At 38.6% G+C, this 136,322-nt stretch overlaps 2 protein-coding genes and 1 pseudogene across 7 annotated transcripts; all 3 read left to right on the top strand.

Annotated features, from left to right (window-relative positions):
- Positions 1-19,612: 19,612 nt before the first annotated feature.
- Positions 19,613-102,584, top strand: HBS1L (HBS1 like translational GTPase). Of its 6 annotated transcripts, XM_036315950.1 has the most exons (19): positions 19,628-19,836; positions 23,787-23,852; positions 37,459-37,581; positions 39,809-40,003; positions 50,441-50,515; positions 75,629-75,737; positions 77,358-77,620; positions 78,072-78,237; positions 80,844-80,961; positions 81,815-81,961; positions 83,835-83,909; positions 84,481-84,598; positions 85,017-85,085; positions 88,297-88,401; positions 91,755-91,845; positions 92,239-92,347; positions 97,583-97,683; positions 100,640-100,784; positions 101,951-102,584. In XM_036315950.1, exons 1-19 carry the CDS (start codon positions 19,794-19,796, stop codon positions 101,960-101,962), a joined length of 2,130 nt encoding a protein of 709 aa, XP_036171843.1. In that variant the 5' UTR covers positions 19,628-19,793; the 3' UTR covers positions 101,963-102,584. The 6 variants fall into 6 exon arrangements, with proteins under 6 accessions (XP_036171846.1, XP_036171845.1, XP_036171847.1 ...); XM_036315952.1 differs by lacking the exon at positions 84,481-84,598 and having other exon boundaries at positions 19,627-19,836; positions 88,278-88,401; XM_036315951.1 differs by lacking the exon at positions 50,441-50,515 and having other exon boundaries at positions 19,629-19,836.
- Positions 27,695-29,519, top strand: LOC118659692 (annotated as a pseudogene).
- Positions 102,585-109,765: 7,181 nt separating the features above from the next.
- ALDH8A1 (aldehyde dehydrogenase 8 family member A1) lies at positions 109,766-128,804 on the top strand. Its single transcript, XM_036318057.1, has 7 exons — positions 109,766-109,987; positions 115,243-115,390; positions 116,756-116,911; positions 118,414-118,563; positions 121,283-121,539; positions 122,633-122,794; positions 127,610-128,804. Exons 1-7 carry the CDS (start codon positions 109,850-109,852, stop codon positions 128,060-128,062), a joined length of 1,464 nt encoding a protein of 487 aa, XP_036173950.1. The 5' UTR covers positions 109,766-109,849; the 3' UTR covers positions 128,063-128,804.
- The last annotated feature ends 7,518 nt before the right edge of the window (positions 128,805-136,322 follow it).

The raw sequence follows: 136,322 nt of genomic DNA, 5'->3' as shown, positions 1-136,322 counted from the left end.
AATGGACAAAGCTCATGCAAAGAGGCGCAGGTTCTGAGATTTATGGGTTAAGAAGGGGAAGGAGATGGTTGTCCTCAACCATCTGGCCTCACTGTGTAATTCATCCATCACTGCTCTGATGTTTAGCCCTCAGCACTCCCAGCTCTTTCTTTTTCACTGAGTCTCACAAAAGTATAAGACAGTTTTATGTCTTAATTCCTATGTCATGACATTGCCAAAGAACCCAAAGTTTTTCTGCATAGTCATCTTTAATACCATGGCTTGGTTCTTAATCACTGTTTACATCAGGAGCAGAAAGAGGTCCTCCTAACGCTAATGGCACCCATATATTGAGTGTCTGATGTGTGCCAAGTATTAGGGTTCATCCATCATACTGTAATGCTCACATACCTTGAAGGAGGTATCATCTCCATTTTATAGATAAGGAAACTGAAGTGTAATGATATTAAATGGCTTAACACAATGCACTTACCCAGGGGTTTGTGTGAATATGTAGCTCTAAAGCCTGCATTCTTCCTATTGTGTTAAAACAGTGTGTGTGTGTGTGTGTGTGTGTGTGTGTTGGAGTTGGAGGGTTTTTTTGTTTGTTGTGTTTGTGGTTTTGTGTGTGTGTGTGTGTGTGTGTGTGTGTGTGTGTGTGTGTGTGTGTGTGTGTGTGTGTGTGTGTCTTTTTCTTGGGGGGAGGGCATAGTCTAGTCATTGTGGATAAGAATTTGGAATAAATTACTTAGCTGCTCTTTCCAAATCTCAGACTAATTTCCACCAGTTTTAGCAATGACGTAGCCACAATAATATTCAAATGATGGGTTGAGAATAAATTTCCTTCTCCTTCTCCAAATGTGGCTGGAGTTAAGTAAAAATAAGTGTCATTGTTTTTCTGAACACATCATTTGAATATAAAGATATTTAAGGGTTTATGAGTGCCTGGCATGTTCAAGTGAAAGTCACCTGTGCTGAGTTCCTGCTGATGGACTATTTTAAACAGAGCCACCTATTCCCACTTACCATGATTACCTTTGAGGCTTTAAAATCCAGAGTGTAGAACCACAACAGTAAAAACAGACACAAGGTGTGTAATATAGAAACACAAAATTAAGAGATTTTATAAAACTCATAATAAACTCAGATCCCAGTCAACCTGGAGGAAATCTATAATAATAAAAGCATAATATGCTAATTAGACCGGATGTCCTTCAGGACGACCTTCCAGACGAAGCTAGGGCTTCGAGGGAAGCCCGGGTCCTGGGTGTCTGCTGGCAGCCGGAGGGAAGGAAGGCCTACTCTTATAAGAATTGTGTGCATTGGGCCTCTAGTTATTACATAAACAAAAAGAGAAAATGCATTAAGACAGTGGTTCTCAACCTTCCTAATGCCGAGACCCTTTAATTCAGTTCCTCATGTTGTGGTGACCCCAATTTCATTGTTACAAATTGAACACAATTAAAGCATAGTGATTAATCACAAAAACAATATGTAATTATATATGTGTTTTCCGATGGTCTTAGGAGACCCCTGTGAAAGGGTCGTTCGGCCCCCCAAAGGGGTCGTGACCCACAGGTTGAGAACCGCTGCATTAAGAGAACTACCTTGTGGGAAAGCAAAGTGAAATCAGTTGAATTTGTCTGTCTGTGGTATGCTTGCATACGCAGAAATACATTAAAGCATAATTCTGAATTAGGTGATCTTGATCAGATCATCCTTAGAGTCAATCCATGGCAGCACATCCCTCTGTGCCTGTAGCCATGGGTAATACCGGCAAGAAGTGTGTCAGGGATGTCTAGTCAGCATGTGCTATCCCAGAATTTCCTGCTGAGGGGCTCCTTGCAACCCCAGGAAGGATAAAGCAGATCTAAAATTTGCGAGGGACCCCAGGCCTAAACCAACACTTAATTAGAAGTAATCTTAAAGCCTGGCTTATTTATTTGTGGGGAGGAGGGAGTTCCAAGTTTGACTCGAAGACATACACCAGTGTTGCTTTTTTAAAAAACATATTGTAATCCTCCTCCTCCACCCCTTGTTTATCCTGGATAACCTTTGCTTTGACAGCCCAAAACGAATAACATAGGTTGTTGTTCTTTCTTAGGGTTTTCTTGGTGAAATATTTCCTATATATAATTTTTAATAAAAAATACCTCTGAGGTTAGAGTGATTTTTTTGCCTAATTATTTTGATGATTACAGCATCTCCACCAAATTTACAAGGTTTTTCATTAATTTTGATATTTTCTGGGAGGCCATGCTTTAAATTTGCAGTGTACATTCCATTCTTAACAGGTTGGGTAGTGTAAAGATTGAATTTTAGAAACTGCTACTTATTAATTCATTCTTTCATTTTTGCCACTCTAACAAATTATGCTTTTCTATATTTTACTATTAGAAACACTACTTCTAATTAGGTTGTTTTCATGACTATTACATTATCGATAAAATATACTGATTTAAAGTAAATATTTATTTTTTTCTTCTGAATAGATTAAGGGTTGAGCAGCTGTAAATGAAACCTACAAAATACTGAAGAGAGTATTCTTCAGTTTTTTAAGCCAACATATTTACTGATCAAATGTATAAAAACACTAAAAAATTATGATTGTGTATATCTTTCACAGCAGGAATCAAGCTAGTATCTTCAGTGATTAGACTGAAAGGTTACCTCAATGATTAGTCCTAGGAATTTTGAGTAGTTATAAGAACACCTTGCAGTCTGGGATTGCTGACGTGGAAATTATCTCTAAGAATATACTTAGCATTAATTTTAAGTACACCCTTATATAAACTCTTTGGGTCATAGCAGAAGATGAGGAAATAGAATATTTCTTAGAACTATACACTAGAGCAGAATAAGGACATTTCAGACAAAAGGGTATTAGATAAAGATAGAAAGGAGTTTCATTATAACTATTAGATTTTAAAACATAAAAAAGAAATAATTACCCTGTTTCCACAGTCCATGCTATGTCCCTCTCTAAGCCCTCCTTTGAGACAGTTGTCACTGCTTCTGACCTCCCCTTGTCATTGGATGTTTCAAATCACTTATTTATAAGAGCATAAACCATATTCTTTGCAGTTAATGACTATGCAAAAGTGTCTTATTTTTTGAATTTCTTGTGTCTCTGTATTTTTTTTCTCTCTGCTAGGTCTTCCAGATAGTAGTTGTTCCAAGAACCTGCTATAAATCAATCTTCTCATGTGTCAAGCCTTAGGAAGATAACCTTAGTATGCTGTTGATGGCCCTGCAGACAATCTGACCATAACACCTCTTTACTTTTATTAGAAAAGTATTTCAATATTTCTTCAAAGGGCAATAAAGTCTATAGAGCAACAAAAGTAGACTTTTAAAATTATACCTACTGATATAATGAATAATTTCAGATTGCATCCAACACTAAAAGCATGTATGAAAGAATGTGATACAAGGAGATATGTGGAAACCATGGTCATCTCATCACCTGTCGTAATAAAGCTTTCTTTGTTTTTGTTTGTTGTTTTTCTTTTTAAGAAAGTAATAATGGAAGAGAGATAGACACGAGTTTTTAAAAATGTTAGTAATAGGTTAAATAAGTACATTGTTGTATATGAGTAAATCTTATTGAATAAGCCATGAAAAATTTTCTGGTAATTGAATAACAAATTGAGTAACCATAGTTGTATGTTCATTATGAAAATTCAAAAGAGACAAATACTTGTCTTGCACACTGTGGATACCATTTCTCACAGCTTTAGGGCAAATAAAAGACAAAGCTTCAGAAAGAGTAAAGGTGTTTTTACTGGATAGTAATAGGTCTTTAAACTTTTTTATTTTTCAGAAAATATATTATGAGATCTAGAAGTGAAATATTATTTATGTACTATATATTCCTCTCCTGAAATAGGTTTTTCCTATTGGTCTGAGAAACCCTTTCAAGGTAGCTTAAACAAAGGGTAGATGTACCGCAAGTTCACCACTCACCTATTGTTATATCCATGTCATTTTATGCCATTACAAATGAGAGCTGCAATCAACATCTTTGTACATATATCCTTATACTTGTTATGAAATAAATTCCCAGTACTGAGATTGCTGAGCTAAAAATATATGTATATTTTAATTTTAATAGAAGCTATCAAAATGTTTTCCAAAAACATGTTTTATTATGTCCTATTAAAGAATGTATAGAAATCACCTTTCCAAATACAATTTCTCTGCTTCATCACCAGTAGTAAGCATTAGTACTTTTAAATTTTTACCTTTTCTGACAGAGTAAAATGAAATCTACTCTGGTAAAAACTACTACAACTAATAAGGGAATTTGTCAAGGTTGCAGAATATAAGGTCCATATAAAAAAATCAGTTCTATATCTTTACATTAGCAATAAACAAGTTGAAAACATATAGATAACAATAGCTTGAAAAACATGAAACACTTAGGGGTAAGTTTACCAATATATGTGGAAGACCTATATAATGAAAATTACAAAATAGTTCTCCTCAAATTGATCTATAGAGCCAATACAATCTCAAACACACTATTTACTTGATAGTGGTGGCCATCTATACTAATAAAAGGATAATATGCTAATTAGACAGGACATCCTTCCGTCCGTCCTTCTGGACAAAGCTATGGTGGCAGGGGCTGAGGCAGAGGCAGTTAGGGTAGGGGCGATCAGGAAAACAGAGGAGCAGTTAGGGGGATTAGGCCGGCAGGGGAGAGCAGTTATGAGATTCAGGCTGGCAGGCAGAGGTGGTTAGGGGTGATCAGGCAGGCAGGGGTCCCGGATTGGAGAGGTACCTACCCCCCTCCACCCCGGCTGTGCACAAAGTTCCTGCACTGGGCCTCTAGTATTTGAATAACTAAAAGTAATTTCTCGTGATCAGATGTATCAGAATATTAAAACATAATGCCTAGTTTGCCCTAGGAGTTAGTAGTCAAATATGAATACCAAACACTGTTTTATACAATGCAAACTAAATTATTCAAAATACCTAAACATTTCTCTTAAAAAAAATAGGGTAATTTTACATTCTTTGTTAGTCAGAAAGAGCTCCAATATATACCACTTGTCTTGTCATAATTATTAATAATGTTCTCTGTCACTCTCAAAACTACTTTGATTTTGATGATAAAGCATATGGTCATCTTACCTAACAGGAGTAGTATTTTAATTTCACTACATTAAGCAAAAAAGTTGAATGAAATTTAATAATAATTACCTGTTTTTATGTTAAATTGCTATGTTCTCATGTAACATTTTAATTCCCTTGTAGTGTGTTTATACAGATTAGGGCAAAAGTAAGTTTATAGCTGTGGGTACATGAAACACAAAGTTAATTCTTATATGATTATTTATTAATTATTGCATTATTTTTCATACAAACTATAAACCTACTTTTGCCCTACCCTGTGTTTGTGTGTGTGTGTGTGTGTGTGTGTGTGTGTGTGTGTGTGGTGTATTTGTTATTTTCTTAGTGCTTTCCTTAGGGCTTATCATTAGCATGTAAAACCTTTTTTTTAAGTAACAATGATTTAAATTCAACAGTATACAAAAATTTTGTTTTAATATAGCCCTGATCCTTCCACCTCCATTGTGCTGTTATTGTCTTAGAAATTATATCTTTATAGATTATAAGTCCCTCAATGTAGTCACATGATTGTTGTTTATACAGCTGCATTTTAAATCAAATAGGAGAAAAAAAGAATTACAAAAATTGCACATATGCTGTCTTTTTATATTCACCTGTGTATTTTTCTTTGCTTTTTTTTCTTCATATGGATTAGAATTATTGTCTAGTGTTCTTTCATTTCAGCTGAAAAGCCGATCTTTAATATTTTTTATATTTTGTTCATTTTATAATGTCTTAATGTCTTAATTTTTTTGAAGAATAGTTTTGCTGGGTAAAGATTCTTGGTTGACAGTTTTTTTCTTTCCACACCTTGAATATGTTATTACAATGTCTCTGGCTTTCATGAATTCAAATGTTGTTACTGAGGATACCTTGTACATGTTGTCACTTTTATCTTGTGCTTTCAAAATTCTTTGTTTATCTTCAGATTTTGACAGTTTGATAATGATTTATCTAGGTCTTGATCTCTTTGCATTTATCCTACTTGTATTGAGCTTCTTGAATGTGCAGATGGTTTTTCATCAGATTTGGAAAGTTTTAAACAATTATTTCTTCAAATATTCCTTCTGCTATTTTCTCTGTCTCCTTTCCTTCTGGAACTTCCATTATTCTATCTATCTTGGTATAATTAATGTTTTCCCACAGATCTCTAATGCTCTGTTTATTTTTCTTCATTCTTTTTTCCTCTCTGTTCTTTAGGCTGGATAATCTCAATTGATTTCTTTTCAAGTCCACTATTTTTTTTTATTCTGTTAGTTCAAATTTGATATCAAATCCTTCTAGTGAAATTTTCATTTCAGTTATTGCATTTTTCAACTCCAGAAGTTCTACTTGGTTCATTTTTCATAATTTCTACTTATTTATTGATATTCATTACTTAATGGCACATCATTCTCATACTTCCCTTTAATTCTTCAACATGGTTTCCTTTAGTTCTATAAACAAATTCATAATATTTAAAGTCTGTCTAGGCAATTCAATGTTTGTGTTTCCTCAGGTATAGTTTTTATTGACTACTTTTATCCTGTAAGTAAGTCATACATTCCTGTTTTTTGTGTCTTGCAATTATTTATGTTGAAAATTGGACATTTCAAATAATATAATGGGGCAACTATGGAAATCTTTAAACCCAAGGTTTTGTTGTTGTTGCTACTTCTGTTTGTGTATTTAGACTGCCCGAACTCATTCTATGAAGTCTATTTATTTTGTTTTGTGTGGCTACTAAAGTCCCTGCTTAGTTAACTTAGTGGTCAGCAAGCAATTGGTCACAGATTTTCTTAAAATGCCTCAACTAGTAAATGTATTCCCTTTGCTAAAGGGTTCTGTGTGCATGTACACATATGTGTATATGGGTGTGGAGAGACATACTTTCAACTCTAAGGCAGAGAGCTTTTATTATGTAAAAAGGGATTGCTTTTATACCATATCATGTACCTTCTGTGTCTTAAATTAAAAAGCAATGTAAAAATCCCCCAAACATTTTTATATAACAAAACTCAATGCTACTTTTCTCTAGTCTATGCATTGCCTTTGTTTTCTAATTTAAAAAATGACTGTCTTACTGCGCTCACACATAAAGGACCATGTGGCAATGCTTACAAACGCCTTCTTTCTACAGAAAAATACTTGCTATTCACAGGAATAAATATGTTATGCTTACATTAGACTAGAATGTAATAATTGAGCAGGCAGAAGTCCTGAACAGATTGTCTATTTAAATATCATTATTAGTACAGTATAAAAAAAATCTCACAGGGAAACCATGCTTCCAACAATTCACTATTATACTGCAATATGCCCTCTGGCATATGGAGTGGCAATGTTTCAGAATGTTTTTAAATGTTCTGTTGCATTTGATGTCTTTTTGTGTATACCCCAAAGCATGATTAGACTTTAATGTTGTTTAGATTAATAAAAATTCTGAAGACACTAACTATGAAGAGCATCCGTAAAGGCTTATTTCATCTAATTTAAGTTTAAAAGGTTTTATGGGAAACTCATGTTTAGAATTTGGTGGAACAGCTTCCATGTTTCTTTTGGAAATTTTTATACACCACTTTTTATAGTAAAACACATGCTGCTGGCTTTTGCAGTTCCTTATGTATGAGACTAAGAGGGAGAATGGCTTCCCCCAAAATAAAGCTTATTGTAAATATAAGCATGATATTAAATTAGCTTCAATATTTGTGTCTTTAGTTTCCCATAATTAGTAATGTCTAATTTAATTATTACATATTTTGACTGAATCAAAATTTCATACCAGGGATGTGTATTAGCCATGGGAACCTACAAAGATTTCTGAATCTCATCCAAGAGTTTATGCTTTAAAACTTATTTTGCTAATCAACCTACTTATTAAATAAATAAACTTTATTCTTCACAAATGTTGAACTTCATCTATTCATTTGTTAATTCAAAAGGTATTTACTGAGCTCTAGCTGGTTTGGCTCAGTGGATAGAGTGTCAGCTGGTTCCAGGTTCTGGGTAAGGGCATGTACCTTGATTGCAGGCTCCTCCCCAGTCCAGGCCCTGGTCAGGGCTCCTGCAGGAGGCAACTAATTGATATGTCTCTCACATCGATGTTGCTCTCTGTCTTTCCCTCTCTCTTCCACTCTCCCTAAAAATCAATGGCAAAATATCCTCGGGTGAGAATTAACCACACACACACACAAAGTATTTATTGAGCACTTTTCGTGGGCCTGTAAATGTGTAAGGTATTAGGGATATCATTGGGGGGGAAAAGGCAAGATGTTTTCTGCTTTTAACTTCTAAAAATAGGCATAATATGCTGGGGTCCAACCCCAGCAGGTCCAGGGATCCCCAAAGGTGTGGACGGAGTCGGCGAAGAAGGAAGGACACGGAGACAGCGTTCAGTTGATCAGCAGCCTAGCCAGGATCTCCAGCCAGGATCTCCAGCCATGTTCTGGTCTGGATCTCCAGAGAGGTTCTGCTTTGGATCTCCAGCCAGGTTCTGTGTCCATGTTGTCTTGCTGGGTTCTCCAGCCAGGTTCTGTCCAGGTTCTCCAGCCAGGTTCAGTCACCAGGTTCTAGTCAGGTTCTCTTGCCAATTTCTGTAGTCAGGTTCAGTCCAGGATCTTTTGCCATGTTCTCTCCAGCGAAGTTCTTCTGTCTGTAGGTTCTGTGTAGGTTCTGTCTTCTCAGTCCTGTCTTCTAAGTTCTGGGTTCTACTGTCTTATTACATCTGTATTTATACCAGTTGATTCAATCCTATCAATCTCTATTACAAAGGTTAGGGCGTTTCTTATCTCCATTCCAGGGAGTAAAGATTATGTAGCTTAAGCATGATTGTTCGTAGTTAAAGTGATTAATTACCCACCTGGCACTAGTTAAGAGGTTTTATTCCCTCCCTAACTTCAGGGGAAAATCCCTACCTGGGGAAACAACCTTTCTCAGAGACCTTGGTTAAAACACATAGTGCCAAGAAGGTGAGCAAACATATTAAGAACAGTATGCCATATATGCCAGGTCCGTTGAAACAGCAAGCATGGACCGGCTCCCAGCAATAATAAAATTGTTGGGTTTAATTATAAGGAAAAATTGTGAGTTTATAGCTGATGTATTTAATCATGTTTATGGAGTTGGAGGTCTTTTGAAGGTGAGGTTTGAGTTGAAACCTGAAGGAGGAATAGGAGTTGAACAGGTGATGGGAAGTGGAATGGGGGGATGAAGGAGGAAGTGGGGCAGAGTGCGTGAAATGGGGAGGGGGTCAAGAGAAAGAGGAGTGGAAAAGAATATTCCGGATAGGGAACAGTTTCTATTCAATGACAGTATTGTTTTCTCTAGACTGCAATCTCCTCACAGTTTTATATTATTTTTCATTTTTCAGTTTGTATCTCCAGCTTCTAAAGAAAGGCTTGTCATAAGTAGGTTTTCAACAAATGAATGAAAAATATGAGTGAATGTTTTCCGTTTTTCCAAAATATTGAACCTCACTGATTTTCCTGGTGACCAAGATTCCAATTATTAGGCACTCATATCTTTAGGTTTCGGCATTTAGGTTTTAGGAAGCCCAATTTAAATCCAAAGATCCCCTCCCCCCCCCAAAATAATACATTGAGTCATATTCAGTCAATAATAAAAAAAATTGAAACATTATTAGCATTTGAGGATTCTCTGAGGCACTAGAGGTTTAGGACTTCAAAGAAAAATCAGATGTCATATTTAACTTTACCTAAAACTTTCAAATATAAAATATCAATATTATTTGCTCACTCTTCTAATATGGAATTAGAAGACTTTGCAGCTATTTCATTTAACATTTTTTTTTTGTTTCCATTTTAAATGGGTATAGGAATGGAAAGCTACTTATTAGTCTATATGTGAATTTTTTCTAACAAAATTCTTAAAAATCTAATTGATGAAATGTTATTCTATGAACATAATAATAAATATGACCTCTTTCTCAGATCTATATAATCTAATTTTTATCTAGACTAAACAAATAAGCACAAGCACAATAACCAACCAAACAAAACAACTCCTTTAGTTAAATTCCTAACTACTTAACTAGAGTAAGTAACAAAAAAGAAGGAAGGGAGGAAGGGAGGAAGGAAGGAAAGGAGGGAGGAAGGGGGGAAGGAAGGAAAGGAGGGAGGAAGGGAGGATAACTTCTTTTTCTGTCACATAGTATCATAGTAAAATCAAGTCAAGGTCAAACAAATGTAAGAAAAGTCAGGTGAAGAACAATTAATTATACATTTACAAAGTAAGGATAGAGAGCCTAATGTACTATAATTTTTTAAAAAATTAAGTCCCTAGGAATAATAACTACCCTGACCAATATATTCTTTCTATATAATAAAAGCATAAAATGCAAATCAACCAAATGTCCAAACAGCAGGATGACCATCTGAACAACCATCCCAGACCACACTATGACACCCACTGGTGTCAGGCCAGCCAAGGTGGGTGCGATGCGATTAGTTGGGGGCCCAGCCATTGCCCCATGATCACCCCGCAGAGGGAGGCCCAGACCACTGGCTGGCGGGGTGATCAATTGGGGGCTCCATGATGGTCCCAAAGAGGGAAGCCCAGGCCATCAACCCGCGGGCTGCGGTGGGTGGGTGGGGCCTCCCTCTGTGAGAGAAGCCTGGGTCCCGCCCCGGGTGCCGGAGGGAAGCTGGTGCCAGCAGCAGGGGGTAGGGCGGGGCGGGGGGGGGGGGAGGAAGGCCTACTTTTGCATGATTATTGTGCATCAGGCCTCTAGTCAAATAATAATACTCTTACTTTATTGTAGATGTGGTTTCTGAGGTAGGGAGAGGCTGGTTGAATTAATTAGGAAAGTGTGGTTTTAAGAGGCTAGACTTTGCAAACTTTTAAATATGTTCTTATCTTAGAATAGTTTAGCTTTCAGAGGAACAGTTTCTTATATAAAGTTGGACATAGTTAAGTTAAAGTGTCCTATTAAAGAATGTATAAAAAATAATCTTCACTTTCAGTTATAGACGATTGGACTTGGCCAATAGCTTTTACAGGTAAAATTATATTATAATATATTCACAAATAACTAAATAAAGATTCTGGAGCAAAAAAAAAAAATAGAAGAAACTGGGAAATGTTGGGGAGATAGAATACATTTTCTATAAGTATAGTTAAGAGAAAGCCTTTCCTTCCCACTAATGTACAAAGTTGACTACAATGTTTGAAGCAAGGAAGAGTTATATTCCCAATTTCAAACATGACATTTGAGAATGAGTCAGGACAATATGAATAACCTCAATTTTAAAATAATGATGAAGTCCAAAGTAAAAACCTTTCCTAAGTTTTACTAATTTCTCAGGCAAATTGACAGTTTGTCTCTTTGCACTCATGTAATAAAGTCTCAAAAAACTTATTAGATGATCTTTTGTCTGGGTGTTTAAAAAAAATGTTTCTTCTTTTCATCTTGTGGCTAATGTTTTCCTATTATCAAGGCTTTGCATGTTTTTAACACCCACCCAGCCCCATCACATTATTTTTTGGGGGTTTGAGGTCTGAGTGACAAGTACATTGATACAACTGAATCATCCTTCTGCAGGCACGTCTTTGTTATCAGATTGGTTTTCAAGTAGATTTACATTTTAAAAGTGCATCCGTTGAACAAGATTAGTCTTTGCAAAATGTGACATTTATCCTAGCAATGGATGATAGAATTTTACACTTTAGACATGTGAACCAAACCAGATAGTAAGCTGACATGTTTTTAAGTAGTTCCTTTCTTTCTGGTTATCAGATTAAACCACCAAAATGAAGCTGAAAGGGTGTTATCATGAAAGTTAATTGGACTAGGGCCAATTTTCTACCCTCCTAAGATGCCAGGATTTTCCTACAACCAAGCCAAGTTAAGTCTTGCCTTAATATAATGGAGAATTCAGAAAAACTGACAACTGAGAGGTGAAGTAAAGAAGCAAACAGAAGTTGACGTTTTCTTGAATTTATATGCTGAGCCTAAGAAGCATTCCAAAGAGGACCAAGTGAAATACAAGAAAAGTACAAAGTTGCTTTCTGTTGTTTTAGGAAAGATGGCATTAAATATACTGTTAAAGTATATTCCCGAATCATCATGCTCCATAAACATATGTTACTAACAAAACAAAGATCTGAAGTGTTATTACTGGGAAAAATGCTAACAACTTAAATATTAAAATGAGTATTTTTTGAGGGATAGCTTGTGGACTTTTAAAAATCTAACAATTACATGATATCGCGTAGTGTGAACAACTCCAGACAGGTTTTATTAGCTTTTAAGGAAGTTGAGCCCTAGCTGGTTTTGCTCAGTGGATAGAGCATCAGCCTGCAGACCAGAGGGTTCTGGGTTCAATTCTGGTCAAGGGCACAGACCTCGGTTGCAGGCTCCTTTTGGCCCAGGCCCTGGTCAGGGCGCGTGCAGGAGGCAACCAATCGATGTGTTTCTCTCAGATCGATGTTTCTCTCTGCCTTTCCCTCTCCCTTCCACTTCCTCTAAAAATCAATGGGAAAACATCTTTGTGTGAGGATTTAAACAAAGGAAGCTGAGTGAAGTATGGCTTCCCTTAAACAGCAGAGGATTTAGGCAGGGAGAGTAAAATTATTCAAGTTGAAATTTGACCAGGATGTGAGGATATTAGCACACCTTGCTCTTGACATACCGAGTAATCTTTAATAAATACAAATGTCTGAAGGGTTCAGATTTTATTTTCCAGAAAAGTACTTCCTTTTGTTTGATGGAGACATAACATTATAAAACAACAACAACAAAACATGTGTAGAGTCTTTTGGAAAGTTCTCTCCCGTAACTGCACACAAAATCCTCACATATCTCTTTCCTTTCCTTCTCCCAAATTCTCACCTTCCTCCTCCTCCTCCCACACCACATATCTCATTGGCATATATTATGCAAAAATATATGGTCAAGGATTTAGCCCACATTCTGGTCCCCGCCCCCCCCCCCCCCCCCCCCCCGCTAAATTGCTGTAATATCAAAGTCACTGGTTGCCCAGCCTACCTTCAGCACTGGGCATGTCTTAACAGTCATTAATATGGCATCATATTGACTTTCCGATTTTCCTTCTTTCCCTCTGGTATTTTAGAGCAAGCAAAAAGTGAGACAATGTTGTTCCCACATTCAGAATATATTAGAATACATACATCTGTTTTAATGTATGTACAGGTAAGTGTAAGTAAGTGATAACCTGTTGACAGTTAATTTAAAAGAAGAGAAAACAATAAAAATTTAAGAGGCAAATAATATTGGAAATTATCAATTTTTAGAAGTCACAATTTGGCCAACAAGGTCAATAGGAAGAGCCAAATATAGACTGATATCTATCTATCTATCTATCTATCTATCTATCTATCTATCTATCTATCAACTATCTATCTATGCTGGCCTTTATATTGGCCCCTCTTCTTTTTCTCTGCTCTGAACTCTTTATATAGAGATGTTGCCTTTTGTCTGGCTCTTTCTGAAAAAGAACCTTTAGGGAGTGTACTGATGCTTAGGGAGGGAATATCCCAGTAGGTGATAAATGGGGGATTTACAAAGAATCTAGATCATTCTGAGCCAGGGTAGACTGAATTCTGGAGTCCTTAATGTCAAAGAAAATTTCCAGTATTTAGGGAAACTAAATACAGTATTTCATTTATCAGTATAAGCAATGACTAGAGAAAACGTTGTCAAGAAGAAATGCATGTCTTTTTCTCAAGAAGATTCTTTTAAAAAAATTTATCTTTATTGTTGGAAGTATTATAGATGTTCCCCTTTTGCTTCCTTTTAAGGAGCTACTGGTTCAAGGGACTGTAATGTTATGAGTTCTGGTCTTGTCCAGGTTACTAATAGTGACTGTATGTTAGGGTTACTCACTTTGCCCAAATTTGAAAGGACACATGAAAATATAAAGTAAACAAAGGAGGAAGAGATGTGCTAGAGGATATTCCCATTATAATGTTTTTTATGTGATAGAATTATTGTTTTAATGATCAGTAAAATAAAGATAGCTAACATTTATTTAGCACCTGCCATATTTTAGGCATTGCAACATTTGCTTTAAAAGCATTGTTTTGTTTTCAACACTCGATGAGGTAGTTTGGCATCTATTTAGTAAGTCAAATAGTTTATTCTAAAATGACTGACAAGTCTATAGATGAGACTTAATCGAAATCATTCATCTCAAACTTACTTTTATTGGTCTTTTATTTTGTATTTTTTTCTACTTTTAATATATTTAATTTTTGCACTTTGGTGCAAAAATTTTAACACTAAGGAAATGGCTGAAACTTAACTACATTATAAGAATTTTTGTGTCCCCAATTAGGAGGAGTCTCTAAAAAAATAAAAAATATTGCCTGGCTGCTGTGGCTCAGTGGTTGAGCATCTACCTATGAACCAGGAGGTCATAGTTAGATTCCCGGGCAGGACACATGCCCAGGCTGAGGATTGATCTCTAGGCAGGGGTGTGCAGGAGGCAGCTGATCAATAATTATTTCTCATCATTGATGTTTCTCTCTCTCTCCCTCTCCTTTCCTCTCTGAAATCAATACAAATATATTTAAAAAAATAAAATATATGTCAGAACTCATATTCTAATCATAAGCATTTTTATTAAAAAGTATTGTTTGGCTCATAATAATTATTACTAAGGTCTTCATTAAGCACAACATAATACAAGCTCCTGTAGCTGCCTTTCATATATTGGTATTTCATACAATTAATGTCACTGGTTTCGCTAGTGTTCAGTTTTTAACAAGCTACATTGTAGACACTTAAAAATGTATGGTAAATGAACGATTTATCTTTGCTGCAGTTTGAGTGTTGATCTTAGACAAGATTATCTTTGTAGTATTTATTTACATATATATTTATTTATTTGTCCATCATTTCAAATCCTTTACTTCATTGTGTGATGACTACTTCTTTTAAGACAATTCCAAGACTTTTTTCTTATATAAGTTCATTCTACAACATTCATTCCCTTAGTATTCTAACAAATTTTATTTTAAAAAACTATTTTGTACTTATAGAGTTAATACATGTGTTTCCTTGCCTTAAGACAAGGGTGATGCTTTTAATTTTACCATGAAGCTTAAATGCACGTGAAAGATGCATGTTGAAATAGTGTTGAAGATGCCAACAAATAAAAATTTAAAGGAGGTTTTCAAGAAATCTGAACTCACCCAAATTATAAATTTACCTGTTATTCCATGATATTAGGTACATAATAGATTTAAAAATGTTTCTTGAAAAAACTATACAAATGTGAGGGGAAACAGGCAAATTTACCATGAAATTAATAAGAGTAAGCATTAGGGTTCCTAACGTCCAAGGGCTCCGTTCTGGGCTTTGGGAGAGGCCCTATTAGTTCATTCACATACTCATAAGTTATTGTAAAATTTCAAAACTGAAATGTTTAACCTAATTGGTTAAGACCTTTGTCTCTCTTCACTTTGACTTTCCCTACAACAAAGAGACTTTTAAAAAATCACCCAGCTTCCCCCCCTTAATTCCTTTGCCTTTTCCATCTAGCCCCCCACCCCCTTTCACCTCTGATAGCTGTCAGTCTATTCTTTGTATCTATGAGTTTGTTTCTATTTTGTTTGCTAGTTTATTTTGTTAAGTAGATTCCACATGTAAGTGAAATCATATAGTACCTGTCTTTGACTGGCTTATTTCAGGTGGCATAATATACTCTCCAGGTCTATCCAGGCTGTTGCAAAAGGTAAGATTTCCTTCTTTTTTTATTGCTGAGTAGTATTCGATTGTGTAAATCTACCACTGCTTTTTTATCCACTCATCTACTGATGGGCACATGGGTGCTTCCAAAGCTTGGCTATTATAAATAACGCTGTAATGAACATAGTCTTTCAAATTAACCTTGTGGGTTTCTTCAGATATATTTCCAGAAGTGGGATCACTGGGTCATTAGGCAGTTCTATTTTTAATTTTTTGGAGATGTAAAGGGCAGGAAGAGCATGGCTGGACTTGAAACCCTGAAAGTAGGAGTTATGCCATAGAGTAACTCAGGTAGGGTGGTGGAGTGGTGGAAGGTAAGATGGGAAATCAGGCAGGAGTGAGATCACAATGGCCTCCTATGCCTTTCTAAGGGTTTGGACTTACTTCATTAGTAATGTGGCTCCACTGAAAGATTTTAAACTGCAACAACATGAACTTTTGAAAAGTGGATCTTATAAAGAACTCCTGAACCATATTTATTTTATTATTATATTTCATAATAAAGTGCTTGGCAGCCGAATAGCCCTGGATTGGTGGTTAAAAGGATCTCGTGCAGAGGAAGATGGTTTTGCCCAGGCATTATTGCTTTGCCGGTATTTCCCAAGTAGTAGTCATATCTAAATATAAAACTCTTGACTTCTATTTTTTTTCTTCTCAAGAATCTTTCTGTTTTATGAAGTTCATGACCTTACCAGTGCCTTTCCAAGTTTTTGATATGTTCTGCATTCAGCTCTATAATGCTACACAGAAATTAAAAATCACCCACTGAATCTTCTTTGAAGATCCGGTTTCAGCTTCCCTGAATACCTCCTTGTTTGTTTAGTTATGCTGTCATTGCTTCTGCCAAGCGTGGAGTCCTGGACAGCCCCAAGCTCCTTGGGAGCAAAGCTTTGTCTTGATAAAGGGCCTGTTCACTGGCTCTTGCCAATTTTCACTCAGCTGAATTTCTGCCTTAAATAAAATAAAAATAAAGAAAGAAGAGGGGAAAAAATGAATAATATGTGAAGGAAGTCAAGGGAAATTCCATAGAGGAGGGTAAGAATATCATTAGGCCAGACAGAGAGTTATAGAACTAATTTAAGTTATAGAACTTAATTTACATATGAGTTCTTGAGAGATATATGTGCTGCATGTATCTTCTTCTGGGCTGAAACTTGCCTTCATAATTTCTTAATGTTGTCTTTTGATGAATAGAAGTTTCTAATATTTTATTGAGATATAATTGACATATGACACTGTATTAGTTTTAGGTGTACAACATAAGGATTTGATATTTGTATGTATTGCAAAATGACCACCACAAAGTTACTGAAATATCCCTTATCTTCTAGCAGTTTTGCCACCACCATCCCTACCATATATTTTCTAGTCACTTTCCCATAATTTATTACCCATGCCCAAGCCCCACTGTCTCATCAATTCTTCATAAATTGACTGTTTCTTTGACTCAGAGATATAAGAGCTTTCGGCTATGGTCACTTCTTTAGGTCTTCACTATGTTGTGAAGGCTCCCATATACCAGTAAAACTTTAAACATGTATTCTTTTTTTTCCTGTTAACTTGTCTTATATCAGTTTATTTCTTAGACCCAGTTGGAGGCCTAAAGCAGGTAGAGAATTTTCCTTCCCTTATAGACCTGTTATGTACCAGCTACTGTTTTTACATCCATCATTTTATTTACTATTCACAAAATAGAAGACATATCTTCTTATATCCATTTTACAGATGAAAAAAATTGAGCCCAAAGACATTAGCGTACAGAACGTGGCAGAAGAGGTACTGAAATCCAGGTTTGTGTGACTCCATAGCCATGGTACTTTCCATCAAACCACAATACAAAACTTATAAGCACATCTCAAGAGCTCTGGGGGCACATAGTCAGCTTTTTCACTAGATTATCAGAAGCCAAATTTGGAAATCAGTGAAGGCCTTGCTACTGAAGCCTTATTTTGCTTGAGATGTAATCAAGGCTCTCAAATACTTAGAATTTTTAGGGAGTGCACTACTGATGAATCAGAGGCAAATTGTATAGTACCCCTAAGGCAGAAGTATTGTGTTTTCTTTTTCTTTATTGCTCCTGTAGTTTTGTTTGTGTAGTCAATTTATATAACTCATCTACTTCATACCTCAGTGAGTTACAATAAAGTTTGTAATTAACGCTTAGAATGGGCTGGAAGTTGCCATTTGTGTTTTATTTCATTAAATCCTCACCCAAGGAAATTTTTTCTGATTGATTTTTAGAGAGTGGAAGGGAGGGAGGGGGGAGGGAGGGAGAGAGAGAGAGAGAGAGAGAAACATCGACCTGAGAGAGACACACCAATTGCCTCCCACATGTGCCCCAACCTGGGCCTGTGATCTAACCTAAAACTGAGGTAAGTACCCTTGATTGGGAATCAAACCCTCAACCCTTCTGTCCGTGGCCAATGCTCTAACCACGTAGGTAAACCAGTCTGGGTGCTATTTGTATTTTAATACCATCTGAAAATTTAAAGCACCTCCTAAAGATTTGTGTGAACTCACTTACATAGATAAATTTATTATTCACAACTTTATGAGTTATGTACTATTACTACCCCATCTATATATATAAAACCCTAATATGCAAATAGACCGAACAGCGGAACAACCGAACAACCAGTCACTATGATGTGCGCTGACCACCAGGGGGCATGCATGGAACATGGTAGGCATCGGCTGCGGCGGGATGGTGGAGCAGGTGAGTGGGGGCACCAGACCAAGGCAGGGTGCTGGTCACTGTCATCAGGGCAAGCTTCTGGTGGTTACTGAAAATTCTTTGCTCCTGCACACCGCGGTCCCGCCAGGCACTCGCACCTGCTGCTAGCACCTGGCACCTGCCCCTCAGTGCTGTCAGTGGATGCAAGCGGCGGCTGCTGGCCCTGATCACCCCTCAGAGCTTGTCCACCTACCCCTGCTCCTGAGGGGTGATTGGGGCAGCAGCCGCCACTCGCACCTGCTGCTGACACAGGCCCCATCGCTCTGCACCATCAGCGGGTGTGAGCAGGGCCGGCGCCCTCAGTACGTGGGAGTGGTGGCAGGAGTGGGGCTGCTGGCACCATTTCAAAAACTCAAGCTAAAACTGAAGTGTAGCTTGTTCAGTAAGATAATGAGATTGTCTTTTACATAGCATCATTCACTTTGCGTTCTAAGAAATGAGCACATTTAATTATAGGTTGTAGATTTATTCATCAACAACATGCAGCATTACCACAAGTGGCCCTAGATGTGTTATGTCTAAAAAGCTATACTTAATACTCTTAGCATGTTACACAGGGTTGTTTGTTAATGAGTGCTCAGAGGATCATGGAGATAATCCTTTATATGGCCAGATAATTGTTTACTAGAGGTATTCATGCAAGACTCATACACCCGAAACCACGTATTACATGAAAGCCTGGTGACTTATTGAAGTCAGATTATCAATTTAAAAAGAGCATTTCCACTCCCGCTAAAGCTTGGGTTAATGCTTAAAAGTATATACACAAGTTTGTTAGTGCTTATTATGGGCCTAAGTAGTCCTCAAAGATGAGAGCTGTATAAGACAGAGTGCTGGCACTCACTCAGCTTTTTCACTAGTTTATCAGAAACCAAATCTGGAAAACAATCTGGAACACGGTTGTAGATCTCGGATACCTTCTAGTAACTGTTGGTCCAAATCAACAAACTGTGAGCAGTGGAATCCCGCCTCTTTGGAACTCCTGTCAGTCAACCTGCCTGTAGGCGGGACCACGCCAAAAAGGCCCCGCCCGCCTGCGCGAATGCGCATGCGCTCCCGGTGAGGCGGTGACCCTGAGAGGTTGCCGTCGCGCGCTGTGCGGAGACAGGACGTCCGGCGTGCGCAGGCGCTCGGCGCAGAGGCCTGCCGGAAGCCAAAATGGCGACTAGGTGTTCTCCTGGCCGCAGATGGCGCCTGGTCAGTGTCTGAGCGGGTGTTTTGTAAGACGCTGTGGCGAACGCCCTCTTCGCCGCCATGGCCCGGCATCGGAATGTTCGAGGCTATAACTACGATGAAGGTAGGTGGCAAGCTTATGCCGCGATGTCACAGTCCCCGTGTCCGCCGGCATCCCAGCTTACTGGCATCCAGTTGGATCTGTTTATTCCTCGACAGTGGTGCCAGCCTGGAATTCCGAGAAGGCTCCGTTGGAGAAGATCATAGGCCGTCTGCGTGCCAGAGAATGGCCTGGTTTTATGTCGTGATTCCTGCCCGTGGGGTTGAGCTTCTTCGGGGCAGGGGAGGTGCAGTGCCGCGTCGGACGGGAAGGACTTCGGGCAGCTCGGGCCGGCGGTGTTGACACGCGCGAGCGCCGCCGCCTCTCCCTCGCCCGGTGTCCTCCCAGCTCCTTTCCCGACTCCCCAGCCCCTCTCACAGATGCCCAGGAGTCAGTCAGAGAAAGATAAATACCACATGCTCTCACTCATTTGTGGATTATAATGAACAACGTAAACCGATGAACAAAAACAGATGTAGAGACAGAGAAGCATCGATCAGATGCTCAAAACTCGGAGGGAAGGCAGGGGAGGGTGGGGGTGAGGGGGAGAGACCAACCACAGGACTTGTATGCATGCAGATAAGCATAAGCGATGGATTGGACAACAGGGGGTGAGGGTAGGATTGGGGGGATGAGAGGACATTGGGGGGATAAGGACACATTTGTAATATCTTAATCAATAAAGGGAAAATAAATTTTTAAGAAAGGCAGAAAAAAAAATGCCCAGGAAACCTTGCTTATTTGTAACACACGGATTGACTGACTTAATGCTTACATTCACCTGTTTTGTTTTAACGGTGTTAACTTTTACATAGTAAATCTTTTTGTGTTTTCATACATATTTAGTGCAGAATCTGGCTTGAGCTAACTGATTATTTTCTACGGGTTTCAAATTAAATTGGAAACTTAGGGGATGGTAGAAAAGATACCTATTAAAAAGACCCAAAGAATAAGTCGATTAGATGATGTTAGGTGTATACTTCATTCTTGGTTGAAAATTCCCCATGTAAATGCATTTGGGAATGGGGAGAGAAAAAAACATTAATAGAAGGATTTAGGGACTTAAAAAAAATGAAATAAAATGTATATGAATGTTCTCTAGGAGTTTAAAAAAAGTTGGAATTCGTTGAGGATGAGCACAGCATCTCTAGGCAGTGGCTAATTATGGGCCACGCCAAGCATAATACAAACAAATTAGAGACAAGTTTGACCGAGTGCAGCAGAGGCACGGAGACCCGATGCTGTGTAGAGTGCAGAGCGTGTAGTATGTGCTTGCTATGCTGGTGGCTGCTCATTATCGGCACTCCCGGTAGGTTATTGTAGAGCATCAGTCTGCCCTCCCCGTCCCGGGGCTGTCGGAAGCTCTGAGCCGCACTGGGGGCTGCAGCTCAGCCAGCCTGGCATATATATGCCAGTGTGTGCGAGGTTCCTGGTGTTCCCCTCGGCATGGAGGCCGCCGTAAACATTGCCGTGGAAATAAGTATGGCACGTTGACCACAGTTACCTAGACAGGACTTGAGCCTGGGAGGTGTTTTTGCAGATATGCTATAAAAGACACGAATAGCCCTCATTACTTTGATGAAGTAATTTCTTTAATAATTTTTTTCTTTAATAAGTTTTACTTCCTCGGGCAGCTTTCACTGTTTATTCTCCAAGTGAATGCTTACTGGACTGTTGTAAGCTTTGGGGACCGATAGTAAAATGTTTGAGGGAGTCTAAAGGGGGAGATACGCAAGTCACAGAGGGTTCAAGTGAGTATGAGATGCTGCAAAAAGTAAGTTCCAAGGAAGCTGTGTCAGTAAGAGCGCCTAGCTCAGAGTGTGTCGGAGGAGTGGAGTGTGATTTCCACGTGAAGGGAAGCTTCCCCAAGAAGTGCTTGGCCTGAGGGAGGGAGTGCCAAACTCCTGGCTCGGTTGTCAGGTTTCTTTGGAACAATTGATGACATCATAACCAACCTATTCCTATAGAATAGGAGGTTCACCCTCTTTTCCTTACAAAGTTCTACTCATTTTAAGGGTCCAGTATATTTCTTTTCTTCCCAGTTAAGCTTTCCTTTGTACTCTCAGAATAATAATTCTCAAAACGAATGTAACTTCATTAGAGAGAGTTTATGCTCCAAAACCTATTGATTCCCCTATTTAACTCTCGCTTTGTTCTTCTCTGTAATTTGGATAGCACATTACATGACTGCCTTAGCTATTAATTTAAAAGTGCCAGGAAGACAAAGTCCATATTTGATATTTACTCCAGTAGCCGCCACATTGCTTACATGAAGTAAATACTCCCAAAATTTTGTTGAGGAAAAGAACTGCTTTACAAAAATACCAGGAATGAATTCTCTTTGTCTTTCTATATTGTGGTACTTTTAGGGTCAATTTCAGTATTGAAAAACAATGAAAAAGATTCTTATTGTTTTTATATCTAAAAATATTTTTTGTGAATGGCTCTTCATTTATTTGCTAATAAGTTATTAACTCAGAATTGTGATCTAATTTATTGAATTACACGTTAATCCAATAGTAGATTTCTTTACTTTTTCTTTGCCATAAACAATTGGTCTTCGTCTCAGAATAAGAGTTCCTGCTTCATGAATACCCTCAGAAACTAGCTAGCTATCCTTTGGAACTGGTTTAAGTATTATATTCCTGGGATCTTTCTCTAGCCACCCCAAGTCAAACACTTGCCATATGTGTTTTGTAATTGCCCATTTTTTGTCTTCTCTGTTTGAGTTCAGGTTTGTGAAGACCTTGGGAATGTGCCTATTACTCACTCTTGTACCCCGAATGTCTCTAATAGTCCCTGACATAGTGTTAGTGTTTGTTGAATGAATAAAATACTTTGTGCAAACATATTTATATTCTTTGTGGGTTTTTAGTTTTAAGTTGCTTGGTTCATTTATAATAAAACACGTTTAAATTTAGTACCAAACATGTGCCAGGTAGTTGGTTAGACAGAGTCTTGCCCTGAAGAAGCTTATAATCTCGTGGAGTGAAACGGGTAAAGTGCTTTGAAGACTTTCAATTGGAGGAGTGTGCTAGGGAGTAAAAATGACGGGGTGGGGGGTGGGGGGGTTGGGGGCTTGCTGCTTTTTACCCAGAGTGGTCAGGGAGGACATATGCAATTAGGTGACATTTGAATGGGAACCTTAACCAAGAGGAAGAAACAGCCTTAGGAAAATTTGGTTAAAAACATGTCCTAGTGAGTCGGTAGAAAAAAGGCCAAGAAGCCCGAGCAGAGTGATTCTGAGGGAGTTTAGGGTGAGCTGGTTTTCACAGATTATCTCGTTCTACATGAAGAGAAATTGCTTTCTTGGTCTGATTGTATACCCTGTGCTTTGGGGGCCGATAGTAAAATTAAAATTAGTTTAGGACAAGCACAACATCTCTATGCAATGGACAGTTATGGGCCACGCATAAAGTTGTATGAAAAATAAATGCTTTGTTTTTAGAGAGCATTTGGTAAAAAAAATGGGTGGTTTTCATTTTGGATATTTGTCAACTCTGGAAAGAATTTAAGTATGTGGTCTGTGGGATTATTACTTTTTGATCATATGAGGTGAAAAATTGGACCCAATTATCTTAAATACTGAAGAACCATGTTTCTATCTATATTAATAAAAGCATAATGTGCTAATTAGACCAGACGTCATTTAGGACGTCCTTCCGGACGAAGCTGGGGCCAAGGGAAGCCCTGGGCCCGGGTGCCTGAGGGAAGCCGGTGCCAGCAGCCGGGGGAAGGAAGGCCTACTCTTGCACGAATTTTGTGCAGTGGGCCTCTAGTAAGTGTATAAATACAGAAAGTCAGTAAATACCTATATTGTAGGTAAAATTTTTAGGAAAAGTGGACAATCCAAGTTCCTTTAATTTTGATGAACAATTTAATTTCTTTTGGAAAGAATCCAGATGCTTTCTTGTTAATAACTAAGAATATATTAAGAACTTGTAATGAATTTAACTCTTGTGTTTTTATTTTAGATTTTGAAGATGATGATCTCTATGGCCAGTCTGTAGAAGATGATTATTGTATTTCTCCATCAACAGGTGAATTTTAAAAATAATTTGATTTCATTATTTAAAAATGTTAAGTCAGTATTAGTGTTATTCTATGACTAGAGTGACTCCATAAGACTAATATTAAGTAATATTTAAAAAAGTAATTATATGTTAACTTTTAACGGAGAAAAAATAATTTCTTTACCTGTAAATAGAATTTAAAGTTTTGATTTCATCATTTGGTTTTAATCAATTGGAAGAAAACTCTGAAAACTGGCTTTTCCAATGTTCTTTGCAACATGCAATTAAACTAAATTGTATTAAAATGGTAATCTTATCTAAAACTAAAACTTGTGAAGGCAGACAGCAATTTGTTATATATTCTCAGGAATCTTTTGAATATTAGAAACATTGATGTGTTATGCAAAGAATTCCTCTGAACAGTATTTTAGTTTATCTACTGTTAATTTGGTAAATAAATCAGATAAATGTAGTTCCAACTTCTGATGGAACCATAGATTGATTTAGAGTTCACATTCCACATCAGAGCTTCATCTTCTGTCTCATCTGCCAAAGTTTTCTTTTTTGCCACTGTACAAAGAAAACATTCATGTGTTCCTTTCAGCAAAGACTGAGTCTTTAATCCAGATTCTCCTCTCATTAATTTCTCAAATAATACATCTGTCTTTAAATTCCTTTTTTTAAAATATATTTTTATTGATTTAAGAGAAGAAGGGAGGAGAGAGAGAGAGAAACATCAGTGATGAGAAAGAATCATTGATCGGCTGCCTCCTGCAAACTACCTACTGGGGATGGAGCCTGCAACCTGGGCATGTGCCCTTGACCAGAATCAAACCCAGGACTCTTCAGTCCTCAGGCCGATGCTCTATCCACTGAGCCAAACGAGGTAGGGCTGTCTTCAAATTTCATTCTACTCTGCAAATAGTTAAAATGTCCTGCTAATTTTACTGTACCATAAAGGGGGTGTAATTAAATATAGTTAGGTACAGCATAAGTATAATTCATAAAATTCATTTTCCACAATTTTAAAGATTTAATGTGATTAACTTTTTTATCAGTCTGCCTTTTCTTTAATACTATGGTCTGCTGAGCTGTCCTCTAAACCCTTTACTTTCCTGAAAACCTGACCTGTCCTGTAAACCTGTACCACTTCATTCATTCATTCATAAATTGAATTTATTCGGTTACATTGATAAAATTATGTAGGTTTAAGGTGTACACCTTAATTCTATAATACATCATCTATAGTGTGTTCACCACTCAAAGACCTGTCTCTCTCTCTTTTTTTTTTAATGTGTGCAATGAACTCTGACACTCTAGCCATTGAGCCAAACCAGCTAGGGTGAAAAGTATCCTTCTAATACTAATCACTTTCCATTAAAAAATCCCTTGGAAAATATACCATTAAAAAATAAAAGTTTCTGATATGATATTGCTATTTTATACAGTCAGGTACTGCTTAACAACAGGGATACATTCTAAGAAATGCTCCTTAGGAGATTTCATCATATGGGAACATCAGAATGTACTTATATGTACATTGAACTAAATGATACTACCTGCTACACACCTAAGCTATATGGTATACCAATGACGTATTTGTGGTCTGTCATTGACTGAAACATTGTTATGTGGTGCGTGACTATGTTTTGAAAGTTAAAAAAACCTAAATCCACATGCTTTAGTTAAAAATACCAGTTTACTGGTAGTTAAAAATACAGAAGAAACTCAAAACCAATTATCTCTTACTTCGATGGAAAGAGACATGACCTCCTAGCTGGTTTGGCTCCGTGGATAGAGCATCTGCCACCTAAGGGTTCCGGGTTCGATTCCAATCAAGGGCACATGCCTGGTTGCGGGCTTGATCCCCAGTGTGAAGTGTGCAGGAGGCATCAATGATTCACTCTATCATTGATGTTTCTATCTCTCTCTCCCTCTCCCTTCTATCTGAAGTCAATAAAAATACCTACACTAATAAAAGAGAAACATGGTAATTGGCATACGACCGCTACCCTTCCCATTGGCTAATCAGGGCAATATGCAAATTAACTGCCAGCCAAGGTGGTGGCCGGCAGCCAGGCAGCTTGAAACTAACATGAGGCTTGCTTGCTTCAGTGACGGAGGACTCCAACGTTCCCCGCCTGCCGCTGCAGGCCTCTGAGCTGGCAGTTTGAAACATAGTTACAAAAATAGAAGCTAAACAAAACCCCAGAAACCAGCTTTCAGCCAGCCGGGATCTCAGACCTGGAGTTGATACAGTGTTTCGATTGTAGAACCTAAACAAACCAGATACCTGCTTTCTGCAGCAGAGGCCTAAGAGCTGGAGCCCCAGAGCTAAAGCTGGCTCAGAATAAAAAAAAAAAAAAAAAAAAAGGAGCAGTTGGGAGCTTCAGTCCCAGCCTGAAAACAGCCCTCAGCCCCTCACCCAGACTGGCCAGGCACCCCAGTGGGGGACCCCCACCCTGAAGGGTGTGTGACCAGCTGCAAACAGTCATCATCCCCTCATCCAGGCTGGCCAGGCACCCCAGTGGGGACCCCCACCCTGATCCAGGACACCCTTCAGGGCAAACCAGCCAGCCCCCACCCATGCACCAGGCCTCTATCCTATATAGTAAAAGGGTAGTATGCCTCCCAGCACCGGGATCAGCGGAGCTGAGAGGCCTCCCGGCATCGGGATCAGTGTGACAGGGGACAGCGCCCAAACCCCCTGATCGCCCTGCGGCTCTGTGTGTGACAGGGTGCGGCGCCCCAACCCCCTCACCTCACGGGCCCTGCTCTTTGTGTGACGGGGTAGAGCCATAACCTCCCCATCGGCCCTGCCCTGAGTGTGAGAGTGGCGGCGCCCCAACCCCCTGATCGGCCCTACTCTGTGGGTGATAGAGGGCGGCGCCCCAACCCCCCCCCCCCCCCCACGGGCCCTGCTCTGTGTGTGATGAGGTAGAGCCATAACCTCCCCATCGGCCCTGCCCTGAGTGTGACAGTGGCGCTGCCCCAAACCCCTGATCCGCCCTGCTCTGTGTGTGACGGGGTGGTGCGCCAACTCCCCTATCAGCCCTACTCTGTGAGTGACAGGGGGGAGCTCCTCAACCCCCTGATGGGCCCTGCTCTGTGCGTGACAGGGGGTGGCACCACAACCTCCCTATCGACCCTGCCTTGAGTGTGACAGGGGGCGGTGCCCCAACCCCCCAATCGGCCCTACCCTGAGCGTGACTGAGGGTGGCATCGCAACCTCCCAATCTCCCTGCTCTGTGCATGACGGGGCGGCGCCCCAACTCCCCAATCGGCCCTGCTCTGAGCCCGACCAGGGGCTGCACCTAGGGATTGGGCCTGCCCTCTGCCACCCGGGAGCAGGCCTAAGCCAGCAGGTCGTTATCTCCCAAGGGGTCCCAGACTGCGAGAGGGCACAGGCCGGGCTGAGGGACCCCCCCTCCCCCCCCAGTGCACAAATTTTTGTGCACCGGGCCTCTAGTCTATAATAATAAAAGTGTAATATGCTAATTAGACCGGACAACCTTCCAGATGAAGCCGAGGCAGAGGCGGCCGCCACAGCAGGCAGGGGCTGAGGCAGAGGCAGCTGCTGAGGTGGTGGGGGCGGAGCCCCTTGCACGAATTTTGTGCATCAGGCCCCTAGTATCTATATAATCCTAATAGAAGAAAACCATGGTAATTAGCTGTAACTTCGCTACCCTTCCCATTGGCTAATCAGGGAGATATGCAAATTAACTGCCAGCCAAGATGGCGGTTAACTGCCAACAAAGATGGTGGTTAATTTGCATACATAGCCGCAATGCTGGGAGGCGAAAGGGATCGGAAACCCAGGCGGCAGGCAAGAGGTGGGGGGGCGGGCAAAGGCGGCTGGTGATCAGTGATTGCATTGTGGATTGGAGGCAGAGAGAGCCGCTGGTGAGGTCAGCCAGCACATCCGGACTCTGGGGGCCGGGGGTGCCGGCTGTACTGCTACCCCGTGATCACCATGGCGATCGTGGGCAGAAAGGGGTTTGCATTTAAAACTAAGTGGGGTGGTCCGGAACTGTGCGGCACTGACAACCAGGGCAGTCTCTGCGTCAGTGGCACATCTGCGGCTCGAAGTGTGGGGGGTGAGGGCCATGCAAGCCAGAGGCTTTGGCTGCAATGGTCAGATAATTTCAGCTCCCAGGGCCGTGGGTGCCGGCTGGCCTGCTTCCCCGTGATCACCATGGCGATTGGAGGCAGAGAGCCCCGGTGCCGGCTGGCCTGCTTCCCTGTGATCGCCATGGAAAAAAGACTTTCAAGGCCTGTCCAAGGTTTGCATTTAAAACTAAGTGGGGTGGTCCGGAACTGTGCGGCACTGACAACCAGGGCAGTCTCTGCGTCAGTGACAGATCTGCAGCTTGAAGTGGGGGGGGTGAGGGCCATGCAAGCCAGAAGCTTTGGCTGCAATGGTAAGATAATTTCAGCTCCAAGGCAGGTGCAATCAGGGAAGTCATGGGAACCTTCACAAAAAGAGAGAAGGCTGAAGAGGAAGGATACTTTCCAGAGCGGATTAAAGAACAGCTGGCAGCCTTGAAGAAACAACATGAAGAAGAGATCACTCATCATAAAAAGGAGATTGAGCGTCTGCAAAAAGAAATTGAGCAGCACAAGCAGAACATCAAGAAACTGAAAGATCATGATACTGTGGCAGTGTCAGGGTGAGGGGACAGCCATATTTGTCAGTGTGCCTGAGCTGTCAACAACAAAAAGTGTGCGGGAGCTGGGCAGGCGCACAGACAGGCACACAGACCCCAGGCCCACCTTGCCACCGCCTGGCCTCACCGCCACCGCTGCCAATGCCGATTCCGTCTTATGGGGCCTGCACTCCGCAGCGAGAGGTGGGGGGCGGGGGGGGGGCAGGATGTCTTACAAACCAAACTTGACCATGCACATGCCCGCCACCTCCATCAAGGCCTCTGGGAGTGTTCACCCGCCTTCCACCAGCATGGCAACGTCTTCCCAGTACCGCCAGCTGCTGAGTGACTAGGACCACCATCTCTAACACACAGGGAACAGAGAACAGCCAGGTGCCCCAGAGCAAATATGCTGAGCTGCTGGTCAGCATCGAAGAACTAGGGAAGGAGATCTGACTCACGTAAGCCGGCAGCAAGAGCTCGATGGAGAGACTGAAACGAGGCATCATCCACACGACAGGGCTGGTTCGGGAGTGCTTGGACGAGATGGAGCGGAACACCAGGTCCTAGCCCCTAAATCAGCATGAAAGGCTTTCCCTCTTCTTCCAAGAAGTGACAGCTCATGCTTGCACCCCCTTCAGATGAAACTTGGTTTCAAAATGGTAACAGCTTGGTTTCTCCTCCCCGTGCCCCTCCCGTGGTTCATCAGGCTCTGCAACTCCCATCGCTGAGGTGGAGAAGAGATTTTTGCAGTTATTAGATTTACATATTAGTTAGGAACTACCCAGGGCATTTTGTGTGTTTTTTTAAAGCATTGATTTACATGATGCTTGTCAGTTACCTATCACAGCAAACTGTAGTTGGCCTCCCAGATACGTGTTTCTCTTCTGGATACATTTCTGTTACTCACATGGTTCTTTATGTTTCTCTTCTGAGCTGATCCAACTCTGAGGGTTTGTTTCAGTGAGTCCTGAGGCAGCACTTTAGTAGCCAGTGCCCATTCACCACACAGTATAAATTCTTCTCAATGTAACTTCTTTTTTTTTTTTTTTTTGCTTAAGCATTTGCATGACTATTAGTACTTTGAAGTCAATCTTTAAAATGCACAAGTTATAAATACAGAAGAAAGAGCAATTTATTGAACCTCGCCTGACAAGGACCCCTGAAATTTCCCCTAAGGATGTATGTACATTTCAGTTCCGCCTTTCCCATCAGTGGATCCAAACATCTGGAAGACAGTGACTAATAGTGTTTCCATCTTTGTATGTATTTATTACTTGATGTAATAAAGCTTATTTTCATTAACAACAAAAAAAAAGAAACTTAAAGATCATGCTGATGCTTAAGTGCACACAGTTCTCCATAGAATGGCTACACACTGTCCACTTCTATGAAGACATAGTTCTGGTAGCTAATATCTAGCTATGCTGCCAACAGATTATAATAAATTGTGATCAGTGGGGAAAAAAACCCAAAAAACCAAGTGGGGTGACATCAGAATTACCCAAGCGTACCCCCAACCCCTTCACCTGCCCAGACGCCTAGGGTCACTTTATAGCTGGGCTGAGCCCAGTGCCGCCCAGTGGCCTGGACACCAGACCTGACCACCTCTCTGGTTTGACCCAAACATCTGAAGTTCGCATTAGTTGCCAACTTAAGAAATTGGAGCATTCACGTAAAATCAGGATCCCCACTTCTCTTTCCAAAGTGGCCGATTGGGCTACCAACCAAGGGTGGTCGGTGTCACTTCAGCCCTAAGAGGAACCCCCAGCTTGGGGGTGTGGTGAGGAGGAAGCTATCCGTGCAGACAGTTCAGTGGTGTAAACTCCCACTGACAGTAGCACAGCCCAACAGTGTGGCCATTCAACTGCGAGGCAGCACAGCCATGAAACAGTCCGGCTGTTAAACAAGGCCTCTCTCCAGCTTTCAGGGGGCTTCACCTACTCCAACCCACTGCACCCCACTCTGCCCCAGTGAGACAGCTTCAGTGTTTCAGCTCTAGCAAACAGAACACGTCCCAGTGGAAAGGGAAAGTGTATCCATGGCCAGTGTTGCTCAATGGATAGAGCCTCTGCCTGAGGACTGAAGGGCCCAGAGTTCAATTCCTGGTCAGGGCACATGCCTGGGTTATGGGTTTGACCCTCAGTGTGGGGCGTGCAGGAGGCAGTCAGTCAATGATTCTCTCTCATCATTGATGTTTCTATCTCCCTCCCTCTCTGAAATCAATCTATACTAATAAAAGGGTAATGTGCTAATTAGAACAAACAACTTCCAGACAACTTTCTGGATGTTATTTTGGACAAAGCCATGGTGGCGGAGCCGAGGCAGAGGCGGTTAGGGGCGATCAGGCCGGCAGGGGAGAGCAGTTAGGGGGGTCAGGCCAGCAGGGAGAGCAGTTAGGGAGATCAGGTCGGAAGGCAGGTGTGCAGTTAGGAGCCAGTGGTCCCAGATTGCAAGAGGGATGTCTGGCTTTCAGTTAGGGGGATCCCAGGGATCGGGCCTAAACCAGCAGTCGGACATCCCCCAAGGGTTCCCCGATTAGAGAGGGTGCAGGCTGGGCTGAGGGAACAACCCCCCCCCCCCCGTGCATGAATTTCGTGCACTGGGCCACTAGTAATCTATATAATCTTTATAGATATATATATCTATATATATTTATATATATAGATATAGATATATCTCTCTATATAGATATATCTATATAGATATAGATATATCTATATATATAGATATAGATATATAATCTATATATATATATAGATTACTATATTATATATAGTAATCTATATAATCTTTGGCCAGGGTCCTAATGGCCAAAGGCTTGAGCAGACTGGAAGTCAGTGCTGGGTTGCCATGGCTACTGTGGGCGACCCATCCCAGCACTGACTGCCTAGGGGGCTGCAGATCAGGCCCGGAGAGAGGCCTGCAGAGAGAGAGGCAGAATCTGATCCATAGCCTCTGTGGCAGCCGTTGATCAGAACTTGCCTCTTTTTCTCTCCCAGCCTGGCCAATAGCCACACCTCCATTTCTCTCCAGGCCTCCACCTGGGCTGCTGATCAGCCCCGCCTTTCTGATCAGGCCCTGTTGCTAGGCCCAGAGACGCTGACTGGCATAGAAACTGACCAATCAGAACCAAATCTGGGCGAATGTAAGGAGCCAATGGCTGCCTAGGAGACGGAGCTTTTGACGCTGACTGGCATAGAAACTGATCAATCAGAACCAAATCTGGGTCAACTGTGAGGAGCCAATGGCTGCCTAGGAGGCGGAGCTTTTGATGCTGACTGGCATAGAAACTGACCAATCAGAACCAAATTGGCCAGCAGAGGAGGGCAGTTGGGGGTGAGGTCAGGCCTGCAGGGGAGGGCAGTTAGGGGTGATCAGGCAGGCAGAGGCAGTTAGGGGCGATCAGGCCAGCAGGGGAGAGCATTAAGGGGCGAGATTAGGCCAGCAGGGGAGGGCAGTTTGGGGTGATCAGGCAGGCAGGCAGGCAGAGGCAGTTAGGGGCGATCAGGCAGGCAGGCAGAGAGGTTAGGGACGATCAGGCAGGCAGGCAGGTGAGTGGTTAGGAGCCAGGGGTCCCCGATTGGAGTGGGGTGCAGGCTGGGCTGAGGGAAGGCCCCCCGCCCCATGCACTAATTTCGTGCACCGGGCCTCTAGTATGTATGCGTGTGTGTGTGTGTGTGTGTGTGTGTGTATGCGTATGTATTATACTTAAAGAAGAATTGTCACTGAAGAGATGATAATATTCTGGGTCTAATGAATTCTGGTAATTGAATAACTTTATCAATTAGTAGGAATTTGTACAATTTATCAGCAAACGTATTTTTTTTTAACTCTGCTAAGTACAGTTTTCCTGATGAAAAGGTGATTTCTAAATGTTAAAGCTTTTTTCCCTTTTAGGCGGATTAGCTTTTTTTTTTTTTTTTTTTTTTATCCTCACCCTAGGATATGTGCATTGATTTTAGAGAAAGGGAAGGTGGAGAGAGAGAGGGAGAGAGGGAAAGAGAGAGAAACATCCTGTGAGAGAGAACATTGATCGGTTGCCCTCCTTACATGTCTCTACCTGGGAATTATATACCCACAAACTTTTGGTGTACAGTACGATGCTCCAACCAATTGAGCCACACCAGCCTGGGCAGGAGGTTTGACTTTGATACTGAATATTGAGCACATATCAAAGAGCTGGAGATAGCTGAAAAAACCTATATATAAAACTTTATTTTAACAGTTGTGAATTTTGTTTCAGTTAATATAATTAGAAGTGTTAAAAGATAAACTGAGGGTCCTGGCTATGTGGCACAGTGGTTGGAGCATTGTCCCGTACACCAAAAGGTTGTGGGTTTGATTCCCAGTCAGGGGCATAAGGGAGGCAACCGATTGATGTTTCTCTCACTCTCTCTCTTCCCCCCTTCCTCTTCTTTCTAAAAATCAATACAAACATCCTTGGGTGAGGATTAAAAAAAAAAGAAAGAAAAAATAAACTGAGGCATATTAAGATTTTTAAGAGTTTATTTGAGCAAATAATTTAATTCAGGCAGCTCCAAACTGCAAGTGGTGAGGAGCTCTCCACTACAGAAGATAAGGGCAGTGTTTCTAGAGAAGACACAAAGTAAAGCAAGGAAGTTGTTTGCTTGTCTGTAGCTTAGGTGGTTACATTATCTGGGAAAGCCTCGTTGGCTTTTGTGATTGGTTGTTCTTAACCCAGAGGCTTTTACAGGAATTAACTCTGCCTTAGTTTTCCATTTGTCACCAAGGCATTAGAGCCGCCTCTATCTAATGGCCTCCTTCTATGGTTACCTTAACAGTAGTGGTCCTTATTCAGTCCATTCCAACTTAAAACCTTTATTGAGCATCAATTAACATGTAAGAAAAAGCCTATTCCAATAAATTTACAAATTAGTGGTGTATAAGGCAGCCAGTTAAAAATCTTTTTCAAACAACGTGCTACACAACGGTATGGTGGGTAGAGAAATAGTCCTGCCTGAAGAAGGAGTCTGGGAAGGCCTCTGGAAGAGGTGGGATTGGGACTGGTAAATACAGGAGTAAGAATGGCATACTAGATAGAGGAAACAACATGCTTAAGTAGTGGCTTCTAAGTGAGATGTGTTTGGGAAGACTCACACGATAAATGCAATTGCGGTAGGAAAGAGGGCTAGAAAACAGGAGCCAAATTGTGGAAGGCAGTTTTTAATTTTAGGTGTGTAGTGTCATCTTATTAAAGGTTTTGATTTTAGGGGAGTAATGATGATGTAATACAAAGTCACTGACTACAGGTGAGGCAGATGCAAGGGGAGGCTGAGGAGGCTTGTAGGCTAGTGTTTCCTCACCTTCCCTTGATGATACCCATCAGCTGGGAGTGTTTTTAAAAATACAGATTCTCTGCCCCATTCCAGCACCACTGAATCCAACTATTTCCTGGGGAAGAGACCTAGAAAGTCAAATCTTAAATGAATGCCTCACATGATTTGTATTTTAAGGTGACGGGAAACAATTTTAGGCGATTTTAAGAGTCAGGTTTTGAATTCTTTGAACTTTTATGTTTGTAAAAATACCTTAATTTAAAAAGTCACGGGTGTCCAATTTTTCAGGAAGCATTTAAATTTTTAGAAAGAAATAGCATTTTATATTTGTCCCCTTTTTTGTCATTGCCTTTCTGTTTTTTTTTTTTGTTTTTTTTTTATTGTATTTGTTACCTTTTGGGTTCTCATTTCAACTTCAAATATTTGGACATTTTTTTCTCCCTCTAACTTCCCTCCTCCTTGCCTATCTCCCCTGGAAACCCAGCCATTAATATTTCCAAAACAATGGCCACAATGTAAGTTTCTGAGTTGATTTGTGTGTGGGTTTGGGGTAGAAAAAAATAGCTTCTAGGAGGTAGAGTAGAAGCCCGGACATGGACAACTTCCTTTTCTTTGTCAATATTTCCTAAGTGAAAATTGTTGAGAGAAGTATATGACTTCTTGCCTCACTTAATTTTCGATTTCTCTTAGGTTTTTCTTCACAGTTCAGAGCTACGAGAGGAAGTTGGGCAAAGTTCATTTGTTACTTTTAGGCTAAACTGAATGGCTTATTGCAGCCAGGAAAGTACTTTATAAGTTACCAACCACAAAATGGCCCGTTTACGTTTTTTTAGTACTAACACATTTTATTAAATCTAAGAAGCCCTGGATTGTACCATTATTTTATGTACTACTTAAAAAAAAAATCAGCCATCAATCTTAACTCTTACATAATGCTAAGATGCCATGTGATTGAGACATTCCCTCATTCTGAGATTTTAACGTGAAAAAAAGTGGTCATCTTAGAGTATCTATGAATTAGGATATTTCTTCTGCTGTTTTAGCCAGGCTGACTTTATAAAATAATGTTATATTCTCTATGTACAAGAGGGGGGGAAATAGGGATATATATGTATTCTTGAAAAATGACCAACTTGTGGTCTTGAAAATTGTATGCTAAAAACAGCAGAACTTCTGGGAAAAAATAGGATCCTGAGAGACCACTCATCCATAAAGTACTAACAAAAACAGTAATCATCTTAATAAAAATTCTTGCACATTTTGAAGAGATACATTAACTCCCCCCCCCTTTTTTTTATTGATTTCAGAGAGGGAGGGAGGAAGGGAGAGAGAGTGAAATAGAAATATTGTGAGAGAGATACATCCATCAGTTGCTTCCTATATGTGCCCTGACTAGGGATCGAACCTGCAAGCTAAGGTATGTGCCCTGATGGTATGAATTGAACCTGAGACCTTCCTGTTCACAGGACAACGCTCCAACTAACTGAGTCATACCAGCCAGGGCTACATGAACTTTCTAATAAATATTCCAATAAACATAGGTCATTACATTTTTAAAAAAATGGTGAGCCCTAGCTGGTTTGGCTCAATGGATAGACCGTCGGCCTGTGGACTGAAGGGTCCCAGGTTCAATTCTGGTCAAGGGCACATGCCCAGGTTGCAGACTGGATCACCAGTAGGGGGCATGCCGGAGGCAGCCGGCCAATGATTCTCTCTCATCATTGATGTTTCTATCTCTCTCTCCCTCTTTGAAATCAATAAAAATATGTATTTTTTAAAAAGGTGAAAGCCTGATGGAAAAACGATGTTAAGAAAGAGTTAAAACTGATGAGTAATGTAGCAGAGGCAAAATGCTTACAGATCTTAGAGAGCCAAGCAATAAGCACACACAAAGACAGGACACATGTCCAGATTGAGCCCAGAGGAAGCATGTGGGGCTATCTGGTATCACAAAAAAGTATAATTATAGTATTAACTACAGGCCCGATGGGATCCCTCAGCCTGGCCTGCAGGGATTGGGCCAAAACCAGCCCAGTGCACACGGATTCGTCCAGGGTGTGTCTGGCCTATCTTGCCCAGTCCCTATCAGCGGGACCCCAGCAGCAAGCTAACCTACTGGTCAGAGCGTCTGCCCCCTGGTGGTCAGTGCATGTCATAGTGAGTTGTGGGATGGTCGGACGCTTAGCATATTAGGCTTTTATTATATAGGATATTCTATGGTTGGAATCGTGGACTTTGTACCTGTTGCCATTATGCAGTGATGCAAAACATTGAGGTACTGGGGGGAATATCTCATAAACCAGAGCAACTTGAATAGTATACTTTAATTATTACCCTAATTATCATTTGGTATGAGCTAGTTTGGTTAAGGAAATGTGCATTATAGCAGAATAGATTGAATTCTCTCAAGTGCTCTATATTTCTTTTATTCTATTCTTCAGTTTTTCTGATGTTCTTATCTCCTTGTTATAACTGCCCCAGTCTTCAGTGATTACTTAATCTTCTCTGCTTCTGCAGCACAAGTTATATGTACTACTCATTTGGCTTTTAAAATACATCAATTCATTTTTCTTTTTTGCCTTCCTGCTAATCTATAAGGCCATCATTGATTTATACTACAAATAGGTAGCATTATGCCAGGGCATTTTGATTATAAGTTTTACACATAAGCCATAGTATTATCTTTTGTATTATCTATTGTATTACCTACCTTTCATAGGTAATGACTTTCTGAAAACATGCACAAAAGTCAAATGTGGGAATGCTAAGCAAAAGACTTCCATGTCATATGCTCTTCCAGAAAGCTAAAGAATGTAAAATCTCTAATAACACCTTGCCTTTAGAATATGGTATTGATATTTCTATCCTTCTTCCCGTATTCTTTAATTTTATACCTTCACAATTGAACAAAATCTCCAAGAATTGAGCTCAGTGGGCATCTAGTCAAGGCAGAAGAGTCAACACCTTGGGCATGCATGATATTTTCTTTGCTCACTCGTATTTTGTATGTGATATTCAGGTATATATTGGCACTTTGATGTTTTGTCTTTCCTCCCTTTAATGAAATATATAATACCCATTTGCATATTGGGTGATGACACTGTGCCAGTACTGCAGAGTAGCAGAGACTGAGGTCTGAAAGTCAAAGTTAGGAATATGATACTAGTATACAGTTATCAGTGTATGATTGAAAGTATGAGTTGTTCAAAAGTTAAGATCTATGATTTTGGTCAACTTTTGGGTTTAGGCAAATTAGCAATTCTTGGAAATTGAAGACAGTCTGTTTCTAATATTTTCATAATTATACAAATAAGCAAGTTTGATATGAGGCTTGGAATATTTATACCAAAGAAGAGAAAATTTTAAGGAAGATAGAGTAGGAGGCAAGGATGAGATATTAGGAAAGATAGTTTTTGAAAACTATAGAGAAAGTAAGCTCAGGGTAATGGTTTTGAAAATAGGAGGAAATAAGGAAGATGATTATAAGAGGCTAATGAGTAGTTAGTAAGGACATTTGAGAAGGATTTGGGGTATGATGTGTTTTGTCTTTGTTTTTATCCATTATTATAGAATGTAGATAAATGGCTATAGGTAGTAGATCAGAATCCTTAATTTTTGCTTTAACTTTTGTAAAAAAAGTTGAGAAATGACTTTACAAAAGCATTCTTCAATCATTTTATATTCTAGCTGCTCAGTTTATTTACTCACGACGTGACAAACCTGTTGAGCCTGTAGAAGAATATGATTATGAAGATCTGAAAGAATCCTCCAGTTCTCTTTTGAACCATCAGCTAAGTGAATTTGATCAAGGTATAGTAAAAGTAGTCTGTGTTTTTTATCTGAAAATGATTAATAACCAGTATACCAGAACATCAGTTTTATTGTGACTGTTCATGATAGTGATAGTGGGTAGTAATGGTATAAATGTATCTTATATTTTGAAAGAATATACATTTTATTAAGTATATTTTGTTAGTGTATGGTTAACTGTATATTTGAAAATTGATTGTGTGGCTGTTACTTAGTAACTGGAATTTTTATTGAAATTTTCACCTGATCTTCTTAAGAGAGAAAGTTCAGTGATTTGTTTTCTTTTAGTAATATTTATTGTTTCATATGCTCTATCTATGTAGAACTTATGATTAGATTATAGAAGTTCATTTCTTTACAAAACATTAGGTTCCAGAGGCTGTTTTTGTTGGTTTGTTTTTTAAATTTTAAGTTCAAAGTAATACTATACAAGTGTCCTGATGGGTCATATCCATGTAAATCAAGTGTCAAGATAGAACTCATAAATGGTAATGGCATTGGTTCTGAATTTGCATCTTTAGAATTCTCTTAAACATTTTAACAAAGATATTTGTATTTAGGCTTTCCTGTATTTTAAATAAATTTTAAACATGACATTATTTCAAAGATATTACTCAAGCTGTAGATTGGTGAACAGTGTAGCAGAACTAAGATGGCCAGGTATAATAGTAAAACCACCTGTTGGTAGTAAGCAAGGCTGAGCTGATTTGTTCTTTCTCTATGAATGTGAATTTGTTCTACAAATGTTTATAAATTGAAAATTGATAATTACTTTGAAAACAGAAAGGGGAAATGTTAGAATCTCAGAGCTGATCAGAAAAATGGATAGAAAGTACAAATATACAAATTTAGAAAGCAGAAAGGAAAACAGCAGATATAAAATAAAAAATTTATCAACTGCAAATACATTTAATAATCTGTATAAAAGTTTGTAGAAGAGCTGCTATACAAACTCTTTTTTTTTGTATATGTATATGTATTTGTATATGTATATATTTTTAGGTAAAGATATATATATTTTTTAATATATTTTATTGATTTTTTACAGAGAGGAAGGGAGAGAGATAGAGAGTTAGAAACATCGATGAGAGAGAAACATCGATCAGCTGCCTCCTGCACATCTCCTACTGGGGATATGCCCGCAAACCAGGTACATGCCCTTGACTGGAATCGAACCTGGGACCTTTCAGTCCACAGGCCGACGCTCTATCCACTGAGCCAAACCGGTTTCGGCTAGGTAAAGATACTTTTAAAAATATATTTTTCAATTGATTTTTTTAGAGAGAGAAGAAGGGAGAGGGAGAGAAACATTGATGTGAGAGAAAAACATTGAATGGTTGCCTCCTGTAGCATCCCAACTAAGGATTGAACCTGAAACCTGGGTATTTTCCCTGACTAGGAATTGAACCGGCAACGTTTCAATGCTCGGGACGATGCTCAACCAACTGAGCCACCTCAGTTAGGGCTGATTGTATATTTGAAGAAAGTGTTATAGTTGTCTTTGTGGGGTGAGAGGGTAGGAATAGAGTAGAAGTCATACTTTTTCTCCTGTACTTCAGAATGATTCAGACGGTACGAAATTCAAAGTTTATGTGAGAATGGAAGTTAGCATCATTCCCATCTGACATATGTAATGGCATGATAATGATAATAATGATTGTAGCTATGCTTTACTAAATGCTTTCCAAGTACTATTCTAAATGTTGTTTAGGTATTATTACATTCAATCTTCACAGCAGCCTATGACATTTTAATATTAGGTTGTCTTGCCCATTTTTAAAGATTTTAGTTGGTGAGAGAAAACTAAAGTTAGCCTAAAAGAAAACTTAAAGTAGTAGTAATTTAAGAAATTTTAAGAAATATACTTAGTGATTAACTGGGTTCATTAAGAAGTTAGAAATATTTTCACACCTGCCTCTCCCTTGTACACATGTAAAACATCATCATCATTTAAAGTAGATATTAATGTATACAATTTACAGTTTTTTAAAGCATTAGTTATTGTTATTTAGGAGACATTTATTACAGTGATTTCTTAATGAAATTGTTCCTTTGATAGAGAAGATAGGTATGTTTGGGTAAAAATATAATCATTATAAATAAGTTGTAGAGGAAAAAGGAGAGTTGAACCGTCCTACTATAATTTCAAATTCTTTCAGGCTTGAAGATTGAGGGTTCTTTCATGACACCATTTAGCCTAGCTTTTAATTATTGCTGTCTGTTCTAGCTCGTCTTTATTCATGCCTTGATCAGATGAGAGAGGTATTTGGAGATGCTGTGCCAGATGACATATTGATTGAAGCAGTTCTGAAGAACAAGTTTGATGTGCAGAAGGCTTTGTCAGTGGTTCTGGAACAAGATAAAATGCAGAAATTGAAGGTCAAGAATGAAGGAGCAATATCTACAGGAAAGATAGCAAAAGGTATGCTTTTACTTGTTCTCTTTTAGTTGTTTTACAGTTAATGTTTTAAAAGAGGCTTTGATTTGTTTGAGCTGTTAAGGAAAATGGGCAGAAAAGTTTGCATGTTACGATAACATTTGTTTTTCTAGTTTGTGAAATTTTAAGCTGAGTGCTGTGTTCCCTCTGTCAAAGCCTTTTTTGCTTCTCTGCTTGCTTTCATAACTAACAGGATATAGGGGAAATAAAGTCCTATTTGAGAGCTTTTAAATTACTCTTGTTTTTTAACTCTAATGGTTCAGGAGATGGAAATTAATAGCTCGACAATGTAAAAAAATCCCTTTATGCTTATAGTATTTATAAAAGCAATTTAGTTTTATTTAACCACTTAACTGCCATGATATTTTTAATTTAATTTAAAAAGGTCCGCTGCTTGCTTCTATAGATGCTTATGGCGTACAAATGGTTAAACATCATACATATCATAATTATACTACTCTTGCATTTATAGCCAGATGTTTAATTTTAAGTTTGTAGAGTTTGTGATTAAATTTGGAATTTAGTCGACATAAGAAGGGAACTGAGATACTTTTATAGTAACTGGTATGAGATCTGTCAGTAGGAACATAATGATTTGTTAATGGGTTGAATATTTACTAGTACTGTAAGCTGAGGACTAGATTTTTGCCACAACAAAGTTATACGTAGTCTGCTACCATTCAGTAAGGGTGGTTTTTGTTTTCTTTAAATTTTTTTTAAAATTTTGTGGTAAGTACTTTTAACTAACCAAATATGAGAATGAATACAAACTGTAATATGTCATCTATATTAATAGTTTATCCCAGATCGTTGTAGAATTTAAATTATAGGATGATGTTTGCTTGTTTTTAATACATTAAAAATACAGAAGATGAGCCTACTACTTTCCATTGGTTTTTAAGACATTTTGAATTTGAGACATTCCTGACTATAATTTAAGTGTTAAAAACCTCACATTATAAAATTTATGGAAATTAGAACATTAATTAGCTTGGTACTTACTTGTATATGTCAATGAACAAAGTAGGAAAGTCACTTTGGATAGTTAAATGAAGGAAAAATTCTCTTACTGATTTTTAGAGTGTTCACTTTTTATTAAATAATGATCAATTATCACTTTATTCATGTCATAATCTAAGAAACATTTAGTAATTAATGCCTTATTTCATGTTTCCTTTTGGTTGCTGTGACTGTCTTCTGCATATGTGAACCTATTCATCTGAAAATTAATGGCTCTTGTAAGGTAAGGAGTCTTATTATCTTACTCTGAAGTTTCAGCTGATAATGTTCAAAGCTCTTGTCCTCAGTCTGCAAATCATTTGGATTGCAGTAGCAAACCATTTGATTTATCTGGTCCAGTAGCAAAATGTGGATTATATCATAATTCCTCAGTTGTACCAAGTCACTTTTTACTCCATAAAAAAAAGAAACTTGACAGGCCTAAAAGTGAAAAGAAACTAGAATCATGTAAGTTAACAAAAGAGCTGTCACTGGCTGAACTAATGGATGATATGCCAAGAGATTCTTTTAAAAGTCAGCCACCTGTCCGATTATCATCCACAGATAGTCTGGAAAGTCTACTTTCAAAGAATCTAGATGCCAATTTGTTAGGACCTCATGCATCTGAATCTGTTCCCAAAGATGATTCTGCTTTCAAAGGAATTCCAGATTTAAAATCCTTAATGATTAAGAACACGACACCGAATAACTCTTTATTTAATATTCAAAATAATTCACTACCTGATTTGCAAAACATTCCAGTACTAAGCAGTTTAGAAAGTTTAAATAATCCTTTGCTCCTGACTAGCTCATTGGAAAATACGGCTCTTGATAATTCAAATGCTCTTAAAATGACTGAAGTTGGAAACATTTCTTCAGTTGAACAAAGTGCGAAGAATTGTATTTTAAAAAATGACAATTTGCAGTTTTTCCAATGTGGAAGTCCATCCCTAGCTGAACTGTTTCAGGACCACAAAGAAAACACTTCAACCCAATGCTGTACTTTATCTGATCTTTGTAACCAGTCATCTGCCAGTTTGGGATCCTTTCCCCTATCACAACTAGCAAATCGGTGTATGTCTTCAACTGGAGTATCAGAATTAACAGGATCTCTGTCATCTTTGGCATTTCATAAAACTCCTACAAGAGACTTTGAGAATTTATCACTTTCTGATTTGATTGCAGAAACGATTGATATAGACAGTGCTCAGAATAAGAAAGATTCCTTTAAGCTCAGTTTATCTGAAATGAGGTCACCTGAAATAGATTCAAATATTGACCTTAGTATTCTTATAAAAACTTCAGATTTTGTTCCAAAACCCGTAGTAGACCAATCAATTGCTCCAACACCAGGAACTAAAGTTCTGAGTTCGAAGCTAGGGAAACATTCCATTTCTGCTAAGGATAGTAAGAAAAATAGTAAAGGCTCTGTGAGTAGGAAACCACCTTTTTCTCTATCATGGACCAAGGCCCTTGCTGCTAGACCTTCAGCTTTTGCTTCAACACTATGTCTTCGTTACCCATTGAAAAGCTGCAAGCGACGCACCCTTGACCTTTATAAGACTTTTCTTTATAATAGACAAGTTCAAGACATAAAGGACAAAGAAATAAGTCCTCTTATAGCAATAACACCATTTGACTTCCAATCAGCATCTCCTGATGACATTGTAAAAGCTAATCAGAAGAAAGTGTTCACTAGAGAATAGTCACAAAAGGAAAGCTTGATCACTGCTGTAGAGCGTTTCATTTTAAAGAGATTGAAAGTCTTTATAGGATGACTTTATAGTATGAATATAAGTTGTGATTTTTATATTAAAATTGTCTTACGTTGATAAGTTTAGTTGTATGAATTTTTGCACTGAAATTTCGTTTTTACTCTATCTTTTTAAAATGATGATTGGCTTTATTTAAGTTGATAGCTTATACGGGTGTATGTTTACAAATTGCATATGAAAACTTGATATTGTGAAATCAAACCTCAGATACAATATTTTTGTTTGAAGCATTGAACTTTTTTTACAAGGAGACATTTTCTTTTATAAAATACTTTTGTGCTTTGTTCTTAAATAAAATGCTACCAATTAGGATTATTATAGTTTAGTGATGAAGGTTTTTCTTACATGTGGCATAGCATAGCTGAGTCAGAATTACATTTTAAAATATCAGTGGTATCATTCCAAGTTTCATTATTTTTCTGTAGGTGAAACTAAAATTTTTCTATTAGAAAAATCTTTAAATTCCTGACTTTTCAGAATACTGCGGAGGTTGTTGAAATACATTTTTGATGAAAATTCTTTAAGGGACCATGTAAATATTGAAGTTGAATTAATACATAAAGTATTTTTATATATTTTCAAAACTATTTGTCCTAAATGCATACTTCAAAATAAATATATAGAAAATTTTTAAGTATGGTTGTATGTTCTTTGAATAGATAATTTTATCAGATCTCTTTAACTTTTTTACCATAAGTAATGAAATGTGGAGTTTTCCTCTTTGCTACTGATAGCTTTGCATGCTAAGTTTCAGCAATGGCAGACCAAATAAGAGCTCTTCTGGACAGTAGAACAAGTATGCAATTCTTTCCTCAAAGCAGTTTTTTTACCTAGCAATCAGAATCACTGGGGGAATTTTTTCAGAACTTGGCTTCACTTGAGACGTGGTCAGCGCCTCTCTGAGGGATGGCATTTGGGAATGTATATTTTCAAAATAGTCCCTATGTGATTCTGATATGTTACTTCTGCTGAGGAACTACTGCCTTAGAGAAATAAATAAGTAGAATGAAAGGAATTACTAATGCTTAGAATAATATCTGACCAACTTGAATTCATAATTCATATTTACTAGTAATCAGGGATACCAAGGAAAATTGCTAAGTAGAAATAATTGTCTTTTACATAAGAGGATGCTGGTATTATAGTATTGATATTTCTTGAAGAAAAAATAGTATTTAAAATATCATGTCTTAATGAAAATGAAGTAAGTAGCTGACCTTTTACCAGGAAAAATATATTTTTCTCTGGCAGCTGCTTTTAATAATTTTTTTTTTTGTATTTCTAGTTTCTATTTATTTGCATAATGACATTCCAATCTTTTTAACAATGTATAATGTTCTTATATTCACTGTTTTGGTGGGAATACTTAAGCCAACATTGTCTTTATAGTTCTTGACCAAACACTTTCTTGTGATGTCTTAAGGTTTTATTTTTAATTACATATTTCAGTGCACATCATGCTTTTTAGGAGATCATATAAATCATATTTTATGATTGATTTTAAAGTTTGAATTACCCTAGATGCTGATTTTGTAGTCTTGGACCTTGATCAAACATTTTTACAATTTTGAACTTTTAGTATATAACTCATCAACTGGATTTATGTATAGGCAGTCTCCAATTTAGAAGTGAATTGTGTTCTTAGAGTTTATTTGGAACTGACAATAATTCCTGATAGAGTTAGTTGGTGCTACATATGTGGTCCACTTTGCACATGAATCCACAAATACTTTTTGAACTCATATTGAGTTGAACTGCGTGTACCTTCTTTTAAACAAATCAATTTTCAAGTAGGAAATACAATAACTTTTTAAGTCACATAGATCTTACAGTGTGAACGAAATGTCCCTTTGTTGGCTGATTAGGATTATAATTTCCATTTATAAGATTATTTTGGGGGAAAATTCTATATTACAGGGTGATAGGGAAAGCAAGGAATTTTTAATGTCTCCCTATTTTTTTTACTTGTCATGGCTACTAGTCTGTCAAGTGTGTCCATGGTATGCATTTGCCCTGTTGACTAGGTAAATGTCACTGTCTTGAGATTCAGAGGGTGGAACCAAGACCCTCTGCCCTTCCCCTCTTGGCTGTTAGCCCTTGGAAAAGAGACAAGGGCCTGCTTGTTCATGGAGACACTGCTAGTGATAATGATTGCTCCCACTAAAGGCATGTTCTGCACGGACGGCTGTCTTGGTAGCTCAGGTGCAGGTATGCTGACTGTTTTTGTTTACTTTCCAGATCAAATATCAATTTTGAGGTGCAAAGTTATTTTTATTTGCATTATGATCAAGTACATTAATATTTTACTTTAGGAATAGAAATAATACTGTAATTACATTCTAAATGATATAAAATACAAAAGACATTTAAAATGACCATTTTACTCTTAATTTCTTGTGTCTTTTAAAAGATCATAGATGTCCTGTCCTATTGCATTCTAAAGTCTTTAGTTGGCTTTTTTGGTTATGGTTCTTACCATTGATTGCTAAGAACTAGTGTTTCATTTCTGCACAGAACATTTTGCTGAACTTCCTATTTTGTTTTATCTTTTTCTTTATTTCCTATTAACAAAACTGGCATCTTAACCTCTTTTTCTCCCTTTGGCTTTAAATCCTTCTTTCTTGACCTTTCCTTCACCTTTTTTTTTTTTTTAATCATATAAGTAGTAATAATGATTCTCAGTATTTAATTTTTAGTATTCAGTGGGAGGTCATACAACTAATTGTCACACCAAAGATAAAATTAATACAGTGCATTTCTGATTATTTACCTTTTAAATTGACCCTGAATCCCTGTGTGGCCCATTGCAAATAAACAAGTACACAGTGTATATTCAGGAGGGACTATGTATCAGTTTTCTGTTTCTTGCTCACACAAGTATATATTTGGTTATAAAATCAGTTTTGTGGTAGCTTAGAAATTTTCTGTTACATAGATAAAGAAAGATAATGTTGACTAGATAGACATAGATATTAATATCTTTATTAGGTTTATTTTATAATTATATAAGGCTCAGTGTATATAGTTGTATATTGTAATTTTTAGTTTTTAGGGTATAAAAAGACTTGTCACTTTTTGAGTGTATGTGTTCATTTTTGTAAAAGTTACATAGAAATAATGATAATTCTGAGGTTTTCTTAAGTGTGAAAACATACCATAATTTATTGATTAGAATTTTTTATATAAGCTTAATATTTTAGAATGGTATTTTAATAATTTATGTTTCTATAAACATATTAGAAAACAAACGGCCTTATTGTGCAGAATTTCTTGTAAGGTATTTGTCATTTAGACTTCTTGCTTTCAAAAAGATAAAATTATATACATTTTTACTTTTTTTTAATATATTTTATTGATTTTTTACAGAGAGGAAGGGAGAGAGATAGAGAGTTAGAAACATCGATGAGAGAGAAACATTGATCAGCTGCCTCCTGCACACCTACTGGGGATGTGCCCGCAACCCAGGTACATGCCCCTGACCGGAATCGAACCTGGGACCCTTCAGTCCGCAGGCTGATGCTCTATCCACTGAACCAAACCGATTTCGGCTACATTTTTACTTTTTAAGACTTACATAGAAACACTATTATAGGTTATGGTGAATATGAGCAATGTACTTGTAAAGATGGCAGAAGGTAAAAGAATTGGTATAGTATACATTTCTGGTGTTGACATGCCTGGTTTATATTATATGACTTAAAAGAAAACATCATTTAGTTGTAGGAGATATACCAAGTTGAACAAAGATATGATTCTTAACTCTAAAGGGTGGGGAATTTGAGTACTAAACACACAATTATATTTATTACAGTGTGGCATACATACATTACACTGTTCAAAGCTGACGTCTTTGCCTTCCTGGTCCAAGATGCTACCAGTTCCTCTGTTTCCTATCTTTATTGGTAGTCTTACCATCTTCCAGTTGTTTAGGCCAGAAATCTAGCTAAGATAATCCTTGATTTCTCTCCTTCATTTACTTCTTATAACTGATTACCAGTCCTATTCTTTCTGCTTTACAAATAAGTAAGTATATGTATGTACATATACAGTTGATTGTCATTTGTGTAGTTATATTTTGTAAAGTCATAAATTAGTGAACACTGAATGAAATGTGTGAATACTGAACCATTGCTTCTACAGGGTTAGGAGCAACATTTTTGGTCACAACATTTTTGTCAAACAATTTAATACATAATCTTATTTTATATATTTGTTTAAAGATACTTTATTTAATATAAATTGTTTATATGTTATTGGTTCATTAACTTTGAACTCATAGCCAGTAACACTGTAACTCTTGCCTGAACAAAGCATATCTAACACATCTTGTATTCATCAGGCCCATCATAGCTGCCTTGATCTTGGGGACACTAAATAGTGCTTTAGCACTACTCTTGGAGGCCATTTTAAACAGCAAAATTACAAACTAAAATCACAGTGCAAAAAACGTGGCACTATCCAGTCATGAAAAGGATACTTGTGTACAGTGTGAGAGCTGAAACAGGCACAGTGTTACCCTGTGCGACCTCAGCTGGGAAGGTCAAATATTTTGTTCCTTTGCACTTGTCTCTGAGTGACTTTGAAAGTGCCCCAGGTGACTGTAGGGTTACAAATAAATTTTAGCGAGTAGGTGAATTAGCAAATTTGGAATCTGTGAAAAATGAGGATTTACTGTATGTTTTTCAACTCACTACTGTCTGTCCTTATTGCTGTGTCTTCTCATAAAGCCCCTTAGCTTTGGACAAAGTTACTAAGACATTTAACTGGTTTCTTCTCAGTTTATTTCCGCCAAAACACTTACTGTACTTCCCAAAATATAGCTTTAATTTTCTATTCCCTTGTATACATGTTTTAAATTATATGACCTTTAATGAACTGGTTTCTGTTTGTGTACACTCTACCCAAACCCACCTAAGAACACCTGAGTTTTCTCTGCTTTTCACCCTCTCTCTCCCACCATTATTTCTCTCCTCCTGACTAATTGCTCTTTAGGTTGTAATTTACATATCACTTTACTCCCAATCTTGTGGTAGGGAAACCTTCATATGTACCTGTATTTCACTGTATTCCTTTTATACTTCCCCCATATAAGTAGTCCCTTTCCTTTGTAACCCTACTTTATTTTTCATCACATCACTTATATCATCTGCCATTGTGTATGTGTGTGTACAGTTGCTTTGTTTATTATGTCTCCCCACTGCAAGGATTTCATATTTTCTCTGCTGTATTCCCAGCTTAGAATATGTCCACATAAATGTAGGAAAGAAAAAAGTCTCACCCCTATACAGTTTCACATTCTTGTTCCTCCATAGGAAGCTATAAACAAATCTGTAAGCAAATTATTTCTTTATTCTTCTAGAAACTTGACTTGCATATTATATATATACTAGCGGCCCCGTGCATGACATGGGGGGGGGAGGGCGGTGTTCCTCAGCCTGGCCTGGCCCCTCTCACAGTCCAGGAGCCCTTAGGGACAGAAGGCGACCCGGCAATCAGGGGAAGGCGATGCCCCCATCACAGCTCTGCTACTGCCACTGCTGGCAGCACAAGCATTGGCCGGCCCTGGTTACCTGAGCTTTGGGCGGCTGGGGGGCCTGAGGGGACTGGGGGACTCCGGAGGCAGGTGAACAGAGCAACTGGGCCCGCCTTGCCATGCGCCTGCTGCCCCAGAGGGGCTGAGGGGACTGGGCGCCGCCATCTTGTGGCTGTGGGTGCCGTCATCTTGGAGGGCATGGCAGTCAATTAGCATATTCCCTCCTTATTGGCTGTGGGTGCCACCATCTTGGAGGGCATGGCAGTCAATTAGCATATTCCCTCCTTATTGGCTGTGGGCGGTGCCATCTTTGTGATGGCATGAGGGCCTATTACAGCCGTGGGCAAACTACGGCCCTCGGGACAGATCTGGCCCGTTCGGCTGTTCTCTCCAGCCTGCACAGCTGAACGAGCGGAGGGTTCTCTTGCTCTCCCCTCCGCTCCTTCACCAGCAGCAGTGTTAACATGTATTAGTTCACACAAACACTCCATCCATGCTTTTGTTCCGGCCCTTCGGTCCAGTTTAAGAATCCATCGTGGCCCTCGAGTCAAAAAGTTTGCCCACCCCTGGTCTATTAGCATATTCCCTCTTATGTAAAAATATAGGTATGTTCACATCCTATATAATATGCTAATATGCTAATATTATATAGGATGTGAACATACGTATATTTTTACATAAAGGGGAGGATACCAGACACTTCTGTGTCTGCATCATTTATAATTTTTTGCCAACCTGATAATTAGAAAAAAATGTTCATTTATTTATATTTCTTTAATGAGTGAGGCTGACTGCTTTATCATATACTTAAATTATTTGTATTTCTTTTACTTGGAGCTATCTGTTCCTAATCTTTGCCCATTTTTCTGCTAGTTATATTTCATGACTTTTAGGAATGTGTGTATGTGTTTTATATATTAATATTTAATTTATGTATTCAAATAATAATTCATCTTTTGTGATATACATGGAAAATAACATTCTCTGATTGCCATTTTTCAAGGTCATTAGAAGACAAATTGTTAATTTTAATATATTTGAATTTATCAATCTTTCATAGGTTTTTGTTTCAAAGTTCCACTCTACTTTAATTTTTAAAAAATTATTTGTTTCTTCTAATGTGTTTGACAAGTTCATTTTTAGTTTTTAAAATATTTGAGCCTTTGATCCAGCTGTTTTTTCTCTCTTTATATTTTTCTCTCTTTAATCCTCACCCGAGGACATTTGTTCCTTGATTTTTTTTATAGTTTAAAGCACAGCTAAACATCTGTATTTATTTACATTTTTCAAGCATACTATTTTTACAATAATGGATTAGAAGATTTACCTTAAACTAGACAATTACAGAATCAGATAACTTTTATTGACCACTTATTTTATAGTCATTTTACTAAATTAGAATTAGGACGTCAATAACATTAAAAGGCACATATGCATATCAGAAAATACTTTTGAAAAAGCCATCTATTTACTGTTATGACATGCCATATATACAAAGGCATATTTATAGTGTCATAAAAGTAATTGCACAATGGGAGCAGGTAGAAGAGTTTCCCTTGATTTTTTAGGGAGAGTGGAAGGAAGGGGGAGAGACCAAGAGAGAGAGACATTGATGTGAGAGAGACACATCATGATTGCCTGCTGTACTGGCCATTCATGGCTGGCTGGGGTCGAGCCTGCAACCTAGATATGTGTCCATGACCTGAATTGAACCCAGGATCCTTTCAGTCTGCAGGCCGAAGCTCTGTCTACTGAGGCAAACCTGCTAGAGCTCTCTTTATTTTTTTTTATAGATTTCCAGAGTTATTGTACATGGCTCTTCTTCCCATATGAGCTTTAGAAACAGCTTGTTGAGTTACTGAAAAAATCCAATTGTAATTTTTATTGAGATGTTTAATGTTATCAAAATATTTTTGGAGAAAAAATATACTGTCTTCATAGATGCAAAAGGCTTTAGACATTACCCTGTTAAACAGGTTTTCTAGTATTGATTTAGTCTTGTAATATTGGAACAGTCCTAATTGGTCATAATGGGTTATTCTTTTAATTTGATGAATCTTATTTGTTGATAAACTTTTTTTTAACTTCCATAGCTAAAAGTCTTTTTTTTAAAAGGGTTTAGGCCATTGCTAGCAAATAAAGAAGACCTGTCTTGGGACACGGAGTGTACACCACCAGCAGTGTGGCTAGGTAGGAAAGACAAAACCATCATCCCCGAGCTTTGCAGCATTTTTAAACATCAAGTGGGGCAGGGGACAATATAAGTAGTTCTGAGAGGATTTACATTAGCTCTAGGGAGGCGGATGGGAGAGGGTAAAGCAGTGCTAGTTCTGGGAAAGGCCCAGCAAAGTCCACAAGGAAGAAGTGTCCTCTCGCTCTGCTGTAATTTTAATTTAGAACATCTCAGAATTTTTTTTTGTTATTGCTAATATTTAAGATTATTTTATCTTATAAAATTAATTTATAGCTATGTGGGTTATTTGTGATTTTTTAAGTAGAACATGTAGAAAGTTTTTCTTTATCCTTATATAACTTAAAGGGCATTGAAATTATTTCATTATAGGATTTATCCTCTATTCTATGGTCAGTTTTGAAAATTTTAATTTTCTCAGAAAACCATACTCTTACACTTTGCTTCTCCTTTATTTCTCATAATTTCTGTTAATATTTTCAGTTCTTAGATAAGGTATTTACCTTTATACCTTTTATACTATATTTAAACTTCTATTAACTGAATTATTAACTTTAAACAGCTATTTAATGAGTCCTGGCTTTAAAAGTTGAACTCATCAGAGTTATACTTTCTCATACTTGACCTCTTCTCTCCCTTTTTCTCCTGATATTTTGTCATTTATTTATTGCCAAGATTACAGCATTTTCATTTAATTCTATACTCAAAATTTCTTTAGTTTTAAACCAACCATAGTTACTTTAATATTGATTGATTCTCATGATTAGGCTTCTATTTGTCTCTTGTTTGACATCTGGTTCAACCTCTCACCTCTCCTCCCCTAAAATATACATGTTTGAAATATTCAAGTTGTTAAATATATGAAAATGATTCTGTGACCTATATTTGCATGTCATAAACGGAAGGCTTTGCAGACATTGCTGTACCATTTTCTATTATTGTATTGCTCCTCCTACTATTCCGCTGTTTCTAGTGTGGCTTTTATTTCTGTAGAAGTTCCCTCCTCTCTATATTTCTCATGAGCTCACTGGCTTACTTTTGAACTTTCCCTTTCTATTGTTTTTATCTTTTATCATCTTTTCTTTTATCTCTCTCTCTCTTTGGGAGAAAAATAAGATAGAAATATAAAATAGTATAGAAGAATCGTTGCTTTGTCTCTTTAACTGGATATTTTTCCCCCTAGGATACTTGATTAGATTAAATCCTCCCTTCACCTTTGAAACTAGATTGATTTGAGAGCCTTGCTATTTCTTTCTACATATGTGATAGGGCAGACCTTTTCCCAAAGGTTTAGACCAGGGGTCCTTAAACTTTTTAAACAGGGGGCCAGTTCACTGTCCCTCAGACCGTTGGAGGGCCGGACTATAGTTTAAAAAAAAACTATGAACAAATTCCTATGCACACTGCACATATCTTATTTTGAAGTAAAAAAACAAAACGGGAACAAATACAGTATTTGTATTTGCATGTGGCCCGCGGGCCGTAGTTTAAGGACCCCAGGTTTAGATGCTTAGGCATAATGATTCCATTATCCATATCAACTGGTCTTTATCATGACAATCTACTGAAGACTATGGAAGGAAATTTCTTTTATTACTCATTTAGAGAAATTTTCAATATTTTTATATTTTAGAATGAGAACTTAATACTTATATAAAAATTAACTTTTTATCACGATAGTAAATTGGAACTCTAATTTCTAAAATAATATATTAAATGTTGGTATGTCTTTTTTTAATATGTTTTTATTGGTTTCAGAGAGAGAAAGGGAGAGGGAGAGAGAGAAACATCAATGATGAGAATCATTGATGGGCTGCCTCCTGCACACCCCCTACTGGGGATTGAGCCTGCAGCCTGGGCATGTGCCCTGATCGGCAGTTGAACCGTGACCTCCTGGTTCATGGGCCAACCCTTAACCACTGAGCCACACCGGCCAGGCTGTTGGTGTGTCTTCTTAACTTCGATAATATTTTGGTTCATTTTGTTAACATATATAATATTGAAAGTCACCAGTAGCAAATACAAGTAAGCTTAGAATGGGTTGTCGTATACTTGTGATACATTTATATGAATGGACTGCTAAACAATTGAATATTTAGGGAGTAAAATCATTGGACAATCTTGCAGTTTTCTGATGGTGTTTTCTTTGCCACCTTAAACCAGCCAAGGGGTAAAATACTCCCAAAACTATAAAACTAGGTAACAGAGTCTTGTTATCCCACACAAAAAAACAGAGCTTGAAATACATGTATAGTATTGTTTGAAAGAAACATTCTTTGTGGAAAAATACTATACTATTTATGGTTTAAAATTTTAGAATTGGTCAATATAAGTTGAAAGAGAAATAGTTTAGACAAAATGAACATTATTTTGAGAAGTGAGGTTTAACTCTTGATTGCTATTGAACCTTTTTCTAGTATTGGGTTTATTTTGATTCTTTTAGAAAAGTAGTTTAAAATAAGTGAGCATTAAGAAAAAATAGTTACAGATATGGCAAAGGAATTGTGTTATTTAAATTTAACATTTTATACACTTTTTAAAATTGATATTTCCATGCCTCACAATAAATGTAGCCAATAAATTTCTATATTAATCAGACCATTAAGAGAATTGGTTGTTTAGTGTTGGAGGTTTTGGAGAAATATACTTTAAGACTGTACTGCACAGTTGATCTGTTTTTGAAAAAGTTTGCCTTTACAATACTGGTATACTGTTTAGAAAACTATTGTGCCTCATTTTCCTTTTCCTTTGAATTTCATCTGGTTTTCCCTTTAAGTAAGCTTTCATTCAGAAAATAAAGTTTAATTTTACATAATGAGGATATAGTTATTTGGTAGCATTTTTTTGCTAGTTTTACAGCGTCAGCAGTCTATTTAACTTCATGTATTATATCTGTTTACTGCTATTTGAATATCTGTAAAATATTATTTATATCTAATACTCAAATGTTGATTCTCAAATTTTTGAGTCTTGATGGCAGGTTGTTCCCTGGAGAAAGTGCAAGAAATTAAAAATATGCAGCAGAGCTGTAAACACTTCCAACAAGATTATTTTTTCTACTTGTTTATTGTTCTGTGTCTCTTTCTTTGATGTTACCTAAGTAACTAAATGGAAAGAGTAAGATTAGATTTTTAGGAGGAGATGTAACTTCTTTCTTCTTATCCTTATTCTGGAAATAAGTCCTTTTATTGTTAGTTTGAAAAGTCTATAATACAAAGAAGTTACATGAGATATTATGACTACTTCTAAATCTATATGAACTTTTTAGTAATGTACTTACACATTTCATTTTACTAATGAACCCTCTTTTGTAGGCATATTTAACTGCAATTTCTTATGTCTTTTAAATATATATTTTTTAGCTACATTGGTGAAAAAATTTTAATCACTAATTTTGTGCAGGCAATTAAAATAATTTTATATGTACTGAAAACGAGAATCATTTGACTTTCTGCTTTAAAATTATGTGGGCTTTTGAAAGGAAGTGGTTTATTTGAGTAAAAAAAACTAGTTCAGAATGTTCTCAGATAAGTCTTAAGATTCTCTTTGTATATACACCTACACTGGAAAAACTGAAACACTAATTGCTTAATTTAAAAATAATTTGCTACAAACTCAAAACACCTTATCTTCATAATAGCCAGAACCATATATGAATTGCATGAATGTTAAGTGCAGAGTTTTCTTTTAATCTTAATTATGGTTTTTTTGACATACAAATTATAATCAGGTTACATCTGTTTGTATGTACTTCCTTTTTTTTTTTTAATGTATTTTTATTGATTGCAGGGAGGAAGGGAGAGGAGGAGAGTGATAGAAACATCAATGATGAGAGAGAATCATTGGTTGGCTGCCTCCTGCATGCCCCCCACTGGGGATAAGCCCAGGATCTCCTGGTTCATAGGTTGACACTCAGCCACTGAGCCACACTGGCTGGGCTGTACTTTCTTATTTCATTCCAAAGCAGTTATAAATCTTTTAAATATTTTTTTGAGTGCTTGGTATTTTAGTAAGGGATAGAAAGGAAGGAAAAGACAAAATTCAGTTTAGTCAGCATTTATTACATGTTCACTTTTTATCAGAAAATTGTGGTAGCCATTGAGAACATAGATTTAAGTCACAGACTTTTCCCCTAGAGCAGCGGTTCTCAACCTGTGGGTCGCGACCCCTTTGGGGGTCGGACGGCCCTTTCACAGGGGTCGCCTAAGACCATCGGAAAAACACATATATAATTACATTTTGTTTTTATGATTAATCACTATGCTTTAATTATGTTCAATTTGTAACAATGAAATTGGGGGTCACCACAACGTGAGGAACTGGTATTAAAAGGTCTTGGCATTAGGAAGGTTGAGAACCACTGCTCTAGAGCTTCATAGTAGTCCTTCAGGGGCTAGGTCTGCTTCAAGAGCAGCACCTGATGTAGCCAGGGGTTTTCTCACTGAACATGTTACCTGTTTCTTTTTGTGTGGCTATGTTTATAATATTCTGTGCCGGGTGCTGCTATCTCTCAAGGGAAGTGAATTAATAATGTTGAATGTAAACTATGTGTTAGGCTTTGTATATTTTTATTTGGTCATTATGAGACTCTAAGGAAGATTGAAGAAATTGAGGCTCATATAAATAACTTGCCTTAATTCCATATGACATGAGGCAAATTGTAACTCAAACTGAGTTCTTTTGCACTCCAGTGTCTTTTTCATTATATATTACTTGCAACAGAATTTTATGTTATAATGATTTGACCTTGTTTGTTTTTTGTTAAGTATCTTAAACATAAATGCTGGTTTGTAAGGGAAACCAGCTTTATTATTAGTGAGATATTTAAAAGCTACTTTGAAGTATTTTTTCTGCTAGTACTATTTAAGAGACTTTGACATTCTTAGAGAATGGGTATCATTTTCTAAATACTTGCACATTAATAGTCCTAAGAATTTCAGTCCTTTTCTAGGTTATTTACTTTTATTCTGTTCGTAGTCTTGATTCCTTACTTAAACAACAATTCTGTTCAATTTAAAATCCTGAGTAATTTATTTTTTATAGCTGCTAGCACAGTGCCATTTTAAGCAAGATTCAATAATTAATATATTTACATTTATTGAGTTTATGTTTGTTGAGTAAAAGTAGAAAATTCAAATAAGCCAGTGGAAGGAAAATATATAACTAATTTCATTAGGCAGAATTAACTATTAGCACTTGATGCATTTAAGAAATAATAGTTGTCCCTATTAATGAACACTTAACTACACACCAAATGTACTAAACTTTTATATGTTACCTCATTTAATATTCAAAATAATAATTTAGAATAAGGATTATTTTTATCCTAGTTTTACAATTGGAGACTGAAGCTCAAAAATGGCTAAACATCTTGCCAAAGGCTGCAAAATAGCCAATGGAACCAACATTCAGAATAAGATGCTTCTAATATCAAAGCCCTTCTCTCTAATACTTTGTGTTTTTACACATAGAAAATATTATTCTTTTTTAAAAAACTGTGACCACACTTCACTTTTTAAATCCCTTTTAACGTAATCATGAGCTATAGACCTACTTACAACTTTTTTAAAAACTTGGTTAAATTTTATTTTTACTTGTGGTAAGATAACACATATATATTGTACTATGTTAACTCTTTTTAAGCATACAGTTTAGCAATCTTGTGTATATTCACATTGTGCAAGATGAAAAAGTTCTGAAGGGTAACTTCACAATACATACTAAAACACTTAAAAATGCCCATACCTTTTCATCTTAGACTTTTTCATCTTGCAAAACTGAAACTGTATACTCATTCAGCAACTCTCCATTTTCCCCTTTGCCAGCTCCTAGCAACCACCCATAGACCTTTTTTTTGTATTACCAACTAGAGGCCTGGTGCACAGAATTAATGCACTGGGGATGGGGGGTGTCCCTCAGCCTGGCCTGCACCCTCTCACAGTCTGGGAGTACTTGGGGGATGTCTGACTGACAGCTTAGGCCCGCTCCCTGCCCAACCCTGCCCAAATATTCTGAGCAGAGAGTGGGCCTAAGCTGGCAGTTGGATATCCTTAGCTCTGTGGGGGAGGCGGGAGAGGCTCCCGCCACTGCCGCTGCTCTTCTCAGGTGTGAGCCTGGCTTCTGGAAGTGCACTGACCACCAGGGGGCAGCTCCTACATTGAATGTCTGCCCCCTGGTGGTCAGTGTGTGTCATAGTGACCAGTTGTTCTGCCATTCTGTTGATAGGCATATTACCCTTTAATATATAGGATAATTTTAGGTTTCATAGTACTGTATTCTATTATTTCATTGAACCCAACACCTATTATAGGATCTTAAGTTTTTCAATTTATTATTTTAAAAAATACTTCAGTTGACATTTTGTACATTTGTGCATTTTTAAAATTATTTTATGAAAGATATTTCTACAATAGTATTGTTAGAAAAATGGAATAGGCATTTTTAAGGGTTTTAATATGCATTGTGAAGTTACCCTTCAGAAAGACTGTAGTAATTTACTTACAATTGTTAATCATAATAATATTGATAGTCTTATGAAGGGTATTATATTCCACTGCAGGACTTTATAGTCCTACTGAAATTTTTTATTCATTAATAGAATGGATAGCAGTCAAAGGTGGATTATGCAGTTTTGGGGAGTGGGAGGACTTGTGATGACAGTCATCGATGTGTCCCTGGAAATTGTATCCATGCTGTTATAGGTTGGTAATGTCTAGAATACCATTTATGAGCAAATGGTACCTAACTTGGAAGATTCTGGGAGCAGCAGAATAACCCATGTGATGCAGTTAGCACAGTGTGTGGCACATAGAAAATGATCAACAAATGATAACTGAACTTAATTCAAGAAGTATCCTTTTATTACCACCCAAGGAACAAGTGCTATTAAAAAGTGATTATATTAAAATCTAATGAACTGAGGTGCTTAAATGACTTCTGACTGTTTTGGGCTTTAAAAACATCATCTATGATTTTATAAAAAATAATATCCTTGGGGATTACCTAACCTCATTCTTTGCTCTTAGCCATTTTAAAAATAAATTTTATCCTTATTGTTGATGTTTTATTTGTATATGTTTTATTTGGTCATTATGAGACTATGAGGAAGATTGAAGAAACTGAGGCTCATATAAATAATTTGCTTAAAGTATTACAGATGTACCCTCCCCCACTTTAATCCTCTCCACCCTGCCCCCGCCCCCTCTCCATGCCTTCCCCACACTATTGTCTATCCATGGGCTATGCATATATGCATATAAATTCATTGGCTAATCTCTTCCTACCCCCCCTTCCCTCTCAAATATGTCAGTCTGTTGCATGCTTCATTGTCTTTCAGTCTTTTAATATATCATGTGATAGTTGTCTTTGTCTGGCTTATTTCATTTAGCATAATATTCTTCAGGTCCCTCCATGCTGTCTCAAAGAGTAAGAGATCCTTTTTTACAGCTTCATAGTATTCCATTGTGTAAATAAATACCACCATTTTTAATCCATTATCAGCTGTTGAGCACTTGGGCTGTTTCCAGATCTTAGCTATTGTAAATAATGCTGTTATGAACATAGGGGTGCATATATCCCATTTTTAACAGCCTGATGCAGATTCTTCTATATTACAGATGTTAACCTTTTTTAAGTTATACTAGAGGCCTGGTGCATGAAATTCGTGCACAGTTAGGGTCCCTAAGCCTGGCCAGCGATCAAAGCCAATTGGGGCCTTCGGGCTGCCAGCCAGGGCCTTCCTTCGTTCTGTGCCACCCCCTGGTGGTTAGTGCACGTCATAGCAAGCAATTGAACTCCCAGTAGGTCGAACTCCTGAGGGGATAGTTTGCATATTAGTTTTTTATTATATAGGATGCATTGTAAATAATTTTTCCAAGTCTTTTTGTTTTCTTTGCTTAGACCTTTTTATATAGAAAAATTTTAAAACTTTATATCACACTCATTTATAACTTACCAGATGAAATAAATAATAACAAACCCCAACCTCTAGGTTATAACTATCTTTGGGAGAAAATATTATATTCATTTTTACACTTAATACTTAATTCCTCAAAATTTATTTTTGTGTAGAGAAGTGTTAAACATTTTCAGATTTTCATTAGAATTTTAAAGATGCATCAGTTTGTATGCTGTGACAGGTAGTGTGTTATATAGTGGAAGAGGATGGTAGCTTTCAAATAGATCAGTAATTGCCTCTAACTCTGTCATTTATTATCTGCATGATCTCGGTAAAATTGCTGAGACTTGGTTTCTTCTTCAAAATGGCAGTAATGTCTACTTCAAAGTTATTTTTTTTTATTTCAAAGTTTTATGATGACTAATCCCTTAACCCAGCATCTACCATATAGTAGTCCCTTAATACAATGTTAGTTTCCCTTTCCTTCCTTTTACTAATTGCTTTAAAAATCATTTTAAATTATAAAATAATTAAATCAATTATTTCTGGATATTAAATAATATTGGGTATTATCAAGTCTTAAACCATTTAAGAATGACTCTTGGTCCCATATGTGAATTCCAACATGATGTCTAGAGATAGTGTGTGACTTATTCAAGTATGCTTAGGATTATTCAGGTACAGTAATCTTTCCCTGTCTTTAAGGCCATGTTCTTTGAAAAATCCCCAAGGCAGAATTTAGAAAAGAAATTCAAATCTAGGTTGAGATAGGCTTAGGTTGAATCTGTGTAAGCCTTTGTATGTATGCATGTGTGTGTATTTTATAGTCACTAAAATAACAGTGCAAATGACACCTAAATAATGAAACTATTAATGTAATTGAATACCTTTTTAGATTTGATTAATACAGTTTAACTTTTGTTTATCATTTGTTGCTAGTTGGACTCCATCTTAAAATTTTCAACTTTCTTGTAAATTTTTTTCTTATTTTAGCTCATGTGCATACTATGAGACCTTTATTTCTCTCCTGTACTTTTCCTCTGTTCAGTTCATTGTTTTTCTGAATTTTATGACTAGAATATGCTGATTCTCACTGTTAGTTTCCACTGGAATTTGGAAGAGCACAGGTACTTGTATAGACTGCTAGGATTTATATTCCAGCTGAACCATTTAGCAATTTACTTAACACCCTGTATCACATTTTCCTCATTCGCAAAATTAGGATAATAATATTTTATTTTCTAGGGTAGTTGTGATATTAAATGAAGTATATATTAAGCCACTTTAGCATTTCTTGACACATAGTAGCTCATTAAATTTAGGTTATTTTGTATTGTTGAGATATTTCTCAAATATATATTCTTAGTTTTGCCCATAATAACATCATGCCTAATTTAAGACATGAAAGATTAACATCATTTGTGAGGGAGATGCTCAAGGGCAGATAATTGCAGGGATAGGGCTATAGATGAGATCTCTTAGGAAGAGTGTATAGTAGGTGAAACTGGAGGCCTAAGGAAGAATGGTAAGCAACATTGATATATTTGTGTAGTATTTTTTAAAGGGTTTGGATATATACAGTTTCTTTCAGTAAAATAAAAAGGCTTTGTTTTGTAGACTGCTCTCTTTCTGGTCTAATAAAAATTTTATCTCAGTACTAAATATTTACAAATAAGATATAAATGGTTTCTCTTTTTCTTTAAGAAAAATTAATAGTAGCACAGTATTGCCTTTATTCCTAAACTCTTGAAGTAGCAAGAATTCCCATTGATATAGAATGGTCATAATATCATAATTAAAATGTATTTCCTACACTATATTATAAATTGTGTATATGCTACCTCAAGGTATATAATCCAGTCTAATATATAGGTTGAGGTTTGTTCATCCAAAGTTTATTAATTTTAAAAAATTGCTGGCTCAGTTATAGTTATAGAACATTGAACTCTGATCCCAGTGAATCTTTTTGGGTACAAAGTTTTTTTCTTCTGTACGAGATGGATGTCGCATGATGGATTTGATGAGGCAAATTATGTAATAAAGGATGTTTTAAGGTGAAAAGATAATTCATACTGAATAAATCACAGTGCAGCTGTAATTTCAAAGGAAGTGGTTTATTCACTATAGCCTGTTGATGTACTTTCTGAATGTACATGTGGTAACTAGAATTTAAATGTGTAGTCAGATTCAGTGAAATGATTTCATATTTGAAGTCATTTTTCACTGAAAATTTATCAATGATTTCTTTGAATTTTTGAGAATCTTTTCTTTGCATGTACCAGTATGTACTAGCATATTGAAATTTTTATAGGAATAATATGACTGACTGATAGGAAAGAGTGAACTTAGTTAGAAAACTGGTTTTTTTTCTTTTTCTAAATAACCTGAAATGTTTTTTTAGCCAAGGTGTTTTGATCTGAATGACTTGAAATTGTGAATCTGTTTTACATTGAGTCTATTGTGAATTTATTTTGAATATTTCTCTTAATCATATAAATATAAAAAAATTACTTCCTCCCGTTGAAATATTTTAAGTCACCTGTTAACTTACTGTTTTTCTCAATATCAAGGTAATACATTCTTAATGTGGATAAAGGGGAAAATGTTACTCATAATTTTCTTACTCAAAGACAACGGTTGGGTTTTGTCATTTCCTTCCAATGCATTTTTATTCTTTGTGTTATTAAGGTTTTTGCATGCAATTATATATACCATTTTGTAGCTTACGTTTTTCCTCTTTTTAGCTTTCATCTATGTCTATTCATCTATCTGCCAATCTGCACACACATTTTAAAATGTGGAATCATTTTTTAGATCCCAGTTTGATTCACAGTTTACTTTTAAAACATTGATTAAGAAATTATAGAAGGCATTTTTTATTTAAAACAAAAAATAGTGTTCTGTACCAGTATTTTCACATCTTTATTTGTACTGTTTAAATCTGAAATTGCTTAATGCCACCAGGTAAAAAAGCTTACTTTTAAAAAATGTCCCTAGTAATATTTCTCATGTTTAGTTATGGATTTTATATTTAAAAACCCAAAACCTTGGTTGTTTTTTATTGGATTTAATATTATTTCTTCAAGAACAGTTTTCGTTAACTAATACCCTATTTGATGTGGGTGATAGTATTAAGTAGTCAAAAAAATATCTGTAGATGTCATTAGTGATTACTGATGTATACTGGTATATGTATGGGGAAGAGATTCTCACTGAATAGGCTAAGTAGTTATTTTAAAAATAGGATTATGAGGCCAGGAACCTTAACAGGTCATTTGAACTAGATTCCTCATTTGTGGCAGATTTTCAAACATCTTTTTAGTTGTTAACTTAAAACCAGTCAACAAGTGGCAGATAGTTATAATGTGCAAACTGGATTGGACAAGTTGTTTAACTTACAAGAACCTCACTTCATCTATAATAATTAGTTTTAGACAAGATAAGTCATTCTCAATCACTTTCTTTCTGTCCCAGGACCTCAGAAATTTGACACTTTCTTGTCAGCATCATTATCTGCCAGTGACAATGGTTTTCAAAGGGGAAGAGGCAAAGATGTCTTTGTTATTTTTTTATTGTTATTTTTTGTCTTCATTATTTTGATCCAACATCTGCCAAACCGAGAATCACTGGCTTAGAGAATATATTGCTTTTTATCATATATAATGTTATCAAATATTTGAGTGACTAGTATATACCAGGCACTGGATTGGATATTCTGGAAAATATCAAAAGTTTCCTTCTGGTGCTCATAGGTAGTGGGAGAGGTAAGGCACATTCTTTATATGGATGTTTTATAATATAGATGGAAATAACTTGCTATATGGGGATATACAATATAGGTTTTTTAATCTCAAGTCATAACATTTTGGACTGGAGCTTTCATTTTCAAGAATTTGAGATTATGTGTGACCTTAAATTGATATAATTATGCTAGATGCATGCCTTATAACCTAAGTATCCCTTTCCCCACCTAAAATCAGCATAAGCAAAAAGTAAAAAGATAGTATCCAGGTGTTACCAGGAACACTAGCCTAGCTGTCTGGTTTCCCATCAGAAATTAAAATGTAGAAGCAATTTTTTCTTTATTAAGCAGAGAATGATTTGACTGCTAGTTTCTCTAACTATGTACATTCTTAGGAGATTTTTGAAATGCAGATATTATACCAAATCATAATTAGTGATTTTATTAACTATTATCAGAAGTATCTGAAATCATGACTAGCCTCATCAAAATCACAAAATCATGATGCAGACAAAGCATTGACTTTTTAAAAATAGGACATTTATTTTTTATTTTTTTTTAAATCCTCACCTGAGGATATTTTTCCATTGATTTTTAGAAAGTGGAAGGAAGGGGGAGAGACAGAGAGAGAGAAACATTGATGTGAGAGAGACACATCGATTGGTTGCAGAGTCTGGTCAGGGTCTGGGGATGGAGCCGGCAACCAAGGTATGTGCTCTTGACCGAATCAAACCTGGGCCACTTCAGTCCACAGGCTGATGCTCTGTCCACTGAGTCAAACTGACTAGGGCAAGCATTGACATTTTATAGAGATATTTGATTAAGTGGTTTTTATATACATTAGCTTCAAAATAAACCTGGTTCAGTTATATTGGGAAAATCTCTTCCATGAAGCTCTGAGGAGGTATAACCAAACACAGTGGAAAGGGGAGGGTGGGTGCCTTGGAAGTAGCCTGAAGAAAACAAGAGCAAAATTTCCTGATTAGACATATGACCTTTAGAAATATACTTAATTTTTATCTGTAAAATAATGGGTTGAACCAAATGACCTCTTAAAAAAATGGCCTGCAAAATTGCATGATTGTATGAATCTCAGTTCAAGTAAGGACTTTATAAGGAATGTGAATACTTATTTTCTGCCTTTCTCTTAGTCAGAGTTCCTGCTGCCTTCTCACCTTTCCTTTCTGGTAGGCTATCTCATCCATTCCCAAGTCTTAAGTTCCTTTACATGTTTTAATGATGCTCTCATTTCTTCTCTGTAAACTTGATTATCAAGGTTTCTATCCAATTTCTGTTTGCCTTTGAAAGAATCTCAAACCCAATGTGTTTTATGTTCATATCTAATTTAGAGTCCTAGGGATTTATATCTCATCTTTTTTTGCCTCCCTAATATTTAATTTATTAATGTATGTCTCTCGTGCCTGTCCCCTCTTACTCACTTTCTGTGCTCTTGTACTTGCTCACTGTAGTCATAGCATTTGTGGTCTGCAAATTTCCCTCATTTTACTTGTCTGTGCTTTCTTTACATCTTGTCTACCTACATGTCCATCACATCTAGTTACCTGAAAATAGAGACAATTACTCATCTTTATGTCTCCAGTGCCAAGAACATGTTACAATTTAACTTGAAAAATGGAAAGACCTGCGATAGTATCTAGGCACTGTTTTTTTAAAAAATATATATATTTTTACTGATTTCAGAGAGGAAGAGAGAGATAGAAACATCAATGATGAGAGAGAATCATTGATTGGCTGCCTCCTGCACGCCCCCTATTGGGGATCGAGCCTGCAACCAGGACATGTGCCCTTGATGGGAATTGAACCTGGGACCCTTCAGTCCACAGACCAATGCTCTTTCCACTGAGCAAAATCACCTAGGGCTTTAGGCACTGTTTAAAAAAAAATAAATATTTGGTAGCAGTTACCACTTATTTAGGAAAAAGCATTTCCTCTGTGGACCTCTATAATTTTACATTACATAAAAGGACCATTCAAGAGGAGTGATATCCTGACCAACAGACTTAGTTCTCCAGAATGTATTCTCCATTCGGTGATGACATAACCATCCCCTCTTCCTTCCTTGCTAGAGAAATCTGGGAACTGTCCTTTCACCTCCCTTCATATAGTAAGGCACCAAGTTACCTAGTAATTTCTTAGATATCCCTTTCCACATTGTTCTTCGATCAGTCCATAGCACTTCTTACATGTATTACTGTAACAATTTGCTGACTGCTCTGCCCTCATTCTTGCCTCCACAATCCATTTTCCATTCTATGGTTAGAGTAAGTTATAAAAGCACAGTATTCCAATGCTTAAATTCTTTTTATGACTCTTATCTGTCAAAATCAAGTGCCTAAATGTTGTCCATAGCTCTAAACTTATCCTTCTGTCTCACCACTTAATCTCTCTCCCTATGTCTCAGCCATGCTGACCCACTGGCAGTGGCAAGCATTATGTTGTGTCCCCTGATCCCATTTTCCTTATTTTTTCCTCCAAGTTCATTAGGAATCTTTTGAAGAAAACCTGGCCTGATTTTTTAGTATGGGCGGGCTAGTCCTTTTTATGTGCACTCTCGTGCCTGCATTATAGCAGTCCACATGATAAGAATATGCTTGTGTGGTACCTCTATGAGGCTTATGCTTGAGGATAATAACCACATGTTATTCTTTGATCTGTTTATCCCATTACCTAGCACAGTGTCACATTGCTGGCATTCCCTCCTTTCCATCATGACTTAATATGTGATTGCCAGAGAGTAATTTGTGTATGTAGATTCCCTGGTGTCAAATGAGGAAAAGGAAGTTGGCATTTTGGTGATATCAGAGACCCACAAACTATGTTGCTTTCTGTCATGGAGGGAAGCATTGAGTACTTAAAGTACACCAGGCATTGCTCTAAGCACTTCACATGTATTAACTCATTTAATTCTTTCAATATTAAGTAGGTTCTAGTATTGTTATTTTACACATGAGGAAACTGGGCACAGAGAGAAGTTAAATGATTCCCTTGAAGTCACATAACTAGTAAGTGGCAGAGCCTGGATTCAACTCAGGCTGTCTGACTGCAGAATATATATCTTACCTACTTTACCAAACAGAGTAACTGGTGAACTGGCAGGTTATCAGGTCTCTCCTGAGGGACCATAAAAGTATGCAAGCAAATTTACATTTGCTTTATTTAGTGTTTTTGCGTCATAGGCTTGGTAAATCTTTGTGGAATGAATCCAGAAATGTTTCGTCATGCAGTGCTGAAGTTGGCCTCTCTGATTTATGCATTACCAAGAAGCCTGGGCTTCCTCGTATTAATAATTCTCATGAAAATAATGGTAGGACATTGTCTGATAAGTAAGAGACAGAAAGCAGAGAGACGCCATATCCAACACTAAGGGCCTAAGGGCCTGACTTAAGTAGGTGGGAAAGGAAAAAATTGAGTAATATTTATGAGGAAAAAGTTAATATAAATAGTATTAATTGGGTAGAGAGGTTTCAAAAGAAAAGGGAATCAGAAATCAGTGACAGGTTTTAAGCTTGGCTGGATGGGAAAAGACCAGAATTGGTCGTTTTGTTGACAAGAGGGTAAGTTTAGATGATGTATGTATTTGAGATGGTGAGGGTATGTAGAGTTTGTAATAGGTATTTAATTCTTTTGCTAATAACTCTTTGGAGCAGTAGCTCTCCACTGGAGGTGATTTTGCCCCACAAAGTGACATTTGGCTATATCCAGAGACATTTTTGGGATGCTGCTAAACATGTTGTAATGCAGAGGACAGCCCCAGACAACATAGAAATATCCTGCCCAAAATGTCAGTAGTTCCAAGGTTGAGAAATCCTACCCAAAGAATCCAAGAAGGACAGGATAGACTTTACCATGATTTTTTTTTAACCTAGTAAAAATATATGTTCAAAGAGGTCACATTTATAATTCCCTTTTAGTTTTTCACCTTAATTTTTTAAGGAATTTATCAGAGCATTGACAGAGCTATCAGGAAATGATTTTATTTGTACACTGTATTAAATACGTGGGTTGTGAAAATAGAGAAACCCAAAGGATGCAGTCCCTGCTGTCAAGGAGCCTGGGAGTCTAAACAAGGGGATTGATTACTTAACACAAATATAAAATTGTTCAACCTGTGTGCTGTAAGAATTTTTAAAACATGCAGTACCTGACTAGTCAGGGGCACTGACCTCATTTCCTGTAGATTGTCAAATAAAAAATGACAACAGCCAACACAATAGCCATCCAGTGTGAATGAATAAAAATTATACATTTTTTTGGTGTGTCACAATTTCAGTAATTGATGTGTGCCATGAGATGAAAAAGGTTGAAAATCGCTGCTTTAGAGCATTACTTTCAACCTTACTAGAGTATTCTGAATATAAAGTTGTCATTGAATGATTGATTGGATGAACTTGGAACTCTGTTTCAAAACATGAACTTTCCAGCTCAGCTGGTTGACACAGTTGGTTGGAGCTTTGTCTCCTGTATACCAAAAAAAGAAAAAAAAGAAAAAGGTTGCAGGTTCAATTCCCGGCCTGGGTGCATAAAGAAGGCAGCCCGTCAATGTTTATCTCTCACATCTATGTTTCTCACATCGACGTTTCTCTCTCTCTCTCTCTCTTCTCTCTCTCTCTAAACCATGTATCTCAATAACATAGTCTCTTGTGAGGATTAGAAAATAAAACATGAAATTTCTAGGGGATGTTTTCAGTATTATGTTGTGATCAGGATCATTGATGGGAAGCGTTTGGGTTGTGGTACACTAATTCTAAGTGTTATTGCTAAGTATGTTTTTACTTTATTCTAAGAAAAGAGAGAATACATTTCTAGAAGTATGTAATAATACTTTTTAAATTTTATCACATTTCTCCCTACCAGCAGTGTTCTAGGCTGAACTCTAGCCAACAGTGTCAGCGCTCTTCTCCAGCCCCTTTTTTTGGCAACACTAGATGCTGATAAAAAAGTAGAAATAGCCTGACCGGTGTGACTCAGTGGTCATAGCACATGCCGGGGTTGCGGGCTTGATCCCCCAGTAGGGGGTGTGCAGGAAGCAGGCAATCAATGATTCTATCATTGATGTTTCTATCTCTCTCTCTCCCTCTCCCTTCCTCTCTGAAATCAATAAAAATATATTTTTTTCAAAAGGAGAAATACTTTTACTATTCTTCCCTCCTTCTCTTGCCCTCCGTGCCCCTTCTTCCACTACTTCCTCTTTTCAGTCCTCCCTTTCTCCTGGTCCTCCTCCTCCTCTCTCTCCCCCTTGGCCACCCCCCCACCCCCGCCCGCCACTCCCATTCCTCTCTTCCCTTTTCTCTGCCACATCTTTCTTTGTTGTGTAGTTTGACCTGGTATATTGATTGCTCACTTTTTTGGAGGGTTTTTTTTATTATTATTATTGGTCTGTAGGAGCTCTTTTATTATATTTCCCCACATACTTTATGTCCACTTGTGGTACCCTTAATCAGGGAGAAATTTTAAAATTTTTATATAGGACTCATCAGTCTTACCTGAATTTATAAATATATTTTTATAATTCCTCTTTAAGTTCATATTTTTAATCAACAAGAAATTTATATGATATACCATAGACATGATAAAGCCTTTTCCTCAAGTGAATAGCCAATATTCCCAATACAATATTGGATAACTTATCCTTTTCCATTGATTTGAAACTTCTCTTTGCATTTACTGAATTTCTATTTATAAATGTATATAACATTCCTATACATTCCTATATGATTTTTCATATACTCTAGTATTATTGCTATGTATAACAAATAAAAATATATTCCTATTAATAGGTCCATTTGCATTTATTCTGATTCATCAAGCTACTCTTGTGCCATTACCATGTTAATTTACTTCAGTAGGAGGTCTTTTTGTTTGTTTGTTTTTTTTGTTAATCCTCACCCGAGGATATTTCCATTGATTTTTAGGGAGAGTGGAAGAGAGAGGGAAAGACAGAGAGAAACATCGATATGAGACAAACACATTGATTGGTTGCCTCCTCCATGAGCCCTGACCAGGGCTTGGGCCAGGGAGGAGCCTGCAACCAAGGTACGTGCCCTTGACTGGAATCGAACCCAGGACCCTTTGGTCCACAAGCCGATGCTCTATCCATGGAGCCAAATTGGCTAGGGCCATAGGAGCTCTTGATATCTGGCAGTTCCCTTATTATGGTTCTTAATTTAAAATTTTATTGGTCATCCTCTCACATTTAATCTTCTAGATGAACTTCAACATCAACTTGGCTTGTGTTCCCCCCAAATAGTCCCATTGATTGGATTTTGCACTCTTGAGTCTTTTTTGTGTGTGTGTTATTATGTACTCCTTAACCTTACTTGTATGACACTTAAATAAATTTTAAAAAAAACAACACACAACTGGGTTCAAGTTTAGGTATGGCACACTTTTTGTGCTACTGTCAATGACTAGGTACATCTAGCATTTGTTGACCCTGTCATCTATACTCATTTTAAAAGGAGAACTTAATGGGTGAAGCACTATTCAGTCAAACTAGAAATAATTACAGTAAACATGTACTGACCACAAACTTAAATTATTTTTGATTTGTTTTGTTTGAAGAATACTTTTTAAATTAATAGTTGAGTGCTTTCACATATATAATATTAGTTATAGCATCTTTGTGAGATGATGTAGGTGGTGATATCCTCATTTTGCAGTGGGATAAACTTGGTCTCTGGAATCTTTGATGGCTAGGTCAGGGCTCAAGTTCTAGAATTTTCTGGTGTCAGAGCCTTAGATTTCTAGCCATACTGGACTAATTAGAGTTGATTACTTTTCCTCTATTCTTTTTTTTTCTTTTTCTTTTTCTCTTTATTGAATAAGATATTACAAATGTGTCCTTATCCCCCCAATCCTGCCCTCACCCTCACCCCCTATTGTCCACATCCATCACTTATGCTTATATGCATGCATACAAGTCCTTTGGTTGATCTTTCCCCCTCACCCCCATCCTCCCCTGCTTTCTCTCCCAGTTTTGAGCATCTGGTTGATGCTTCTCTGTCTCTACATCTGTTTTTGTTCATCCGTTTACGTTGTTCATTATAATCCACAAATGAGTGAGAGCGTGTGATATTTATCTTTCTCTGACTGACTTATTTCACTTAGCATAATGCTCTCCAACTCCATCCATGCTGTTGCAAATGCTAGGAGTTCCTTCCTTTTTACAGCAGCATAGTATTCCATTGTGTAGATGTGCCAAAGTTTTTTAATCCATTCATCTGCTGATGGGCACTTAGGCTGATTCCAAATCTTAGCTATTGTAAATTGTGCTGCTATGAACATAGGGATGCATATATCCTTTCTGCTTGGTGTTTCTGGTTTCTTGGGATATATTCCTAGAAGTGGGATCACTGGTTCCATTTTTAGTTTTTTGAGGAAACTCCATACTGTTCTCCACAGTGGCTGTACGAGTTTACATTCCCACCAGCAGTGAACGAGGGTTCCTCTTTCTCTGCATCCTCATCAGCATTTGTCATTTTTTGATTGTTGATGATAGCCAATTCTGACAGGTCTGAGATGGTACCTCATTTTCGTTTTGATTTGCATCTCTCGGATGATTAGTGACTTTGAGCATGTTCTCATATGTCTCTCAGCCTTATGTATGTCCTCTTTCAAAAAGTGTCTATTTAGGTCCGTTGCCCATTTTTTGATTGGGTTGTTTATCTTCCTTTTGTTAAGTTTTATGAGTTCCCTATAAATGTTGGAGATAAATCTTTATCGGAGATGTCATTGGCAAATAAAATTCAAGAGAATAGAAATTGTAACAAGCATCTTCTCAGATCACAATGGCATAAAATTAAAAATCAACTACAGTGAAAACATTGAAAAAAAATCAAACACTTGAAGGCTAAATAGCATGCTATTAAGCAATGATTGGGTTACCAGAGAGATCAAAGAAGAAATAAAAAGCATCCTGGAAACAAATGACAATGAAAACACAACAATCCAAAATCTATGGGACACAATGAAAGCAGTCCTGAGAGAGAAGTTCATAGCTCTACAGGCCTACCTCAAAAAACAAGAAAAACTGGCAATAAATGATCTAACCCTACAACTCAAAGAGTTAGAAAGAGCAACAAGAAAAGCCCACAGTATCCAGAAGGAAGGAAATAATAAAGATCACAGCAGAAATAAACAACATGGAGACCAAAAAAAAACAATACAAAAGATCAATGAAACCAAGAACTGGTTCTTTGAAAGGATTAACAAGATTGATGAACCTCTAGCCAGGCTCACCAAGAAACAAAGAGAGAGGATCCAAATAAAAAAAATCAAAAATGAAAAAGGTGAAGTAACAGCTGACCCTACTGATATACAAAGGATTGTCAAAAAATACTATGAACAACTCTACTCCAACAAACTGGACAACCTCGATGAAATGGACACATTCCTAGAAAAATACAAGCTTCCAAAACTCAACCAGGAAGAATCAAAAAACCTGAATAGGCTAATAACTACTGATGAAATTGAAACAGTAATCAAAAAGCTTCCAGCAAACAAAAGCCCTGGATCAGATGGCTTCACAGGAGTTTTACCAAACATTCAAAGAAGAACTAAAGCCAATCCTTCTCAGACTATTTCAAAAAATTCAAGAGGAAGGCACACTTCCAAGCTCTTTCAATGAAGCCAGCATTACCGTAATCCCAAAACCAGATAAAGACACCACAAAGAAAGAGAATTACAGGCCAATATCCCTGATGAACATAGATGCTAAAATCCTCAACAAAATTCTAGCAAACCGGATCCAGCATTACATTAGAAAGATCATACATCATGACCAGGTGGGATTTATTCCAGGAATGCAAGGCTGGTATAATATCCGCAAATCAATAAAGGTGATACATAAACAAGATGAGAGACAAAAATCACATAATCATATCAGTTGATGCAGAAAAGGCACTTGACAAAATCCAACACCCTTTTCTGATAAAAACGCTCAGCAAAATGGGTATAGAAGGATCATACCTCAACATAATAAAAGCCTTATATGAAAAACTTACAGCCAACATCATACTCAATGGGCAAAAACTAAAACCATTTCCCTTAAGAACAGGAACAAGACAGGGATGCCCACTTTCACCACTCCTGTTCGACATAGTATACTGGAAATGCTAGCCAAAGCGATATGACAAGAAGAAGGAAATAAAAGGCATCAAGATTGGAAAAGAAGTAAAATTGTCATTATTCGCAGATGAAATGATACTGCACTTAGGAAACCCTAAAGACTCCATCAAAAAATTATTAGACATAATGAATTTGGCAATGTAGCAGGATACAAAATTAACGCCAAGAAATCTATGGCATTTTTATATGCCAACAGTGAACTTACAGAAAGAGAAATTTTAAAAAAATCCCATTTACCATTGCACCAAAAAAATTAAGATACCTAGGAATAAACTTAACTAAAGAGGTGAAAGTCCTATACGCGGAAAACTACAGGACACTGAAAAAAGAGATAGAGGAAGACATAAACAGATGGAAGAACATACCGTGTTCATGGATTGGTAGAATCGACATCATCAAAATGTCCATACTACCCAAAGCAATCTATAGATTCAATGCACTCCCCATTAAAATACCAACAGCATATTTCACAGAGCTAGAAAGAACGCTCCAAAAATTCATCTGGATAAAAAAAAACAACACAACAAAACCCCGAATAGCTGCTGCGATCCTGAGAAAGAAGAACAAAGTAGGAGGGATCGCAATACCAGATATCAAGCTGTATTACAAAGCCACTGTTCTCAAAACTGCCTGGTACTGGCACAAGAACAGACATATAGACCAATGGAACAGAATAAAGAACCCAGAAATCAACCCAAACCACTATGCTCAACTAATATTTGAAAAAGTAGACAAGAACATACAATGGAGTCAAGACAGTCTCTTCAATAAATGGTGCTGGGAAATGTGGTCAGACACATGCAAAAAAATGAAACTATTCTTTTATCTGTAGAATTTAAATAGTATCCTAGGTCTGAAGCTTGGGGGAATGCCTTGTTAGCAGCTTGGGAAAGGTAAAGGAATTATAGAATGATGAGACAGGGTAGCATAATTTATGGAAAAATCACATGTAAGTTTCTATGATTTTACCTAATCTTAATTTACCCTTCCCACTTCTAATTATCTTTCCTAATTTAATTTAGAATATTTAGTACTACTTTTCCTTTATACTTTTTAACTTACTGGGTGAAAATAAATCTATAAAAGGTCTTTTTTTTTTTTAAAGCCTTTTATTCAAAGCCTCAATTTCATAGTCTTAGTATAAAAATTTAATGATCATTGCCCAGTCTTTTTCAGAATTTTTGCCCCAATGACACTTTAAAATGCCCTTTCTCATGTTATTTTTGTCTCCTCTTTATTTTTCAGGGTCAGGTTAAATCTCATTTCATTTAAGTCTCCCATAATCACTTAGGTACATACTTTGAATTTTCTTGCTTATTGTCTCTATAACTCACCTCCAACTTTTATAAATGTCTCTCAATAGAGTAAACGCTCATTGATAATAGCCACCATTTGATTAATTTCTTTTTTTAAAAAAATCTGGGTATGTCACAAGTTGTATACCCTTGGCATATCTGAAGTAGGAATAAAAACCTACCCTTGTGGTTGTTACGAAGGAAAAGAGCATGCAGAGCACCTGGCAGGAGAGCACATGAGAGTGTCTATAGCAAGTGCCAAGATCTCTAAATATTAGGAGGCAGCTGGTATTAAGTGTAAGAAGCAGGTAGAGGAGGTTATTGCCCAAAGAAGAGATCTAAGATAATTTGCAAAAGTGAAAGAAATCAATTCATTGTTTCAAAATTTAAACCACTAGGGATTAATCATTAAACTATTGAGTGCTTGTTGTTGGCAGAGCACTGGGTGATGTTCTGTGGACTAGGTGAACATATCTATAAGGCAGTTCCTACCTTCAAAGAGTTAGTAGTCGAATGCTAAGTGTGCTTGAAGACCAAAGGGGTGAGTCTGAAGAGGATAAATTGTGGATGTGCAAGCAGACGTTTTCATTTAAGTTCAGCAAGAGTTTGAAATAAAAGGTTTAAGACTGACTCTTTATTGGGTGGTATTCAGATCTATAATACTAGACATTTTTCTTCTAAGAAAAGTTTTGCACTTAAATAACCACATATTTGAAATACTACACCTTTGTTTGATGTCCTATAAGAATCATCAGAATGAAAAATAATATCCTGCATCCTGAGAAATATTACAGGATCACATTATGATTTTTCTCTATGCTTAGTGACCTTTTATGTCATTTCATGACACCTACTTTTTTTAAAAGTCGAAATTATACTATTCAATATACTAAATGTGTAAGTGGATCAAGACATTTTCCTCATGCAAAATGATTGGAAGGTATTAAAATTAATCTTAATGGGAAGTGGGAACATATAGCCTGGATTGAGACATTTTTGTGCTTTGTGATTCTTTCCCCCTATTCTTTAAACTGAGGCCAAAATCCACCATGCCGTTTTCTTGTCTTAGTCAATTAGGGTGTCCTCCCCCCAACCCTCATACACAAAACATCAGGATAATGCTTTCAGTTTCCTCTTTCCTAACCTTCACTCAACTTTCACTCCTCTCTACATTTGCTATATAATCCTAGGAACTATGTTTTTTATGAAAAGCAAATACCTCTATTATTCTCAATGTTTTTCTAGTATTTTTCTACTTCCTTGCCTTACCTCATTGATACCCTTTCAAACCTTGGGGTCTGGAAAGGCAGCTTTGTTCTTTTTGCTGCCTTTTCCAACATTGCTATTCCTTTATCCTTTTTATTTTTTTAAATCTCTGCTCCCTTAAAATTCCTGCCTTTTTGCCTGAATCAACCTTTCATTAGTCCTCACTGCCCTCATCTACTGGCCACTTTTTCTTATACACTGAAGACCTTGGCAGCAGGTTTACTGTTTTTTTCTCCACCCTAAACTCTTCACAACCATAGCTTGCTTGTGCATCACTGTGGAAAAACCAGGTCTGACACCCTGGGCTTTCAGGTCCTTGGCTACCTCACTTCCAGTGACCTTCACCTCTCATCAGCAATTCACGACTGCCCCCTCCTTCAGAATTGCTAGTTCACACATTTTATTCTGGCCACAACTGCCTGGTTGTGCTCATGTCTTACTTTCTCCCAGTGCATCAATACTCTTATATTTTATTTTTTTAAATATAGTTTAGAGTTTATTATTTACTAGAGGCCCAATTCATGAAATTCGTGCAAGGGACTCGGCACCCGCAGCCTCGGTGACCACCTCTGCCTCAGCCCCTGCCGCCACGGCTTTATCCAGAAGGTTGTCTGGAAGGATGCCTGGTCTAATTAGCATATTACGCTTTTATTATTATAGATAATTCCAACCCTCCCCCTTTTGCCAATACCTTCAACTACCTTCTTTTTCTGCTCTCTTTTTGCACCTGTTGGGTAGAAACTTAACTTGGAATGAAGCATTTAATAATGTCCTATCTGTGCCTGTTCCTGAACTGTACATTGCTAGAGAAAGTCACAGAGAAAGGCAGATTGATTCCCTAACAAATTCATTATTACAAGTCTTAAGTAGGCTCTCAATATTATCCAACAATTCTCCTAATTTTTTAATATTCAAATCATTCTCCTTTGTGCAACGATTGTTGAAAACTTGATTTGCTTCACCAGGCTTTTTACTTTCCTCATTCACCCTCAGTATCAGCAGGCAACTGACTGCTTACTATTTCTCCAGTGTCGCAGTTTCTGTAATCTTATGTGGACCCAATCCTGATAGGACTCTTGTTGAAAATTATAAAGGTACATTCTAAGCAATTCCATGAATTCCGTGTCTGTGTGTGTATTTAAAGGATCAAATATCCATTAAGTCTTACTTTGATGTAGCTCATAATTTATCCTACTCCATGTTCTTAATTCACTTTTTCTACAATGACCTTTCCCCCATATTTATAGATAGCAGATGTCTTACTAAGTTTATTGTGTGCAAGTAAAATAAATGCAGTGTTCAGCACAATTCAGCAGACTCTCAGCTTTTTCATCAGTTTATAGGTATCACAGGATTAAAAATAGTTTAGACATCTGCTAACTGACCAAACAGTTTTAGTATTGTGAAAGGGTGTGGTGGGAGAGGGAGATAGAGGGTCTATGTGTATTGTCAGAGCAAGGTGCAGTGCAGAAACCACCTCGTGACCTCTTAATACTGAAACTTAAGAGTCAATTCAAAATTAGGAAGAGATTTGGTGGAGGTTAAGCCCAACAAAGGCCTGATATAGGGGATTTTCCAAAATAGGGTGTCAGAAGAATTTTTTTCAGCTTTTTAATATTTCACTAAAATGTTTTAGAGAAAAGAATATGTGTTTATAAAGACATGAACTCTATGAAATGTAATTTTCATTATATATTTATTTAATATATGTTTCTATAAATGAACTTCTAATTAATTAAACCTCTGTATTTTACTCTTTAATTAGGAAAATCAATAGATTCCCAGTCATCTCGAAGTGAATGTGATATTGTGCCAAAAGTTGCTAAAATGACTGTATCTGGAAAGAAGCAAACCATGGGATTTGAAGTGCCTGGGTAAGATTTATAAACCTCCCCCCTCCTTTTTTGAAATTAGTTTGTGTCCAGTTAGACTGTCAGAAAATGTATCATTAACATTGAGCTATCCACAATCTTCAGTATGTCATAGTACAGAAGAAGGGGATGAGAAATTAGACTTAATTCTAGACTTACCCATGTATGTAACATAATCTGTCTCACTATCAATTTCCTTATTTAAAGTAAATTATTTATAGCTACTTTAAAAACATGATTTTGTGAAATCTAACACTGTTGAGATAGGGATAGGGACTCCTTGTGCCACTAGATGGCGTAGGTAAGTAGCATTTGGGAATTACTTGTAGGGGGTGGGCAAAAGTAGGTTTACAGTTGCAATACAAATAAATAATGCAATAATTAATAATATAAGAATAAACTCTATTTCACATACTCATAAATGGTTTTAGAGCTAGCTCTGGGCATTCAGGTAAATGTTTGCAAATTTTAGTCTAAATTTGATTTCACTTAATTTAGCCTGTTGGAATTCTTTACAGGATGGGAGCATTTTTCACATTAGTAAAATTTTTTCTGTGTAGTTCAAGATGAAACTAGTTTAAGCATTATTAAAAAAATTAACACCAAAATTGGCTATTGGAGATTTTGCAAAGCACAATAAAATGGGAATGGATATGAGGTATTTAACAAAGTTGTAGATATGACAATCTGTTTCTTTCCTGAAGTATAGGATTAAGTGTGAAGCATATAAAAATACCCCGAGAGGGTAACGTGACTTGCAATTTAACCTACTCTTTGTCCTAATTCTATTATCTATAGTCAATGATGGCAATGTAAGGCATATCACAGTCTGGCGAGTTAAGTCACATTCTTTATAGCTATCCACACGATAGCACTGCTATAGTTTCTATGGAGAATAGTTAAGGAGAGAATACTTTAAAGTCATTGTCAAGGAGAGAATACTTTAAAGTAGGTGGTCTTGTTTCTACTTTATGTATCTCAGCTCCTTGCTAGATTCTAAGCTTCTGAGAGCAGTAGATAACTTCCTCATTTCTATATCATCTTTTCAACATCAGTGCCTAGTATGTGTTGTCGTTTTTAGTAAATCAATCAAGTACTTTTTGAATTAATGAATTGAGACTCCTTTGCCAAAAGTATTAAGAACATGTAGACACTTAGAGATAGCTTCCTTAAAGACAATTTGAGCAAAAGAGATTGTAAGTCCTCTCCCTTGTTAGAACAATAAGTTAGGGATAAAACTCCTTTTTTACTACTAATTTATCTCCAGGAACACATTTTGTGTCAGTCTTTTTAAAATGCTCCCTTTATGCCATCTGTTTTGATAGGATTATATGGCTAAGATTATGGGCTTAATTAGAATTTGAATTTCAATTATTTTACAGGATGTTTTCTTCTTATAGTTTTGGTAGACTTTTTCTTCTGAGATCTTCCAAATCTGTATTTGTGTGGTTTGGGTTTAGCTACTTATCATTTCTACCTTAATAGACTCTAACCACTTAGCAGAGGTCATTTTTGGTTTGCAAGTGTAAGGAAGATGAAGAGAGGACTTCTCTGCCCTTCTGACATTATAGGACATCTGTTGAGTTGGTTTTAACACTCTTTTCCTATCTCTGCTTTCTTTAGAGTAACTGCTGAAGAAAATGGTCATGGTTTCCACACACCTCAAAAAGGACACCCTAGTGAAGATACCAGCATGGCTTCTTCTGATGTTCTAGATTCTGTTTCTAAATCAGCTGTTCCATCCCACACCATTCAAGCATCAGAGGAACAGAGTTCAACACAAACACCAGTGAGAAAGTCTGGCAAGCTGAGGCAGCAGATAGATGTCAAAGCAGAGCTGGAGAAGCGGCAAGGAGGGAAGCAACTCCTCAACTTAGTGGTCATTGGTAATGTCCTTTGCTCCACTGGACTGTCAGTCAACTCTGCCTCAGCCTCACAGCTTTCTAGTTGCAGCATGGGAACTTGTTCCACTCTGCGTCTCTCTATGGGTGTAATGGACATGAAGCAAGGGGGCATTGCATCATGATGCTTTCTAGTCACCATGCCAACTTCCAAGGTTGTTAGACTTCACTGTGACCTTTTCATTTGTGACCATTTTGAAAATGGCATGTCTTGTTGACAATTTTAATTTCCAAAAATCAGGGAAATTCCCTTTCTCTCTAAAAAGACATGCTCTTTTCCCTCCATTTAGTTGTTTTAAATATCATTTAATAAAAATTGGTATTTATTACTCTAAACACTGCTGTGAACTATTGAGTTCCATGTTCATGCAATGCCTCAATGTGAACAACATTTGGAAAATGTACCTAGTATTAATACTGAATCAATTTTCCTTAGGTCATGTTGATGCTGGGAAAAGTACTCTGATGGGCCATATGCTTTATCTTCTGGGTAATGTAAACAAAAGAACTATGCATAAGTATGAACAAGAGTCTAAAAAGGCTGGCAAAGCTTCGTTTGCATATGCATGGGTCTTGGATGAGACTGGAGAAGAAAGGGAAAGGTAGTCACTATATTTCAAAATTTTCAGTTTGAAATTATATTTTAATTAAGTATGTAAAATGTGTTGAATATGTGTGAAACACCATTAAATATTTTAGACTATTTTTAGAAAAAAGATTTCAATTATTTGGGAGTTACTTTTACTGTAGTTTTCATTACTACATATATAATGAATCTACATGTTTTTTACTCTTCCAATTTCTATGAGAATAATTTAAAAGAATGTTTATTAAAACTTTTTTTAAAAAGCAGTAAAATACTTAGCTAATTATTCAGTGAGTGACATTTCTGTTGTTACTTCCCTAAGTATATGTCAAATTGCCTTGATTTTGAATTAAAATTATGAGTAAGACTTTTAACTTTATGTTAGATTATAAAGGAAGGGTAACTTTTTATAGTAAAATGTCTAGTAAATGCAAATGACCAGACTTAATTTACTTTTATACTTTTTGTACTGTGTTCCATGAGACAAAAGTCAACAAGTGTCTAAACCTATCTCTTACCATATAGTTTTAATCAAGTCAGTTACTTCTTCTGTATCTGTTACTGTGTTCAGTGCTAATATTGGGGAGATTCCAGCAGGAGAATGCAGCTAGAAATACTCAATGTTTCTTTTGAAGCCTTTTTAGAATAGTGATATACTGTATATCATGTTAGAATTGTAGGGGTGGGGGAGTCAGGGGCACCTTTGTGAGGAAAGAAAGAGAACCTTAATAATTAAGTGAAATCGCAGATATGTCAGCTGTCTCAAAATAATTACTCTAAAGACCTGAAGTCCTCTGAAAGTCCTGAATCAGCAGTGGTTATTCTCTGTGCCTGTGTCTTCATTCTGAATGTGAATAGAGAATATATTTGGATTTTCATGCTTTTTAAAAATGTGTATTTTTTTCTTGGAGTCTTGGATAGTCTACATTATAATATATAAGGTAATTCTCAATAGAGGAGATCTTAATATTCCTTAGCTCTTTTGATAAATAGGAATTTATGTTACAGTGTTTTTTTCTCTTATTAGGTGTCCCCTTTATTCTACATATAGTATCACATACTTGTTTTCCAACCTAGTAAGAAAAGTTAGTGGGACAGCTGCAAATTTTTAGAAAATTTATATTGGAAAACAGTGAAATTTATGTATGATATCAGAAGACTAAACAAATTTTTATCTACTAGTTTACTGTGCAGATTATTAAAGTATATGGGGTTTTTTGCTGTGTTACACCTATTAAGTACATAAACTGATTGAGGACACTATAAGTTAGAATGGCTTGTGTGAATTTTCTTAAGTGAGTTGAGCTGGGAAGTGACATAATAATCTCATTCCTAGAGTAGTCAATACTTGTAGTGGTTTTTAAAATAATACATCTGCTGGTTATCTGTCATATTTCTGTTGCTGCTAGTTCTCTGTTATTCAGCATGATGCAATTTTTAGAATATCCCTTTATTCTGTAGCTAGGAGAAGCTTCCAGATACAGAATGGGAGTTTTAACTCGACAGTTGATGTTCCTTAATAACATTTCAAAAATAATATGTGTTGCTTATCCCAGCATGTTAAATATTTGTAAATCCTCCATTCTAATTGTGTGTTGAACAGAAATTAGTAAAATGAGTGACATCTTTAGGCTTACAAATCCAGACCAGAGCTGAGTGAGGAGTATATGGCGGTCAAAGAAGTCTAGGGAGGATCTTGGAATAAGTCTCGGTTCAACACTAATCTAAAAGCAATTATTTGGGGATTGTTAAAGAGAATGAAGCATCATTTCAGAGGTTCAGATGGCCCATGGGTTCAGATTAAACTAGAATGGTTTGAGTAAGGAGACCCACAGTTACCTTACTGTTAAGGTGAACATGTATTTTATCATTATAGTTGTTGGGATACTAAGTAGTAAAAGGGGGTGTTCATTCATTACTCTGGATTATCCTGGGCAAAACAGATGAATAATTACCTAGTTCATTGCCTACCTGATTTCTCTTCTAAATTTCTAGAATGACTTAGTACCTTTGTAGATGCTCCCTGGACTTTCTTATAACCTGAACCTGTATTTGTGTGGCTATCAAGAGGCACTGTATTTGGTCTTTAAGAAGGATGAAATGGGATGTGAAACAAACTACTCTTCATCTTTCTTAATTTTTAAAAAAAAATGAGGCCTCTCCTTTGATATCTCCTGTTTTCTAATGTGTAACATACAGATGAAAGTTTCCTAACTTTGTTTCTATAATTAGTGAAGCATAAACATAAGAAGGTGAGGAAAACTACCCCCTGATAGTGGTCATTCTTCATTTTACCTTTTCTTCATTTTACTGTTCCTTTTTTGGAGATGTCCACACATATCCTTCTTTGTTTCCAATCTACATTGCTTACCAAAAGAAAGAAAAAGAAAAATCTTTGCTGCATCCACAACTTTATTTTAAAGCTCTATGGGTGTAATTCTGTCGCAGCAGAAATTCTAGCCCAAATTGATAGCTTAATTTCTCCAAGTAATAGGCTGTATAATAAAATCCCCATTATTACTTAAGATTTTAGACTATCATTTAACTTACATTATGAAATAATTGAATCCATTACACTGATTATTTATATAGTGCATTCTAACCATTTTCGTTTTCTTTAAGGGGAGTAACAATGGATGTTGGTATGACAAAGTTTGAGACCACAACCAAAGTTATAACATTAATGGATGCTCCAGGCCATAAGGATTTCATTCCAAATATGATTACGGGAGCGGCCCAGGTACCAGATATTTCCTTAACAATAGTGCACTACATGTATATAAAATTTCCTGATGCTGAGGTTATAATTCTAGGGTTATAACTTTTAAAATATTTTAAAATTTTAACTTTTAAAAAATTAGAAAAAAATAGAGAAATATTTTTCATGATCTCTTTATCAGTACTTTATAAAACTTGTTCAGATTTATTACAAAGAAAGAAATGTGTAAAAGCTATAAATTTCTTTATAGTAAAAATAATGGTAAAAGTGCTTGATGAGATATACATTTTATTTATTAAAGTTGGAGTGACAATTTCAGCATCTGCCTTTTTGCTATATTTATATTCATGTTCTATATATTTATTGAAAGTGAATTTATGCAGAAATAATGAAGCTTGGGAGTTTTCCACCTATGGTTTATTTACATTCTTTATAGGATTAATTTAAAAAACAATTAGTTTGTAACTTACATGTAACACTGCACATATAGGACATTGATTTCTTTTATAACAGATGATTATTGGAAAATATGGAGAGTTCAAAAATTTGCCTGTGCCATCTGACAAAAGTGTGACTTCTGTTTTAATTTTGTTTATGTTTTCCCTCCTTTACCTAGATATTTTAATAATTATATAGTCAAATATGAGAATTTTTAAATTTTTTATCATGATTCCCCTGCTGCATGCTGGTACTCTTTTAATTGAAAAATTGTAATCCATCTGTGTAATTCTTTTGTTTTATTTGCTTTGGTGTTTGGTGTCAGGTTAGAATCTGCCTTTCAGATCTGACCAATACACAATTAGCTGAAAAATCTGCCCTTTGAATTAAAATTCTGTTACATTATTTCTGGTTTTGATTGTTTTTTCTTCCTTAGGCAGATGTAGCTGTCTTAGTTGTAGATGCCAGCAGGGGAGAGTTTGAAGCTGGATTTGAGACTGGGGGACAAACGCGAGAGCATGGCCTCTTGGTTCGTTCTCTTGGAGTAACACAGCTAGCAGTTGCAGTCAATAAAATGGATCAGGTATGTAAAGGGTTTATGAGGATTTTAGATGCTAATTAAGATGTTATTCTGCCATATTGAGGACCTCAGATGTGACTAGTGTAAAAGTCCATTTGCCATTCTGAAAAAAGAAATTAATGATTCTGATATTAAATAAATGGTATATGAGTAATTTTAAACAAAAACATGTCTTCTTATCTTCAAAATTAAAATATCTTAAATTTGTTTTTAGTTACAAAATAATACACATTTGTTTTAGTATAAATATTTTTTATTATATGCCTTTTCAAAAACTTGACAATATTTTTGTGCATGTTTCCAAGTAATGATAAGTTTTGTATAAAGAGATTGTTTTTATACCTTTATTCTAGTTTATTTTAAAGATACAATTTATTCAAACAGTCCCACACTTATGAATATTTCTAGTTTTGTGTGTATTCGTGTGTGTTTAGAAATAGTTTATTCTGTGGAGATTTCTGGCTTAAGGGCATAGAAATTTTAAGACTCATTGCACATGATTAAAACTCCTTTCAGAGAAGTTCTAGTTGCTTCCTTTTGACATATATCATAGTCACTTTCCCACATTATATCAACACTGCTGAGTTTAAAGGATTGTTTTCCAATTTGATAAATAAAACATATTTCTTTTCCTAACTTTTTAGTATTTACAATAATATGTAAATATACTTTGTATATTTATTGATCATTTATATTTTTTCTTTTGGAATTATTTATAAATTATTTTTGAATTTTTTTTCTTATCAGTTTGTACACGTTATTTATTAAAGATATTAATCTTTTATCTTGTCAGATATTTTTACCAATTTATTATTTTACTTCTCATTTTATTTGTGGTGTGCTTTTGACATATATTCAAATTTATAAATATTTCCTTTTAAGTATTTTCTTACCCTGGAATCAGATACTATTCACCTACATTTTTTACATAGTTTTTCTGTGATATCATTATCACATATACCTTTTATCTTTTCTCAGTATTTTAGTATGAAAAATTTCAAATGTAAACAAAAGTTGAAAGAATTTTAAAACAAACACCTATATTATACCCATTACTATAGATTCTACTACTTGCTTGATCACATTTTTATCTATCTTTCCCTGTATCTATCTTAATGCATTTCATTTTTTAAAAAATATATTTTATTGATTTTCCACAGAGAGGAAGGGAGAGGGATAGAAAGCTAGAAACATCGATGAGAGAGAAACATCGATCAGCTGCCTCCTGCACATGCCCTACTGGGTATGTGCCTGCAACCAAGGTACATGCCCTTGACCAGAATCGAGCCTGGGACCCTTGAGTCCGCAGGCCAATGCTTTATCCACTCAGCCAAACCAGTTAGGGCAATGCATTTCATTTTGATATGAATTTCCAAGTCACAGACATTGCTACCCTTACCTCTAATACTACAGTATGCATAATGTTATCCAGAGTTCATATTACATATACATTTTTAGTCTGTTTGGCTTTGTTTTATTTCATCAGTTGGTCCAAGCACAACTTAATAAATTATCCACTTTTCTCCCCAAAGTTGAAATCATTTTTGACATATACAAAAATGTCTGTGTGTGTTGGAGTTTGTTTCTAGGCTTTCTGTTGTAGAAGCTACTTTTAGATCATATTAATAATGAGATCTTATATTCTGAATTTTAATTTTAACCAGTTAACTGCCATGATATTTTAAATTTAGTTAAAAAAGGTCCGCTGCTTGCATCTATAGATGCTTATGGTAGTTAACTGATTAAAAGATTTCATATTTAATAGATTTTTATTTATTTTATAGTCTTGATTATTTACATTTTATTATGTAAATTTAAATTTTATATATAGCCTGGTCAGAATCATAGTTTTAAACCTAAATTGGATCTTTATCAGGTTAATTGGCAACAAGAAAGATTTCAAGAGATTACTGGAAAACTTGGGCACTTTCTTAAGCAAGCAGGTTTTAAGGTACGATAATTTTAAATTTATTTATGTAGTTAATTTTCTTAAGTCTCATTTTATTATTATGAGAGAAAAAACTAATATGTTGGTGTTCTTGTCTTGCTAAATGTCATGAATTCTTTTTGTTTTTATTTGCCCTGGTATCATGTATATATTACATTTTAGTTCTTTGGATTACTTCACCTTAAATTGCATATATTTTGTAAATTGGCTTGGATTTAATACAAGTAAAATACTTTTTTTCCACCTATTCAATTAGGTGTATGGTTTAGGGCGATTACAAAGAAAAGTGGAAAGCAGTAGAGAGGAATTTCTCCAGCAAAAATGTGAAATATGTCTATGTTACTAGGTAAAAATGCTTGCGTGTTTTGGAACATATTTGTAAATTTCACACAAAATCAAAAAAGTTGAAAATGTTGGAATAGATCAGGATTGTAGTACTATGATTTCTATTACTTTTAAAAAAGTACATTGTTGTTGCTTTTGCCAACTTGGTGCAATTATGGTAATGGTGAACCTTTTAACTTTTTAGAAACAATGTTGTATTAAGTTTCATATATTCAATCTTTTTTAATAGGAAAGTGATGTTGCTTTTATCCCTACAAGTGGTCTCAGTGGTGAAAATCTAATCACTAGATCCCAGTCAAGTGAACTTACAAAATGGTATAAAGGACTATGTTTACTAGAACAAATTGGTAAGAATATTGCCTTGCTAATTTTGATGCAATATAACTTGCTATTAATTACTGTTTAGAGTTCTTTATGCTAGACAGTGGTGTGTGTGCAAAAGCATAGGATTTGTAGTTAGAGGAGCTACATTACCAGGTTTGAAATCACATGCAATATTTAAACTAATGCTCACTTTTCCATATTGAATTAATGAGGCTAATACCTACCTTACCCACCTCACAAACTGTTGTTGACATTAAATGATTTAATATGTGTGAAAACATTTTATAAACTACAAAGTATTATATGAATGACAGTCAATTTGCTATTAATTTTTATATTTAATAATTATTTTCTAAGAGAGATGGGGCTTTAATGGGATCTTAGGACATTAGTCAAAAATTACTTTTAAATTAAACCTAGCTTTTTTGCCATTTTTTCCAGATTCCTTCAAACCTCCTCAACGATCTATCGATAAGCCTTTTAGATTATGTGTATCTGATGTTTTCAAAGGTAAGTGCTACCTCTGCATTACTGTTGCAGTATGACCCCTGCCTTTCTGTTATCTCCTGACCTCTTTTCTTGGACAAAATTATTATATTGTCTTTCAGATTCTCCCTTCTTTATGCCAATGTGAGGATCACTGCCAAATTTAAAGGGCACAGTACTAGTTACTTAACTCCCCTGCCCAGAAAAATCTTCAATTTACTCACTATTTCCCCGTCTCATATTTATTTTTCAGGTATGAAAAAACTTTATCCTTTATCTTTCTAGCCTCATAGTTTTTTCTCACAGGAGATCCCCTTAGTTTCTGTATTCTTCTATCAAACTGGATTGTTCACTATTTCTTAACCACATTGGAGGGTCCCTGTTGCCACAGTGCCTACCCATGGTTTGTTCTCTCTCTTTATTCATTTCCTATCTATCTGTAGGTGTTTGGATTCACTCAGGAGACACCAACCACATATAGGTAAAATGGGAAGTTCAATATATTAGTAAAGGATTGTTAATGTGAAAAAAGAGTGATATAAGATATAAGGAAACTATGTGGTACCCTAGGGCTGAGGGAAGGTACCCAAACACAGAAGGGTACAGACATTACTGGAGGAGGTGGTGTATTGAATATCTAAGAATACATCTCACTTAATGAGTGTAAGACCCTATCCTATATAATAAAAGCCTAATATGCTAAGTGTCCAGTCCGTCTGGTCGGCCATTCAACCAGTCAAAGCATAATATGCTAATGATATGCTAAGGCTGCTCAACTGCTCGCTATGATGTGCACTGACCACCAGGGGGCAGACGCTCAACACAGGAGCTGACCCCTGGTGGTCAGTGCGCTCCCATGGGGGGAGCGCTGCTCAGCTAGAAGCCGGGCTCACGGCTAGCGAGCACAGCAGCGGTAGTGGGAGCCTCTCCTGCCTCCGTGGCAGTGCTAAGGATGTCCAACTGTCATTAATCAGACATAAGGATGTCCGACTGTCATCAGTCAGACATCCCTCGAGGGCTCCTGGACTGCGAGAGGGCACAGGCTGGGCTGAGGTTTGTGCACTGGGCCTCTAGTATAGAAATATATAAGATGGAAATGGAATAAACAATCTCAGCAAGCAGAAGGATGTAACATATTTATATATTAGAAAAATCAATACAGTAAAAATGTCACTGTCCTCCATATCTTCATTATTCACAGAGCAGGCAGTAAAGTGGATTTGGAACTGAGAAGCAGTAAATTGATGACTGGCGAGTTCACCAAACACATCCTCTGAGGTGTTTCTCTGTGTTCTCTGTATCCTCTGTCATTGCATTTCTCATCAGTGTCTGAGTGCTATTTCACTTAGGCTGTGAACTTCCTGAGGGCAAGGACTGTCTGTTCTCTATCTGCATCTGCAGGACCAGGCTCAGTGCCTGGCACCTAATACATGCTAATGTTTAATAGTGAATGAATGAAGGTGTCTCAAAAAATCATTTTAACCATTTGTACGCCACATGTATCGGCGCAAGTGGCGGACCTTTTTAAATTAAATTCAAAATATCGTGGCAGTTAACTGGTTAAAAAGCTGAAATTTATTGTTATTAGCTTCTAGCATTCTGGTAGTAGAAGAGTATATATGGTAATGCTTTCCAAATTACTGTTATCTATTTAAAATACAAGAGGTGCTTAAGTTTCTTTTTTGATTAACAGTGTTTGCTGACTCTATTTTTTCATCTCCTGTTCTGTGTTCAGGCTACTTCCTGGCTTCTGCCTACACTGCTCCCCTCAGTATGTTCCTACCAAATGATCTCTTGGTTGCCCAAGTCAATAACATGTTTCAGTTTTATTTTCCTTCCATCTTCCTTGAATTTGGTGTTACTTCTGAGACCAGTAGCCACATCTACCTTAAAACTTTTCTCCCTTGGTTTCTGTGACCCACTTTCTCCTGCTCTCCTTCTATGTCTTTGACCTCCCTATATCTTCTTTGTGCTCCTCTTCCTCTCTCTCTTAACTAGTGTTCTATTGTGTCAGTCCTCTTACTCTACATAATCCTTTTGTACAGACATGCAAGAGTTCATCTGCCTCCAGTGTGTGGATGCTTCCCAGATCTGTATCTCCAACCTATCTGTTCACATTCTCTAGGTAAATGTACTACCTGCTCCTGGACATCCCCATAGGGAATGTGCTCTCAGGGCTCCATTCTCATGGAATTTGGTGTGATTGGTGCCTCCTAGAATGCGTCTTCTCCACATGTATGTCTTTTAGACACTTCAAATTCACCAAGCCTAAAATGCATCTTATTGTTTAACTTCCTGTCCCACAGTTAATGCATTATCATCTCAGATAACTCCCTTTTTGCCATTATCCCCCATTTACCTTACCACCCTAAGTCTGTTATACCTTCTTCCCAAATTCTTGAGTTTCTACAGTCAATGTGTGCATTTCAGTCAAACTTCCTTCCTCTCTGACATGAAAATGCCATCATGTCCCTTCTCTGTTCACAGTTCTTAAACGGTTCCCATTGCTTAACTGAGGATGAAATTCAAGCCCTAAGCGTGATTTACAGGGCCCCTTTATCATCTGTCCCTTGCCTACCTCTGTTACCTCATGTCTTGACTTCCCTCATTATTTCATGTGGTCCCTGTAAATTCCATATAAATGACACTGGGTCTTAGCACATCCCACATGCGGTTATAACTCTGTGCCTTTGCATATGAAGTTTCCCGGGTCAGTGGCGTTTTTCCTGCTTCCCCTACCCATACACGCAAGCTACCTGGTGATCTCCTGTTCCTTCTCCTTCTAAGTACCCAGCTAAACTGTAATTGTTCCCCCTCAACATGGATTCTTCTGTGTAGCTTTTTCTGTTTCTAGGTGTTCATTATAAATAACCTTTGTCTCTGGACAATGTAATTGTTTTTGTCTTTCTCTTCACTGGTGTAAACTCCTTATGGATAGGTGATTATATTTTCATCTCTTTATCCCCAGAGTGCCTGGTACTTAGTAAACATTCAATATATATTTGAAGAAGAAATGAATTTCCACTTTTTGTAATATGAATATTTTTATTTGTAAGAAAATCAAGAGTAGAATGTGATTGCCATATTAGTCGATGTTAAAAATTCTGAGATGAACATTGATGTTCATTGAACTACAGTTGTATATAACTACTAGGGAACCACATAGAGCTAATAGCATTAATCATCAGATAACATTGCTATGTGAATCATTATAAGCTTTGGGTATGTTTTGCAGATCAAGGATCTGGATTTTGTGTAACTGGGAAAATTGAGGCTGGTTATATCCAAACTGGTGACCGACTACTAGCAATGCCTCCTAATGAAACCTGTACTGCAAAAGGTATTCCTCTGCAAAGTTCTTCTGCTAAACAACCCTTAAGTTGAGACAGCAGATTTTTAAAAAGTAGTGCAATTATTTACTCCAGAGTAAATAACCTCTTACTGAAATTGTAACTGACTGTCAAAATGATACTAACTGTTGAAGATAAAAATGTGAAAACATTAAACGATTTTTTTCTGTTGTGACTGTGTGTGTATATATGTACCTATAGCATTCTAACTGTGGTAGCATTTTTTTTTTTTTTGACACTGATGTGAGAAGTCTGTTTAGGATTTAACCAGATGTAGAGACACCTGACAGATACATTTAAAATAGTATTCAGTAGTAGAAATTAAATCTAACCAAACTGGGCACTAAACAGTCAGTGGCAAAGCAGACTGCTGCAGTCTGTTGTTTTGAAATGTGTATTTTAGAATCACTATATAGTAACAGCTTTGATCATGTTTATACCAAAAAAAAAAAAATTATAAGAAGACCTAGGAAAATAAATGTAAATGTAGAGAATCCTGATGTTGAAAAGAGAAATTAATTGTGAGCTAGTTTAAAGTACACCAATTATTGCTTTTGTACATAATCTAATATATGACCTTTCATGATGGCTGATAACTGTTCTCATCTTCTAATCATTTGATCTTACATGTGTACATTTATTCTTTTCTGAATTCTGCTTAAAAGTTTATAATGTTATACTTACCTTAAGATTAAATCTTTCAACTAAGCCTCGGAATTCAACTTAAAAATGAAGATCTGTTTATACTATGAAGTAATAGTATTTGTAACAATTTTAAACTAAAGTGTAATCTACTGGGAATGTTAAAATTTTTTGAAATTTCAGTTCTTCTGCTTCTGTTAATCTTGTTTATAATTTATATCCAGAGTTGTACCTGAGTTGTTTATAAATTTGAATGTACATTTAAAAATATTAATTTGCTTATTACTTTAAAAGCTAATTTCTTGACGATTATAAGAAATTAATGACTATGTGTCTAGGTAATAGTGTTTAATCTACATTTAAAGATGAATAAGGGGATGAAAGATAAAATTATTTCCATTTTATTTTTTTCTTTCTGCTTGCTTAGGGATCATGAAAATTCTGTTTAGATAAATAATAATACATATACATTTTTTAAAAAGCTTGCAAGTTCAGATCTCTTGTTTTTTAAAATGATCAAGAGCTACAATACTTTTGAAATACTGATTTATGTTAACAAGCTTTTTTTGAGAATAGGAAGTGTTGTTGTTTTTTTAATAACCAGTAAACATTAATTAAAACCATGTTTTTAAAATTATCCAGGGACCTTACAGTTTGACTGCTTTGTGACAATTTGGTCACTTCTGAAAGTCCCACATTCTGTGCCTTACTCCTCCTTCCTGTCACTTCCCTTCCAGAAAAACTCTACCCATTTGTCTTTAATCCAGTGGTTCTTAAAGAGACACCATATCAGAAGCCCCTGAAGAGTATAGCACCCTCTCCTGAGAGCTGTGCTTCTACCCCAGCATGGAGGCTCTCCATTCTCAATTTCTAACCCTGTTGCTTTGCTTCATTTATTTGGTTGTTTAATGCACACTTCTGTCTGAACACTTTAGGTCAGTGGTTCTCAACCTTGGCTGCACATTACAATTACCTGGGAATCTTTTTTAAATCCTGATTTCTGGGCCTCATCCTCCGGAAATTCTGTTTCTTTGTTATGGGGTGGGGCCACAACATTAGTAACAAAGAAACAGAATTTCCGGAGGATGAGCCCCAGAAATCAGGATTTTAAAAAGATTCCCAGGTGTTTCTAATGTGCAGCCAAGGTTGAGAACCAATGCTTTAGGTGCTGCTGTGGCTCATTACCCAGCTGTGTCCTAAAAGAGAGAAGTGACTAAATCTGCAACCAACAAGTGGAAATTCTTAATTATGTTTTTACCTTAATAACATTATCAAGTGCATGGAGTGTTGAAAAAGAACTTTTTGTGTGTAATGTCTGTCCAGTGAAGGTCTTCAAGAAGATAGATATCATATATAGAACAGTGAAACACGTTTGGGGCCAGAAAATTAGATTATATATTATCTGTAGATATTTTATATTGTTAATTGAACTTCTGGTATGAGTGCCCTTAGATCTTAAATTAAGGCAATCTCTAGTGTATGTTAAGTATGTAGCTCCTGTCTTCAATGCCACATTTCATAGCAAAATCAGATATGTTCATTTAAAATCTACATTTAAAAACTAAATTTAATTAGTTGAAAATTTAGCAAATATTCCTTAATATTAGAATTGCTAACAATTTTAGAATCAAGGACCTCTTTGATACCTTGATGAAAAGTATGGCTCTCAGAGTAATTCAGATGTGCACATAATTGAAATTTTGAATAAAAGTGTAGGTTGTCCCAGAATCCTTAAAACTCTCCTTGAATTTTCAAAAATTCTTAAAGAAACTCGCATAAAAGTCTTAAAGAAACTCGCATAAGTGTATGCTACATAGGAAAAATAAATATTTTCAGAAATATGAGGGTAAATTATAATTACCTAAAAAACATGTCATTTAAGAACTATTCCACAGTTGTTGCCCTTCATACTGTCTTCATCACAAGACTAAAGTTCCAGTGGAAAGGAACTTACCCCGTAAACTTAACCCATGGAATCATAAAATATGATACTCCTTTTAAGTCTTTGAATAAGGCAGCTGAGGATTGCCCTTATAGTTGTTCTCCAGGATAATCCCTAGGTAACAGAGGTATGTGCAGCACCTGGGATCATTTTTAAATTAAAATTTTTTACACTATTAATCTCTTTTTAAATAACCAGTTATCACTGTGCATCTCCCTGTCTCTGGGCAGCCATTCTTTTGAGAAAGGAATTGGTGAAAGATTCTGCCAAGAGCACGTCTGACTGAGCAATGATGCCCATGGGCTCCTGGGAGAACACAGGTGGTGGTTTAGGTGGTTGTCTAATTCAACGTAAACTGAAGACTGGACAGCTTCCCCAGTCCCATTTTTTACGCTACTAAAAGTAATTGGAGCTGTATTGTTATACCTACAGCCATTAATATAACAGAAATATTTGGGGCCTGTTTAGTTAATATACTCAGTTGTGTAAATGAGTTTAAAATTCTTGATTGAAAAAGCAGAAAAGAGCCTTTTATGGGCAAATACAAGTCGCTTTATGTTTAGGGTGGTTTGCCAGAGGAGTCAGTGTAGAGGAAGTGCGTCTTCCTCAGCATGCACAGTTACTCTTCTCACTCTCGATCCATTCATACTGAAAATGATGAGTAGTGACTGATGAGGCACAATCAGCCAAACTCTCTTGGTTGTTATGGTTCGATATTGAGGTGTTTCACTGTATTCTTTGGTTCTTACTCATTTCCAGGAATCACTCTGCATGATGAACCTGTCGATTGGGCAGCAGCAGGCGATCATGTTAGTCTTACGTTGGTTGGGATGGATATCATCAAAATTAAGTGAGTGAGAAAATGAATTTAATCAACCATTGTTTTAGATATAGGACCTCAAAACACATACATTTTGCATTTGACCAGTTCAAATGAGAGAATGAGTATTAATTCTGAATCTCATTTGGCCAAAACCAGGCACTGTGGAAGTATAAGGATAATAAGCAAACCTACTTAAAATTGAAATCAATACATGTCAGCTCATGTACTTCTTTGAGTGAAAGCTGTTATGTGTGAAAATGATATAAGGTATAAAGCCAGACTTTGACCCAGAAGGGAATATTTAGAAAAAGACCCTAATTTGCTTGCTTGTTTTACTTAGTAAATGATTGTAGAGGTAATCCTATTGGAGGTATGTTTATTTGTCCCCCAACTACCTTCTCTCCTTTTTTCTTGTTACAGTGTTGGCTGCATATTTTGTGGTCCCAAAGAACCCATTAAAGCTTGCACTCGATTCAGAGCCCGAATCCTCATCTTCAATATTGAAATTCCTATCACTAGAGGATTTCCTGTAAGTTTCAAAATGTTCAGTTGTTACTGTTTTTACAAATTCAAAGTCACTTTATCCTTAAAAGCAATAATTCTTTTTACAAGTGATAGTGCTATGGTTATTTTCAGCTAACATCTTATTACTCTAATCCAGAAAAACATGAAATTAGAATTTGAAAGTCATTTTTATTTTACTTTTTATTTTGATCCTTGAGCCTGAATATTTTCAAAGAGGCATTGAGTAGATATTTCATAATCAATAGGATACAAACTGATGGTAATAATATAACTTATCTAGGGAAATTGGTAGATCCTTTTTTACTGTGTTCTAAAGGTTACCTGACTAATTGTAAATTGGGTTTTTCTGGGTTTTTTTTGTTTTAATATGCTTATTTGTAGTTTTTCTGATTGTAAAAGTGATACATTGTTACAGAAAACTGAAAAACACAAGAAAATAAACTTAGTAAGATTGTTCTATAATTGCATAATCCATAAATATACTCGTATTCTCTTTACATTTCGGTGTGTTTTTCTGTGTACGTGCTGTCTACCCTTTGGTATTTATGGGTATATTCTGGGGTGCCTGCCATAGGGTAAACTTAATTGTGTTGAAGCAACACCTTGAGACTCTGCATGCTGTGAGTTTGGTTTGCCAGTTATCATTGACCAGCTTCATTTGAAACATACCTTTATGGGAAGAGGGTGATTTTATGATATGATGTTATTTATCCAGAAAAGATACTGTTACTTGTGCATAGCATGAATTCCTTGTCTTATGTGTAATTTTTTTTCAGATATTCAGGGCCATACTCTGTTTATAGGTTGGTAACTTGTTTTTGCCACTTAACAAATGAGCATTTTTCCCATTAGACTTTTTTTTCTTGATCAGTTTATGTAGTACAGATTCTGCATGATAGTAAAAAAATGTTTCTCAGTGGAATTAATTGGCTTCCTTTTGAAAATATAAACAGTTCACCATTCGATGCATCTTTGCAATAAAAGTAAGACAGTAATAGTAATTGACCTTTAAACTTCATTTAAGTTAGTGATCGTACTTAAGGGGTTAAAATACATTTATTTAGCTAACTTAAATTCATTTTATACTTACACTATTTGAGTCATGTGCTTTGCTGATAATTCTTTGTAATTCTATGTAAATTTGATCATATAAAATGTTTATAAGACACTGTTTAAGTTTTTTATTTTTATAATTATAGTCCATTTCTCCCATGAGCTAAAAAAGGGAGTAGAAGCTTCTCTCCAAAAAAACAACAAAAAACCTGTTATAGTTGAAAATATTTAATTTTTAAATATTCAAAATGCATGTTTTGATAGTCAAGGAACTACAACATAATTGCTATGTACAAATGGCACTAATTCTTAGAAAGCAGTATGTCCAGTGGAGAAGTTGGAGAGGTTGGTACTGCATGTTTTTACTCACGCAGCAATAATTTTCACCAGTGGAGAGGTACAGAGGTCAACAGGTCAATAGTTACTTTGAATAGTAATACTGTTTTCCTGTCTACTGTAGTTTCTTAAAAATAAGTATGAATTGAAAGTTTTTCAGTGCTGCTTAATGAGATTGCTCTCACCTGTATTGATTCATGAATGCAGGATGAAACGTGTTTCAGAAAAGCAGTCACGTTTTGTCATTGTCCACTTCCTGTGGGAAGAAACCTTTCAAAATATAATTTTTAACCAAGAAAAGGCTTCCTAAGTAATTAAAATTTTACTATTTAGGGACTTTTTTATTATTGCTACATAAATACAAGGTGATGCAAAAGTAGGTTTACAGTTGTAAGTGAAATACAGAGTTTATTCTTGTATTAACCATTTTTAAGTGTTTAGTGGCATAAAGTACATTCACATTTTTATGTATTCATCATCACCATCCATTTCAAGACCCTTTTTATTATCCCAAACTGAAACTCCATACCCACTGAACATTAACTCCCCTTTCCTGCCCCCATCCCCTGGTAATCACTATTCCACTTTCTGTCTCTGAATTTGACTATTCTAGGTACCTCATATAAATAGAATCAAATACTATTTGCCCTTTTGCACTTTGCTTATTTTACTTCACATGATGTTTTCACGCTTCATCCATATTATAGCATGTATCAAAATTTCAGTCATTTTTAAGGCTGAATAATATTCCATTTTATGTAAATGCTACATTTTGTTTATTTATTCATCTTTTTTTAAATTAAATCTTTATTGTTCAGATTATTACATTTGTTCCTCTTTTTTCCCCCCATAGCTCCCCTCCTCCCAGTTCCCGCCCCACCCTCCGCCCTCACTCCCCACCCACTGTCCTCATCCATAGGTGCACGATTTTTGTCCAGTCTCTTCCCACATCTCCCACACCCCTTCCCCCCCAAGAATAGTCAGTCCATTCCCTTTCTATGTCCCTGATTCTATTATGATCACCAGATTATTCACTTGATTCTTAGATTCACTTGTTGATAGATGCATGTTTGTTGTTCATAATTTGTATCTTTACCTTTTTCTTCTTCCTCTTCTTAAAGGATACCTTTCAGCATTTCATATAATCCTGGTTTGGTGGTGATGAACTCCTTTAGCTTTTCCTTATCTGTGAAGCTCTTTATCTGACCTTCAGTTCTGAATGATAGCTTTGCTGGATAAAGTAATCTTGGTTGTAGGTTCTTGGTATTCATCACTTTGAATATTTCTTGCCATTCCCTTCTGGCCTGCAAAGTTTCTGTTGAGAAATCAGCTGACAGTCGTGTGGGTATTCCCTTGTAGGTAACTGAGTTTCTTTCTCTTGCTGCTTTTAAGATTCTCCCTTTGTCTTTTGCTCTTGGCATTTTAATTATGATGTGTCTTGGTGTGGTCCTCTTTGGATTCCTTTTGTTTGGGGTTCTCTGTGCTTCCTGGACCTGTAAGTCTATTTCTTTCACCAGCTGGGGGAAGTTTTCTGTCATTATGTCTTCAAATAGGTTTTCAATATCTTGCTCTCTCTCATCTTCTGGCACCCCTATAATTCTGATGTTGGTATGCTTGAAGCTGTCCCAGAGGCTCCTTACACTATCTTCGTATTTTCGGATTCTTTTTTCATTTTGCTTTTCTGGTTGGGTGTTTTTTGCTTCTTCGCATTTCGAATCTTTGCCTTGATTCTTGCGCTCCTCTGGTCTGCTGTTGGGAGTCTGTATAGTATTCGTTATTTCAGTCCGTGTATGCTTAATTTCTAGTTGGTTCTTTATCATAACATCGAGGGTCTCATTAGTTTTCTTGAGGATCTCACTACATTTATCGGTGGCTTCTAGATAGTTCTTAAGAGACCTTAAAAGTGTGGTTCTGAACTCAATATCCTCCATTGACAGTTTTGTCCTGTTTCTTTGTCTCCGCATTTTTTATGCTTTCTTGGTACACCCCCTAGTGGTCTTTGTGCGCAGTCTTGTTGTAGTTAAGCCTTGATTGATGTCGGCAATACCGGGGGTGATTTGACCTCCAGGCCAACTGGCTATGAGAGTCCGCTGTGTCTGCAGTGGGAGAGCTTCTGTGCTGGATCTCTAGGGCGGTGCTAATCTAGCGTTTGCCTGAGGCTATCCGGCAAATGGCTCTGTGCAGGGCTTGGGCGGGGCGAGTCCCCAGGGATCTACAGGGCGGGCCGGAGCGAGCAGTTATGGCTGCTCTCAGTTCCGTCCCTAGGGGCTCTGCCTCACAGAGTCCCAGCAACCGCTGCAAACCTCAGAGAGAAAGCTGCCTTCGAGTTCCAACCGAAGCCAGACAGTCCCGCTTCTCCCGTTTGAGTCTGGGTCCCTAGAGACTCACCCGGATCTGGAGCTCAGAGTCTGAAACTCCCTCCCGATTGAAAACAACAACCGCGCCCTCCACCGCCAGCCCGCTCCGCGTGCACTCCGCACTTGAGTATTTCACTTCAACACTGCACCTCCTCTGAGTCTGGGTATGATATTCTCTTTCCTCCTAGTTGTAGAATTTCCACTCAGCCAGCCTTCCTGTGCTTCTGGATGATGTCCGTTCCGTCTTTAGTTGTTTTTTTGAAGTGGTTGTTCGAGGCAGCAATCTCTGGCGTTAACCTATGCCGCCATCTTGGTTTCTCCCTATTTATTCATCTTTTGATGGTGCCCTTAACTCTTACCTCATTCTTTGGGAAGTAACCCTTCAATTTTCCTTTAAGAAATTTCCTTTGCTCATTGGCTTACTGTGCTACTTAATAGATTATGTAGCTCATTATAGTTTATACAACACTAAGCAATTTAATTCTTTCAACCCCACATGAAGTACAGAATCCTAAATCTTATATGAAACTCTTCAGGCTTCTGTTTTCTGAATATGCAAACTATTTTAGCCAGGAAATTTCAGAATAGAAGTGTCAGTGTTTCTTCAGGAAAATAGCATAAAATGGTACTTACAAACCACTTAAACGTTTGATAGCTTGGCCGCTTCCTGGGTATTGGATTTTTTCACTAACCTAAGCTATAGACATAGTGTACAGTCAGTCCTTACTATTTGAATGGAGGACAGCCTAATTCTGACTCCAGTTGACCTCAGCAAAAATTTGTCTCTGACACATGTCACCATAACCACATTAGGTTACTAAGCCTTTTTGATATTAATTTTCTTATATATAAAACATGAACAATAATAGCTAATATGTAAGGCCATCAATTAACTGAATGTTTACCATTTTAAAGTGGCTAGGCACTACTTTAAAATAGCATCTGATTTTCCTCATTTCAGTGATAAGGATCCTGAAGCTGGGCTGTTGGGGATAGAGTTGTTAAAGGACTTGTCACAAATTGTACAACTGGAAAGTGTGGAGTTAAGATTTGAACTCAGATCTGTCTGACTTCAAAGCCAGTCTAAACTCCCCTATAATATTTTATTCTCATTATCCAACAATGAATATATTAATTCCTGCTTAATGTCACATGATTCCCATTCCCTAATTTTTATAATGAAACAGTTCACATATGTTGAACACCTTTTGTACCAGTCACTGTCTCTGATCCTATTTAATTCTCATCTCACCCTATTAGGAAGGTTATGTAATTCACAATGACTGGTGGAGATGTTTGGACTGCCTCCATGACCTTTTTCCCCTAGTAAGTTGGGGAGCAAGCTAATTAGAATGGTGAGACTTAGAGGAGGCAACTGGAGATCCTAAAAACCCAGGAAATAATGCTGCATTTAATATAATTAAATGTGAGCAAGTAATAGGCCAGAGATGCTGTGGTAAGCAGTTATTCAGTGTTACAATGTTTTGTTTTAGGTGCTGTTACACTACCAGACTGTCAGTGAGCCTGCTGTTATTAAACGATTGATTAGCGTCTTGAACAAAAGCACGGGTGAGGTTACCAAGAAGAAGCCTAAGTAAGTCTTTTAATGCGTAAATAATAAACACAAGCAATTTAAGCAAATTTCTTATAGTTTAATTTTTTTGTGTGATATTTTTAGGAGCAGTAAGTGAACTCTCTTTTTACTTGTTCCAGAAATCATTTTTTATGGACTAGATTAAAACAGACACAAAAATAAATATTTAAGCTCCTCTATAGGTATGAATGCTAGATGTAATTTGTTCTGCATGGTGGTAATGGTGGGGTGTGATTGTAAATAAAATGGAAATATAAATTTATATGTATGTGTCAAGCAATGTAAAAGTAAAGGCATTTTTTAAAAAAAAACAGTCCTACATTTTAAAAGATGAATTTGAATTTTGCCTAGCCACTGGTTCCAAATTCCAGCTGAGTGTTCTTAACTTCCTTGTCTTCTCCTTACAGGGAGTCATTCCCTGTGCTAAGAACACCCAGGGAGAAAGCGAACTACACACACTGTAGCTCCTAGTTTTTTCTACGTGGAAAGTATTTTCCTTCTGCTCCGTGTCCACCTGGAACCTTAGCTGAGCTCATCACATTGGTCCGCTCTGCTTACTGTTAATATCTTGGCCTAGTTGTGGACCATTCCCCTTTGGCTGGGACAAGGCTAGCACTTTCAAAGGAAGTGCTTCCTGAGAAGCTTAAGTTTCTTACCCTAAATCAACTACAGGCTAACCACAGTTTGGCTTGGCTGCTTCAGCCTTGGGGTTTTCCTCCCTTCTTCTCTATGGGGAATCCCACCCAAAATCCCCTTTTTTTCTGTCCTTGAGTGTTCCTCCTCATCTGCACCTGTGTAAGAGGTCAAAGGTGGTTAGTGGGTTAATGGGTTGGCTGCAAGTGGAAGAGAGAATCTTCACACTGCTCTAAACCATGCCTGTATCTCCGTTAGTTATAAAGGGCTTCTTACCTTTTAAAGATCCTTCTTTATTTTTAACCTCAGCCTTTAGCTTCTGGCATGAGTGTCTTCCATAATGTGCTGAGAAATGTGCTAAGGACTAACATTTCTGGAGGACTACTGTTTCATAGGCTCTGTCATGAATGCTTTCACAGGTGTATATGCTCAGGAACCATATGAAGCAGGTACTATTATTTTCCCCATTTTTTAGATGAGGAACCTGAAGCTTAGAGAGGTTGTATCACATGTTCAAGGTCACAGAACTAGCAAATAGCAGAGCCAGGATTCTAACACAGTTGGTTGGTTCACATAAGTCACATCCTTTTTGACAGGAGCCAGGTTGTTTGACCCAGACCAGTGATTTGGAGAATTCTCAATCTGAAATTGGCTCATAAAATCTAATCTTGAATTCCCCGTCCTGCTTATAAGTCCTAGCTCAGTGATAGTAGGTCTTAGCATATTCTCATGTTAGTTTTCCTTGTCATCTTATTTATAACTTAGTCCTTTCCTTCTATTTTGCACCAATGCCATTTGGCCTTTTCCTGTTTTTTCCACTAAAGGCACTTTGTAGACTCAATTGCTTTATATGGAATGGAATTGAATTTTCTAGAAACTAAGCGCAAATCATAAATGTAATGGATCTTCTCCTTCCTAAGGAATGAGTCTTTGGCCTGAAATTGTCTAAAACCAACATTTGGAAATTTTGTAATACTTGTTTAGAAACCTGTTTAGCATATTCTATCAGTCTGTCTCCGAACTAATTTTTCAGAAGATGAGTCTGTGATTGCTGTTCTCTGTCTTTCTAGAGCAGATCAAAATTAAAATAGGGAACAATGTCAAAATGTCCCCTATTGGGTTCTGCTTCTTGTAGTAAATAGGGTGTTGTGTCCACGCATTTGTTGGATTTTTGTTGGTTTGCTTATCTCTGTGAACCTGTTTATAATCAGACCCATGCCCCATCCCCTTTATTTCCTACAAACTTCATATTATGGAAAAATCTTATGTGATTATGTCCTGAACCTTTGTTAAAGAACCAGTTTCTATGTTGGCACTAGGAGATGACCCTCTCTAAAAAGACAACTTCAACACATAATTTATTAATTAGAATTTTACTAGGGAAAAGTTAGGGCATTGCATTCCTGTTTTAAAGTACAAGTGCCTCAATTTCTTGATTAGATAATTGAAACTCTGTTTCATGGGAATGACAGGGAAGGCTTTGGTAGAGGGGGCTTTGAGTATACTTTATGTTATAGCAGTGATGGCGAACCTTTTGAGCTCGGCGTGTCAGCATTTTGAAAAACCCTAACTTAACTCTGGTGCCGTGTCACATATAGAAATTTTTTGATATTTGCAACCATAGTAAAACAAAGACTTATATTTTTGATATTTATTTTACATATTTAAATGCCATTTAACAAAGAAAAATCAACCAAAAAAATGAGTTTGCGTGTCACCTCTGACACGCGTGTCATAGGTTCGCCATCACTGTGTTATAGCATCCTCCCAGGAATAGGTTTACATTTGAAAGATTGGTAAAATATATATAAGGAGAGAGAGAGAGAGAGAGAGAGAGAGAGAGAGAGAGAGAGAGAGAGAGAGAAAGATGAACTAATATTTCTTAAAATATATGTATAGTCCAGCCAGCATGGCTCAGTGGTTGAGCATCAACCTATGAACCAGGAGGTCACGGTTCAATTCCCGGTCCGGGCACATGCCCAGGTTGCAGGCTTCATCCCAATGTGGGGCGTGCAGGAGGCAGCGGATCAATGATTCTCTCTCATCATAGGTGCTACTCTTGCTCTCTCCCTCTCCCTTCCTTTCTGAAATCAATACAAATATTAAGATATATATATATATATAAACTAATCTATAATTTCTGCTGTGATTTTTTTTTCAACCCAGAAAAATTCAAAGGACACATTTTCATTTTAAGAAAAATTTATTTTCTTTTTAAGTTTTGAAAGACTAAGTTGATTTGTTGATTGTGTATTTTTCAGGTTGTTTATTACATTTATTCATCTCTATTGAATATTCATTTTTTCCTTTTTTTTCTTGATAGGTTGTTGACTAAAGGTCAGAATGCATTGGTAGAGCTACAGACACAAAGACCAGTGGCTCTTGAGCTGTACAAAGACTTTAAGGAACTGGGGAGATTCATGCTACGCTACAGTGGTTCTACAGTAGCTGCTGGTGTAGTCACTGAGGTATTGTAAAGTGACCAGTTGTGTGTCCATGGTTATGATGTTTTTTTCTACTTTTTAAAGGTGATTAATGAGATTTTATGGCTTAAGAGAAACACAGTTATGGTGTTATAAAAAATTTTAAAATTCTTATTAAAATTTTTTTTTAAATGGGAAGAAATGTTTGGTCTTGGAATTTCCTACAGTGAGACTTCCAAACTATGTCCTCCATCAGTAACATTGCTCAAAATTAAAGGAAATTCATTGAAAAGTCTGTGAGTATGCAATCCAAATGATGAGAATACAGATTTTGAAAGTCAAATAAGTTGGGGGCAGTAATTTCATTAATAGAAGAGCCCACATTAACATTTTTTCATTATATGACTGGCTTTCAGGACATTTGAAATGATTCATTCAAAAAGTTCAGTTACCATATTAGTAATGTTTCTGAAGCAAACCTGTTATATAATGTGAGGTGCAGCTGAGTTATGGAGAAAATAGCCAGAAATGAACCAGAAAATTTCACTAATTTAAATTTTCTTCTACACTATCATGATCAATATAAGTCTTATGAATATTATATTTTAAGGGGGGGGGATTTACTCATTTATATAATTATTTTCTGCATGAAACTTATTCAAATCATTTAATTGTATATATACTTTGAACAGAGGGCTTTAGGTTGTATCAAAACCCAGTTCCACGTGTGTCATGTAAAAGACTCTGGAGTTAAACTGCCCAAGTGTCTATTGCTGTTCTGTTGATTCCTAGCAGCATAAGCACAACATTTCTCCCTGGATTTATTCTTCTATAAAAATGGGTAGTGGACTCTGCTTCTCGGAGCTGTGGATGTGAAATGAAATGATTAGTGGAAAGACTCGGCACAGTAATTGACACATATAAAGCATTCCATAAATGCTATCTCATGTCATTGTCATCAACATCACTTCCAATCTGCCAAAGCACTCTTTATAAAAGCGCTTTCTAAAAATAAGATGCAGTCCCTTGTGGGAAATAATGGAGTGATTATAGTTAATCTCAGAAATAGCATGACTAGGGAAGGGAACAGTGGCAGGAAAAAGAAAAAAGATTCATCTTGATAAAATGATTTCACTGTCATTTGCCTTTTGTTGTTTGTTCTTTTAATATGATTGATTGAATTTTAGCAAATATGTTTTTCTCCTTTACAGATAAAAGAATGATGGGTCAGAACTTCTCCAGTGCTTCCAAATGCAAGGACATAACTAAGCTGTGTTTTTAAAGAATCCAGTTATTCAATTAAAGGAACAATGTGCAATTGGTATTTTTTTTAAAAAAAGAGAGAAAATTAAAGCCATAATCAGCAGCAAAGAAGTATTGATTATCACTCCTGCAAAAATTTCAAGTTGCCAAACCAGCTTTCCCTTTGAAATGTTAGTAAATGGATTTACTTTGCTAAGATTTACGGAAACTATCTGAAATACGTGTTAAAAGAATTGAATCATCATGAAATGAACTCAACTTCCAGCCAAACTACGGAATGTTTACAGTTTCCTTTTGGTTTTCAACTCTACTGCATACATTTTGGAAAAATAACTAAATTGGGTGGTTGAGGTAGTTAATATTTGACCAAATTTTTGTTATTGTTAACTCTAAGGAAAGATTTACTGAAGGTTATAATCTTAAAGATATTTTGTGTTGAGCATAAGAATATTCTTCCTGTAACAAGTAAACTTTTGAAAGATTAGGTTGGAATTAGTGGAAACTCTTCCTTTGTTATCCAAACTATTATTTAAGGTGTAAAGCCAACTAATAAAATGTCTTAGTTTGAGCATAACAGCAAAATGTGTTTTGTTTCTTAAATGTATGTGAGATTCTTTACCACTATCACTAAATATGACTTTGGGGTTTTATGGGATCTTTTTTTCTTTTCCTTTTGCGAAAAGTATGTTTTTATTGATTTTAGAGAGAGAGGAAGCAGGGCGGAGAGAGAGAGAAACATCAATGTGAGAAGGAAACATCGATCTGCTGCCTTGTGCACGCACCCTACCATGGATCAAGCCTGCAACTGGGCATGTGCCCTGACTGTGAATCAAACCAGCAACCCTTTGGTACATAGGACAGTGCTCAGCTAACTGAGCCACACTGGCCAGGGTTTACGGGATCTTTTTCACTTAGGAGTTTCCCAACTCTTTCACATGAATTCTTGCTTTTTATCTTAATCACAGATCAAATTTAGTCTCATCCATTTTTTAACCATAACTTAACTTTATTTTTCCTATTCTCATTTTTAGAACTACATACATGATAATTTTATCTTTCTCTAGCATGCCTTATGGACTGTAAGTCCCTGTAAGAGTCATGTTTTTATTTTTATTTTAAATATATTTTATTGATTTCAGAGAGGAAGGGAGAGGGAGAGAAAGATAGAAACATCAATGATGAGAAGGAATCATTGGTTGGCTGCCTCCTGCACACCCCACACCAGGGATCCAGCCCACAACCTAGGCATGTGCCCTGATCGGAATCGAATCGTGACCTGGTTCATAAGCCAAGAGTCAAGTTTTTCTTAAAGTGTCAACAACAAACTTCAAGGTATATTTATATAACAAGTGTTGTTGGGCTGCCTCCTGGGTAGGGGTTGCCTTTGGGTAGATTTCATCCGCAGCTGAGCCTGGAGTTCTGATTTAATGGACCACATAACTTTTAAAGTTGGGGAATGGTGTGATCAGGCTTACCATCTACAACAGCATTTTTTCTTCTTATTTGAAGAATATCATTCATGATAAAGTGCACAGAGCATAAATGTGCTGCTTGGTGAGTGATCACCAAGTGAACACACGTGTATAATAAATACATTTTTTATTAAGAAGTATTTGTGTACTTGTCACTTTAGAGTGAACTTGCTAAGGTAAGAAAGTGTTTTCTTTACTAGAGGCCCAGTGCACAAAAATTTGTGCACTCGGGGAGTCCCTGAGCCTGGCCTGTGCCCTCTTGAAGTCTGGGACCCCTCAGGGGATGTCCACTTGCCAGCGGGGAGCAGGCCTAAGCTGCAGTCAGACATCCTTAGCGCTGCTGAGGAGGCAGGAGAGGCTCCCACCACCACCGCTGTACTGGCAGCCATCAGTCTTGCTTGTGGCTGAGCAGAGCTCCCCCATGTGGGAGCACACTGACCACCAGAGGGCAGCTCCTGCATTGAGCATCTGCCCCCTGGTGGTCAATGTGTGTCATAGTGACCAGTCATTCCCAGTCTTTCTGCTGTTAAGGTCAGTTTGCATATTACCCTTTTACTATATAGGATAGAGGCCTGGTGGACGGGTGGGGGCCGGCTGGTTTGCCCTGAAGGGTGTCCCAGATCAGGGTGGGGATCCCATTTGGGTGCCTGGCCAGCCTGGGTGAGGGGCTGATGGCTGTTTGCAGCTGGTCACACCCCCTTCAGGGTGGGGGTCCCGCTAGGGTGTCTGGCCAGCCTGGGTGAAGGGCTAAGGGCCATTTTCAGGCTGGTCAAGCCCCCCAGTGGGGACCCTCATCCTATGGGGGGGTGGCCAGCCTGGGTGAGGGGCTGAGGGCTGTTTTCAGGCTGGCCACACCCCTTCAGGGTGGGGTCCCTACTGGGGTGCCTGGCTAGATTGGGTGAGGGGCTGAGGGCCATTTTCAGGCTGCCCATAGCCCCTTCGGGGGGGGGGGGGTCCACTGGGGTGCCTGGCCAGCCTGGATGAGGGGCTGATGGCTGTTTTCAGGCTGGCATGTCCCCCTCCCCCGGCAACCCAAGCTCCCAGCCTCTCCTTGAGTGGAGGCCACAGCTGGCTGGAAGCAGGTATCTGAGATTTATTTATCTTCTATAATTGAAACTTTGTAGCCTTGAGCGGAGCCTAGGGCTGACCAGGGCAGGCAGGAAGCTTGGCTTCCTCCATTGCCGGGGGCAACCCAAGCCTCCTGCTCACTCCAGCTCCGTGGCCGCTGCCATCTTAGTTGGGTTAATTTGCATACTCGCTCCTGATTGGCTTGTGGGCATGGCTTGAGCATAGCGGAGGGACAGTTAATTTGCATGTTTCTCTTTTATTATATCGAATCATGTTTAGCAGGAATTTAACAGCTGTACCTGACAGAAACCTAATTTCAAGTGACTTAAGCAAAAAAGAAAGTACTAGCCCTGGCTTTTACTCAGTCTTGATGGAGCAGCTCACGATGTCAGCGAAAACTCATGCTTTCTCTAGTGTTGGTTTGCTCTCAGACTCCATACAGACCCCCTGGAATTCTACATTTAGACCCTCAGACCCTCATCCAGGGCAAAGATAGGCTAAGAGAACATGTCTTTTTCCAGAAGCCCTAGAAACATGCCATCATTGACTATAACTGAATTTCATTATTTCCTTGGGGGCAATCTTAGGATTGGATGTGAAATGAATACCACTCAAAATACATAGGCTTACTTGCTGCAGCAACAGAGACCACACACCTTGGTGCTTTTTAGTAAGAAGGTGTTGGGGGCGGGGGAGAGCTTAAAGAATCTGAGCGTATTTAGGTAATTTTGAGGAGGGCTCGAGTGAGCACGGGTTTCTTCTTAATTAGGTGCTGTCAGAAAGTGGGAGGAATTTTGCAATTGGGAATTGATTTTTATCTAGCACAGAGAAATGGAACAAGGTAAAACAGCAGCAGTTGCACAGGTTAGCCACAAGAGGGGGTTGCCCAGGCATTTTTGTGGTTTGCACAGTGACTGTTGGTCATTCTCACTTCATCAAGTTCACAGTGACCTCACCTGACATAGGAGATCTGGGAGCTGTTCATGTTCAGCAGGAGAACACCGTGGCCTCGCTGCAAGAGCCAGGCCAGCTTTTAGTTCCCAGATGCTCCTTTTTCTCTCTCACATTGAAAGCCCTGAAATGTGCAGAAGTAAATTAAGAGTATAAAACAAAATAATGAAATAAATCAATGAAATTATACCTCAAATATGGGGACTTAAAGTAGTGGTAGAGTAAGCATTACGTTTAGATTTTCTCTTGAAAGGATAGACTCACACTGCAAAGCTAATGATATGCTATTTACCAAAGATACGCCTAAAATAAAATAAGAGATTGCAAGAAAAAAAGGCACAAATGTATTAGAGAAGTAAAAGTTACTACCATGGGGTGGGTGTCTACCATGTGCCAGGCAAATTTCACACAGTAGTTCAGTTCATATGACATTTTCATGATACTATATGGGGCAGGCATTATTAACCTCAATCTTTAGATAAGAAGACTAAAGTTGAATAAAAAATCAATTACAGAGCCATGATTTGAATTTGTATTGAAGCCTTACTGGAAGGCATGTCTATTACACTGCATTGTCTCTCTAGAAACCAGGAATAACATTAATACTGGACTAAGAATTTAAAGGAAGCAAACAAACAAAAAGCCTTAACTGTGATAAAGAGAACCATTTCATATCGATAAGAGGCACAACCACGGGTACAAAAATGAAACAAGTATCAAATAGCATCAAAATGCATAATGGAAATTTACTAAGAATAAAAAAATTAAAAGATATAAATAAAATTATCAAGGGATTCTCAACAGCCCTGCTTCATAGATCACGGAAACAAAAGGTCACAAAGGACTTGAGTAACATAATAAAGTAGAAAGATTGAGCATATATTTAAAATGAATCCTCCTATCTAATAAAAGACAAAAAGGGTAATTAACCATACCTCCGCTATGCTTCCCATTGGCTAATCAGCGAGATATGCAAATTAACTTCCAACCAAGATGGCAGCTGGCAGCCACGCAGCTGAAGCGAGCAGGAGGCTTGCTTGCTCCAGTGATGGAGGAAGCCAAGGTTCCCGGCCTGCCATGGCCTGCTCTAAGCTCCAGAAGCAACAATGTTTCAATTATAGAAGCTAAACAAACCCCTGATACCTGCTTTCAGCCAGCCGTGGCCCCAGAGCTGGGAGCGCCAGTGAAGGCAACAGAGTTTCAATTATAGAAGGTAAATAAATCTCAGAATTAAAAGAAAAAAAGGAGAGGCTGGGAGCTTCAGTCGCAGGCCAGCCTGAAAACGGCCCTCAGCCCCTCACCCAGGCTGGCCAGGCACCCAAGCAGGACCCCCACCCTGATCCAGGACACCCTTCAGGGCAAACCAGCCGGCCCCCACCTGTGCACCAGGCCTCTATCCTATATAGTAAAAGGGTAATATGCAAACTGACCCTAACAGCAGAAAGGCTGGGAATGACTGGTCACTATGACATACACTGACCACCAGGGGGCAGACGCTCAATGCAGGAGCTGCCCTCTGGTGGTCAGTGCGCTCCCACATGGGGGAGCTCTGCTCAGCCACAAGCAAGACTGATGGCTGCCAGTACAGCGGTGGTGTTGGGAGCCTCTCCTGCCTTCTCAGCAGCGTTAAGGATGTCCGACTGCAGCTTAGGTCTGCTACCCACTGGCAAGTGGACATCCCCCAAGGGCTGCCGGGCTGCCAGAGGGATATCTGATTGCCAGCTTAGGCCCAATCCCCCAGGGAGCAGGCCTAAGCCAGCAGGTGGTCATCCCCCAAGGGGTCCCAGACTGCGAGAGGGCACAGGCCGGGCTGGGGGACCTCCCCCTCCGAGTACACAAATTTTTGTGCACCGGGCCTCTAGTGCAATTATAAGTCAGGTTTCCTTCAAGAATTTGATAATGAAGTTAATACTACTCTTGGAGAGTTATACTTTCAAGGCAACTCAATGGCTCAGACCATAGGTGTGGAGTTATCTTTCAGCTTTAGGATGTCTTAAATAGGTTAAGCTCCCTTTCCTGTATTACAGATACTGGAATTATTGATTACATAGTATAAAAAGCTGAGTGAAATATTTAAATCTTTAATATTTAAATATAAGGTGGAAATGTGAATAAGCAAGAATAGACTATAAAAATGACCAGAGAAGTTTAAAGTCAACCAAATATATCTCTTAAAAATGAAAAATATACTAATTGAAATGAAAAACTGGTACTGTATTTAGATAAACAAATTAGATGCCACTAAAAAAAGAATTAGTGACAAATATATAATATATGTACAAATATATAATGCAATATATTAACTACACAAATATATATGTGTATATGTATATTATATAAAGTGGAATCAGAGTATAGCCTTAAATATTATCAACATATATTAAATAAATTAACTAAACATTTAACTAAACAAAACCTAGAAGAGACACAAAGCAACTATCCTCCTGGAGGGTGTGTGTGTGTGTGTGTGTCCAGAGCTTATTTTTTTTTCTCTTGGGTTGTTCATTTCTCTTACCATTTTGTAGAAATTGTTACAGACACCATGGATAGGAATTTCTTTTAATGTTTTCACTTTATTTATTTTTTATTGTTTAAAGTATTACAAATAATAGAACATATGTCTCCTTTTTCCCCTATTGACTTCCCCCTGGCCTTGCTCCCCTAGTGTCTGTATCCATTGGTTATGCTTATATGCATACATACAAGTCATTTAGTTGATCTCTTACCCACCCCCCACTACCACCCCTCCCCTGCCTGCTCAAAGTCAGTAATCATCGAAAGACGCAAATCAAAACGACAGTGAGGTACCATCTCACACCTGTCAGAATGGCTATCATCAACAAATCAACAAACAACAAGTGCTGGCGAGGATGTGGAGAAAAGGGAACCCTCTTGTACTGCTGGTGGGAATGCAGACTGATGCAGCCATTATGAAAAAACAGTATGGCATTTCCTCAAAAAACTAAAAATGGAGCTCCCATTTGACCCAGTGATCCCACTTCTAGGAATATATCCCAAGAAAACAGAAACACCAATCAGAAAGGATATATGCACCCATATGTTCATAGCAGCACAATTTACAATAGCTAAGATTTGGAAACAGCCTAAGTGCCCATCAGCAGATGAGTGGATTAGAAAACTGTGGTACTACACGATGGAATACTACACTGCTGTAAAAAAGAAGGAATTGTTACCATTTGCAACAGCATGGAAGTACCTGGGGAGCATTATGCTAAGTGAAATAAGCCAGTCAGAGAAAGATAAACTCCACATGATATCATTTGTGGAATATAATGAACATCATAAACTGATGAACAAAAATAGATAAAAAGACAAAGAAGCATCGAACAGGAATTTCTTGTATGTTATATGCACATCTCAGACAGAGTTTTGGTTTGTATCTTCATCTCTATGGCCACCTGGAAGATGGGCACTGCCTCTGCAGCCCTGGTGTCCAGATGGAGAGGAAGTGTAGAGGGAAGGCATCCAGGGTACAGAAGCCAGCCCATGATTAATGGAAAAGAGAGTCTGTCCTTTTTTTTTTTTTTTTTTTTTTTTTTGGATAGGTATTCTTTTTTATTTGTTATTTATTTTACTTTATTTTTCTTTCACCATTTATCCCCTTTATGCCCTCTTCCACCCCACCCCCACAATCACCTCACTGTTGTCCATGAGTTCTTTCTCTCTTTTTTCTTTGTTTTTCAGTCCCTCCATGCCTCCTGCCTCCTACCGCCCTACCCCCCACCCTTACCAGAGATGTCTGCCTGCTCTCAGTCACCTCTGCAGGGTGAGGGCAGAGATGTAATGAGGAAACAGCCCATGGTTTAGTGACAAAAAGATTAAAGTTCATTCTTGACAAACTTTGTATTTAGTCCTGGACACACTGACCTCTCTGAAACTCAGTTTCTTCTACAAAGTTGGGGAGGTAATGACGTTCTCTTTATAGAAGGTTGCTGTGTGGAATAAATGAGTAAATTCCTTTGGAGGCTTTGCTTCAGGGCCTAGCACTCCGTCAACGTTTGAGCCATGTATAGCTTGTAGTGTGAGCCCAATACTATGATACAGACGCCTTTTGAGAATTTTAAAGGACCATGAACACATAAGCTGATATTAGTTTAACATTGTTACCCACTTCTCACCATGTACTGGAAGTCTGTGAAGTATTTGATAACGCCCTTCACTCAGAGTCTGGAGACTGGAATACTGTCTGAGAGCGGCCGGTCACCTCCCCTCTCCCTGATTGGCAGATGAAGACCTGGCTGGACAGGAGGAGGAGACTGGCTCAGCAGTGAGGGAACGTGGTGCGGGTAACCTGGCTGCACAACTGTCAGGGGGAAAGGCAGGAGTTTGCTCACTATGGCTGGAACAAAGACACTTCTGGTGCTGGAAAACTTCATAGGTGGAAGATTCTTACCTTGTAACTCTTACATAGATTCTTATGATCCGTCCACAGGAGAGGTGTACAGCAGGGTGCCAGACAGTGGAAAGGAAGAGGTGAGTGTGTTCCCTTAGGAAAGACTGAAGTGGTCTGAACAGGTCGGTGAATTATGTGTAAATTCAATTCTAGAAGCAAAAGACTGAAATGATCTTAATTATGTTGGTGAATTATGTGTAACTTCGTTTTCTAGAAGTAAAAGACTGAAATGGTCTCAATATGTCAGTGAATTATGTGTAACTGATTTTCTAGAAGCAATGGGGGTGGGGTGGGGTGTGGGGGGGGCTGGGGAAAGGTTAAACTTTAGCAGAAGGCAGACTTTAGTTCTAGAAAGATTTACTTTGTAACTGGACATGTATGGTACATGGAGCAAATCTCAGGTTAATTATATGTTAGAAGCAAATCATTAATCTAGGCCAGTGGTCGGCAAACTGCGGCTCGCGAGCCACATGCGGCTCTTTGGCCCCTTGAATGTGGCTCTTCCACAAAATACCAACTTCTGCGCATGGGCCACGAAGTTTCAATCGCACTGTACGTGCGCGCCCACACATGGTATTTTGTGGAAGAGCCACACTCAAGGGGCCAAAGAGCCGCATGTGGTTCGCGAGCCGCAGTTTGCCGACCACTGATCTAGGCCAACTAAGACACAGACACAAGTCTCAGGCATTCCTAAATAGGGGTCTAGTAAAAAGTATTGTTCGAAAAAATTGTCAGTATTACGTGCTCCCTTTCTCTACCGAGTGTTGCTTAAACTTACCAGTATATCCATGGCTTTCTAAAAAGCGTGTTACTTTACTAAAACACAAAATTAGAAAACCCAGGCATTTATTTTAGACTAGGGGCCCAGTGCATGAATTTGTGCACCTTGAAAGGAACTGTGGGCAACCAGGCAATGGTGGGCACAAGGGTGGGTCTCGGCCCATCCTCCACACCTCCCCCCTGGCCCCTCCTGCCACAGCCCCTGGTCCCCTCTCTCCTGGCAGCCCTGCTCCTGCCACGGCAGCTCTCATGTGCTGATGGTGCTGGCCTGGCTCGCACCCGCTGACGGTGCGGAGCAATTGGTGCCCACGCCAGCAGTGGGTGCGAGTGGCGGCTGCTGCCTGATTACCCCTCATGAGCAGGGGGAGGTGGATCAGGGCAGGCAGCTGCCCACTGCACCCACTGATGGTGCCGAGTGATTGAGATCGGCGCCAAGCACCGGCAGCAAGTGTGAGTGGCAGCTCCAGCACTGCCTGCGGGTGTGAGCAGGGCCGGCGCCAGCAGCAGGTGCGAGTGCCGGTTTGGACTGTGACACGCTGGAGCAAAGAATTTTCAGGAACCACCAGAGGCTCACCCTAATGACAGCAACCGGTGCCCTGCCATGGTCTGGCGCCCCTGCTCACCTGCTCCACCATCCCACCGCGGCCAATGCCTGCCATGTTCTGCACATACCCCCTGGTGGTCAGCACACGTCATAGCGGCCAGTTGTTCGGTTGTTCTGGTTGCTTTGCCATTCTATTTGCATATTAGCCTTTTATTATATAGGATTATCCTCTAATACTTCTTCAAAATATCTATTAAAATAAAACTGACCTTTTCAATGGTGAAATTAAAAATCAAATTTCCTTTTTTAGAGTTAAATTTAACAGCATCCTTTTTCTTACTCAAGAACTTTGTGTTACACACATTAATATTTTTAGTGATGTAGAATTAACTTTATTGGAAGAATTTTATAAAATATTTGAAATATATTTCATCAGTTATTGCACTGAGAATGTAAATATATCTGGGGTGATAAATGTGGCTGATGTATGTATACTCATCTAATGCCTAGTGGATGCTAAATTATTTATTTTTATTTTATTTATTTCCATCACCATTTATCCCCCATAAATATATTTTTTAAGGTACAAAAAACTAGATTATTTAAAGATAATGGTAACCTTAATATGTAGTATTATATGCAAGGTTTTTGAAAGAACTAGCTATTATTTTTCTATTGCTAATAATATTTTAAATCTGTCTTGCATTAAAAAGAACCTTATCTTTGTGGATTAAAGTTTGAAAATATTGACTAATGCTGGTTAAACTGTACCCACACTTTTGTTTGCTTCTAATGACTTTGGATAGATGTGGGAAATTCATCCTTGTTTTCTCCAATCCTCCTCATCTTAGCATGTTTTCCAAAGGGAAGTTAAAAATGAAAAATATGACAAATTCAGTTGAAATATTTTTTGCAGCTAATGCTCATGCATTTTCAAGTTATGGCTGTACCTACTAGTAGAGGATCAAATATTTTGGATTTCCTAGCAATCTACCATGCAAATATTCTATTTAGTCCCATAAATCCTCTCCCCCCCTACCCCCCCACCCTTCCGGTTTGAAATATATAGTCACCATGCAAACTATATGCCCAACTTCCCCAAAAGTCACTCACAGAGAGAGCAGCTGGTGCTGCTCACAGTGGTTCCCATTTATTCAGTTTTTGAGATAAACTTTGCATCCACTAAGCCCCTTAGTATACATTGTCCCAAATAGGAGTCATAACCTACAAACTGGACTCTGTCATCATCCTTATATTACAGAGCACGGTATGCTAACACTCTCATCTCTGCTGTTTGGGCTTCGACAGCGGTCTCTCTCTCTCTGCCTTATAGCGTTGCAGTCAGAAGCACAGACTGGAGTCAGACAGCCTGGCTTAGAAGATGAGATGTACCACTTAGAATCTATGGTCTTGGCCTTGAGTTGAACCTCCTTTTGCCTCCGTCTCCTTGTCTATGAATTGGGGATAATCATATCTACTTCACAGTGGTGTTCTGAGAATTAAACCACTGACTTACGTAAAACTCATAGTGTCTGGCATATATTAAAGCTTTCTAAGTATTAGCTTTTGCTAATATTGTATACTATAGGCCCGGTGCATGAAATTCATGCACGGGGGTGGGGGTCCCTTAGCCTGGCCTGCACCCTCTCCAATCGGGGACCCCTCAGGGGATCTCCGACTGCCTCTCACAATCCAGGACTGCTGGCTCCTAACTGCTCGCCTGCCTGCCGAATTGCCCCTAACCCTTCTGCCTGCCTGCCTGATTGCCCCTAACCACCTCTGCCTGCCTGCTTGATCACCCCTAACTGCTCCCCTACCAGACTGATCACCCCTAACCACCTCTGCCTCACCCTGCACCCAGGACCCAGGATTCCCTCCTCCAGATGGTCACAGGCACCCGGGACCCGGGCTGGCTTTGCCCGAGCTGGCCACAGCCACGGGGGACCGTGAGTGGGTGGCTTGTGCCTCTCCTGGGCCGCAGGCATAGCCACTGGTGCCCGGGACCGTGGGACAGGCGGCTTGTCCCTTTCCTGGGCCACAGCCTGGCTGGTCCCCATTCCTCTCTCCCCAGTGTTGAGTGTCTGAGCCATTATGGCGTGATGGCGTGATGGCGTGATGGCGTGAGGGCGTGGTGACCAGTTGCTCTTTATTATAAAGGATAGTAGATGAGTATGCATTTTATATTAAATGGATACAAGACATGTGGCATTAAACAATTTAGAAAACATTACTGGAACTGAGTTTTCTGTTTCTCAAAAAGATTAGAGTTTTATATTGACAAGTGTAGGAAGATTAGAATTTTACATTACTGTACAAAGAACTCTCCTCTTGTTGCCTTGGCAACAGGATGTCCATGAGCCTGCATCTGTGGTAGAGATCACTAAGGCCCACATGTCTCCCTTCATCCTGTCTGCAGGTCCATATTAGAGATTCAGTTTTTGAGGTGAAACCATCATCTTTCCAGACATTTTATACCTTACCTCAGCTCTTCTGAAAGTGACTTTGTTCACATAAAGAAAACAGGAGAAAAGTGAGATCAGGTTTTCGGTAAGAGGGCCTAAGTGCCGGTGGTGGAATTGTCAGGTCATGTGATACAAGAAATAAGCTGTGGCATTGGGAAGCCTGTGAAGAGGATTCTGGGGCTGAGTCTGTGGGTCCGGTGGTGGGGAAGGCTATGAGCTATACTAATAATAGAAGAATATGCAAATTGTAGGGGGCGCTGTCACAGTAACAGTAACAACCAGCATGCTGCGTGGGGTGACCAGGCCAGCAGGGGGGTTAGTGAGGGACAACTAAACAACTGAACAGCAGGCTGCATGGGGCGACCAGGAGGGTGGGGGGAGGGGAGGGCAGTTAGGGGTGATCAGGCTGGCAGGGTGGGGGGCAATTAGGGGCAACTAGGCTGGCAGAAGGGGCAGTTAGGGGCGATCAGGATGGCAGGCAGAGGCAGTTAGGGGTGATCAGGTAGGCAGGTGAGCAGTTAGGAGCCAGTGGTCCTAGATTATAAGAGGGATGTTGGATTGGAGAGAGTGTAGGCTGGGCTGAGGCCCCCCCCGCACCCCCACTCCCAGGCACAAATTTCGTGCACCGGGCCTCTAGTTATAAATGTTTGTCATGCGTGTGAGAGAGGAGAGGGCAACACAATCTATGGATTTGCTACCTTAGACATTGCCTATGAGAGGAGAAAGGCAGCAGGTGGCCTGAAAATTTATTCTGCCTTGCACATACCTTTCCACACACTATTTCCTTTTGGATTTAGGTCTGAAACTGGGTCCCCAAGCTCTCTGTTCAACTACAGATAACCTTCTCTCCTAAAGAGGCGGTTGTTATGCCATAGCAGGCAGGCTCGTGGTCTTGGCAGCCATGAAGATCTGGGTTTGAATCCTGACTCTGCCAATTATTGGCTGTGTGGCCTCTGGCAAGTTACTTGAGCTCTCTGTGCTTCAGTGTTTTTCATCTAAATGGGCAAAGCAATACTCATGTTGCAGAATTTTAGAAGGGGTTAAAAGAAATAATTTGTGTAATAGTACTTAGCAGATTTCCTTATATATAAAAATTAGTCAAAAAATTACCAATATGACTGGTCATTCCAAATGGGGTGACAGTGATTTAAAACAAAATTTTAGACTTTACCAGATATGTCCGAGCTGGATTAACAGTTTAGAGATTCTGTGCTTCTCAACTAAGTTTCCCCTCTCACACGATGTTTTAAAAGTCTATATTTTGAAATGACTGAAAATGTGCACCTGTTAAAATTCAAATAGCTTCTTTCTAATGATCTGATTGCCACATTCTGGATACGGTGCTCGAAATGGAGCATTTTTCTTTGTTTTGTGGTGTCCCTGCTTTGCTGGTCACATCAGCAACACCTTGCCGGTAAATCAGCACCGGGAATATTCGGAATTAGGCAGGAAATAATCTTGGCGTGTATGGGTTCTGGATTCCTGCGATCCCTGAGAGCAACAACAGTGGTAAGGCTTAAGGCGACCCTCTCCCGTTTGCCCCTCAAAGGTCGAGGCTGCGGTGGAGGCTGCCAGAGCCGCCTTCCCCGGCTGGTCGGCCAGGAGCCCGCAGGAGCGCGCGCAGGTGCTGCACCGCCTGGCGGACCTGCTGGAACAGTCGCTGGAGGAGCTGGCTCAGGCCGAATCCAAGGACCAAGGTGAGCGCGGGCGCAGCTGCAGGGCTGTCTCTGCCGGGCCTCTCCCTCTTCCGCCCTCGCGCTAGCAGAGCCGGGGGTCGAGGGCAGCTGTCTCTTACTAAATGCTTTATGGAGAGTGCAACCTATTCCTCAGAGGCTGGACAACGATTCTTCCTGAACTGTCATCGCCGGAACTGGGCCCGCTCTCCACCTTACCCCTCCTGGGACCATCAGGCCGCAGGCGCCCGGCTTCTCCTGGCGGAGGGAGCGGGGGAAGCAAAACCTCCCAAGGCCTCTGGGGGCGGAGGCGCCTCCTTCTCGCGGCCAAAGCGAGTCCGGAGTCCTGAGGGAACCCAACCAAGTTCAAGGGGCAGGGAAATAAATACACTCTGTTTGGTGGAAGGAACTGCAAACACGCCTGTCAAAGGGCACTGATCTGGGGAGGGAGGAAGCGCTAGGGTTGATGATCTTCCACCAATTCCAAGAGGCGAATTATGAAGCACAGGTCATTTGAAGAGCAGTTCACAGTCCCGTTACTTAGAAAGCCATCTGAGATACCACTCTCCTACTTCCAACACAATTGTCCCAATTTTTTACCTGCTTCCCAGAAGTCGGGAGTAAGTGCCTGTAGATCTTTGCAATGATATCTATTGGGAAAGTCAATGGTTTACAATCAGGTGCGTGCTGTAAACCAGCCTGCAGTTAGGGAGCAGCCTGACTCCAAGGGTTTAAGGAAGAAAATGTTTCCCGCTGGAGCTCCCGGCACCGCAGTGTCCCTGCATCTCTAAGGGAAACGAAGCAACGCCCCAGGCAAGTGTAGGTTTCTGGTTTGTTCAACCCGGAGCTAGGATGCGTGTGGGGCACGTGATGGGCGATCAAGTGCCCACAGCTGCAGCGCCAGGGGTTTCCTTCCGTAGTTCTGCCACGTGCCCATCTCAATGATCCCTCCCTGTGTTGGGGGGACATTTAATATACATCACGTGTTTATCAAAGTGGTTTTTGTAATATGCAAAGAAAGCTATCTTTACACCCACGATTCCAACTCCCTCTTTGTGACATGTACAAAGCTTGCGATTTTGAAAGAGCTGGTGTGGGTGAAGTGTTAGCATCTGGCAAATTGATGATGACAGCTCTGAACTGTTCAGTCCACAAAGCAAAGATCATTTGACTCAATTTACCTCCCCCCACCTCACCTTATAACCTCCTATCTAATTATTTCACGGTTTTATTAAACCATGACCAATGCTTTGTATATTTAGTGAATGTCTGTCCCAGGCTAGTAGGAACGGAGGCTACTGCAGTGTGAGCGGGGTATGTGAGTGATACTGTCTCTACTGTTCATGGTGAAATACACCCACTGTGCTTTCTGTTGTTGACTTTTTACAGGGAAAACCATTACCCTGGCAAGAACCGTGGACATTCCCCGGTCTGTACAGAACTTCCGGTTCTTCGCCTCCTCCATCCTGCACCACACCTCGGAGTGCACCCAGATGGACCACATGGGCTGTCTGCACTATACCGTGCGGGCCCCTGTGGGGATCGGTAGGTGCTCTTCCAGGAAAGCCTGGACCACGATTGCACAGAGAGCAGCTCAGTCAGTTCTGTAGAATTGATCTAAAGGGACAGACTAAGGCAAAGGAAAGGCTTCTTCTACTGTGACTGAAATACAATTTTGGCCTTAAACATCGATGTCTGGTTTATTTTCTTTGTGTAAAATTCTCTACTTATTCCTGGAAGATTGTTCTTGGGAAATCACAGGTAAAAGAATGATGCTGAGAGGAAATTCACAAAGGAGGATTTTTTTCCCCCCTTGTAACAAAAAAAAGTCTATTTCCAGAAAGTAGATTAAGAGCATGGCTTCTAGATGTGTGTGGGGCAAGTTACATAACATGTGTGTGCTGCAGTATTCTTATCTGAAAGAATAGTTTGATTTTTGTCTTTACATATTTTATATTAATTAAATAAGTTAGTAAGTGTAGAACATTCAGAACAGTGCCAGGTACATGGTAAATAAGCGTTGGCTAAATTATCTACTTTCCTCATTCATTTCTTTGCTTCCTGCCCTTTGAAGACCCTTAAATATCTGCAATGACTGAAAATTTCCACTAGATGTCACTATTTCACCTGAGAAAACCCCACTGTTAATATTTTACCAGTTATGTTTTATGACAGGATAAAAGAATATGTTAAAAGGAAAGAAAATGGGACATCTTACCAATTTGATTATTTGAAACCTTTGGAAATGGTATTTTCAAGGCATTATGAAAAATTCAGACATCCTAAGAAGTATACTAATACATTATGCTGCAAAAATATTATCTCCTAAAGCAAAGAGTTTTCAATGGGAAATGTAATAACATAAACTATGTTTATATACTTTTATAGCACAGATTTGAAGGCAGATTATAAATCAGGTGACTTCGTTTTTATTTTTGCTTGTTTCATGGTTGGGAGGCTGAGCAGTTTCATACAATCACATGAAGATACATTCTAGTTGTTGGTTCTGTTACTTAAAGAGAAAACCTATCTGATCAGGATACAGGTGGGAACTTAGAGAAACTTTTTTAATGCAAAAATCCTCTGGCGATCTAAGATGGATTTCACAACCTCAGAACCTCTTTGCTCTTATTTTATAAATAATTCTAAAAAGCTTGAATTTTATGTCTCCATCCAATAAACTCTGAAGAAATGGTAGCTGGACAGTTTAATGATGAGGAGGGAGAGATTTAGACACATGTAAAGATGAGTCCATAAATCTCAAAACTCATCACATTATGGAACTGTTTAGCCCCAATGTTTATTCAACTGTTGTTCATTAATATAATTGTAAGTTATCAAGAAAAGACTGAACTGTATCGATTCATAGTTTTCCAAGGCACAGTTGTTGGTAATACATTTTAGAACGATTTCCCGGAAGTTGGCTACAGATAAGCAAAGTTGGGGGTTTTAGGAGCTTAGGTTCCCTGCAGCGTGCGGGAGAACCCCGTGGGGCAGTCTGCCCTGAGGGGCATGTCATTGTTGGCACTGCTTCTGCTCTCGGTTAGCTGGTCTGATCAGTCCCTGGAATTTGCCACTCTACTTGCTGACCTGGAAGATCGCTCCGGCCATTGCTGCGGGCAACACTGTGATCGCCAAGCCCAGCGAGCTGACTTCAGTGACTGCGTGGATGATGTGCAAACTCCTGGAGAAAGCAGGTAATCAGGTGTCAGCGTTTGAGGGAGGATTGGCTTGGGGGCTGCCCACTGTGGAGGCTTTAGCCCCCTGAGGGTCACTGACATTTGGAAAGTTATTTTGGACAGAAACCTACTAAATAGCAAAACAGATTCCACTGACACCATCGGTTTTTGTCTCCCTGTTCCTTTTCTGAGAAATTCCCTGCATCGTGGGGCTTGCTCACAGGGCTTCCTCTATTCAACTCTCGAACGTGCCACTCCAGGACAGTTCCTCCCTGCAGGCTCAGCTGGCAGCAAAGGGCACATGATAGGAAGACAAGGACGGCCTTCGAGAGCCCCAGGGAGCCAGATGCCAGCCTGCCCCAGGGGCTGTGCTTGATCGTCAATTTAAATCTGATGTTGGAACCACAAGTTAATCTTGATGAAAATAAGAGTACTACTAGGCACTTCTCTGGTTTGTACAGCTATAGCATACCTGCTAGAAACAGCCCATTTTCAAGAGATTTGAAATACATCCCTCTGTTTCCCCTGCATTGGGAATCACTACTCAGGCACTGATATAATCTGGCTTCGTGCCCCCTTTTTGCTAATATTGCAATGACCACATTCAGGGTGGGTTTCTGGTTTAGTTTTGGGGTGTTCAGCCTGACACTGCACCAGGGTTGGAAGGTAGCAGTCAGGGGAGCCTGTCTTGTACCCCACGAGAAGGCCCCGCGCTGTCAGGTCCCTCCGCTCATGTTTCCATGGCCTGGGTAGGAATGATGGGCGGGTGGCAGGGAGGGGCTGTCTTTCTGGCTCTCTTGGTCTCTGCTATGCGTGCTTCCTTCATGGAGGAGGTACTACTGGGCTCACCTGTGTCCACGGAGTGGATGTTTGAAAAAAGTCCATCTCTCTCTCCTGGTTGTGTTTTCTCTTGAAGCAAAAACATAAACAGTGGCTCCCAGGAAAGTTGAGTCAGTTCTTTAAGATTTAGATGACGGGCTAAAGCATGCCTGTTTAGGGAAGAGCACTGGGCCTATGACCTTGTTCAGCTGCCCATTCCCCTTGTATCCTACCGAGGAATGAGGCCTCCCAGCCTAGGTCTTAGGGATCACGTCTGTGGATGCTCCAGGCCTCTGGAGGGGGTGTGATGTGAATGTGCCTGGCTCTCTCGTGTTCCAGAATGTGCCATCCCTCCCTTACACAGGGATCAGGTTCTCATCCCCTCCTTTACAAAATAGAGTCCACCCTCTCATGCCCCCTCTTGCCAAGGGTGGGACACTTGTTCTTGTTTTCCTCCCACAGCCACAGGGAGGAATTCTCCCCCAAGCATCTTCTTTGCCCCAACCCAGGGCCCAGCTGCTGTCACATGGTGCCTGGCTTTGGGCCTGCCCTCACCTGTCAGAGATATATGATCCAGAAAACTGACTTCTATGCTAGCTTTCAACATGTGCACATTGAGTGTACAGGAGCTCACCTGAATGGGGCCTCGGTTGTGGCCTCGAGGTGATTGGGCGAAGGCTGTGGCTCTATGCGAAGATGTTTTGGATGATAATGAATCATCGGTGTAACATTATTATTTATACTTTAAAAGCATATCCTTGAAGAGAATATTCTAACCCAAACAATTATGTTTCTGTTGAGAGAATGTCTAATCTGGAGCAAGGGACAAATACCAGGAGCTGGAAGTAGTTCAAAATCCTCATACACTGGAGACTTCTGTCCCTGATGTACTTCAAGCCTGAAGAAACAGAGGGAACAAACTCAGCTGCCTCCAGGCAAACCCTAAGGGCCCCCAGGACACAACACAATGGCACACAGATTTTCTCTCTGAACACTGAAGTCAAGGGCCATTTCTAATCCGGATAATGTACATTTAGATAAGCATCCATTTACTTAACAATTATTTCCTAACAATGCTGCCTCCCTAAAAGAAGTGTTAGGGGATCTAAAGAAAGTAAATCCCTTACAGCAATGACTGACCCACAGTAAGCACCTAGTAAATGAGAATCAGCACTTAATGGTATTAATCCTATGTGGCAAACTAGGCTGTGTGCAGGAGGTACATACAATGGAGAGCAAAACACAAGTACTATTCTGCTCTTAGCTAGTGTACCTTCTAGTGGTAGGTAGGTAATAAACAGGTAAACATAAGTAAATACATGCAGACACAGGGCAGTAGGATCTCATGATAGAAAAGACTGGACTGGGGCTTCTAATTTTGGGTGTTCTTGGTACTTTAAGTCAGACCTAGATTGTAGTGATATATTTATATCATGGGGCTCAGGAGCTTCAACTCAAAACTTACCTTCCTGGGGTGCGGAGAGCCGCCTTCACTCCCCTGGACCAAGATAGTCAACGTCTTCCCTGGATTTTGCAGCACTCGCACTCCCCTCTACTTGACATTTTCACACTGCACTGTGACTCCTGGATGCCAGCTTGGAGCAGGGCTCTCCTCCCTCACAGGGCTTGACCTACCTGAGGAGTCTCTGCATCCTCAGCCTCGGAGGCCTCGTCAGTTTTATGGAATGAATTATGTAGAATGTTGTACCCTGCATTTTCTGGGGCAAAGCATCTGGAGAAATTCCGCCTAGGGTGCATGCTAGGCAGAGGCGATACTGTAGTTTTTGCTTTACTATTAAAATAGAGATAGCCATGAATTCACTCCCACCTATTGGACTTCCAAGGAGAATCTCCATGTAACCTCAAGTCCTCAACATACTGAGAATACTTACTGTAACTGGTACTGTTTCCCATCCAGGTGTTCCACCAGGTGTGGTAAATATTGTGTTCGGAACAGGGCCCAGGGTAGGCGAGGCCCTGGTGTCCCATCCAGAGGTGCCCCTCATCTCCTTCACCGGGAGCCAGCCCACAGCCGAGCGGATCACACAGCTGAGTGCTCCCCACTGCAAGAGGCTCTCCCTGGAGCTGGGGGGCAAGAACCCTGCCATCATCTTTGAGGATGCCAACCTGGAGGAGTGTGTTCCAACCACGGTCAGGTCCAGCTTTGCCAACCAGGCATGTCTCTGGGTTTTGGTTTGCTTGTTTGCTTGTTTGTTGGTTGGTTTTGAACTCTGCTGCCCCGTCACGTAGGATCTGTTTCATCACAATGCACAGCCAGGAGTGAGTAGGTCGATCCAGTGCTGTATCAGTAAAAGGAGAATCGGTACTTCGTGTTACTGCTTTGACCATCTGTTCAATCTTAGTGTCAATCTACAGCCTTGTAGAGTCACGGCTTCTGTTCAGCACGTCCCCTTTCTTGAGTTACACCACTTTTATCAGGGAGCAGCCATGGGCAGAATGATTGGTTTTTGCTACTCCAAGCTTATCCATACTGGTATTCACCTAGTTCCCCAGACTCTTCTTGCTGTCTAGATGTCCTACCTCCAGTAAACCTTTTTCTCCTCCCGGAAGTCTCCCAAATGCATTCTCATCCTTAGAAATAAATACTAGAACAGGTCTAGAGCTGGTTTCTTACCTTAAAGTCACAGATGAGTTTCAGGGCAACTTTGCATCTCCTGACACCCTGTAGCAGGTATTTTCCTGGGGTCCATAGTTCTCATCAGGGTCTTCAAGGCCATAGCATCCCAGAGGGTGAGGAGCACAGGATCAGATATCCTACACTGTAGGCTTCATGGAGAGTGCAACTGTGCCTGCTTCTGTGTGATATATTAGCTTCAACACCCAGGATAGTCCCTAGGATGGAGCATAAATAGTGAATGATTTTCTCCAAAGCTGTGTTTTAAATTTTTTAAAATAAAAAACAAAGACTTAAGCCGAAGAGTTAGAACTTCCATAGAAGGAAAGATGAGTGGAATGAGATATATTTTTATTCAACTTAACTTGAATAATTTGCATAATCTTTTGAACCTTCACTTCTTTACCAGTAAATTATGGAAATTACAATAATTATGCCTTCCAATAGGGTTTTTGTGAAAAACATTCTGTATAATGATTGTTTTATGATCATTATAATTGTAATTAATTCTCTCACAGAAATTCCTATAGAAAGTGACATCTATATATATATTGCTCAGAGTGCAGCCTGATCTGTCCATGAAGGAGTGTGTCCTGCAGTCTTGTCATTTTCCTCATGTGTCATTCTTCGCAGGGTGAAATCTGCCTCTGTACCAGCAGGATCTTTGTCCAGAAGAGCATCTATAGTGAATTTTTAAAGAGGTTTCTAGAAGCTACCAGACTATGGAAAGTAGGCATTCCCTCCGACCCATCAGCCAGCATGGGAGCTCTGATAAGTAAAGCTCATTTGGAGAAAGTAAGTAAATCTCTGCCATGTATGTCACTGGAGAGAAGCTCAGTGCAAGGCACAGCACACACCCATGCTTTGGAATATTGTTAATTACTACCTTATTTTTAAACAGTTATGACCTGTGGGAAATTATCTCTGGATACAGAGTCTAAAAGTGTTGCATGTGAATAAACAAATGTAGTGCAGATTTAAAACAGCATCTGTGTGAAATGACTGCACTTGAGAAGTCAGCATGGAGATACCACCAGGAGAGTGAGAAAGGCAATTTTCAAAGCATAAAGGTCAAAATTTCCATAAGTAACTGTTCCCGGTGGAGAGGGTGCTGCCTCTGGCTTACAGCAGATAGGATTTTGTAATTTCCAGAACACATAGTCCAAATTATGTGGTTTTTAGTTAGTGGAGTGACTAGTGGTGGCCTGTGTGGGAGAAGCCATTAATGGTGTATGGGTGGTTTATGGGATTTTGATTTCTAAAGTCATTTTAATTTATTACCTGATGTGACTCTACCCAAAATAAGTCATAGGTTTTGGTACTGAAGGCTCTTGTCTTCAGCTGCAGTAACTAAGGCCCACCAAGGAAAATGTGCCTCCATCATCAGTCACTAAGGGGCAAAGCCGTTACTTAAGTTTGTAGAAATCTGTGGCACTGCACTGATTTGGCAGACATAGCACATTTTAACGTTGACCTTCACAATATTGTGAAGCACAGAGGCTCATAGGTGGGCAGGTAATGTCGCTTGATGGTCTCTTCTTTTTTTTTTCTCAGTGAAATAGGAAGCAAGTGACAGGGAGAGAAGGTGTTGGGGGTTTCAGGAGAGAGGAGAAGGTATGAAATAGTCTTGCAGATCAGGAGAGAGAATGGACTTTGAGATGATTGTGTTGTCAGCAGGCAGCTCCAAGGGCTCACTGAGGCTTGTGATCACTTATTTAAAGTGAGACTAACCAACATGGCTGTTTTCTTCCAGTCGAACTTGCCTGCAAGATTACAGGTGCTTAGGCAGCAGTCCCCAGAGTGTGCATGGGACTTATAGTTGTGGATGTTGCCCCCTCGTGGAATGAGGAATCACCAGGTGCATGAGGCTTCTTTGTCCTCTCTTGTCCAGCTGTTCTGGACACCCGGCCTCCGTGCCTGCCCACCCACACATGCAAATAACTGTTGCAAAACAAGCTAAGCATGCTCCGAACGCTTCCTATGGAGCATAAGTTAACTTCCAGAAGCATTTTTGCAGTAGGCTCAGGGGCTTGGTGCAGTCTGAAGTCCCCTTTGCAATTCACCACTCACCTGAAGTTTAAAGTTCTCTATATAGGAAATCAACAGAGAGACTTTTTTTTTCTATCATAGGCCATAATTTATCCAATAAAGGGAGATATATCAGTGAGGGAAATAAAAGTACTTGATTTTCCTGTGGGCTTTAACATAATACTTTTTAAAATATATTTTTATTTATTTCAGAGGGGAAGAAAAAGGGAGTGGGAGGTAGAAACATCAATGATGAGAGAGAAACATTGATTTACAGACTTACTACAAATAGGCAAGTGGACTGTTTTCTGTAAGTCCACATCCCCCTCCCCCACATGTTCTTGCTTTCTCAAGAACCAACTTATAAAAAGGTACTACAATTTTTTGATTATAATACATTTTAGTTGAAAACAACATATTTCTCCAAATTATCAAACTTTTGTTTCATTTTGTTTTTGGTGATTCCCAGTAATTTTAATTAACCCTAACATGAACATAGAGAATTTAGCAAGTTGTAGTATCAAAATATTTTAGTATACAATTTTCAAAAAAATTTCCAGAGTAAAATACACACTTTAAACTTTGTGTATTTGAGTGACTCCACAGAGAAGACCTTAAATTACCTTCTTTTCAGTATGTTGGTGGTTGGGGCCCAATGATAGTGATCCCCACACATGGGCTGTCCTGGTGGATCCTAAGCACTTACCTGCTGCAGACTGAGAATGTATCGGGGGCAGGTGGGGCCTCCTTTAGCATGTGTGTCCCCTTAGCACCTGTGCCCAGACAGGAGGAGTGTACCTCCTGCAGGTCTGGGTAACCCCAACCCCAGGTCCATCTCCTTCTACCTCAGCCCAGCTCCCCATGTGAGTTTCACCAAGTGAGCTAGTTCTCCTCTGAGTCCAGGCTAAGATACGAAGGGAGAGCCTGGTTTCCCCTCATTTCCTCCTCCTGGCCGTTTCAGATTGTGACTTTTTAGTTCAGTCTGCCAAACCACCTGGGATCAGGAGACAGGGGACATCTTTCCTTGTCTTTCGCCAGAAAGCTCTGGGGGCTGAGTGCCAAGGAAGGTCTATCTGCCATCTTCGCATTCCTCATCTCCTCTTCTGCACTATGTCTATATCTTCTCCAAATCAAAATAGCCCTGCAGAGTCTGGGGTCTTTGTGTCCATCCTACCTCTGTGCGATTGTCATAATAGAATGGTGATGCAGTGACAGAAGAATCCAAGTAGAATGTGTAAAGATTGTGTTGCAATGGCAAAGGGCTCAGAAACTCACAGAGACAGAGCATGCTCCTAAGTGGACATGTCATTTCCTAGGTTCCTAGTAGCTGCAGGGGATGCAAAGTAAATTGCGATGATTCTGTCCTCAAGGAATGAAGGAAAGTCTCCCTTGCCTATTTCAGACAGTTGCTTTTTCTTTCTATTTTTACCCTCCATAGTCCTCCCCTATTTGTCTGTCTGGAGAATCTGGCTGTCTGCCTGCCTTCCCATTGATGCATGTAGCTAGTGAGATAGAATTCTCGAGTGTTTTCAGGAAGGTTGGAGGAAGCCCACAGCATGTTCACAGATGTATCTCCCAGTAGGACCAGGCTATGAAGCCCACTCTTAAAGTTCCCTATCTCCTTTGGCAGCTAAGCAAACTGACACACAGGGGGGACACCTCTGAAGTCTCTTAGCTGTAAGTGTCAGATCATGCATTCATTGTCATCTTCATCAACAGCAATGACCTCTGCTGGCATTCAAGAGACTTACTGTGCCCCAGACATTATGCTAAATATTTTACATATATTATTTTATTTAATCCTATGAATAGGTGGCAGTATTAATCTTATTTTCAGATGATGAAACTGAGACATAGAGCATTTAAAACCTCTTAGCTAGTGAGTAATTTGAGCGCAGTTGGGCTTCCAAGTCCACTCTTCTCTATGCTCTGATTTTATATGCAAAGCTACTAAGTACTAACAATTCTCTACTCCAGAAAAGTCTTTTAATAATAATTCATTACATTTCATAGCATATTAACAGTCCCAAGGTTGTTGCTTTTTTCAGATTTTACTGAAAATCTCAGTTCCTGAGCTGCTAGTATAGATATCATCCTAGAAAATAAATTCAGTTCAGTATGAGTCACCTTGTGCATTAAATATTTTGATAAACCCACAATTTGAAACTAACACCTCTCTTCATATTTGATTATCCCAAGAATCTAAGAGATAATCCTGTAATCCCATTTAGACATGACAATGTGAAGCCAGAACACTCCTTGTACATGGAATTGTGACATATTTCCTGGCACTGCCTCCAGAATGTGCCACCAGAGACCCTGGCCTGGACTTCCTTCATTCACCCCAGAGGCAGCCTTTGACATCTTTTCATTAATGTGGGTGGGTGAATTGTTTCAAAAGGAGTGAGAGAGGAGAGGGAAGAGAAGTCCAAACCTATTCTAGTCTCTACCCACAAACTGGCCTGGGGGTTTTCTGGGAAGGCTTTGAGATCATCATGCCAGCTGGGGGAGGAGGTGTAGCAGAGGGGAGGATAAATTGAACCAAATGTTCTGTTTTTAAAACGTCTTTGACGTATGGCTTATTAAGTGTTCTACAAATTGAAGCAAAAAATAATAAGATAACACTACCTTTTTTATTTTTACATGGCAAATATATAGCTCTATTTTGAATATAGTTCTACAGTGGAGTTCTAATTCAATACTGGGACAGAATCCTCAGATGATAAATGATAAGTAGGAACCCAAAATGCCCCTTCAAAATTGACCCTGCCTTTGATGTACTAGTTGACTCTTGTTCTGTACTTTAAATTTTTGGGATTATTTTTATATTTCTCCTATGCTTATAATACCGCTCAGAGGCAGAATCATATATCATTGTGACTTAAACATTTCCATATATAAATGTATATATCATTATTATAAGTCTACAACCATTATTAATAAATATCTGTCATCTCTAAGTCACTGGGTTAGCTTATTACATAACTTATTTTCCATTATAGTTACCTAGATATATTTCTGAATGTAATCAGTAATTAGACTAGAAATTAGAAATTATTTGTTCTGGAAGCTCAGATATTGGAAGGATATCCTGGCCTTTAATTAAATCTTGTACACCATTCCACTTCACACTTTCTACAATGGGCAGACATAGCCCCTCAAAAAGTGATAAAATATTCTTTTTGTGTATTTAATTACTGAATATGGCTGACTGTGAATTCTAGTGTTGCTGTTTATTAGTTTTATGAAATGCGTACCCTTTCTGAGGCTCAATGACATCACCAACAAGTAGAGGATAACAATACATTGCCAACAGACTTTTGAGAGGATATATGAAAAGCACTCATCTGACTGGCACTTAAACATTGAGTAAATTCCTCTCTCCTTTTCCGTATGAGGACTGAATGCCCAAGTGATGAGCACTTGTGCTCCTCAGGCTCAGCAGCTGAGTGATAAGATAATCGACCTTAGATTTCTCGGCAATGACCTCATACATCTTTCCTAGATGATTTCAAAATACTGAATTTTTTGTTACTTTGTGTGAAGGTAAGATGTTACTAATCATGGTTTTCACCCACCCAGGTCCGAAGTTACATCAAGAAAGCTCGTGCTGAAGGGGCCCAGATCCTGTGCGGTGAGGGAGTGGACAAGTTGAGTCTTCCCCCCAGGAATCAGGGAGGCTATTTTATGCTTCCCACCGTGATAACTGACATTAAGGACGAGTCCTGCTGCATGAAGGAAGAGATATTTGGTCCTGTGACGTGTGTTGTCCCCTTTGATAGCGAAGAGGAAGTGATTAAAAGAGCCAATAGTGTCAAATATGGGCTGGCAGCGACCGTGTGGTCTAGCAACGTGGGGCGTGTCCACCGGGTGGCTAAGAAGTTGCAGTCAGGCTTGGTCTGGACCAATTGCTGGCTCATCAGGGAGCTGAACCTTCCTTTCGGGGGGATGAAGAGTTCTGGAGTAGGTAGAGAAGGAGCCAAGGACTCTTATGAATTCTTCACGGAAGTCAAAACCATCACCATTAAACACTGACCTTGCCAGTGGAGAAGTTGTGATGGTCAATGCCTGGCTACAGACAATCAGTGGTGCATTTGGTGAATGGAAATAGTGGCAGAAATTCCAGCCAGGGCTTGACTCAGCTGAAGGTTATCTCTAGCTTATCTTCAGTAGTTAGTATCTTTACCTGCGTGGTGAAGAGATGCTGTCTATTTTAAAGGTGAAGAAAAACAATGTAATACTTCTGCTTGGGGAGACACAAAAAGCAAGCCACAGAATTGTCCTCCTGTGTTGTGTGTTCATAGCATTTAAAAAAATCATTTTGATCCGATTCTTGGAAATTCACAGATAATCAGATTTTTTTTTTCTTTCATTTGCAAGTGAGTAGTTAAAGGAAAGCTACAAAGCCAAAGAGAAACAAATCACCACAATTTCCTACCTTTAGGGAGATTGTCAAGATGGTCTCCTACCCATCAGCCAGCAGCATGGCTAATTGTTAATTGACTGTACTTCAGTATGCAAGGGGACCGTGAATGTCAATGACAGACACAGCATGGGATTTGTCAGAGAAGGAACATATGGTATCTCCCAATAAATATATCTGCATAAGCACAAAGAAAAATAACATAACTATTACTTTTGGAGAAAACTTAGGACAAGAAGAAATTGATCCATTCCTACTATGGAGTCTAATCAATTCCAATTCTTAGTGTGTGTACCTAATGAGACTTAACAATTTACTAATCCTAACAGAAGCAATAAATGTTAAGCAATTTCAGTAACCAGTATGGCATATATCTTCTTTTTGAATTGTCCATTTATTCCTCCATATCCCCATCCTCTTAGGAGTGTGGCCTTATACTAAGTAATAAAGGTATTTCTAGTGCTTTTTTTTTTCTAGATCCTCTGGTGATCAAGGAGAAACTTGTTTTGAGCACCTTCTATGTGCCAGGCACTGTGCTGTGAGGTTTATAGAGCTTAAAATAGCATGCTCAAGATTACACAAAAGGTATGGGCAGAGGTAGGTCTGACTCCAACGCCAGGGCTCTGACTCCAATGCCATGCTCTCTGACCACTTAACACTTGCCTTGAATTATGTTCCAGAAGCAGCCAAGCACTACAGATCATAGAACATCACGGTGTGTCTCCCTTCCTTGTCTCCTCCTGTTTTGTCTCTTCCCTCTTCACCTCCAGCACAGTCCTTTCCATACTGCCTGAAACAGTCCGACTTCCTGACAGGACAGGAATCACTGATGGCCAAGCAGGTGTTCATCCCCTCGAAGGCTCCTTTCACAGTACAGTGCCTGGCGCATAGGAGGTGCTCAAAACAAGTTTCGGGGATGGAACCAGGTCTTCTTGGAGCTCTGGGATATTTATTGGATGGTATATAGGGGAGCTGGTAGGGGGGACACATTGAACTTTATAATTTTGCATAGGTTTTGGATATGTTGGCTCATTCACAAATGCTGAAAAATATAAATCCCCTTGAAGTCAAGTGATGGTGTCAGATCATACCTGGTTCCTAAGGTCTATCTTCCTTCCCCCTTCCTTTCCCCACCTCCCATTTTCCCTGGCTGAGACTTCTTGACCTTGATTCATTAACTAAGGCCAATTCTGAGTATAGGTTGGAGGAATTTCAGCAGCTCCAGTCTCTAAGAATCTTCATCTTCATTCTTTTTTTGTTTTGTTTTTTGTTAATCCTCATTCAAGGATATTTTTTCATTGATTTTTAGGGAGAGCGGAAGAGAGAGGGAAAGACAGAGAGAATCAATGTGAGAGAAACACATCAACTGGTTGCCTCCTGCACAAGCCCTGACCAGGGCCCGGGCCAGGGAGGAGCCTGCAACCAAGGTACGTGCCCTTGACCGGAATCGAACCCTGAATTACCTACTCCTCAGAGAGATTTGAGGGGACGATGTGTCCATATAGAAGAGTGGACCACTCAGAAAGGAGCAAGAAGGAACATGAAAGAGCCCTTGAAATATTGAACATCGGTTCTCCAAATGATTTTTAAAAATCAATAGACTTGAATCATTGATAAGGCTGAAAACTAAATAAGTAATAGAGAAGATCAAATTGAGAAAACAGCTCAGAACTTAGAGAATGACAGAAAGAAAAACTATCAGAAAGAAGTTGAGATGGAGGATAGATATAGAAAGCTATTAATCCAAGATGACAGAACAGAGATGAAGAATCAAGTAAATAAGAAAAGATAATTTACCTGAACTAAGAAAATATTTTCAGATGGAAAATATTCACATGTGCCAAGAACTATTCTGTTGAAATAATAATAAAAAAAAAAACAATCCTAGTATAAAGCTTGTGGAGAGAATGAACAGAATACCTGAAAAAAAGTGTCATCACTCTTTGCATTAATAGTATTGGTGTTAGAAGACAGTGGAGCAAGACTTTAAAATTCTCAGAGAAAATTATTTTGAACCTAAATTTATAGCCAGCAACCTGTTACTTAAGAATGAATGCAAAGTAAGGTATCTAATGACCCAGAAAATTTCTCCTATTTATTCTCCCTGGTATGACTTAGGGATGCAGGAAAAATAATCTAATAAACAGAAAAAAACTGCCTCAGAAATAAAGTGAAAAGAAATTTCAAGTTGTTAGCTGTAAAACAGGCCTAGGAAACAATTGGCCCAAATTAGAACAGAGAAGACAGGAGGTGGTGATTAAAAAAACATTGATTGAAAAAATACGTTTAATAATTTGAAAGATATGTAAAAAGGTACATGTATGTTTATTCTATCCATTACAATAAAGGAAAGAAAAAACTATTCTGAAGTCATGATAAGATGAAGCAAATTGAAATGTGACATGACTTAGAAAAACAGGAGTGGAAGTAAAGGGAACCCGTTTTTCAAGCATTTTTTGAACGCATATTTTTGGTAACAAAAATCACATTTCCATCTTTATGGGTCTTGATTCTGCAATTCCTATTTATATATTATGAATGTATCTTATTGGTTTTCAATGTTTAAAGTCAAGCTATAGACAAAGTACAGAAAAAGAACTTAACATTACAGAACAGAGTGCGAAAGGTTACAAGCCTGGTTGATATTAGTCAGCAGACAAGCGGGGAAGAGGAAAGGGTGGGGGGCCAAGGTTATAGGCCGTGAGCTGCTTTCCTCATCATACAGGATGGGGAGATGGTTGATAATGTTAGAAGCTCATGATAAGAATTTATGCATATTAAAATTATGCCCGTAACCATTAGACACCTTAAAATTAGAGATGTTACAATGTCACTGTAACTCCTAAGAACAGGAAGAAGGTGAAATGCAGAAAGCTGAGAGGTAGGGAAGTGCATAAATACACACGCCTTTCATGGTAGGAAACTATTATTTGAAGCTGATAAGGCCAGAAACACAGGCACACACATATAGATTAGTTCTATGATGTAGAAGACCTACAATCAGAAGTATTTAAAAATGGGTCTTCAGAGAAATAGGACTAAGGATGGGGGAGTTTATTTTTTTTAATATGTTTTGAACAACCTTTGATACATAATAACATCTGTGTTTACAAACTCTCCCAGTGAAGTTTTTCACATGCGTGAGAATTGGGAAGGGGACTCCGGGTCTTCAGTGCTCTGACCCTGTTGCTTTATAAGCTCTGAGATCACCTGGTGCCTGGGAGACCCAGCAGATTGGCGAGAACCTGGGGAAGCTGCCACGCTGCTCAGCGGAGCTCCTCAGAGGCAGCCCAGGGACCCTCCCCCACTGCGCAGGGAGGGTGAGAGGCCTGTCCAGGATAGTTCTCATCAGATTGGATACTCCCCTAATCCTGAGCCCTGACTTTTGAAAGAAAATGCCAAAGATGCGGTCCTTCTTTGCTTCGCACTTGCTTATCTCCTGGGAATTTCCGGTGTCCTTTTCTTGGCGGTGCCTGCAGCTGCCCGTGACTCCATCCAGGGTGAACGGATCCACCCCTAGGTTGTCCCAGGGCCCTTCACTTCAGGCTTTGCAAGTGAGGGCTCAAGGGTTAGTTTTAGGACATTTTGTTCATGGGTGTCTACAGCAAGACTTCTGGAATGTGTGTCCGGGCGATCAACAGCCTAAGAGACCCGAGCCTTCACCTTGTCAGTCTCTGTTCCCACGCTTGTCAACACCCCAATCAGTGCTGACTCACCCAGGGACTGAGCAAACCATTGGCGTCACTACTCCGAGGCTCCTGCCAAACAGATGATAGGCAGCTCTTCAGGGAAGAGTCATATTTCCTATGGCAGCTGATCATTCATCCAGTGTCGGGAATTTGCCTAATCTTGTCTGTGGGCCGAGGCTATGCCATCGCTGCGCTCTGATTACCTTCCCACCCCCACCGCATCGCATTCCTGATCCACATTCCTCAGTCCAATCTTATTAAAGAGATATGATTATACTCCAACCTCATCTTAAAATTACCATCCCGGTGTGGCTCAACAATTTCCACAAAGCATTAACAACCACTTCTCGGAGTATTAAGGACTGCTGGAGCATTGAACCCTGACCAGGTACAGTTGCCAGGGATCTTGAGATCACCCTCTATAGCTCCCCGCCCCCACCTCGCCCCCCACTCCCAGATGGACAACCGAGGCACAAAGAGGTCAACTGACTTGTCATAGATCTTACAGCGAACAGTGCTCCTAATGGGGTTCGGAGATACGGAACTGTGTATAATTAGCATCGGAGAGGTAAAGGTAGTATGAGGACAATGAACAATAACTGCAAATTCTCAAGTTTCCTCCCACAGATAGCAAGTGGCTGGCCTCTGTTTCCACTGTGGACGAGATATGGGGGGAACAGGTTCTTAAATACAGTTTGAGTTTATATGAGAACCTAGCAGTACTTTATTTATTTATTTCTTATTGCAGTACCAGTATTTCTCGTATAAGTCACCCTCCTCCCAGAAACCTCTTTTCTGGGCATAGTACATGCTCGCGGAAGTGCTTTATTTTAATGTCTCAAGCTCAGAGAGAGTGAATGGTGGAAACCCCTTTTCTGGAGGCCTCTAAGCTCCGAGGTGCTCCTGTTTGGGGTGGTTGGGCTGCTGGGGTGGGGTGGCGGGAGCAGTCTCTGATTTTGAGTGATTTCTGTGGCAGCAGGAGCTGTGGGGCCCCTCCCTCACCGGGTGCCGATTGCCTGTGTGGGAGCAGATTTCTGTGCCGGCGTCAAATGCTCCAGCCACAGCGGCTCATCAAGGTGTCCATATGTCAGGTCACAAGGTCTGCCACTGGGAAATAAGCAGCAGGAGCCCACCGATTTCTAAAGAGGAGAAATATGATTTTCATGCAACCGCCTTGAGAAATCACAGCATGTGAGCTAGGTTAAAACGGGAAGATCAGCACATTTCTCTCTTCTGGGACATCACAACTATTTCTCTGATGTTTAAAGTTCAGCCAAAGGCATGCTTCTGGAGCCCTTTTTGCATTCACTTTAGGGATCTTCCAGGAGTGCACGCTCCCACTTGGTAGTAACAAGTCACTGAAGGCAGTTCCGAGGGGCTATCTATAGCTGCGTGGGGTCCCATGGCCGCTGGCTGGGACGTGGGCTCTGCTCTCAGACTGAGCTCCATCACCAGGACGGCTACTGCCCTGTAGCGGGTGGAAGCGATATCAAGCGCTTACTGAAGCATCCGCTCCGAGCTGAGGTGACTGAACTCTCCTCCCCCCTCCTGCCCCTTCCTCTGATATCCTGAATAAAAGGAGAGCGTTCATATCTGGACAGTGTTCTCAGAAAATGCTCTGCACCCTTTCCTCCGGATGTATTTAGTGCATCCGAATCTTGAGAAAGACTAACCCCCTGAACTTTAAGATTAGAAATTAATAAAACAAGAAAATCCCTTCTCTTGATTTCTGGTAACTGTCAAAAAAGATAAGTAGTGGGAAAATTGCTTCAGGTCAGACCTCTCACTCTCCCTGAACCTTTGCACCTTATTGTTCATAGGAAGAATGTAACATCCGTGGCAAGATGAGGGGAGCACTGCAGTTTCTGCCTGCTGGCTGCTCTGCTCTCGGAAGCAGAGGGCAGGATAAATGCAGAAACCTAGATGCATGTGATTCCTTGGGACTGTTCAACGCTCCCTCCCATTCACCTTCCCGTCACCGCAGAGAACACCGCCTTTTATCTAGGCAAACCCATTTTGGAAAAATGATTTAAACCTCAGCAGCAATCGGTAGCTTTTTATGTCCTATTTTGATTGCCTTAGAGGTCAACCATACAGAAAGCAACATTTTATTTTAAGCTCTGAAGGATCTTAAAGTGGCCTAGTCCCGTTTTTTCTTTTTCAATGATTTATGTATTTTGAAACATATGTAAGAGTCACCTCTGTCCTTCAGATGCCGTGCTCTGAGAATTTTCCATAGAGTGCAAGCTCCTTAAAGTCTGGAAATGTTTTCCCTGTTAGATACTTGTCAGCATTTTCTTTATCCCTACAGATTCTAGATCCGTGCCTTTGACAGAGTAGAGACTGAATAAAAGTTTGCTGTACTGAATTTCATAAAAAATGGAAATCACTCCATGACTGTACGTACTGCCTGTGTCTTGAAGAAATAACACACGTAAAACCAAGTGGTAATAATTATGCTAGCCTTTACTGATTGCTAAGTAGGCACATTCATCCCAGAAGCAAGAATAAAGAAGCCAGGTGTCCTGGCTACCAGACAAGGGAAAACCTGATGCCAGGTGCTCGTTTCTTGGTCAGGAGCTATGGCCCAAGTGGTGGGGAATGAAGCCAGGGCCTCAGACCACCGCTCAAGCAGGTGCGACCTGACCCAGCCTGTTAGTCAAGAATATTGTGTTCAGAATCCATGCAATGTGACTCCAGGGGCCGAGGCTTCCGTATGTGACTGAGAGGCAGCAGCTGCCTCACCACTGCCTTATAGCTCTAGAACGAACGTTAGAATTTCTGTAATGCTCTTCAGCTTGTGTGCCTGGGCTCCGAGGCAGGAAAGAATGCTTTGTAGTTGAAAACCTCAGAGAGAGAGAAAGTACCAATAAATCAATCTAACAAGAAAAACGTCAAATTAGGAGGATGAACTGACATCTTTGACGGACTTTAAAATTAGGAAAGTACTGATTCAAATGTTTTGTATTAAACTCACTAAAGAAATAAATTTATATTTTATAAGATGAAGCTCTCTAGTTGGATGATATGGCCATTTAATGAGGAGGGGACATCATGAGCCAGAAAAATCCCTGGAGCCAGAACATGAACAAGTCATCCACAACTTCTACTTTTAGCTCTTGAAAGCCTCAAAGCCATTGTTTCTTCTCTCCTTTCCTTTATTCCTGTGTTAGCTCTGTTATCATGGCAAATGAAAAGTTTTGAATTTGATCCATGCCTGAGAAACAAAAATTAGATGAACATATTTTTCATCTTATTTCTGCAGAGGCGGAAAAACTTTTCCTCTGCCTTCTCAGGATTTGAACCTGGGACATGTAAATTAAGCTGAAAAACAAAACAGATTCGCAAGAAAAAAGTCACAAAATTTTTATTTTTAATTTTATTTATACAGGAATTCCACAGAAAAGAAATTAAAACAAAGAATCAGTTAGGCTCAGAGGACTTACTAGTATGTACCATTTTACAAAGGCAGTAAATTCTGGAGAAGTGACCAGACAAAATTATGTTAAGGTAAATATATGGAAAAATGTAATGGTAGCTGAGGGTTATTTATTAAGGGTTGTTTATGAAGACTTATTTAAGTGCTGTCTCCATGTTTGGTGACCCTCTTCCTGATATAGGAGAAGGCAGGCAATAGCTTCACCAGGGGAATTTATGCTCCACTTTTGGATAGAAAAAAGGAGGGAACAGCTCTTCTGGTGTCTGCTTTTTCTCAATTGTTTTCATCTCAAAATAATCTTTATGCCAAAGTGGTATATTTTTGGGGTGGCATATTCTGGTCCCCTTCACTTCATGTTTACCACTTCTTACAGAAAATCAATCCACTACAGTTTAAGTGAAGACATATTTGGATGTTATGCTTGGGTGAGTATATTCTAGAAGAAGCACATGCCAGGTTGGAGGACCAGTGATGTGGATGCCGTGGGTATTTGGGGTTTCTAAACCCTGGGAGGGTCCTCGAGACCCTATGTACTCAGAGAGCAGTGCACGAAGAAAGATAACATGCAAGTGTGAGAACAAATTCTGCACTTCAGGGTTCCAGGCTTATTCTAAGAATGGAAATGAAGAGAGTAAGTGCCAGTGGGTAGTCATCATTTTAAGGTCTATGGAAAAGGAGTTGAACTGACCCACAAGGACCCTGCCACGTCTAACCTTTCATAGTCAACCGCGAGAAAGTGGACAG

Source organism: Myotis myotis, unplaced genomic scaffold (genome assembly GCF_014108235.1).
Source record: "Myotis myotis isolate mMyoMyo1 unplaced genomic scaffold, mMyoMyo1.p scaffold_m19_p_7, whole genome shotgun sequence".
NCBI classification, from domain to species: Eukaryota; Metazoa; Chordata; class Mammalia; order Chiroptera; family Vespertilionidae; genus Myotis; species Myotis myotis.
The sequence above is the reverse complement of the archived record's forward strand: the minus strand, read 5'-3'. Positions and strand labels throughout refer to the sequence as shown.

What these genes read in the sequence shown, in the direction of transcription:
- HBS1L (XM_036315950.1), top strand. Translation starts at nt 19,794, where the DNA reads ATGGCCCGGCATCGGAATGTTCGAGGCTATAACTACGATGAAG. An exon ending in AGGCTATAACTACGATGAAG is followed by an intron (nt 19,837 to 23,786) that starts GTAGGTGGCAAG and finishes TTTTTATTTTAG; the next exon opens with ATTTTGAAGATGATGATCTC. An exon ending in CTATCACTAGAGGATTTCCT is followed by an intron (nt 92,348 to 97,582) that starts GTAAGTTTCAAA and finishes GTTTTGTTTTAG; the next exon opens with GTGCTGTTACACTACCAGAC.
- ALDH8A1 (XM_036318057.1), top strand. Translation starts at nt 109,850, where the DNA reads ATGGCTGGAACAAAGACACTTCTGGTGCTGGAAAACTTCATAGGTGGA. An exon ending in GGCCGAATCCAAGGACCAAG is followed by an intron (nt 115,391 to 116,755) that starts GTGAGCGCGGGC and finishes GACTTTTTACAG; the next exon opens with GGAAAACCATTACCCTGGCA. An exon ending in CAAACTCCTGGAGAAAGCAG is followed by an intron (nt 118,564 to 121,282) that starts GTAATCAGGTGT and finishes TTTCCCATCCAG; the next exon opens with GTGTTCCACCAGGTGTGGTA.